The 113,820-nt window shown below is 40.3% G+C and overlaps 1 protein-coding gene across 6 annotated transcripts; it reads left to right on the top strand.

The window, feature by feature from the left end:
- Positions 1-4,951: 4,951 nt before the first annotated feature.
- ATP11B (ATPase phospholipid transporting 11B (putative)) lies at positions 4,952-113,432 on the top strand. 6 transcript variants are annotated; one of them, XR_016350339.1, is made up of 31 exons: positions 4,952-5,190; positions 25,222-25,338; positions 26,627-26,716; positions 28,670-28,750; positions 38,111-38,218; positions 38,418-38,546; positions 39,376-39,479; positions 44,506-44,553; positions 46,671-46,735; positions 47,227-47,308; positions 49,721-49,871; positions 53,715-53,912; positions 54,493-54,651; positions 54,910-55,085; positions 56,722-56,790; positions 57,885-57,958; positions 58,039-58,142; positions 59,434-59,615; positions 60,390-60,593; positions 60,809-60,962; positions 63,830-63,932; positions 65,513-65,658; positions 72,131-72,190; positions 74,358-74,485; positions 80,941-81,079; positions 86,197-86,262; positions 86,536-86,639; positions 88,730-88,895; positions 95,612-95,697; positions 103,578-107,037; positions 108,374-113,432. XR_016350339.1 is itself a non-coding variant. In XM_075938049.2 (31 exons), exons 1-30 carry the CDS (start codon positions 5,164-5,166, stop codon positions 103,678-103,680), a joined length of 3,423 nt encoding a protein of 1,140 aa, XP_075794164.1. In that variant the 5' UTR covers positions 4,952-5,163; the 3' UTR covers positions 103,681-103,711; positions 108,374-113,432. The 6 variants fall into 6 exon arrangements, 4 of the variants coding, with proteins under 4 accessions (XP_075794164.1, XP_075794165.1, XP_075794163.1 ...); XM_075938049.2 differs by having other exon boundaries at positions 103,578-103,711; XM_075938050.2 differs by lacking the exon at positions 108,374-113,432 and adding an exon at positions 100,138-100,263 and having other exon boundaries at positions 103,578-103,711.
- The last annotated feature ends 388 nt before the right edge of the window (positions 113,433-113,820 follow it).

The raw sequence follows: 113,820 nt of genomic DNA, 5'->3' as shown, positions 1-113,820 counted from the left end.
GGACTGTATTACTCCTGCCTCAGCATGACTTGACTTGATGATTTGTCAAAGTCCCCTCCATCCCTAAATTTCGATTATAATCATTTGGAACTTCAGAATAGTAACAGGGATAGAACTCAGATCTTCCTTCATCAAGAATCTGTTTCTATTTTAATCTATAGCAAATCTCTCATTGATTTAAACGGGAGCTGGATCAGGTCCCAAAAGCCAAGGCATTTATTACTTAAAATAATCCTCTTTTAACTGTTCACAAGCCCCTCAACCTACAAATCCTTAAGTGCTTATGGTTAAACATGTTAGTGTTTAGAGGTCTGGGGCTGAATGCTGTGTTTAATTTTCACAATTAGTAGCATTATATTTGTGGCATCCAAACAGTTCTGAAGCAGTAACCACTATAGCGAACTAGCCACATTATTCTGAAAATGTAAATAATTTTGTGAGATTTTCCAAACACACAAATTCTTGTCTTTTAATGTCAACAGAACGCTTCAACATTGGTTTTAATTAACAGAAATCATCACTTTTTGCAGAAATTCAATCAATGGGACACTTGACAATTTTGTTTCACTGCTAACCCTCTGAAATCAGTCAAAAACTTTTCACTGACAGCACACCTCAACTCAATATTTTCATCCAGGAACCATAACCCATACTTTGACTAGATGTACGTCATGAGAGAAAATGATGCTTCACAAAGCCATGTTGAACTAAACTTGGAAAACAGTTTGGCAACAGCAGTTTTCAAAAAAGCAAACTGATTGTCACAAAAGTGCATCCCACAATGTCAAAACAGATTCATTTTTTGACTGATCAAGATGTCTTTGAAGTATGAGCATATCTTCTTCAAACAAAGGTTTGTCCAAGCCAAGCAAATTGACAAGGTTTTGAGAATTAGTAATGTCAAACTGATATGGGTTTTTCATGAACTGAAATGCCAACATAAAGCTTTCAAAATCTGCAAAATGCTGGCTGAATTTCATTGCTAGGTTTTCAAGCCGTCTCACATAACACTGACAAACAAGGTCATCACACTCAAATTCACTATCTCTAGCAATTTTCTGCAAATTTGTAAAGTAGGTGAATTCTCCTGCCTTCATTTGAATGATGAATAGCTATAGCTTAGAAGTGAACTCCTAAATATGCTGGGCCATATCACATCAGCTTCCCTTTTGCCTGAAGTTACAGACTGAGTTCATTCAAATGACGGGTGATATCAGTCAGGAATCGCAAATCAAATAGCCACTGCTTATCTTCAATAGCAGAAAAACTGTCCAGCTTTCCTTTCTCTACAATAAAGTCTCTGATTGGAGTAAACAGTGCAAGGAACCGCTCAAGCACCTTTCCACGACTCAGCCATTGCGCATTGGCAAAACAGATGATTTCACAATGCTCAGATTCAATTTCTTTCAAAAATTCCATAAACTGGCAATGGCTCAGAGCACTACTGCAAATGAAATTCACAATTTTGATCATAGTATTCATCAAGTCTCTCAGAGTGTCTGTTGTGGATATCTGAGCGCACAGATTTTCTTGATGCAAAATATAGTGGCAGGAAAGCAATTTCTAGTACCCAGAAATATCAGCCACAGCTTTCAATGATGAATTCTGGCCTAAGCTGCATATTTAAGCTATTCTGTGACCTGATGGAAGTCTCCATGCAGCAGATGGGTCAAATTAATGGAAAGTTGCTTTAAGACTCAGATCTTCTGAACTTTTTTAAGTCTCTGAAAATCTTTGTTTTTTTATTTTAAATTTGTTTTGAATGCCACGATTTTTGACTTTTTAATGTTCAAACCAACTATCCACACTCAACCGGCCAAACAGTAACATGTGGCTAATGACTAGCGTAATTGAACCTGCCCCGCTGGCAGCTGGAAAAAAAAAGCCAAGCTGGGACCCAAAATGCAGTCATGACCCCCTTTGAGATCCAAAATGCCTCACTGGCAGCTAAAAAAAAAAAAAAGGCACGTGTCCTGAGCAGGCTTCCATCAGGAGCCGAGCAACCCCAGGAAAAAAGGTGCCGGTACTCACGGGGAAAATGCCATTCCTGTTGTGTGTGCTGGGAAAATAGGTGACGGTACACCATTCCGGGTGGTATTGTCATTTAAAAAGCACTGTATCTATCTATGTCTATCTGTCTGCAAGTCCATTTGTTCAAGAACTCCTCCTAAATTGTAAGAGCTAGGACCACCAAATTTTATATGCAGCTTCTCCTCCTAACTCGGGTGGGCAAGAGATGGCTAGCAATCTGGATCCAGCTCTCCAAACCACCACATCCAGCCCGCTGCTGCCTTGCCACCACCCTTACTACAAAGCACCTGCAGCAGCTTTAAATATGGAGGAGAAAGTTTTGCATGCTATCTCCACAGCTAACAAGCTCCCTAAGCTCCCATTGGCCAGTTTCTGGCCAATAGGAGCTGAGAAATTTTACTGACTGCAGGGGCAGCAAATGAAGCAGCCTCACTCCCTCTCTCTCTCTCTCTATGCTGGATCAGAACGCTTCCCCCCGCCCCCCTCCAGGAAGGGAGCCTGTCTCAGGTTTGTGCAAAGCTGCTGGCAGGGAGCAGCCACATAAGTGCCTCCCAGCCAGAGCCTGCCTCTGGCACTCCATCTTTTCTCTCTCCCCAGCTACCTGCCCCAAGCCACCACCCAAACCCTCTGTATCCCCTCTTCCCACCTGCTCCTGGTCACAACTCTCTCCCAGACACTGCATCCCCTCCTACACTCTTTCCCCAGGCCAGAATCCTTTTCTGCACCCATAACCCCTCGCGGACCCTGTCCCAGATCATAATTCCTCCTTCACTACAAGGAAGCTTCTACACCCCACCCACTGTCCCAGACCCCACATCCCCTCCAAAGAAGTGTGGACCTTGACTACTTACCAAAATCTTGGCGTAGCCCCCTATTAAAAATTATTGCCTACCACTGTCCTAACTAAAATAAGATAAGGGTTTGGTTGTGGCAGGACAATTGGAAGCACTGGTAATAGGGCTGTTTTCCATAAGATGGAAAGGGAGGGGCTGTTCAGAAGGATGTGATACTGAGAGTGGCCACTGGGGGCAGTGAGCCTAGAGGGGAGAGCTATCCTGCAGAGGGTCCAGTGAAGGCAGCCATGCTACCAAGGGAGCAGTCAGCAGTGTTGGGACTCTACCATCTTGCCTTCCAGCACACCGGATAAGTAGTCCCCTTTCCCCAAACCTGTTCCCCCTTCCCAGCCCTTGGCTGCAGCACTGGAGGGGGAGGAGAGAAAAGGCCCTTGGTGGCTGGGGGAGAGAAAAGGCTATTATGCCTGGGGGAGGAAGGCAGGGAGAGAAGGCCCCTGCTAGCAGCCTGGGAGACTGGAGGGAGAAAAAAGGTGGCTGGGGGACAGTGGCAGCTGGAGTGGAGGCTATGGGGCAGAGAAAAGGATCCTGGAAGCTGGAGTAGTCTGAAGGAAGAGAGATCGGGGCCAGATTCCCCCACCCTGAGTCACTCCCCAAAACACAGTCCCACACGCATATACACACATCTTCAAGGCCTAGCCCTCACTCCTGCATCCCTCACACTGTCAGCTCCCTGTCCTGAAGGACCCAGGCAATGCTGGATAAGTCTTCTAGTTTTTAATAAAGCAAAATACAGATTTAATGGAGAAAATTACATTTTATGAAAATGCTTTAATATCCACTTCTAATCAAATAGCAATCTATTAAAAACAAGGTTCTAAAAATGTTTCTGTACAGATTAAGGAAACAATCAAACTCTCTACTTCATTACATTCGTTTATACTATGCAGTATAACGAGATGGAGATGCAGGCTTAAAACTTTCAATTTTCTTTTAACATTTCAGTTTTAGTTTGAATAATTTCCAGGACTGTCCAAAACACACAATTTAATAAAATGAAATTTCTACTCCAGCAAAATTTTTCCAGTATCTTTATTTTGCAGCAGCACATCGTACAGACATGACTTCATCTTCTTTTATCTCCGAGTCCTCTTCTTCTTTCTCTCTTCTGTATCCTTTACTCTCTGGAAATTGCTAAACTTTGCCTAACACTTTCTCTGCTTTCCTACAGCTTCTTCCCAGCTTCATTATTTATGTTACTGTCTGTACTGTTAAAGAGCTCTAATAATGGATATGGACCCTGCTGTTTAGCCTAGCGATAGGCAACCTAGGATAGTTAGTGGGCCTCCTTCATGAGTGGCCCTCCTTCATCTCAGAGGGCCACAAGACTTTCATAACCAAGAAGGCCTCCTGGAATAGGGTAGATTTGCTAACCCTGCTTGCATACTTAGAATTTGCAGGGGATGGCCATTAAATCATATCAGCGCTTTGATGGGATGCCGAGGGAGCCCATATCTTTTGCGGCCAAAGTTGTGTGCAATCAACATGCACCTCGGTGTGTGTCATCGCAGAGAAATACTGGTACCAAAAAAAAAAAAACGGACACCGATGGAAACCAGTGGAATCTGGCAACCCTGTGCACAAGCTACGGTTAAGAAAATGTTTACGAGCCGCCGCTAGAACCCCGATGGGCTGCATGTGGCCCTCGGGGTGCACCTTGCCCACCAGGGGTCTCGCTCCTGTAACAACAGGGCCCCTGCCCCCAGCTTATACCATTATGTGTGAGGGAGCAGACACCAGCTGGCTACTTGCAGATGGGAGGGGGGGGACAGTTTTAGTCAGCCCCATAGGCAGCAGCCTCTGCCCAGCGAGGTGCACTGAGGGCTTCCCAGCTGGGGGGGGGGTGAAGGGAGAGGAGGGGATTTTCCAAGCTGTTTAAAACGGCAGCTCCTCCAAAGCCTGGGGGGCAGCACAGGGGGGCTGGTTTGGATTTCTCCCTCAGCTTCCCTGCCCCCCCCCCCCCCATCTGTTCCCTGGCCTGCCCATCCCCCCGCGATCAACTTTCCCTCCTCCCCTTTTCTTCAGGCTCCGCCTTCACCCCGGGTTCCTTCTCTCGCGTCATTTCCGGCGAAGGGGGCGGGGCTGCCTGGGTGACAACGGCGGCTGCAGGATGGCGGTTGCGGGGCGGCCGCGGCGGCTCGGGGCGCTGGGCGGGCTGCGCCGCACCTAAGCAGGCGCCGCGTCTCTGCGCCATGGGGAGGCGGAGCAGCGACTGGCGGCTACACTGAGGCGGCGGCGGGCTCGAGCGGCGCTCCCGAGGGGAAAGCGAACGGCCGGGGGGATGTTACGGTGGATCCGCCAGCAGCTGGTAGGTTCCCCGAGCCGGAGCGGGGGGGGAGCGCTAGGCCTCGCCCGGGGACCGGCCTGAGGGGAAGGAGCGCCCCTCCTCCCGGCGGGCTGCGGGGCCCGGCCCCTTCTCGCGGCAGCCCCAACCGCCCCCCCCGCGCCCGCACCTTGGCCAGGCCTCCCGGGCAGCTGCCAACCTCCTGTCCCGGAATCCCGAGTGTCGTCTGAAACACGCCCCGGCCAAGCCCTTCTGTCCCGGGCGGGAGCGCTCTGCCCCCCCCCCCCCCCCCCCGGAGTGCGGGAGCCGGGCTGGAAGCGAGTATGAAGTAGCTGGGACTCGCTCTTCTACCTGTCACGCCGCGGGAAGTGAGAGGCGTGTCCCCCCCCCCCCCCCCCCCCCGGGAGGTGCGTGGGGCAATTCGCCCGGGGTTGAGCACCGGGCGAGTCTTTCCTCCTGAATGCGGAATCGGTGTAAAATAGAGCTCAGGGGAGCTAATTGTGGCAGGGCAGCTGCAGTCTGGGAGGGTTTTTGTTTTGTCTGTCCCTGAAGCTGTTCTCTCTTTTGGGGGGAGGTGGGTCCTCCTCTTTTAGAGAATAATGGCAGCGTCTCTTTCATTGGGTGCACAAATTCTGAGATTTTTCTTTCCAGCCTTCTGTTTCTAATCCTTGTCTGTCCCATTTCTCAGTCCATGGGTTCTTAGAAGCGGAGATAACTAAATGGATAAGATTTTCAAGCTATTTGGTAACATAACACAGACTCTTCCATCATAAGTCAGACAGTCTTGATTAAAAATCACAGACTTCTGTTGAAGGGGAGACTCCTTCCAATGATCAAGAGTTGGCATGCCTGTTCAACAGAATAAAATGGCACATACTGTACAGTCGCATTAACACATACGTTATCCCTGCCACTGCACGTATAAACACACATTGCTGTTTTGCTGTTCCCCTTTAAAACATTTGGCATTAGCACTTGAATGCCTTCCAATTCATAAAATAAAGTGAAATACAGACTCTCAATTAAAGAAATGCTTTCCAAGTGTCCCATAAATGGATGCTTCCATTATTTTTAAACTTTAATTTATTCAGTTCATTGCAGTTATCTTATGACTGATATATTCTGGTTTATACAATATGTTCTTATGGCTAGAGCATCTCTCATTTATTCTAGTTTAATTGCATATTGTCATTTTTTGGTAAAGAAAAACGTAGCCAAGACTGTCTCTTTTTTTTTGGACTGGTTTATAGTTATGAAGAAACCTGTGATTTAGATTATTTCTGATGTAATTATTTGAGGCATAGAGCTGCGAGTGACAATATGACATCCAGTTTTGACTGTTTTTATCGCTAGAGCTTTGCCAATCCACAGATATCCGCAGGTATCCACATCTGCGGATATGGATGCAGACCTCTGTAGTTCATTTTTGCAGATATGGATGCGAATACAAATTTGGCATCTAGAACCCCACAAATTTGATGTCAATGCGGACATCCATAACTCATTTTTGCACATGCAGATACAATTTTATATCTACATGGGGCTCTATTTATAGATTTGTTTTATGTCCCTGGAAACTTATCTCAGATCTTACAGTATAATAGGAATGTTAAGAAATGAGAAATTAGCTTATCGTGTAGTCAGTAGAATTTCTATGAACTACACAATTAGTTGATAGGGTTGGAAGCCTCCGGAAGCTACTCCCACCCTCCATCTCTTCTCCCTCCCCGCCCCCCCGTGACTCTGCAGTTGAAAAGTAGTAAGAGCTGAGCACACAATCAGCTCTTACTACATTTAAACTGCAGAGCAACAGCGGGGGTAGTGCGAGCCAGCAGCCCCTGTCTGCAGCCAGCCCCGAGAACAGCATAACACGCTGGGCCAGTCCAGCAAGGGGCAGCCTGCGGGTGAATTTTGTTTGGGTCGTGACTTCTCAGCACCTCTCATTTAACCACCCTCCTCTCGTCTTCCTGTCTGCTCTCTGGAGGCTTGGGAGAACCTCTGCAAGTACTTGGCTGGGCTCCAGGAAGGGAGCACTGGGTCATCAGTGAGGTGCTTTATCTGCCTATTCATGCCTCCAGCCCCGCGAGCAGAGCCATTTCGGGGCAAGAGCTCCACCCCGAGGGAGGGGAAGGGACTGTGCACTGGATGATTGACGTGCAAGGTAGCGGCGTCCAGGCATCATTCGAAATGGGTAGAGCCCGGTCAGGAATTGCAGGGCCATGGCGGGTGGACAGTGAAAGCAGGGCCGCATGAGCCCTACTCAGTCCTTGGCCACTCGCCCTGCTTTGCACTTTTGGGTTGCAGCATGCCTGGGCTAAGCCAAACAGCACCCATCCAGGACAAAGCCCCAACAACTGTCGAGCTCCATTCCATTCCTGCGAGCCCAGTGGGCTGCTGCCACCAGCACTCAGCGCCCGGCCTGGGCCTGTTCCAGCCAGGGAGCGAGCCCTGCCACACTGGAGTCTCCTCCCAGGGTGTCTGCAGGGCATGGCCGGACTCCCCAAACACATAGCCCAGCCACAGGTGCTGCCCCCACCTACCCATCCCACATGGAGCACCACCAGTCCAGGGCTCCGCACAGTGCTGCCAGTGATGTTGGCCTGGCTCACCACTGGAGACCCACCCACGTAGCGCCACCAGCCCAGCCAATGTGACTGGCCTGCATTTCCCTGAGCCCAGCCTGGGAGCACCTAGCTACTGCACTCCGCCCGCCCAGGCTTTGGTCCTGGGCTCCTGGCCCAGCGCTGGGCAGCCCTGGCCACTTCCTTACCTGCCGTGCGAGAGTGGGGCTCCCAGGAGAAGGAATGGGCAGAGAGCGGAGCTGTGGCTGAGCTGCCCCCAAAGTAGCTTGCTCGTTCTGGGTCCTTCGGTGGGGAGGAGGAAATGCAAGTAGAGTAGTTGAGTAGCCTAGGCTTATTGGATAGTCGAGTACTCAACTACTTTCTTACATCCGTACTGTATACTTCTGTTTTACTGCATCCATAGGCAAAAGGTTTGCTAATCCGATTATGACATCAAGAATCAGGGCTTTGATATAGTGCACTTTTTTCGTGTTTAACGTGAAGATCGGGTCGCTGTAGAACCTAATGTCTAGTATCTTTCTCACAAATTGTATGTTGGAAGAGTATAATCAGTTCTAGGAATTAATATATCAGGAATGGTTTTAATTGTTCTTAGGTTGCACTGTAATACTGGACAGCTCTTCAGAGATCTATTTAGTCGTGGACTAGAAAGGTAATTTGTGTGTCATATTTAAGGTCTACAGATTCATGGCTCTTTGGTCAATTTGCAGTTATAGGATTTTTAAATCAATACATGTCATGCTTTCAGCTATTTAAATCTTAAGTTTCTCAGTGTTGTAGTTGTAGGGGTCCTGATCTAAAAAAGGAGTTGTGGGGGATTTGCAAGGTTATTGTGTGTGAGTTGTGATACTTCTGCTTTTTCTCTTGTGCTGCTGGCAGTGGTGCTTTCCTTCAGAGTTGGTCAGTTAGAAAGTGGTGGCTTTTGGTCAGCAACCTGGCTCTGAAGAGCGATCAGCAGCAGCAGTGGAGAAGAAATGATGGCATGGTATGGTATTGCCACCCTTACTTCTGAGGTGCTGCTTGTGGGTTGTCACCTTCAGAACTGGATGCTCAGCCATACAGTTCTGAAAGCAGCACAGAAGTAAGGGAGGCAATACCGTGAGTCCCCTAAAATAATCTTGTGATCACTCTACAACTCCCTTTTGAGTTGGGACCCCCAATCTGAGAAACACTGATTTCTTCTGTGAAATCTGTATACTATATGGTGAAAGTGTACAAAATACCAGACTTCTTGGGGGCAGAAGAAGGAACCAGTTTTCACCGTCCATGATATTTTTTTTTCATGGCTATGAGTTTGAGGGTCCTACTCATACTCTGCATGATCAAGGTAAGTGTGACTAAAAAGTAACTATATGTAAAATTTGCATCCTAGATCTTGAATTACTTAACCTGCTGTTTATTTTTGAAGTTAGATATGGGGTTGTCTGAGTCCACAGCTTAACCACTGCTGATATTGAACGTCACATTACAACCTGACAATGACAAGTGTCTTAAGAAGGACCTTAATGTAATATTTAAAATATAACTAAAAAAAATTCAGGTGAATAAAAGGAATTTTTTCAGTTAATCTGAAGATGTAGCTGTGGTCTCTCATTGTATAAGAACAACAATTTGCACATAGGATTAATTTTATTTGTAGTTTTTGTCACGTTACTGTGTCAGTGTAAAACTATTCTAAGAAGTACAAACGTCTATACCACAAAATTCAGTGTAACAGGTACATTTAAAAAATCTTCTGAAGGAGAAGGGGTGGCTAGTGAAAATTGCTTTGGGAAAAGTATATGGGCAGCGTGAAAATGATATAGTTAGGATATGGGAAAATAAAAGCAGTTGAAAAAGATTTTGCAGAAGGTAGGGATTGCAGTAGAGAAAAGCAAGTACAAATTTATAGAATTTCACAGGTGTGGAAAGGACACTTACTCTGAATTTGAAAGAAGGCAGTAAATTAAGGAAACAGTAGTTTAGAGCAAAAGAAGAGGAATATAAACATAGTAGCAATGTTTTTTGGAAGAAAGGTAACAGAGGAGTTGGTTATGTTCTTGAAGGTGAAATGATTGAAGCATGGAGAGGTTTAAACAGTGGAGGAAATCAGGATGCAAGAAGGAAAGGATGGGGTTAAAAGAGGATGCGAAAAAAACAAATCTGAATAATGGGAAAGATGAGTTGTGTGCTTCTTTTGTTTTTAACCAAACCAACATATAGACCTTTTATATAAGGTTTAATCGTTCTGCTGTTTCACAACTCCTAACATTGAAATTTGGTAAATGCAAGGTGCAAGTCTGCATTTCTTCTCTTCTAAATGCTCCCTTTCCCACTGCTGCCCCATACTTTCATACATACATATTGATTTTACTTTTTTATGTTAATAAAGGTTCAGCCAACAGTTTTATTAGAAGAGAACATAATAGTGTTAAGTAACTTGGGTGGAATAAGGAGGAGGTACTAGGAAAACAGTTGAGATGTAAGAGATAAAATTTAGGTACCAGAAATAGGGTTGATGGCATAGACGTTCAAGGAGAACTGGGACTGTTGTGGGAAGGTAGGAGGCAGAATTCAGATTTGATGTAGGTAGGTGGAAAAATGCTTTGTTTTGGAAATCTTTGGATGTGTGTAATGGGTCTTGAAACAAAGTACTTGTAGATGAGAAGTTTGGAACTTTGAGTATATGGGTGAGTGGAAATAGAGAAACAAATATTCAAGTGTGGAGTGTGGAAAATGGCAGAGAAGCAGTAAGGGAATGGATGAAATAAAGCAGATGTTAGTAGGCTACAATGGGAAGGGCAGATATCCTGGGGTATGTCTACACTGCCACCCTAGTTCGAACTAGGGTGGCTAATGTAGGCATTGGAAGTTGCAAATGAAGCCCGGGATTTAAATGTCCCGGGCTTCATTTGCATCTTGCCGGGCGCCGCCATTTTTAAATCCCCCTTAGTGCGGACTCCGTGCCCGCGGCTACATGCGGCACAGAGTAGGTAGTTCGAATTAGGCTCTCTAATTCGAACTACCGGTACACCTCGTTCCACGAGGAGTAATGGTAGTTCGAATTAGAGAGCCTAATTCGAACTACCTACTCTGTGCCGCGTGTAGCCGCGGGCACGGAGTCCGCACTAAGGGGGATTTAAAAATGGCGGCGCCCGGCAAGATGCAATGAAGCCCGGGATATTTAAATCCCGGGCTTCATTTGCAACTTCCAATGCCTACATTAGCCACCCTAGTTCGAACTAGGATGGCAGTGTAGACATACCCCTGCTGAGGCTGCATCTATCTAAGTTTAATGTGAATATAAAATTAATAATGTCATGTATATATCTTTTTGAAAAGTAGTTTTCTTGAGAAGTCCATTACTGCATATTGTTACTGTTGATATAGGCACAAATGGGATCATGCTAGTACCTGAACATCTGTGTACACAAGGAAAACAGCAGGAAGATTGCCATGCTCTGAGATGTAGGAGAAATGATAGGGGAAATGGGTTACTGATAGAACCTGATTTTCAGTTGAAAAATTAGATAGTAAATTCCTCAGAGTAGTGACTTTGCCTTGTTTTTGTCTGAAGGTCTATGTGCACATCTAGTTTAGCACCAATAAGTGATTGGCCTAGATATCTTCTGTGTTGGGAGATCTCTGGAGCCCTTGTGACTGGAAAGGCCATAAATAGAAACTAACAGTAGCTTCTCAGGAGAACTGACTGAAAATGTAATATATATGTGTGGTGTTTTTAAGTATAAAATGAAGCATATAAAAAGTAGAAGTCATTTTAAAGTGATGACTTTAAAAAATGGACACTGGGCAGTGTATAACAAACTTACTAGCTTTCACCACCATGCAGAGAGTAACTGTTCTATTGTCTTTTTTTTTTAAAGGAACATATATTTCTTTCATTATGGTGTATGAACATGTCTGTTACTATTCTAGTGCACATGAGCAACAGGCACCCAAGGGTATAAACAGATTTATTTGCAGAAAAGGAGAAAACAGCCCAAGTTGAAAACAGATTTTTGTTATTTAGGTGTGATCTAAAACTATGTTTTAAAATATAGTTTCCCTTCAAGCTAATGTTAGTACAGTAAACTTCCGATAATCCAGCACCTTTAGGACCCAGGGGGTGCCAGATTATCAGATTTGCCGGACTATCGGAAGGGGGGGCTATGAGGCATCTTGGGTGGGGGGAATGCCACCCCAGACCCTTCATAGCCCCCCCCTTCCGATAGTCTGGCTCTGCCCCAGGCATCCCTGATTCAGCCGCTGCTGGCCCAGCTGCTCTGTCCCAGGTGTCCCCAAGTCAGCCGCTGCTGAAACTGATCAGGGGCTGATTCCAGGAAGCCCAGGTCAGACCAACTCAGCAGCGCCCCAGCTGCTCTGCCCTAGGCGTCCCCAATTCAGCCGCAGGTCAGTTTTAGCAGCGGCTGAATCGGGGAATCTGGGGGCAGAGCAGCTCCAATGGTTCGGCTGCCCGGAGCACTTCTGGGTTCCTGATGGTGCCGGATCATCAGGAGTACCGGACCATCAGATGCCGGACCATCGGAGTTTTACTGTATAATGGCAGGGTTGGACAATAATTTTTGGTTGAGGGGGGCACTCCAATATTGGTTAAAGGGGGCGTGAGTGGTCTGGAGTGGCCCCCCTGTTGTATTCAGGGGCTGTTCCAGATAGGGTGGATCAGCCCCTATCTGCAGTATGCCCCTCATGGGGCTAAAGCAGCCCTCTGCCCAGAGCAGGCAGGGAACTGCTCCAGCATCCAACGGTTAAACTTTCAGATCCCTAGCCCTCATCATATTTAATCCTTAGATTTCACAAAGAGAGAAGAGTAGATAAGTGCAGTTGTTGAGAATTGGATAATTTTGTAAGTACAAACAGATGCTTAAAAATGCAGCCAAGTTGGTAAAGAGCGGCTACTAAAGCTAATGTAAAAAACTGCATAATGTATAGGGAAGGAGTGTCTCTGTCTGGGTGAGGTGCTTAGATTATCCATAAGAACATAATCTACTTGAAAAGTCATAAGACACATATTACATAACCCACATTTAGGTGAATCATAGAATACTAGAACTGGATGATCTCTTGAGGTTCTTTCAAGTCCAGTACCCTGTCCTCACAGGAGGACCAAGAACCATCTAGATAATCCCTGATAGATGTTTATCCAAACCTCTTTTAAAGATCTCCAGTGATGGAAAGTCCACAATCTCCCTAGGCAATTTGTCAGTGTTTAACCATCCTGACAGTTACGAAGTTTTTCCTAATGTCAAACCTAAATCTCTCTTGCTGCAGTTTAAGCCCCATGCTTCTTGCCCTATCATCAGAGGCCAAGGAGAACAGTTTTTCTCCCTCCTCCTTGTAACACCCTTTTAGATACTTGAAATCTGCTATCATGTCCCCTCTCGGTCTTCTTTTTTCTAAACTAAACAAGGCCAATTATTTCAGTCTTCCCTCATAGCTCACGTTTTCTGGCCTTTAATTGTTTTTGTCGCTCCTCTCTGGACCTTCTCATTTTACCACATCCTTCTTAAAATGTGGTGCCTAGAACTGGACACAATACTCCAACTGAGGCCTATTCAGTGCAGAGTACAGCATGTCTTGCTCGCAACATGTTTGCTAATGCATCCTAGAATCATGTTTTCTTTTTTTGCAACAATGTCAGATTGTTGAATCCTATTTAGCTTGTGATCCACTATGACCCCTAAATCCCTTTCAGGAGTACTCCTTCCTGGACAATCAATTCCCATTCTATATGTGTGAAACTGATTGTTCCTTCCCAAGTGGAGTACTTTGAATTTGTCCTTATCAAAGTTCATCCTGTTTACCTCAGACCGTTTCTCTAGTTTGTCCAGATCATTTTGAATTATTGCCCTATTCTCCAAAGCACTTGCAACCCCTCCCAGCTTGGTTTCATCTGCAAACTTAATAATCATACTTTCTGTGATCCTTTCTAAATTGTTAATGAAGATATTGAAAAATACCAGTCCCAAACAGATACCTGCGTAACCCTACTTGTTATGCCCTTCCAGCATGATTGTGAACCATTAATAACTACTTTCTGAGAGTGGTTATCCAGTCAGTTTTGCACCCACTTGATAGTAGCCCCATCTAGATAGTTTTCTTTGATAGGATAGCAAGTCTTGCGGGTAAAGGAGAAGGGACGGATGTGCTATACCATGGCATATATAGACTTCAGTAAAGTATTTGATACAGTCTTGCATGACCTTATCATTAAACTCGGGAAAAACAATCAGATTCTTTTGACATGATTTGTTCTTTATAAATCCATGCTGGCTGTTACCTATCACCTTATTATCTTCCAGGAGTTTGCAGATGAATTCCTTAATTACTTGCTTCATTATCTTCCCTGGCACAGAAGTTAAACTGATTGGTGTGTAGTTTCCTGGGTGGTTGTTCTTTCCATTTTTATAGATGTGCACTATATTTGCCCTTTTCCAGTCTTCTGGAATCTCTCCTGACTTCAGTGACTTTTCAGAGATAATAACTAAAGGCTCAGATATCTCCTCTATCAGCTCCAGAATAATTTTAGTGACACAGTTTAGATATTAAGGATCTAAGTAATTGAATATTTCACTCATGAAAAGTTATAAAGAGGTTGGTTGTAGGAAGCAAATATAGGAATGAGTGTAGATTATCCCTCAGAATTGAGCATTTAGGATAGGTTATCCTGTAAGCCATCAGAGAAGAATGGCAGCTACTTTGTGATTTTGCTTCTCATCAGCACTCCAGCTTATTTCTCCTGATATAGTGATGTCTGGTGATATATTCTAGGTAGGTGTCCCTCATAGAACACTGCATTAACACAGAACGAGAAGTGTCATTTTGCTTTTTAACAGTAATGACGACACTTTAAAACAATACATTTTTGAAGTTGTATGTGCTGCTTTTGAAATGCTAGTGTTCTGGAGTGAAATGTGTCAAATTTGAAAGAGCAGTTAGTGATAATTTGCAGTATATCAGATAAAGCATTGTTGTTCCATTCTTGAGTATCTTTGAGTATTTAGATATGGGAAATCAGACAAGTAACCTGTCTGAAAATCTAATTTTGGTGTAACTGGCTAAAAGATTTTCTTTAAGAGTAAGTGAATAACTTGCATATTTCCCATCTATGATCCCCCTCTGGCAGGCCTAGAGTTGCCTATTCCTTGATCCAGATGTGGTTAAGCAATATAATTCATCTAATGGATCTAAAATATTCATTAATCATCTAGGATACTTGTTTCTCTTTTATCCAAGAGTGAATCTATCCAAGCATATAGGTGCAGTATGCAGAGTCAGATTCCTAATAAATGTATATTAATGGAAGCTGCAAATGGTCTACCTGCGAACACTCGAATTAAAAAAGCATCTAGCAGCCTGCCAGGGGCTAACTGAGGCAAACTATGGCCAATCCATGGGCTGCTTATTGCCCATCCAAGATGCTTTTATTTGTACTATTGTATCTGGACTGTTACCTTAGTTCTTAGAATAGAAGGTGTGATGTATGATGACAGACTCCATGTATTTAGCTAGGTGAGTGTATGGTAACAAACTAGGACACTATGGAGTTCACTGTTTATAAAATACTGGAAGATGAAAGAACTACACAAGGACAAAATATCTTTCAAAAATGTGAAAACCCAAATAATGCAGAACAATGTGTTTATTTAATAATTTAATGTTACTGCAGTCTGAAATTACAGGTAATGTTCTATGTATTATTATTTTTCCCTATCGTTAGATGAGTTGATTGACTTCAGTGTAATTTGCTTACAACTTAAATTCTGATTATTTTGTTTTATAATGGAAATGAAAGGAAAATGCAGAATGTGAAATAATTCCTTCTTTATTTAATTGAAATTGAAAGAATCCTGACTCAGAGCAGTCAATAGTAGATTACATTTGTCTGGGGTCTCTTACTTCTACTGTTGGCCTGGATAGTCTTGACCTCACATAACTAATGTGGAACCTGGCTTTGATATCCATGCTTTAAAAAGGTGCAAAAATCCTTTGGTTACATGAAGATTTGAGAGCCACCTGGCAAGAGCAGTAATAGAATTCATTTGACAAAGTGGTTCTAGAAACAAAAGGTCATTTCTGCTAGCAAAGCACAGGTGACATTTATGGATTAATCATGTAGTTGACTATGCATTGACATCCTTACTAGTCACTTGAAAATCTTAATCTTTATATTATCTTCCCTCCCAGAGGATTGTGATAATTGTAGATAGGGAAACTGAGGTTAAATTACTTACTTGAAGGCACAAAGACAACTGAAGATTAGTATTGGGATAAATAATGCCTAGTTGAAGACATCCTGAATCCAGTGCTTAAACCACTAGACCACAGTTGCCTATTGGAGTAAAACTGAATATTGCATTCTGGAACCTGTAAACAGTAAAGGTTTCACCCCATTATTAATTTGGGGACATCTCATTTGTAAGCCCTACTTGCGATTCTGCCATTTCTGATGATGATCAGTTTGTCCAGTATATCTGGGACTCTTGTTATAAGTCCTGTTGAAAGATAAGCTCCTTACTTAGCATTCCTCTTGGGTGTGCAATTGTGCAAAATAAAACAAAATCACATGCTGGACACTTAAGAAAATTAGAACAATGGTGATATCCATAAAAAAGATTTTTTTTAAAGTTGTTTAAATTTTTAATTTTAGAATTACTTTTGCATGAATAGTCATTGATTCACAATTTTTGTTTTGATTGGTTTGAAAATTCACAGAAACTTGTATGAAGATCCATTATTCCACATAAATGCCAAAATCCCTTCTCCAGAATACTGAAGAATGTAAGCAAATGTACTGCTTTGTGATAAGAGTTGAATAGATCTATTTACTGATAAAATGAATACATGTAAACTTTGTAAACATTGTCATTTAATCTTTGTACTATCTTATTTGCTATAAATTCTCATTTGACTTTAATTTCTGTTTTGGCTAATAAAACATAGTTTAGAAGAATTTTTGAATCTATTTTAGCCATGCATCCTGAATTCAGCCATTCAGTGATAAAAGTAGTATGGTTAATAGGTTAATTAAAATCACATTGTGTGCGTGTGTATATACGGGCAGTCCCCGGGTTAAGTACAAGATAGGGATTGTAGGTTTGTTCTTAAGTTGAATTTGTACGTAAGTCGGAACTGGCGTCCAGATTCAGCCGTTGCTGAAACTGACCAGCGACTGACTACAGGAAGCCTGAGGCAGAGTTTCTCTGCCCCGGGCTTCCTGGAATCAGCCGCTGATCAGTTTCAACAGCAGCTGAATCTGGATGCCTGGGACAGAGCAGCTGGGGCGCTGCCGGGTAGGTCCCCGCAGCACCGCACGTCGGCGCTGCGGGGACCAACTCGGCAGCCCCCCAGCTGCTCTACCCCAGGTGTCACAAGTCAGCTGCTGCTGAAACTGATCAGCGGCTGATTCCAGGAAGCCCGGGACAGAGCAACTCTGCCTTGGGCTTCCTGTAGTCAGCCGCTGGTCAGTTTCAGCAACGGCTGACTTGGGGATGCCTGGGGCAGAGCAGCTGGGGTGCTGCTGGGTTGGTCCAGTAGCACCGCTCCTCTGCGCTACTGGACCAACCTAGCAGCACCCCAGCTGCTCTGCCCCAGACGTCCTGATTCAGCCGCTGCTGAAACTGACCAGCAGCAGCTGAATCAGGACGTCTGGAGCAGAGCAGCTGGGGTGCTGCTGGGTTGGGCCAGTAGCACCGAGGAGCGGTGCTGTGGGACCAACCGGCAGCGCCCCAGCTGCTCTGCCCCAGGCATCCGTGAGAAAAGCCTGGTCTGCTGGGGGGGCGCACTAGCTGCGCCCCCTCAGCAGACCAGGGAGACGCGGGCGGCGGGACCGAGACGTGCCGCGGTCCCGCCGCCCGCGTCCTCCGCGGCTTTGCTCCACGTCTCCCTGGTCTTCTGAGGGGTCCCCCCCCCCCCCCAGCAGACTTGGGACACACGGAGCAGCTTTTCTCACCCCGGAGGACGCGGGCGGCGGAACTGCGGTGCGTCTGGGCGGTCCCACTGCCCGCGTCCTCCGGGGCAAGAAAAGCCCTGTTTGTAAGTACGGATCCGACATAAGTCAGATCCGCGTAACCCGGGGACTGCCTGTATTGTGTTACACTTTACCTATTTAATGTTCTCCAGACTTAGAGAGCTTGAATTTTTGGATGGGAGGGGTACAGAAGGGTCTCAGATTTCTGTAAGAACAAATTTTGTATGAGAAAATAGTTAAATGTTACGTGCTGTATTATGGCAACTTTTTTTTTTACTCCTGCTGCAGAGGCGTTTCAATGACTTAATGCTCTTAAGAGTTTTAGGAATTCAGTTTTGTTTTAAATTATGACTTTTTATACTTTCTTTACAATTAGACTTGGTTACCAAGAGGTCTGTGTAAACAGAACAGTCACCTTCTTGTTCATATTGCTTTTCATTTCTTTTTTTAGTGATGTCAGAAATCCATTGTTTGACATCACAATTGCTTCTGTGGACAAAACTACCACAGTAAAGTACAGCATCATTGAATGACCCTAAAGAAATAATGGTAGCTCTTAAAAAAAATTATGGGGGTAATTTAGATAGGCAGTTAAGTTCTGTTTAAATTGGAATTCATTCAGAGCATTTTGATTTACAGCCTTACTCTTTTTTTTTTAAAAATCCACAAAGCATCGTGATAAATAGCACTACAGTTTCCCAAACACCATGCTGAGTTTTTTCTTTCAGAAGAGCACTACCTTACTGAATTTTCATCTCACTACTGGGAACACTTGTGTTCCCATCAAAATAAATATCTGATTTTGAAATACAATGTGAATTGGTTACAAAATGTGGTAAGCAGCAATGATAGAGATAAGGAGGAAGAGGAAATTGCAGAAATAGTATGTGATAGTTACTTTTTTCTTTTTAACATTGCTGCAGTGCATCTTTTAGAACCGGAAGGAATGTGTAACAGTAGTCCTTTAAAAGAACAAATTTGCATGGAAACACATAAGCCTGAGGGTACCTGAGGTTCTTCACTCTTTTTTTTTTTTTTTTTTTTTTTTTTTTCCTAGTTGAAGCTGTGCTTAAAATAGGTGCAAGAAAGGTTTTTCCCTCTTCTGTTGTAACCTTTGATATGAAAAATTTTGTTTGACTTAAGTACATCGATATGCCTAGAAGAATTAGTCGTCTATAAAAGTACACATTTGTACAGACTTCTGAGTATATATAGTGTATGTAAGCAGGTCTTTTTCTGCCATAGGAAAACTAGTCACTAAATAAAATAGTTTTCAGAAGATGGATTTTCTTATTAATTTTTTTATTTAACAAAATCTAAATAGGTTCAGCAATCTATCTAGCAGAACAGTGGGCTGTTTCCCAGAGGGTAAAAGTTCAGATTCCATACAGGCTGGGTCAGAGTCACTCCCCTCCCTAGGGAAGTGGCCTCCTATAAAGGTCTCAAGTTTACTCTCTTTGTTAATATATGGTGATGGTGCAGGGCTCTGAGTTCTCTTTGCTTGGTCAGTGTTGCTTTGACTTTTCTGCATGTATTCTGAGTAAGGGAAATGTTTCCAAATATGGCTTTTTCCTCCTCTTCTATTCTCTCTCCCCACCCCCCACCCCCAAATCTGCTGAAGAATCCACTTACACATGAGATTCTGAAATTGCATTCTTTCTTTTTCAAAGCAAATGATAATGTGTCTCATCTTTCTCTCAAGTTTGAATGATCAACAGAGGAATTACTGATAGAAGGTGGGAGATAATATGAAGTGCATAATATGTATACATCTTGTGATAGTAATGCAAATTGTATAGTTACTGTTCAACAGCAGATCTATAAATATTTCTTTGTGTTATAGTATAAAGCATGTGTTCCCAATCTAGGGGGGCGGGGGGCGTGAGGTGACCCAACCCCCCCATTAATCCCTCCCTTCTCTTCCCCCGCCCCCCACCCGCCCAAGTTTTGCTGCTATTTTTGTTTTTTGGCCTTGGTCAGTTGCTTTTTTTCCTCAACAAGTATTGCTGCTATAAACTACATACCAGTTAGTTTAACTTCTGTGCCAGGGAAGATAATGGAGCAAGTAATTAAGGAAATCATCAGTAAACACTTGGAATGTGGCAGTGTGATAGGGAACAGCCAGCATGGATTTGTAAAGAACAAATCATTTCAAACCAATCTGATAGCTTTCTTTAATAGGATAACGAGTTTTGTGGATAAGGGAGAAGCGGTGGATGTGGTATATTGAGACTTTAGTAAGGCGTTTGATACGGTCTCGCATGATATTCTTATCAATAAACTAGGCAAATACAACTTAGATGGGGCTACTATAAGGTGGGTGCATAACTGGCTGGATAACCGTACTCAGAGAGTAGTTATTAATGGTTCACAATCCTGCTGGAAAGGCATAACAAGTGGGGTTCCGCAGAGGTCTGTTTTGGGACTGGCTGTGTTCAGTATCTTCATCAACGATTTAGATATTGGTATAGAAAGTACGCCTATTAAGTTTGCAGATGATACCAAGCTGGGAGGGGTTGCGACTAATCTGGAGGATAGGGTAATAATTCAAAATGACCTGGACAAATTGGAGAAATGGTCTGAGGTAAATAGGATGAAGTTTAATAAAGACAAATGCAAAGTGCTCCACTTAGGAAGTAACAGTCTGTTTCATACGTACAGAATGGGAAGTGACTGTCTGGGAAGGAGTACGGCAGAAAGGGGTTATAATGGACCACAAGTTTAAATATGAGTCAGCAGTGTGATGCTGTTGCAAAAAAAGCAAACATGATTCTGGGATGCATTAACAGGTGTGTTGTGAGCAAGACACAAGAAGTCATTCTTTCACTCTTCTCTCTGCTGGTTAGGCCTCAATTGGAGTACTGTGTCCAGTTCTGGGCACCACATTTCAAGAAAGATGTGGAGAAATTGGAGAGGGTCCAGAGAAGAGCAACGAGAATGATGAAAGGTCTAAAGAACATGACCTATGAGGGAAGACTGAAGGAATTGGGTTTGTTTAGTTTAGAAAACAGAAGATTGAGGGGGGACATGATAGCAGTTTTCAGATATCTAAAAGGGTATCATGAGGAGGAGGGAGAAAACTTGTTCATCTTGGCCCCTGAGGATAGAACAAGACGCAATGGGCTTAAACTGCAGCAAGGGAGGTAGGTTGGACATTAGGAAAAAGTTCCTAACTGTCAGGGTAGTCAAACACTGGAATAAATTGCCCAGGGAGGTTGTGGAATCTCCATCTCTGGAGATATTTAAGAGTAAGTTAGATAAATGTCTATCAGGGATGGTCTAGACAGTATTTGGTCCTGCCATGAGGGCAGGGGACTGGACTCGATGACCTCTCGAGGTCCCTTCCAGTCCTAGTATTCTATGATTCTATGGAGGGGGGGGAGGAGAGGGGAGTGAGGGAGCAACCTGGCAGCACTCCAGCTGCTCTGCCCCAGGCGTCCCCAAGAGCAGCTGGGATGCTGCCGGGTTGGTCCGGCGCTACAAGACCAACCTGGCAGCGCCCCAGCTGTCCGGATTCAGCCTGCTGGTGAAACTGACGCTGCTGGTCAGTTTCAGCAGCGGCTGAATCCCGATGCCTGGGGCAAAGTAGCTGGGGCACTGCGGGGTTGGTCCCACAGCGCCGAGGGGCGGCGCTACGAAACCAACCCGGCAGCACCCCAGCTGCTCTGCTCCCGGCGTCCCCGATTCAGCTGCTGGTCAGTTTCAGCAGCAGCTGAATGGGGGAAGCCTGTCCGGCTGCCCCAGCACTTCTGGGTTCCTGATGGTGCCGGACCATCAGGAGTCCCGGAGCATTGGATGCCGGACTAATGGAGTTTTACTGTAAATGTTTAGGCTCAGGTTGGAGTCCAGACTCTGAAACCTATCACCCTCAGAAGGTTACAAAAATCAGGCTCCAGCCTGAGCCCAAATATCTACGCTGCTATTTTTAATCTCTTACTGCGAGCCCCATGAGTCAATTGACCTGGGCCCTGAGATGCACTGCCACAGACTTTTTTTTTCTAGTCTTAGACATACCCTTTGTGTGTTTGTCCCAGTTTTGTCTTTGTACCTTTTTCTTGCCTGACACTATACATAGAACAGACTTTCACTTCTTCTCTGTTAAAAGTTTTATTCTTCAGATTCTTATAAAACCTTCCTTAATTGTTCTTGCACCTTTCTTTGTATATTGTCATCTTGTTTTCTGAATTAAGTTAAGTTCTGCATGACAGGGGTCATGTTTGATCTGTAAGTTATTCTATTTGGTTCCATAAATAGTTTGACAAGTACTTTATATTCCCCACTGCTGTAATACTTACCCACTTTTGTATATGGTTCTTTTAAGATCAATAAACGAAAACCCTGCTCAAGTATATGAAAGAACATTCAGGCCTGAAGTATTTTTCTTATCAATGTTTTTGTTGCATTTATATTTATCACATTGTCTATCACTTTTTTGGTAGCAATCAATTTCATGCTTACAAATTGAGTATGAATGTATGGATCTCTGATGGGCTTTGTCAAGCACTGAAAGCAATTTTAATATGACAGTTTTCAAAGTGCTTAATATTGCTGCTTTAATTTTAAGGTCTGTTGCATTTGTTACCTGTGATTATAGTTTTTAATAAGTAAGGAATCCTCTTTGAGTTGCTTTATTGCAAAAGCCAGCTTTATGCTCTTTGTAGTTTATAAAGCAGAAGAATTGAACTTTTTTCAACCCTATCTATGTTACTAGTGTGGCCTTATAAAACACATCCATACATACTAGAAATGAGGGTTAAGCCTAGGTGAAAAGTATCTTGCCTAGACTGTAATCTGAAGAATAATAGAGAAAAGATAATAACCTTTGAGCTTATGCTTAGGCTTTGTGCTGTGTTGCTTGTTCTGCCTTGTTGGATTTTTAATTTCAGCATTTTTATGGCTTTATTCAGGTCTGGCTTTGTCAGATTGTGCCCTTATTTCTACAATTCTCATTTGGTGTTGGTTTGTGTCTATCATTACTGGATTTGGGATAATTGTTGCCTTCATTTATTTGCCCGGTTTTTTCCATGATTTATACAGATAAAAAGGCTAGCTTTAGATCATGTGCATTCTGTGATTTTTGTTTGTTACTAATGACCAGGTAAGATGTCTAAGTTATCAGCTGAGAGGCATAATCTAAATCAGCAATGGGCAGCCTAGGCCTTCATCTCAGTGGGCTGGAAGATAGTCATAAACAAGATGGTCTCCTGGAATAGGGTAGTTTTGCTAACTGTGCTTGTGTACCTAGAATTTGCGAGCTATGCCGACTGACCTATAGCAGCTCTTTGATTGGATGCAGAGGGAGCACACAATTCTCTTAAGTGTGCACTCAGCAGGTATCTCACTTCACATGCGCTTGGTTTCTCCGTGTGTCACTTGAGTAATACCAATAGGGGAAAAAAAACTTTATGGACAGAAACCAACAGAATCTGGCAACACTGGAAGGGAGCCAGTTCTAAACAAACTGTCTGATGGGCGACAGTGATCAGACTCAGATTGCCCACCACTGATCTAAACTAATATTTGCTTCGTCTCACACCCAAAGGGAGTAGAAAACCTACCTAAGACTCCCTCTGTTGGACTAGATTTTTAAAGCCAGTTCTGTAGTCCAGTGCTGAGGATCTGGTAAGGGAGCCATAAAAGAATTCTTAGATATAACTCATCTAGTTAAGGCTGATGCCAAATTTGCATGATCAGAAATACGCATGAAAAGAAATTCTTGGTGCTGAGACTTTCTTCTAAAGCCTTGCTAAGAAGGCATGAAGCTTGGCTTGTAATCAGCCTCAGTTCTGAGATTGTTCTCCCACAGAGCAGACTCACCCAAGCATTTCCCAAGAATAGGGATTCATAAAGGAAGTTATTGAGGGAGTAAGGTTTGTTATCAGTAATAGTTCTTTCCCCTTCTTGTCAAGTAATTTGTTTCCTGGAATGTCTTTCTTTCCATAGCACTTGCAAGGCAGGTGTCATAGCCTTGTTGAGCTTGAGGGTAAGGATCAGCCCTCTGGAAAATTGGCCAGAATTGTCTGACCTCAGTGGCACAAATGGCATCTGTGTCACTGCATCCCCTTCCGCCTCCATCCCTTCCTTGCAATTTTTGTCAATTTGTGTCCCCAAAACAATTTGGTCTCCTTTAAAATTGTAGGATTTGGACACGAAATTTGAGAGCGCACACAACTTTCTAGAAACATCATACTTGTTGTTTCCCTTCCCCTATTTCCTTGTGAGAACAAGTAAAAGTGGTAGATTAGGCAAAAAGCAAGCATAATCCCTGCAAGGAGGGTAATAGTTATGGCACATAGGGACAAGACTGGTTCTCCTGTAATATTTCAGATGGCAAAGAACAGTCTTGTAGTAGAGACCTGAGATTTGCCCTTGCTCAGCTGTTGAAGCAGCCCTTGCTCTCAGGCAATGTTGTCTGGTCTGTCCCTTTATCCCCTTTTGTGATAGTGGCTCTTCCTGACCTCTTATCAAAACTAGGTCAGCAGCAGATATTGGTGTGTGTGGTTTTGCTGGCTCTGATTCCAGTGCAGCTGGCAGTGTGAGCTTCAGCAGTACCAGAAGTGGGACCAAGCCCCAGGTGCAATATCTGCTCTTGGAAGAAGCCTTGCATCACAGGCAGCACTGTGGGATTAATTTTCACTTCTAAAATTGTCTAACTCTGATCAGCAAGTCTACAAAACACAATGTTCCTACCGTTAACATAATTGGATCTGAATTGATCATAATAGTGTGTGTGGGGGGGGATGGGGATTTAAAAAAAATAATCTTCAACGGTAAACATGTTTTTTGTTGTTTTTAGGCAGGAAATCATTACTTTTTTGGGAAAGGGGCAATTAATGTTTAGTCTGTTACTTTATTTTCCACTGGTCATTTCTTTTTGAAACTTCAATTATAGTACAGTAGTATGTTAGCATGATTCTTCTGTATATGGTTAAATTATGATCAGCATTTGTATGGCTTTTAAAAGTTCAGCTATGAGTATCTTTGTCACCTGTATTTTGTTTTCCATTTTTGCTTCTCTCCTCCTTACTCTTACGCTGTCTTAGCCAAACTGCCATTTCTCTGGGGGATTTCTGTATTTACCTGTGAGATAGTAACCTTTACCTTCATTTTGCATAGCTGCATGTGCTCTTCTGTCTAAAGTTTTTTGTAACATGTGTCCCATAAGGAAGGAAAACACTCCACACAAATTTAGATTTGTTGTCAGTTGATCATGTCGTCACTTTTAAATACAATAGAAATTTAAAAAAAAACCCACAAATCAAGAATGTGTTTAAATGACATTTAAAAAACAAGTCTCCTGACAGCACACAAACAACTACTTTCCTGGCCCAAATATGTTAATCTTTGTGTTCAAGTAATAATTTGCTATTCTAAGACTTATTAAAATTTGATTCTCAATTTTATTTTAAAGATTAGCAGAATCTCACATGCCATCTGTGTCCAAAACTAGTTTTGAAGTAAAATTACCTGCCTGTTGATTAACTGAGTTTTACATTTGCCTTTCAGGGTTTTGACCCACCACATCAAAGTGATACACGAACTATTTACATAGCAAATCGTTTCCCCCAGCATGGCCATTATGTTCCTCAGAAATTTGCAGATAACAGAATCATATCATCTAAGGTAAGGATCCATGTACATTGTCAAAAATATTAATAACATCCTAAATGGTGATTGGTCTTTATGGAGTATCTGTGCATCTGGTGTGGGGATAGTGTATAAATAGATATAATTTATAAAATATCCTAGTTAGTTTCATGGCACATGTACATCATGTAAAACAGCAAATCACTTCACAACCAAAGTTAAAGGCCCCTTCTGCTGCTCCTCTTTGCACTTCTCATCCTGCCCTGCAAAATACAAATATCTGTTTGCCCACTGACCGATATTCTCAGGTAAAATTCCTCAAAAAAGAGGAGTCTTGAACCATGAGATCTACTGGCCCTACATGACCTCCAGATATTCACATTTCTACTTAGAGAGGGCATCTCTCAAATTACCAAGCCTTAAGCCTATCTGCAAATTCTGATCCCGTTACAACATGTATTGTGTGGGTACAGATGCAATGTAAAATAATAAATATCCTCTTAAAATTAATTGCCATAATAAATATGCAGATACAACATTACTGGTCCGCCAAAAGTTTGCGAATGGGTTTGCTGGTCCATGGTATAAAAATGGTTGGGAACCGCTGGGCTAGAGTGTAAAGACAGAAGGCAGCAGATAGCAATGTCTGCTGCTGCTGGAGCAGCCTCAGTAAATCTTCCCCCTTCCCAGTAACCACCAGCTGGCAAACCACCGATGGGCTCAGTGAGAAGGAGAAAGCTATCTCTACATAACCATTCCGACACCCACTAGGGATGTGAATGGGTAACTGGTAAGCATCAACCTTGAGGGTGATGCCACCGGGGAACGGGTGGACAGTTACCCACAGGCAGGCCCTCACCCATGGCCCACTATGGACAGAGGGCAGCTCCAGTCCCAGGGAGCTACTGGCTTCCAGCCTGGGAATTAGTAGCTTCATGAGTAGAAGCGCTGCGGAAGCAGCAGCAGGAGAGGGGGAAAGGCTAACAGCTCCCAGCCCATGCAGGCTAAGAGTTGGCAGCCCTCCACCCCACCCCGGCACTGCTGCCTCCGATGCACAGGAGGTGGGGGAGGCAGGAGCTGGTGTGCGTGGGGAGCCACCTTCCCTGCATATAAACATGCAGCTGCTAAAAATTTTAACAGTTACATGTTTACACAAAAACACATTTTAACATCCCTACTTTGGGGAGGATCTGGGGTGTGAGACACAAGAGAAGAAGGTTGTGAAGGATTTGTTAGGAAGAGAATGGGAGGTAAGTGAGAAGGGTTTGAGGGAAAATATATGCAATGCCATGTTATATAATCACATTTCTTTTTTTCTTTACAGTATACAGTGTGGAATTTTATTCCAAAAAACTTATTTGAGCAATTCAGAAGAATAGCCAATTTTTATTTTCTTATTATATTTTTGGTTCAGGTAAGTTTGAATAAAACTCATAATTTCATAAGAGAAACTGTATTAGTGTGAATATAGAGCTAGAAAATGGGGTTGACTAGCAGAACTGAGAATACATTCTACATCTTGGGCAAATCACTTACATTTTGTCTTTTTTTTAATCTTTTTTTAAAGGTGCTATAGCTATTTCATGAGGGTTTTGAAGGCTTATCTAGTTAAGCTGCACTGAATTTTAGCTCAAATTTGAAATATTACTTTCAGTATTTATAGTTTTTATATATTTTAAATCTCTTTAATTGAAAGAGCATGTGTCAATTAAAGTCATTTCTAGTGTCTATAATACAGTTGCAGCATTTCCCTAAAGTCTGAAATGTGGCCAGTGAAACTCGACTGGGGGCGTGCACAAGAAAATAGATTAGAGGTGCCCCTTCTTCTGTTGTGATCCCTAGCTGAGAGGGCAAGTGATCCCTGCCTCCCCTGCCACACCTCTCCCTTCACCCTGCACTGCAGAGACGGTGCTGGGGGGAACCAGCTTTTAAGCAGACTCCCCCCAATACTGGCTCCTGTTTCTCCCCTTCTCTTGCTGCTTCTGATACAGTAGTGACTCAAGTACCGGATAAGCCTCAGCTTATTGAGTAGTAAACTAATCGACTAGTCGCTTACATCCCTAACAACAATATTAGGAACCATTATCAAAGGAACAGATGAGACAGGAAAATCATAATGTGACTATATAAATGTATGGTATGGCCCCATCTTGAATATTGTATGCTGTTCTGTTTGCTCTACCTGAAAGATATATTGGAATTGGAAAAGGTACAGAGAGGGGCAACAACAATTATTAGACAATTTCAGACAGATCTAATAATGTTCTTAAATTAATATTAATACTTTGAATTACTCTGTATCTGCAGCCCTTTAAGTTAGTTTATCCTGAAAAGTAGTATTGTTCCTACAATAGAGAGAAACGCATGCAGAGATTATTAGTGTTTGCACTGTATTTGGCACTAGAGGTTGTACCTCCCTCGTCAGGCACCCTCAGGACCTGACTAGTCCCAAAAAAGGAGATTTGCCGAGTGAGGGGAGGTTCCTCCCAACGTGGCCCTTGCTACCCCCGGCTAAAACTCCAGCTGAACCTTGCTGCTGCTTGCCTGGCCATGGCTCCCCAGAATGGAGCTCTGGGGCTGCTAGGGCTGAGGCTCCGTGGCTGCTGGAACTCTGCAGCTGCTGCCAGCCCCCCCGCTACCACCCGGTAGCAGGGGCCAGAACTCCCTGCTGCTCTCCGCTCCCTCCACATGGGGCTCCTGGCCGAGTCACGCCCTTCCTCCCCTGCGGCCTGACCTCCTTATACCTGGACTCTGTCGTCCAGGAACATCCGTGGTCCTACCGGTTAAGGGAGGTATAACTTGTACAACAGTTGGAACACAAAATGTAAAATCTGCAAGATTCTCTCGTGGGAGTCAGAAAGTGGTAATATGAGCAAGGAGATTCTTTAATTTATGTGCCAAAGATAAAGCTCCAGGAAGTTTTTGCTTTCAGTTTGAAATTAAGAAGCTGTTTATCCCACTTTATATTGTGATAAGCTAGTTCTTTGTGTGGTATAAAGCAGTTTTATATAATATATTTCTTAATTCAACTTGTTAGGAAAAAAAATCTTATTTTGATTATTTAAGAGTCTTTAAATCAAAATATGTGATATACACTGCAAACTGCAGGAGAAATTCTCTTCTGTGATCCTCACCATGGATATTCTGTCTGCACTGTATGTCAATATTGTCACCTTTTAGGAGAATTGCTTCTGACATCAAGGGGAGTTTTCCATTTAGAATGGCTTTAGAATATGTAATAAAAAAAGATCACTGCTTTTACATGAATTTTTCTCATGTGGAGTAAAGTGGTGTTGTCTTTTTTGTTTTTTATAAGATTTTAAGAATTATCTGGTACTAACATTATTCTCACTCTCATTTCCTGTAGCTTATGATAGATACACCTACCAGTCCTATTACAAGTGGATTGCCATTATTCTTTGTCATAACCGTAACAGCCATAAAGCAGGTATGAAATTAGCCTAACTAGCATGATTCCTTTTTAAATATTTTCTTAATCCTTTCTTTAATAATGTAGTCAGGGTTTGTAAGAAACTCTAAGCAGTAAAGAGCGCACACAGTTTCTTGAAAGAAATTAGTAAATGTGTTTTAAAATATTGTCCAACCAAAGTTTAAAGTACTGAGCTCTACTTAGCTGCCAGGTGCCCAGTGATTCATTGTAACACTCTTAAATATACAGGAATGACTGTCAAAAGACATTTTTTCTGCAGGCTTTATATGTCAGATTTTATAAGACTGTTTCCTAATGTCTCTCACTTATTGCCTTGGCACCCCTCGGTACATATTAAAAAGCAATCCTTGTAAATAATACAGACCAGCAAAGAGACTTGGAGTGCATGATGCATTTAAAAGTACCCACACGATATCTGGCAGCAGTTGAAGACCGTCCCAAGAGTGTGATAGAGCTTTTCTTGCCAGTGGAGAACGGGACCCAGACAGGAAAGGCCTAAGTCTTCCCCGGGGCAGAAATATTGATATTTATATACCTGTCAGATTAATGGAGTCAACCACTTGACAGTTGCATATTGATTGGAGGCAGACATTAATATCCTAACCGTATAAAAATACAGCCAGATCTCTTTATTTAGATACAAATATTTCATTATCCTTTAAGTATGTTAATGTTAGTAGAGCTTTTGACAAGGCTTGATGGTTACCCTAAAACAGGATTAACTAAAATTCAACATTAGAATTATATGCAGAATTCCTCAAATAGCGAGGGTAAGACGATTGTTCGGGATATGAATTATTGAAATGATCTTTTTTCTGGTAATGTGACTCCCCAGCATTCAGTGCACCAGTTTCAAGACACATCACAGAACTTCATAACTCTGTTAGACTGGAACCATTCTTTAGCAATGTTGTAGTGGAGGGAGGATGAGGAAATGAAATATTGCCTCATACAATTAGAGTATTAAAAATATTGCAAGTAGGCATAATATTTTAAATCTAGTAAGTTTTGTGTGATCACAAAAGGGTGGCTCCAGTAGGAATCTGTAATGGTGTGTGGCCAGAGGTGAAAGTAAAGCGGTGTGCCTCCTGCTGCATTCTGGCAAAAAGCCAGCTGGCTGAGGCACTCTGCTGCATTGGGAGGGACAGTGTCATCCTAGCTTGGCTTTTGGGGCTTCCTGCAGGCTGCTGCACAAAGCAGCAGGAAACCAGACAGGTTAAAGGGGCTGGCTGGGAGCATTGTGTCTCTCACATGCACACGCATGCACACACCCCGGTCCAGGACTGCCCAAGCCTCTTCCCGTGGGCACCATTTCAGGATAGCAGGAGGTGGGAGGGGCTGCAGCTGAACATACCAGTCGCTGCTGCTTTTCTTACCCTTTTTTCCCTGACTGTTGAGTGAGGGGAAAATGCAGTGTGCTACGTTCCCCTTGGTCCCAGCTGTCCAGGGGAGGGACAGAGGAGAAATGCACACAGGCAATGCACTCTACCTTTGCTCCCTGAGAGTCAGGGGAAGCTAGGGAAGCCCCCTTGCCCTCCAGAAATAATGTCCTTGTCCCACCCATTCACCCCTACACACACCAGCTGAGCCCCCTGCTGTACTCCTGCACTCCCCCACACACATCCTCCCTGCTCTGAGCCATCCACACTCCCAGCCCCCTGCCCCGAGCTCCTCTCACACCCCAATCCTGACTCCTGTATCCCCCACATGCCTAGCCCTCTGCCTTGACTCCTGCACCCCCCCTCCCACCCTCAGCCCATTGCCCTGAGCAGCTCCTCATCCCCAAACTCCTGCCGGACTCCTGCTATACCCCCTCACATCCCCACCATCTGTCCTGAGGGCCCCACCCTAACCCTAACCCTAACCCCACCCCCGTACTCCACCTCACACTTACAACCATACCTGTAAGAAATTTAACACACACCCTGTCATGGCTCCTTCCCCACTCTGGCACAATAAATGCAGAAGTTGGGGCCAGCAAGTGCCCCAAAACCTTATCTACCAGGCTTCCCCCCAAAATCTTAAAACCCTAGATTTTGGGAATAAAACTTCTGCTGCCACCACCCAAGTATTGATGTGAAAACTCAGGGGAGAGATCACTTGGGAAATCTCAGCCCTGAAGTACAAAGCAAAGCAGGACATAACCATTAACCAATACCATGTTAATCAAAGAAAAGAGAACTTTTATTATCACCACAATATCCCTGTTGCAAGTATAATGCCTAGATGGAAAAGTAACAAATAATATACTCAAGGAGAAACTCCATGAGCCTAGAACTTAGTTACGAAGAAAAGCCAACCATTTCTTAAAGTGCACAAACATCAGATCCCATACCCAAACCATAAAACAATAAAACCTAATGGATTTATCTAAACTTTACCCTACTTACAGAAAGTGAAGAGTTGTTTCTTGGAGACAGACATGTCTGTCTCCCTCAGAAGCTGGAGGGAACTCTAAGAGACAAAGGAGGGAAAAACCAAACATTCCTTTGTCCTAGTTTGAAATTCCTACCTACATTCCTATTGGCTGAATGTACCTGGTTAGGTAAGGTTAACGCTTTAGTCCCCAGGCTGCTGGCTAACCCTCATGATCATGACACCCCCTTATTTCTCTCCCCTGAGACCCCTTCTCTTGAGGAGGGGACCAACACAGCAGTGCCTGTAAGAAACTTGAGTTCCTTTCAGCCCTGTGTGTGGCATCACCAGAATGCTGTAGTGAATGCTGGGTGTCAGATAGAAAAAGAGTTGAAGTCACTACTTTGTAATAAAAAAGGTAAGCTTTAGGTCTCTACTGTTCAAAATTGTCTTCCAAATGCTTCAGGGTCATTGTATTTTTGTTAAATGCCTTTCTGCAAATCACTTGATTACCTGCATCCTGCTTCAAAGACCTTTTAACACCAGACTTGAAAGAGAATTCTCTGAACTGTCATTCATGCTTAAATTCGACACTTTACATTTAGGTCTAAACAAAGACATTAATTATCTTACCAATTACAAAGATAGCTTCCCCAATTATCACCTCTAATATTAGCTCACAGACATTTACCTCCCCCCCCCCCCCATCCTCCTTCTGTTCTGAAATTTAATTTGTCCTTTTCATATGTGTTCATTTTTGATTGTATCCTTTAGTATATATGGCTGTGCCAGTTTTCTTCCACTATTTGATCTGAGGAAGTGGGTCTAGCTCACGAAAGCTCATCACCTAATAAACCATCTTGTTAGTCTTTAAAGTGCTACATAGTCCTGTTTTTTGTTTCAATAGAAATCCTGTATGTTGACTCTTACTACTTTTTTCTTTTAACTTTCCAGGAAACACTTTTGTAGCTCTTTCCATAAGTGTTTTACAGTTGAAGCTTTCTCAGTATCGTGCAGTGCAGCTGCTACTACTGCACTTCCATTTTCTGGGTTTGGTTTTTGACCAGTAGATACAGGAAACATTCAGTCACAAATTTTGGTAAACAAGTGCTAAGTATCGAGAATCTGCAGTGTGAAGTAGGCTCATAGCTTTTAAACCCTCTTTTTCCTTCCTTTTTCACATTTTACACTGGGAAGAACTGTTAAGTCTAAGTGTGATCTCTATAGCAGATGGATACAAATAGATTGTTAAAAATATTACATTTCTTTAAATTAAATACATTAAATATTTTTAAAATAAACATTTAAAATTAACAGTTATGACCAACCATGTTAAAGCCTAAAACTTATTCTATTAAAATATAGAAAATTAAATTAAGCAATATGTTTGCTGCCAAGGTTTTAAAGAAAGTCAAACCACTGAACTGGTGCACATCCTGGCTAGATGATAGCAACCAATGAGAATCACATTTTGATTAAAAAAAAAAAAAGTGCAAAACCACAGTTAAAACTCGTTCCTGCTTATTGATTTAAATAGTTCATCTACCCTGCTTTTAATTTGTATGATACAGAAATGTGTATTAGTTTTCTGTTTTCCATGCCTATATACATTGTAACAAATTAGGCTGAAAATTACCAGTTGAGAAATCTAAGCATACTAAAGTCGAGACATTTCTTAGCACATTCTTTAGATCTTCCTTCTTCCAAAAAAAAAAGCTTTCCTTGATCCTTTTTTCCATTCTCTTTTCACTGTTCAAAAATTTTGTGTTGCCGCTTAGTGCTTATCCTTTTTAGCAGTTGTGTTGCTTCGAAATGAGAATTGTAATGGCATTGGGTTATATAAGCCTTCCTTTCTTTCTTCGTGTTTCACTTCCCCAAAGAATTGGGCTAGCTTTTGGAATATTAGTGGAGTCTTTGCAAAATAAGACCGTAAGCTTGGAAACACAGAATGTTACTTCATTTTTTCCTTCATTAATTAGTAATATTTAGAATTGTCCAATAGCGGGTCATTTTTAAATTGTGTTCTGGATCCAGGACACATTTTAACCCAAAGGGGTCAGAAAACTCATGCAGTGGCTGAATTAAGAGTATAATGGGGCAAATGGGGCTAAAGGCTTGTATTCTGTATACAGGCAGTCCCCGGGTTACGTACAAGATAGGGACTATAGGTTTGTTCTTAAGTTGAATTTGTATGTAAGTCGGAACTGGCTCCAGATTCAGCCGCTGCTGCTGAAACTGACCAGGGGCTGACTACAGATAGCTGGAGGCAGAATTGCTCTGCCCCCAGCTTCCTGGAATCAGCCACTGATCAGTTTCAACAGCGGCTGAATCTAGAGCCTGGAACAGAACAGCTGGGCTGCCAGGTAGGTCCCTGCAGGACAAACCCGGCAGCCCCCCAGCTGCTCTACCCCAGACTCCACACCAAAAGCCTGGTCTGCTTGGGGGGAGGGGGGCGCGCACTAGCTGCGACCCCCCCCCCCCAGCAGACCAGGGACACGGGGAGCAAAGCCACAGCGGCGGCGGGGTGCCGCGCCTCTGAGGCTTTGTTCTGGCAAAGCCTCAGAGGCGCGGGACCCCGCCGCCGCTGCCGCTTTGCTCCCGGTGCCTCTGGTCTGCTGGAGACCATCTCCAGCAGATCAGGGACACCTGGAGCAAAGCCGGGGAGGCGGAGGGGTCCCGCCAGAGCAAAGCCTCAGAGGTGCGGGACCCCTCCGCCTCCCCGGCTTTGCTCCAGGTGTCCCTGGTCTGCTGGAGACGGTCCCCAGCAGACCGGGGCACCCGGAGCAGCTTTTCTCGCCCCGGAGGTCGAGGTGGCGGGACCTCTGCGCTCTGGACGGTCCCGCTGCCTGCGAGCTCTGGGGCGAGAGAGCCCCGTTCGTAAGTGCGGATCCGACATAAGTCGGATCCACGTAACTCGGGGACTGCCTGTATAATAAACACCATGTATGGAAGTAGTATCAGTTTTATAATTTAAGAATCACTTGATAGATGATAAATCCATCGTACCCTTTTGACTCTCAAACGCACCATAGAAATATTTCCTCTTTCAGTCAGCCTTAGTCCAAGATTCAGAATATGCAAGGTACGGTTTTGTATCAGTAACAACTTTTCTGTACACGAATATCAAAACATTCAATTCCAGTATCTTGTGGCATTCCAATGCCAGAAATAGTCTCATTGGAGTGGTGATATTCCCAGCATTTCAGTGGGGCACAGTACTTACTTCTAGGAGGGCCACCGAGGGGCACAGAGTGGGGATAAAGAGAGCAGCTGCCCCAGGGCACAGCAATTTAAAAGGCCCTTAGCTCTCAGCTGCTGCTATGTCAGCAGCAGCCAGAGCCCTGGCCTTTTATATGGAAATTGGAGTGCTTGTTCCCCTTCTGCTTGGGACTGGGGGAGGGGGTGCATGTCCCCTGGGTGGGGCAGGTCCGGGTTTGTTTGCCCCCTGCTCTCCCTAGACAGACCGAGGAATGGAACAAACTGTGCACTTTCCCTTTGTCAGGGAACATGGGGAACAGCCAGCAATCTCCCATGTGAATGTGGGGGAGCTGCAACCCTCCACCCTCCCTAAAAAGCACTTTGGGTGGGAGGCTTGGGGCTGGGGCATTCCCTGATGGGGTGGTGCACGCCCAGCCAGCCACTTTCACCTGCCTGGTGATTGTCTTTTTTCTTTATGATTTTGTGTGTCCCTTCAAGGATACCCCTCCTATACCCCACACAATCAAATCTTTGCCTTGCTTTAAGTTATGATAAGAGGAAGCTGCATACCAAATTTGGTGGTCCTAGCTCTTCCCATTTAGTAGGAGTTCTTGAACAAAAAGAGACAGACTTGATTGCTCACAGCGAAAAAGCCTTTTATATTTACCATCTGCTGTATATTTAATCTTCTCTGGGCTTTGCTTTTTATCAAGTCAAGCTTTTTAAAAATTTTCACATCTGGATTTTATGCACACTTGTGAGCTTACTCGCCAAGGCTACTTTTGTACTTTTGAGTGTACAGTGCACACATTTGTGAATAAAACATTGGTAGAAAAATTACTGGGTCACCATCTTTGTTCTATACTTAGATTTTAAGCTTCTTGAGTCAAGGACTGTCTATTTGTTCTGTGTGTGAGCACACCTAGCAAAATCGGGTTATGATGCATGACTAGGACTCGTAGGTATTGCAGTAGTACACATATTAACATTAATCTTAATTTCAGGAAAATGGATAGCCTTTGAATTCATATGTATGCTGGCTGATCCATTGTGTGCTGCATATCAATAGTCTCTTCCAAACAGTGTTCTAAGACTTTCCATCCGTGAGTGGAGTGAAATTTGACTTCTGCACCAATATTGAGTTCATGTGCACTTGTTCAGATGTGTGCCACTCACCAGTTACTAACTACATTTATTTTATTTTAATTTATGTAAGAAAAAATACTAAAACAAGGGATAATTAACAAGGTGCATGACCCTGTACCCACCCACCCTGAAAACCACCCAGCTTGGCACCCAGTCTCACTCTCACCCAGCGTTGCTCCCACTGTTCTTGCATCCAAAGGCTCCCCATCTCCTGCATCCCCATCCTGTGCACCCTTTACCAATGTTAGAACGTTTGATTTCACTGGATCAATTCTGTCCCCCTGCCCACAGGCTACACAGCTTAATACAGAGACAAAACACAAACACCCACACTGCATCATGCACAAACTAACACAACACACTGCTGATCCATAACACAATCAACCTATGGCTCTACGTACTAATGCACTACCTAACAGCCTAGGAACCAAAAGCTCCATGGGAATGAAAAACCATACAAGCCCGCACACTACACAGATGACATCACACATTGACTACAAACTCATACAACACACAGAGGGAAACTAATTACGCTAAAAATGTGTGTGCTCTCACAACACACTGATGTCAACAATATACACATTAACACAACCCCTAGTTCATAACATGCATACAGAGGCATACACCTTGAAATAAACAAATTTTACATTCTTTCGTCCGCACTCAAATACAGGTCCACAGTTTGAAGCACACACACACACACACACACATCCACTAAGTGACAGGACACTCACGTAAGACCCAGATGATGTAGCTTTACAATTGCTGTCAGGCCCAGCCAAAGAGTTCACGAGGCCCAAAGCAGCACACTATGGTTGCCTGAGTCTGTGTAGCTCCCAGTCAGGCCAGAGAGTAATCGGCCAGGTGGGTGGGGCTGGGAGCTGGGCAGCATGGGGCCCCAGGCAACCACCTCGCTCGCCTTGCCCAAACGCCTGGCCTGACTGCTGTCCATTAATAATGAAGAAAAGAAGTACATCCAATGATGATTATTTATCCCCCTTTTTTTTGCATTTTGATCGAGTAGACTATGTGGGGGTTTGTACACATATGCAGATGTGTGATGGGAACAGATTTATGTATATTTTTGCTTCTGGTACATAGGTAGGTGTCTTTTATTGCAGTCTGATAGATGCAAATATATGTGTTTGAGAGATTAGATATAAAAAGAATAATATATATTGAGAGGATAATGTCTACACCGATTCTCACATTAATTATATTCTATTACTCTATTACACTCCTAATTGCTCACATATGGTTTACCTGATATATTTACCAGTGCTACCTTCACCAAGGCACTGCTGCTAACATGCCGCAGCTGTGGTCTGGCAGCAGGTATCTTGTCTCCTCTGCTGAGATCTGTTCACGAGAAGGGTGACTGTGGCCATAAGTCTGGTGATGGAGAGGCATGGGTGGAGGTCACCTGTTTATTTCATGCAGGGCCAACACACGGCTGCTCAGGCCCAGGTCTCAGCTGTCGGAGCAGTTGCTAGTGGCCTGCCCTTGGCTCTGGCCCCAGCCTGGGCCACCAGAGGAGCAGCTGCCACCCAAGTAACTTCCGCCAGAGGAGCAGCAGTTACCTGCCATGTGCCTCTGTCTCTGGTCCTGGCCGGGGCCCCCATCTGCCACATGGCCCACAGCTCCCATCCTTGGGGAGGGCTGAAGGTAGTGCCAGGGTCACATGGTGGCTGCTCCTGGGGCGAGACAGCCGTCTATCATGCGGCCCCCGTCCCCCTACCTGGAACAGCGGAGTAGCCACTTCACAGCCCTGCTGAGGAGGTGGGCGAGCCTCAAAATCTTGGTGCACGTCCATGTTGCACACCCCTTATAGGGAATGCTACTTCCAGGGTACACCTGTTACTTTCTTACAACAGATTTGTTGGGAGGGTACAAATAAACAAGCAACATATTAACTGATGTGCAAAGAAAATATAAAACAGGATATGTACTCTGCTTTGGATTTTGAGTATCTGGAGGAAAAAAAGGCTGGTTGTCTTCTTTATTAAAAATTCAGTTTGATTAATCACTCTAAATTGTTACTTTGGATTAAAACTTTGTACCTAACTGTTTCCCCCACACTGTCATCTCCACTTGCTCAATAAAATGTGAATGTCATTTCCACACTATTGAAGTTTGCAGTCTCTTTGCAAGAGCAGGTGCCTTGGCTGTTGCTCAAAAAGATACTAGAGCAAGCTCTGGAAATTGTATAATTCACAGAAAAGGGAGTAATTTTAGTCTGTTACTTCTGCTTTTAATAGATGAGTGTGGGAACGATTGTATTCTCTAATCACCTGTCTTAATCCTTTTATAGTTAAAACAACTTCTCTCACAACCTGAGAGCCATATGTCTTCTTCGGGAACCTTTACCTCAAATATTTGTTTTTTAAAAGTAACAAAAATTCCATAATTCTACACATTTGCTACATTTCTTATCCTTATTTAACAAAATCTGAAACTAGTGTAAACAGAGGGTGCTCTGACTGCACATTTGTGGGTGCAGTAGAACTGAATAGAACAGAGTCTAGTGACATGCTGAAGGTCACACAGCTAGTTGTTTGCAAAGCTATGGTCCCTCAAACTGCTTTCAGTTACTCTTAGAAAAGTATAGCTCTTGGGTTTCTAGTTTGAAATGTAACTTTCAGTCTTCTGTTCCTGCAGGGGTATGAAGACTGGTTACGACATAAAGCAGACAATGAAGTAAATGGAGCTCCAGTTTATGTTGTTCGAAGTGGTGGCCTTGTAAAAACTAGATCAAAAAACATTAGGGTATGTATCTAGTAACACAGAAAATAGCGTATTTCTTCTTTATTCAACTTAGTTAATTTAAGAATTTGCTCATTTGTTTCATTGCAGTATTATGTAAGCCTGTTGCATTATAATTCTGAGTAAGTGTTAAAATTAATTCTAAATCTATTCTTTTTCAAAAGCAAATTCTGTAACATCTTGTTTGTGTTCATCTTTTCAGGTGGGTGATATTGTTAGAGTAGCCAAAGATGAGACTTTCCCTGCTGATCTTGTACTTCTGTCCTCGGATAGAGTGGATGGTTCATGTCATGTTACTACTGCTAGTTTGGATGGAGAAACTAATCTTAAGGTTGGTAGTCTAAACATATGCAGATTGCTAGTATGAAATGCAACATAAAAATAAAAAAGTCAAATCAACTTTTAGCATTTGCCTAACTAGTAAAGGTCAACTTCCTTAGAGAAATGACTCAAATGAAAGGTTTTTGTGTGTCTAACTTTATTTAAAAAAAAAATCTTCACAGCTCTCACAATGTACTAAGTTTTACAAAGTATAAAGACTGTCTAGCCCTGTACTTATTTTTTATCTGATGTGGGCATATAGCAAAGCTATTTTTTAAAATCAGTCCATTGTAATCTGCTCTTCTATCTTTGACCTATTCATAAGATCTTATTCTTCCACCCTTACTCAAACTAAGTAGTACCCAACCCTCTTGAAATCAGTGGGCTTACTTTTGAAATAAAATGTACTACTCTGTGAGAGTAAGAGTAGCAGATTCTGACCTTTAGGTGTGTCTTAATACATCGGAACTGTAGTATCCCTCTTTATTTTTCTTTGGTTTCAGCTATATTAATGGGACTAAGTCTTTTCTGCTAGTATAAGTAGTGTTATAAAATGCTAATTGATATGGGCATTTTTCTGGTCAAGTTAATGATATTTAAGGAACTCTATTGCAGTACTTTAAATGCTGGTTTGTAGTGTCACAATGGTGAAACATCTGCCACTGTTCAAGATGTAATGCTTTCATATACAAAATCCATGATTCATTTTAGGGTTCCAAAGGCTTTTTTGAGTAATGGGACATCTCACTAATAGTGAGCTAGTACCTTTCTGTATCCATTGAGATTTTCTTTTCTGTGGTTCCAAATAACGAAATTGAATGTTGGGTATTTTTCTTCAGACTCACATTGCAGTTCCAGAAACAGCAGTATTACAGTCCGTTGCCAACCTGGACACGCTCGTAGCTGTTGTAGAATGTCAGCAGCCAGAAGCAGATCTATACAGGTATCATTCTATTCTTAATAATTTCAAAGTTGATTTAAAAGCATAATTTTTGATGGCTGTTAAAAATTACATGGATCTTGAGAGTAAAGCTTCTTTTTCTTTGGGTAATGTCCCTGTGGGTGGTCCACTATTAGTGATGGGTTATGCCCGGACCTGCAGTTTGGAGTTTTTCTTAGCCGTTGCAAGTCAGGCCACATATGCACGGAAGGCACCTCTTGCTATTGGCTGTTTGATGCCTCGCGTGAGCAGCCTGAGACCCCCCTTGTCGTGGATGGAGCTTCTCTCTCGCCTCAGGTGTCTATTCTCCTCATGCATAATTTCAGTTTTATTCCTGCCTTTTTAGCATTTTTGTGTTATTAGTTGGTCTTTAGGTGCTGGTTCATCGTTCTGTTTAAAAAAAAAAACACCAAAACTTTAAACCTCAGTCCTGAGGGACTGCCTCAGCGGCAGTGACTCCGTTTCTTTCCTCACGCCCTGCCACATTTGTTCTTAGCCCCCTCTCTCCTCATTTCCCCTGTTTAAAAAAAAAAAAAAAAAGACAAGAAAAAAGAACAATCAGAAACAAACACAAATGAAAAGGAGATCTTTAAAGGAAGCCTTCTCAGCGCTCAGCAAGCGGCCACTACAGACTGCCATGCAGGGTGCTCAGGTTTAAAAACTATCTACAGTGCAACGACCCCATGCCCACTTCTGATGGGCATGATTTTTGTATATGCTGTTTGGGGGAGACACCCCCCCCCCCCAAAAATGTGACCACTGCTGCAGCCTCACAACAAGAGCCAAGAAAGACTGGGAGCTTTGGCTCCATATGGTACTTTTTGAAAAGGCGCTACAGCCTACCGAAGAACTGCAGCCCATTCTGCCCCCAGGAGGCCTGCCTAAACAGAGGTCTGCTTCTCCCTCCCCTCATAAACATCACAAGAGAAGGGTCTCCCAGGCGAGGTCGCTACCCCTTTACCTGTCTCCCAGACCAAGCAGGGGTGTGGCACCTCTGGCAACTTGGTGCCGAGATGCTCAGCAGGTACCGCTGCAGTGGCACCCCGCGTCATGCAAGGGCCAATACGCTCATTGTTGGCACTGGAAATATCATGCTGGCAAACCCCGGCACCTCTGCAAGCAGCGCCTCAACACCTGGCGCCAAGAAAGCAGCTGGTTCTGCATTCTAAGCAGCCTCGCAAGTCTTCGGCTCCACCTCCCAGCATGCCAACATCAATGCAGATGCCTCCTCCCTCAGAGGCTATGGCACAGGCACCACAGTCAGCGCAGGCTGACCATGCTGAGACAGCCAGAGACACGCATGCCTTACCACCACCTGAAATCAATGACCAGTAGCTCCCTTTCCACCCACCCCCATCAAGGGAACTTTCTCTGGTGCTATTTTCACTTTGCACATCTCTAGGTTATATTAGATCTCCATTGTTACATGAATGCTCCGGATTTGCTGAATATGATCAGAAGAGTGTTTTCGCCAATATCATCACTACCGTGAAAGATTTCACCATCCACAGTGGTACCCTGAGTGGTACTATCCTCCTCCCCATTACCTGCCCCGATGGCCCCCATGGGAGTAGTGGTGACTTTGCAGTCGCCACTCCACGGCCCCATCTACTTCACCAAAGAGGCTTCCACCAGCCTCCCCATACCACTCCCTCCTGAACACTGCAGAGTCGAAAGAAGAGAAGGGTCAAATTCCAGATGAGCACATTGACACGCAAGCCCCACAAGATTCCCCTAGGGACAGTTCATCATCATCATCTCCTGATGAAGCCATAATTCCTGAGGACACGCACACCACTGATGACTTGAAGCAATTTCAAGAACTTTTTGAAAGAGCGGGCACTAGCCAGGAAGTTCAGCTTCAAGAGGTAAAGGAGAAGCAGCATCATCTCCTAAAGAACATCCATCTCTCCTCTCAAGGAAGGATTGTGCTACCAATTGATGAAGCCATCATGGAGGTATCCCATGACATCTGGCAGACACCCGCCTCTAGCCAGCCACTCTGCAAAAAAAAAGTAGACAGGAAGTAAAGACTTAGACTTCCTTTTTTCCCATCCCCCACCAAACTCACTGGTGGTGGATGTAGCAAATCAACGCTCAAAAGCCCCTAAGTTTAAATCCGCAAACAGTGACAACATACAAAATTGGACCTCTTTGGCAGAAAAATAAGCTCTTTGGCCACACTACAACTCAGAATAGCTAACTACTCTGCACTCTTATCTAATTGTGATTTTGACAACTACTCTATGTTGGCCAAACTTATAGAACACATCCCTGACTCCAAAAGGCCAGTTCTCAGGGAAATCATCCATGGGGGGCATACCATTGCCTGTACTGCCCTACTGTCAGCAATAGACGTGGCTGACACAGTGGCGAGAGAGACAGCCACAGCTGTTGTGATGAGGAGAGCCTCATGGTTGCATGCAGCAGGGGAGTCTATGGAGCTTCAAACAAAGATGGAGGATCTCACTTTCAACAAGCAAAAGCTGTTTGCGGCTAACAGACGAGATCCTACATCGTACTAAGGAGACTCGAACCATTATCTCAGCAAGGGGGATTAGTGAAATAGGGGCCTTGATGGTGGGTCCCCCTTTCACTTTGTCCTTCGCAAATATAGTGTCTTTAATACCCCATCCATCATTTCTACCCAGAGTCAGTACCTGTTGTCATATCAATGAGTCCTACCTATGTTTTTCCTGAAGCCCCATGCATCCCCCAGAGATGCCATGCTTCACCCTTTGGACATTAGACAGGCTCTAGCATTTTATATAGACAGGACACAGGTGTTCTGCAGGCTCCCACACCTCTTTGTGTCCATTGCAACCAGTTTCAGCACAATGCATTTCCAGACTGATGTCAGCCTGTATACTGCAATGCCATTCTCCTTGCAATACGCTGTTGACAGCTCCACCAAGAGCACACTCTACTCATGCCACGGCAACATCTGTGGCTTTCCTAAACAGCATGCTCCTTAAAGACATATACTGGGCAGCCACTTGGTCATCCACTAGATATTATGCACCCATGCCTCAGCTGATACAGCAACGACTACAACAGTACTATTCTCTGTCACTAAGCAGTAACTCTGAGTCCCACCCTCCATGTTGAGTACTGCTTTATTGTCACCAACAGAGGAGCACCCGTGGGGACATCATCTGAAGCAGAAAAGGAAGTTACTCACCCGCTGTAGTAACAACTGTTTTTCGAGCTGTATGTCCCCGTGGGTGCTCCACGACCCTCCCTTCCTCTCCTCTACTCAGTCTTAGTTACCCGGACGTAGATGAGGAACTGAAGGCGGGGAGGGAGTTGGGCTGCGTGCACGAGGCATCAAACTGCCAATGGAATGAGGCGTTTTTTGCGCATGTGTGGCTCGACTGACAACTGCTAAGAAAAAGCTCTGAACTGTGGCTCCAGGGATGGCCTATCACCAACAATGGAGCACCCACAAGATCATACTCCTTGAAGAACAATCATTACTTCACAGGTGAGTAACTTCCTTTTTTCATATATTGGTGTATATTTCATGTTTAATAAAACAGATGTAGGAACCTATATGTAAATCTCTGTGCTGTTTAAAGCTACAAACAGAGAGCCTTCTGATTTTGTTTATATTTTGACATCTGTATGGTTCTACATCACTTCATAAGCAGAAAATGTATTTGTAATTTAAAAAAAAGTAATGGTGCTTGAGCAAAAATTGTGGAAAACTACAAGAGCTGCACATGGTTCTGCCAAAACTGAATATTTAATACCCCTTTCTTTTGTTCTAAATTAAAGTCTCAGATGTTAATTATCCACTCAGGTGTTAACTATCCACTAAGACCATCTATACCAAAATTAACTTTAATTTACATCCTAAGCAGGATTTGAATGGTTTCCCAGCAGAAAAAGATTAGTTGAATTTAGTAAACCATTGCCACATCTTAAATATCTCATTTAAAAGCTGCAGTCAGCAAGCAATGAGAGACTTTTTAAAAGGGTGTTTTCATAACAAATGTATGTTGCATGTAGGTTTATGGCCCTGTAAATATTTCTGACTTATATTAACATTGCATCAATTTTTTTATTCATGATTCTCTTTTTATAGAGGCTCATAACTTTCATGTACTTTAGTTTTAGTAATCCTTCGACAGTGAAACCTTTGTTATCCAGCACTCTGTTAACCAGAAATCTTTAACTGGCATTGCCCCTGGCCACAATACTGTCACATCTTCAGGCGCACAGGCCTGCCTTGGTTTACTATGATTGGCTTAACCATTTTTTATTTAAGAAGTACCACTCATCTTTAACACAAAATAGAAATGAGACACCAACTGCCTCACACTATAAAACTACCAATGTTAAAACTTGAGTTTTACTGTTATTGTCCGTTGGTTTTTCCTAGGTTGATGGGACCCTCAGAACCACAATTTTTAGATAACCAGAACACCCTAATCCCCGAATGTGCCAGATAACACAGGTTTTAGTGTATATGGGCAGTAGCTTATTTAAACTAAGTATTTGGATAATTTTATATCTGGGTGTTATAAGGCATGCAAAATATATTGACAGTTCTGATACCTAAGAATTTGAAAGTATTGTTTGTTCATCTGCTTTAAATGTGAAATTACTGTTCCTTTCAGATGAAAAATGTATTGGTAACTTTGACTTTTTAAGGAATGAACATGTGATCACTCTAGGGTAGGGGGATTTTCAGCCAAATTAACAAAAAATATTTTTAACCTGATTTCATAAATTGAGTCGTATGGGTTATTTCTAAACCACTCAGTTCATTTTCTTGAAAGGGGGTGGTTCATAATTCTTGTTGATGATGACTTAAAATTATTCCATAAATTATAATTTGGGCTGATGTATTGTCTATTAATAAAAACACTGTAAATCAAGAATGGAATATTCCATCTGAGGCATGCCACATTTATGTCATGCTTTCTTTGCATAAATAAAATAAAGATTGTTTCTTTAATATTATAGTTTGTATACCAACATTTTTGAGGAATGTATGCTTTTGACATATTAACTTTTTTCATAGATTTGTTGGAAGAATAACTATAAGTCAACAAATTGAGGAAATCGTACAGTAAGTAAAATGTTTGTGAAGCTAACTTAATATACTTAAAAGCTAAGTTAAGATGATAAAACATGACAATCATAAAAGAGCATTAGCATGGAATTGAAAAAGGTGTTAGCTAATTATTGAGATGCTGGTTTGACTGCATAGTTAACGACGAATCGGGTAAAACTAGATTACATAGTTGAAGTATTTAAACCCAAACTGATTTGTTATGTAAAGTATATTTTATGGTAATTGTTAGCTTCACTACTTGTGTTGACTGACTTTCTATAATGTTCGCATTTGAATGTTTTTAAAATGTGTGTATGAAGTTAGAATGTCAAGTTTTTAAGAAGAGTTGTAACTTACAGTTCTGTGTCTCATAATGCAATAGATACCTGTGGTTTGATTATCGGAGGCACTGAGTATTCTCAGCTCCTTTTTTAAATTGGGGGAACTACTGACTTGTTACCCTACTGGAGCTTTTAAAAAAGTTTAATGTGCAATTTCATTAAGTATTTAATTTCATAAATGCTAAAGAGCTCACAATCCCATGCATTACAGTAAATGAACATTGCCTATGGTAGTGATCATGCCTGGTATAATAGGTTTTCCTGTTCCATTGAAATAAAGAGTATCTATTTAAAATGGAGCAAAAAAAGGGTCAAGCAGTAAAAGAGTTCAGTTTCAACTGATATTAAATCGCATACAGGCACCTTAAAATTGCTTAGCATCCAAATTTCAGTGACAGCTCGAGGGTGTTGACCTCTTAAATTGGTCCTCTCTATCTTTAAAATGTAAAATGTTCCTTCCTGTTACTTTTTTGATATTTTAATGCCCCAGAAGTTCATACTTAATTGCTTTTGTTGTTCAGACATAGGCCTTAGGCATAGGCTGAAAGATCTGTCTTCTGTCCCATACTTCTTACAGGACTTGGGCAAATCATTTATTCACCCTGTACTTCAGTTTATGCTGTGAGGTGAGTAAATATTATGTTCGTTTTAAAGATGATTATGTTGAAGTACAGGGTGAATGCATGATTTGCCTGAACTCTTTCCTAACTGTGGAGACAGAAAACATATCTTTCTGCACTCTAATGCCATCACATTTGCATCTCAGCAGACTATATTATTGCCAAGCTTTTCAAGTTCAGCTCTAGGATAATCTCAATTAGTTCAGTTGACTAGCTTTAGCAGAATCAGTTTAAAGCATGCGTGAAGACAGTTACAACTCCACCAGCAGACACAGCGTACGTATCTCCTTATCAACGATCAATCATCTTAACCTGAACTGTTGAATTCTGAGCTAATTAAAGTGGTTTTATTGATTACAAAACTATTTGTGTCCAGTGATAAATGGCTATGGCTTCTTAGCAGAACATAGTTTACCTGAATACTTAATCTTCTCTATTTCAAGTGTACTATATTGCAGTGTTTTTTTATTACAGATTTAAAAAACTAAGTAGTATTTATTTTTACTCGTGTTTTGATTGAATTCTTTCTAAAAGATTTATAAAAAAATTAAAGTAAATATCACAAACAAGTGCATAATTTGCACATGCAGTTAACTGTGGTTGTAGATGCAACTTGTCAATTGTTTGTACAGTTACAGTTAGTCCCCTATTAAAAGCGAACACCATTTTTAAAATTTGGATTGTTTTCAACTGGACTTGAAGGATATAAGACACTCTGTTTTTGTGAATTGTAGCTGAGCTGTTGTTGCTATTGCTTATACAAGAGCTAACAAGTTATACTGTGTAGTGTTTCGTTTTTTAATTCTGGTGTCTCCACTTGAGTCCTCCTACCCCTCCTCTCCCCCATTTCAGTTTCTATTGGAACCCCTTCAGGCAAAACAAGAAAAAAATTACTTTTTTTTTGCTTGACTTTAGACTAACATTGTTTACGCTTTCCAAAGACAACACAGGCACTGGGGATGGGACATACACATATCACTCTCACCTTAAAGTAATCATCCTGGTAACAGTAGCTGTACTTTAGGCAGTATCTGTTTCAGCTGATGCACAATGGTTTAAAGGGATCCTTAGAATTCAAAATGTGGTGATATCCTAAATTTTTAAAATAGCTATTCTTAAATATTGTTCTCTGTTAAAAGAAAAAAATGCTGATGTATCTATTTCTTTTTAGACCTCTTGGGCCTGAAAGTCTCTTACTTCGAGGAGCAAGATTAAAAAACACAAAAGAAATTTTTGGTTTGTAGATATTGAAATATTTTTAAAAGTGTGATCGTCTTAAAACTTGCTAAAATGTCTTCAGCAGTACTTCTGGGGTTGCCTGCACAGTGGGTCTGATTATGGCTGAAGGGGTGTAGAATAGGAGCAGAGATTTTGTAGGATATTGAATTCTGTCTTTGGGTTAACAGTGGAGCACTGAGAGGCCAATAGATAAGTGGATGTCTATTTACAGTGTTTAAGACCTATTCTAGGGCATTTATATTCTGACCTCTATTTGTATATTGGGGGAACAGTACAGACCTAACATTTAGCAGTATTAACAAATGCTAAATTTAGTTCCAAAATTCTGCTTTCTCATCACAGAATGTCTATGAAAAGTCTAACTTGCCTCACCATGGTGCCTGAGAATGCAAGTGCACATTTACAAGTAACAACCTCTCTAATTTTTGTAGAAAATAACAAACTGTAGCTGAACAGAAACTAAAGTATGGTTCTGTTTTTTTTTTCAGGTGTTGCTGTGTATACAGGTATGGAGACAAAGATGGCATTAAATTACAAGAGTAAATCTCAGAAACGATCAGCAGTAGAAAAGTATGTATGTGTTATGCTGTCTCTTATGTATAGAATCTAAATTCACTGGTTCAGAAGTAATTTAAAAATTAATTATCTATGTTTTTGTTGGTACGTAGACAAAGGAAGCTATTATAAATGCAAGGCCTTCTGCAGGTTGGCATAATTGTAAATTTATATTTAACTTCTTAATACTGACTATCTAATTCCATCGCTTCAGTACTTACAGCTTTATTTTACAATATGCTCGCTCTTGTAAAGAAGAACTAGGATAATAAAAATGAGTTGGTGTTTCCTTCTAGGTCCTGTTTGCAGTCCTCAGGCAGAGACTGCTTAAGGACATGAGGCTACTTTAGAGTAGGTAGGAAGAGATTAATCAAGAGCTGTAAGGTGCTCCTTTCACCAGTGGTTCGGAGTCTGTGTTTTACTGTAGCCATTACCTTTGTCACACTCTTGACACATCCGTTATTAGGAGGTTGCATCTTGCCCTTAAAATGGGCTGAACTCTGTTGAAGACTCATTCATGTATGATTTCTGTTGCCTGAGTATTGATTTTTCTCCCCTTCTTATCCCATGATTGTCCCTATTACATTGTCTGCAGTGTTAGTAAAAAAGATACAGATACTGAAAAGAATGTGTCCTCAAGTGTATACAGAGCACAAATTATCTGAAGATACAGGCAGTCCCCGAGTTACGCGGATCCGACTTATGTCGGATCCGCAGTTACGAACGGGGCCCGTCTCCCTGGTCTCCAGCAGACCAGGGAGAGGAAACAAAGCGGCGGGCAGCGGGCCGCTTTGCTCTGCTTTGCTCCCCATCTCCCTGGTCTGCAGACCAGGGGGATGAGGAGCAAAGCCACGGAACACGCGGGAAGCGGACAGCCCAGACGCGTTTGGGCTGTCCAAAGCCGCGGAACACGCGGGCAGTGCTCCAGACGCCTGTGGTACAGCAACTGGGGCGCTGCCGGTTGGTCCCGTAGCGCCGCTCTGGGCACTACTGGACCAACCCGGCAGCACCCCAGCTGCTCTGCCCCAGGCGTCCTGATTCAGCCACTGCTGGTCAGTTTCAGCAGCGGCTGAATCAGGACGCCTGGGGCAGAGCAGCTTGGGTGGTGCTGGGTTGGTCCAGTAGCGCCGAGGAGCAGCGCTACTGGAGCAACCCAGCAGCACCCAAGCTGCTCTGCCCTAGGCGTTCCCAAGTCAGCCGCTGCTGAAACTGACCAGGGCTGACTACTGGAAGCTCGAGGCAGAGTTGCTCTGCCCCGGGCTTCCTGGAATCAGCCGCTGATCAGTTTCAGCAGCAGCTGACTTGGGGACGCCTGGGGTTCTTAAGTTGAATCTGTATGTAAGTGGAACTGGCGTCCAGATTCAGCCTGTTGAAACTGATCAGAGGCTGATTCCAGGAACCCCGGGGCAGAGCAACTCTGCCTCGGGCTTCCTGTAGTCAGGCGCTGGTCAGTTTCAGCAGCGGCTGAATCTGGACGCCAGTTCCGACTTACATACAGATTCAACTTAAGAACAAACCTACAGTCCCTATCTTGTACGTAACCCGGGGACTGCCTGTACTGAAAAAAAGCAGTTTGCCATGAAAAAAGTATTATTTGCTTATTTCTGGAAAAATAGTTTATCTGGAAACATTATGTAAGGGATGTTCCTTATACAGATTGGAAGTTCTATTTTTAATTCTTGGCTTGTTGTCATTCCAGTCAAAAACACGTTAAATGTAGTGTTATGACATAAGTCTACAAATGGAACTTGTTAAATATTTTTGAGACAAATTTGATATAATGTGTTTAGTCTGTGCAAGTTGTTAGAAGAGCAGACTGGCCTGCTGACTTTCTTTTAAAACCAAAGATTTAATTATACTCTTCAGTTAGACACACACAAATCAGTAGGATGCACAAGAAGCTGCTGTAGGATGCACAAGAAGCTGCTGTATCTGTCCCTCCCCTTGTTTTAACGTTTTATATGCACTGACATCAACTCTGGCCTTAATTAGTATTGAGACGGTTGAATGTATAGTTCTGAGAAGCAGTGCTATGAAACTGCCTTTTTAAGTATTTGGATTGAGTCTCAATATTTGTCTTTATTGGCTCCTTAAGTGGTATTTAGAAAAGAGGATGTCCTTTGAGTAAAGATGATAAAAGTTAATCCCCAAAACTCCCAACCGTGTCTGTTACAGGAGACAGGTGTTGATAGTGTTACACCGTAATTTAACTTTAATTTAGTGTATATTCTAGTCAAGTTCAGTATTCATTTCTTGTTTGCCACTATTGTTTCTATTTGTGACAGAAACTTTTCTGTTTGAAACAGACACGCTGAAAATATTTGCCAACAAATATTTTGTCATAGCTAAATTTTAACATTGCTTTCATGCATTAAGAAAAACCAAAGTAGAATACACTGAAATAGTATTTTTGTGTCCTCCTTCTAGGTCTATGAATTCATTTTTGATTATCTATTTAATGATCCTCCTTTTTGAAGCAGTCCTCAGTACAATCTTAAAATATGCATGGCAAGCTGAAGAAAAATGGGATGAACCTTGGTATAATCAGAAAACCGAACATGAAAGAAACAGCAGTAAGGTAATGTGATTGTGTAAATATACATATTGATTAAATACACCCAGATATCATTAATAGTATGCGTGAACCTTAGAATACTTCAGTCTGCTTATATTCTTATGTTAAGAGCTTCAAAAAGATCTCACCAGACTAAGTGATTGGGCAACAAAAAGGCAACTGAAATGTAATGTTGATAAATGTAAACTAATGCACATTGGAAAAAATAATCCCAACTATATATACAATATGATGAGGAATAATTAAGATACAACTACTCAAGAGAAAGATCTTGGACTCATTGTGGATAGTTCTCTAAAAACATCCACTCTGAGCAGCAGTCAAAAAAGCAAATACAGTAAACTTCCGATAATCCAGCACCTTTAGGACCCAGGGGGTGCCGGATTATCAGATATGCCGGACTATCGGAAGGGGGGGCTATGAGGGGTCTGGACCCAGACCCCTCATAGCCCCCCCCTTCCGATAGTCCGGCTCTGCCCCAGGCGTCCCTGATTCAGCCGCTGCTGGTCAGTTTCAGCAGTGGCTGAATCGGGATGCCTGCAGCAGAGCAGCTGGAGTGCTGCCGGGTTGGTCCGGTAGCGCCAACCTTTGGCGTGGTGAGACCAATCCAGCAGCACCCCAGCTGTTCTTGGGGATGCCTGGGGCAGAGCAGCTGGGGTGCTGCTGGGTTGGTCCCACAGCGCCGAGGAGTGGCACTACTGGACCAACCCAGCAGCCTCCCAGCTGCTCTACCCCAGGCGTCCCCAAGTCAGCCGCTGCTGAAACTGATCAGCGGCTGACTCCAGGAAGCCCGAAGTAGATCTGCTCTGCCCCGGGCTTCCTGGAGTCAGCCACTGGTCAGTTTCAACAGCAGCTGAATCGGGAGGCCTGGGACAGCAGCTGGGGGCTGCGGGATTGGTTCCCGCAGCGCCACACCTCGGCGCTGTGGGACCAACCCGGCAGCACCCCAGCTGCTCTGTCCCAGGTGTACCCAAGTCAGCTGCTGCTGAAAATGACCAGCGGCTGACTCCAGGAAGCCGGGGCAGAGCAGCTCTACCTCGGGCTTCCTGGAGTCAGCTGCTGATCAGTTTCAGCAGCGGCTGAATCGGGGACAGCTTGGGTGCTGCCAGGTTGGTCCCGCAGCGCCAAGGGGCAGCGCTAGGGGACCTACCCGGCAGCACTCCAGCTGCTCTGCCCCCAGCTTCCCCGATTCAGCCGCTGGTCAGTTTTAGCAGCGGCTGAATCAGGGAAGCTGGGGGCAGAGCAGTTCCAATGGTCCGGCTGCCCAGAGCACTTCCGGGTTCCTGATGGTGCCGGACCATCAGGAGTGCAGGACCATCGGAGTTTTACTGTAGAATGTTAGGAATCATTAAAAAAGGGACAGAGAATAAGACAGAAAATATCTTATTGCCTCTATATAATACCATGGTACAACCACATCTTCAATACTGTGTACGGATGTGGTCACCTCATCTCAAAGATACATTGGCATTAGAAAAGGTTCAGAAAAGGGCAACAAAAATTATTAGGGGTTTGGAACGTGTTCCATATGAAGAGAGATTTAAAACATTTGGACTTTTCAGCTTAGAAAAGAGGAGACTAAAGGTCTATAAAATCATGACTGGTGTGGAAAAAGTGAATAAGGAAAAGTTACTTACTTGTTCCCACAATATAAAAATTAGGGGTCACCAAATGAAATTAATGGGTAACAGGTTTAAAACAAACAGAAGGAAGTTTTTCTTCACTCAGTGCACAGTCAACGTTTGGAACTCCTTGCCAGAGGATGCGGTGAAGGCTAGGATTTTAACGGGGTTCAAAAAAGAGCTAGATAGATTCATGGAGGTTAGGTCCATCAGTGGCTGTTAGCCAGGATGGGTAGGAATGGTGTCCCTAGACTCTTTTTCTCTGGAGGTGAGTGACAGGGGAGGGATCACGTGAGGACTACCTGTTATGTTCCCTCCCTCTGGAGCATCTGGTATTGGCCAGTGTCGGCAGACAGGATACTGAGCTTAGATGGATCTTTATTCTGACCCATTGTTCAGGCCCAGTTTTGGAAGGCTTGGTTTTAAGTACGGTATATTCACAAGGCTCTGTTACAGGGTTTTGTGTGTTTATTTCACATTGTTGAAGGGTATCTTCCCCATCCTTTTTTGTTGAAACAAAAAGATTAGTGTAATTTTACTTATTTTGTGTTGTCTTTTTGCAGAGATTTTATTACAGTTTTTATTTTAGGAAATCCTGTAGTGCTGGTATTCTTCAAGTAACTTCCCCTTGCCTGTAATTTCAGTGCTTTGAAGACCTTGCCAGACGGAATTATCTTACTCACCCACTTTCTTTTAGAGTTTGAAGGGATTGTTTGAAGATGTTCCATTAGATCTTATAGTTTACATCTCTGGAAGATATCCCTACTTAGTCGTCGTCTTCTTTTTTTTTTTTTTTTACTTTAATTTTATTTCAGAATTCTGACTTGTTTTAAGGGCCTCCTGTGTCCCATTCAGTTCAGTACCTTTTTATATGTTTGGGAGAGGATGAATTGTCAGAGGCACAAAGTGGAGTTAAATGTTCATTTTCCATTTACTTACATTGGGAGTTAGGCATCTAATTCACCTTTGTAACTTTGGAAATCTCCTCTCTAGACTCTAAGGCAGTGGCTATAGGCATATGCTGACTAATCACCATACTGTAGAAGAGTCCAAATTACTGGACTGAAGCAAGTTCTCCCAACTTTCACACTGGTGCTGTAAAATAAAGTGGAATAATGTAGGAAGAGCTCTCATCATTCAGGAACCTACAGCTATTGTTGTATTGGTATCTTTATTATAACATGTGACTTTCCCATGTCTAGAGGTGACAATTTTTAAATTAGGGAACCTCAGTTTTGTAAATCACTATGTATGCTAATAGTGCTAATTAAATAGTTATGGCAACATTGCCTAGTTAAGAAGAATGCTTTTTTTTATTATTCACAAAATATTTATATTTCTACTCTATGCCTTCACATTGGTCTCCTACTCCAGTATATTTTAATGGTTTTTAAAAGGTGTGTTCCAGTACTACGTGTCTCAAATATCCATCATTAAGCTTTCAGACATTGATAGGAATTTCCTCGGACATAAATTAAATTCTGAGATGGTTAGTTTGTGTAACATTGAGAGTATTAAAAAGAAACTGTAAAATTGCATTTCACCCTTGATTTACAACTTTTTCAAAATATGACTGAACTGTGCCGTCAACCTTTAAAATAGAAATTTCTATCTTTTGTTATTTTGACTACTTCAACATGAGCTTTGATATCAATTATAAATTCTGAATACTGTATATAAACTGGTAATGTGGAACATTGCTTTCAACTTATTTTGCTTCACAACTTGTAGATTGTTAGAAAAGTCTGTGGTGATTTGGCGGAGTATGTGATGTGAGTTAGTCATTTGAATCCAATTCCTAAAAGAAAGTGTTCACATTTCAAAATCATCAGCACGCTTAATACTAATTGGCACCTTCCTTTATGGTCTTAGTAGAGAAGACATGGATTGATGGCCTTGAAAACGGAAATATCCCCTCATCACTAAAAGAAGCCCGTAGTGAAGCCTGCAATGTTGCTACTTGTGTTTTACAATTTGAGTATATGGAGGAATTTCATTGTCCTCTAATAGATAATCTAATGCTTCAGAGGGGTGGCCGAGTTAGTCTGTAACTGGAAAATCTTAAAAAATAATGAATAGTCTAGCAGGTGCTGCTAGACTCTTAGTTGTTGTGTTTTTAAGTTTTTCCAGATAATCTGATACCTTTCATAATATTGAAACACACTCACGTGACCGTGTTTCATTTAATAATTCTGATAATTGTTTCCCTTTTTCTCTCTCTCAGATTCTCAGATTTATTTCAGATTTTCTTGCTTTTCTGGTACTCTACAATTTTATCATACCTATTTCACTTTATGTGACTGTTGAGATGCAGAAATTTCTTGGATCTTTTTTCATTGGCTGGGATCTTGACCTCTATCATGAAGAAACAAACCAGAGAGCACAAGTAAATACTTCAGATCTCAATGAGGAGTTGGGACAGGTAACAACTTTTTTACTTTTTGTTTAAATATCATTGATAAACTGTGAGGAAAAGTATTAGTGACTTCATTTTGACTATTGATGTTAAAAAAAACTTGTTATTGTAACAGTGTAGCTGCTAAAAATGTTACACATTGGCTCCCTGAAAATAGGGCCAGCAGCCAGTGAGTGTACTCCTAACTGCCAGCCCCACTCTAGGGGATTCAGCTGCCTCGCACTGCAGACTCTCATACAGAGTCTGCAGTGCAGGGCGGCAGCTGGCTCACTCGGAGCTGGTACACGCAGGGAGCTAGTTCTCTGCGCACTGGCTCCCGCCCCACTCCTGGGGAGCTAGTATGAAAGTGGGTAACCAATAAGCATGGGCTTATTGGTTACTCATTTAAACAATTGCACTGTTACATCCCTAATATTGAGCAACTGTTATGAGTAATTAAAAACTGCATATCTGATTTGATGGTAGAAATACATACTTGAATCTTCTCTTAATGGTAGGAAAATAAGTTTGTGAGATATAGGGAGCAGGTAATTTTTCTGTATTAAATGAACATGATTTCAATTTGTTGTTTTTTATATTATTGTAGGTGGAGTATGTATTTACAGATAAAACTGGTACATTAACTGAAAATGAAATGCAGTTTCGGGAATGCTCCATTAATGGCATCAAATACCAAGAAATCAATGGCAAGCTAATTCCAGAGGGTTTGTCTGAGGATTTCCCAGATGGATTTAGACAGAGTCTTGTAAGTTTTTTTTTTTTTTTTAACTGATTAGATGCTGTATAATATTTAAACTGAAATGTTTTTTCTTGGTGTCTGATGTAGAAAAGCAGAACTTCTGTAAGGATTTCCTGTGGTAAAAGAATTTCAGAAAGAATGGTAGATGTAGGGCAGTTTGAGACATTTGATTATTTAAATATCAGCCTGTTCTGTGGCACCAAAGAAGAGCACATATTGTTTTAGAAAGATAAACTTGGTTTCTGAATTGCTTTGTCTTTATAGATGAAAGAAGAAGAGCTCTTCTTGAAAGCAGTCTGTCTCTGTCACACAGTACAGATCAGTGCAGATCAAACTGATGGTATTGGTGACGGGCACTGGCATACTAATGGAATAGTGTCTAAGCTGGAGTATTACGCTTCCTCACCAGATGAAAAGGCATTAGTTGAAGCTGCTAGCAGGTGAGTTCTGAGGCCAAAGTTGTGAGAGGCACAGCTTGGCCAATAGCAGCTTCAAAAGTGAACAGGGAAATTTCTCATCCCTGTAGCTAATTACTATAGTTTACTGCAAGGGCTTTTATTTCACCCTCACACCCCTTCTGAATCAGTTGATAGGAGGCAGTCCCAGGACATGGTCAGTGGAGTCTGTACTTCTTACTATGATTCCACTGGAGACCTGGGAACATGTCTGGCCATATTTGTTACTTGCCCTGGGGTAATGATATTATCTTCCCTCTCCAACATAGTTTCCACACGCAAAGTCACTTTATTGAGACTTGTATCTCTGTGTAATTAAATAAATTGAAAAATTACTTGTGTGCCATGGATATATAGCAATTCTGTACCCTTGAAATAGAACATGTAACTATTGGCATTCATAGTCCTTTCCTATGTAGGGAGTGTTATTTGCTTGGTCTGAGTGCTGTCCGTTGACATTATGGGCCCTGCAATTTTGACTTTCTGAGGATAGAATTCTGCAATTTTTCCAGTCTTAGAATGAGTGTTTGGGATACACCTTCTATGTGCCAGCCATCATTTCTCAATAAACTCAAATACCACGTTTGGCTTATCTGTAAGATTTCTCTTCAGGAGCTGTGATAGTAGTGAAAACAGTCATCCAAAAGAGCCTTTTCAAGTTCAAGTATTGTTTGATCTCAAAAATAGTAACAAAGCATAATGAGGGGGAAAGGGTTTTTAACAGTAAGAGGTCTACATACAGTCAGTCTCACTTAAAGGCTTAGTTAGGCCTAACTTATTCCAGCCACTCATACTCAAGGGAACTACGGTTCAATCTACCTTCTGTCAGTCTTCCTCTTTCTCCTACTGCCCTTCAGGGACTTCCTTTTTATCCCCTCGAAAGTTCTTTGTACCACCTACAATCAGAAATAAAACTTTGAGTGAGTGACACCTGCGTTGTCCTTTAAGTTGCAGCAAATGGGAAAATTAAGCGATTGTCCCCTTTCCTGCATGCATACAAGCAATCTTTGCTTGAAGTAATGACTTGTAATCATATAGCAAACAACATAATAATAAACAGTTGTATAATATTCATAAAACACTATAGGCATCCTACATCCTTCACAAGTAGACTGTGATTATTAGTCTTCTAGCACAATCTCAGATTAGATTACTAATGAAGCATTTGTACATTGCAGAATATTTTAATAACTATTACAGTTAAGTACTCTGACTGTAAAGGTTTGTTTTAATTTTCTAGTTTATAATACACCAACCTTGAAATTGGATTACTGTTAAATAGTTTCATCCGTTAGCTTTAAAATAAAATAGTCTATATTACCAGATCTGTAGAAGATGTAGAAACACTCACCTGTATTAAATGCTGGGTGGTTAAAAACATAGAAACTACTGCTCTCCAAACATAAATGGAGGGCCCTATGCTCTCATGTTACTATTTCACACTGTATTGGAATTATCTGTCATATAGAAGAGTCACAGATGCATTGAGTATTGTTAATTTTCTGAAAATTAGAACATTTTTCAGTTTATATAATACTTCTATCTTTTAAAATATGGCTCTTGCACAGAATCTCATGCTATATTCATTAACAGGTAAACTTTTTTTCCCTTTCACATTTAGAGTTGGTGTTGTATTTACTGGAACTACTGGGGAAGGTATGGAAGTGAAAAGTCTTGGAAAGCCAGAAAGGTATTTCTTTCATATCACTTATGACTCTCTAAAGACAGAACATTAAATAATGTGGATTAATATAATGTATTTTGTATTATCTTTACCCTTACTAGCTGTAAAGCATAAAATATTTTGTTCCTCTTGCTTTACTCATAACTTTTTTTTGAACCTTTGCCTGGTATGTCTAGGGATGTGAAAGTGTAACCTGTACACGATTAACTGATGAGCCTAGGCTCATTGGTTAACGCTCACGGTTATGCCCAGGCTCCCGGTATATGCAAGGAGCTGTCTTAAACACTGGCTCCCTGCACACGTCAGCTCCCATGGAGCTGCCTGCCCCCCTTCACTCCTAAGCTGCAGCCTCCATATCAGAGGCTGCAGTGTGGCGGAGAAGGGCAGACAGAATTTGGCTTAAAAGCAGACTGCCCCATCCTATATGAAACTGTGACCACTGAAGTTTTCAGCAGATGCACAGTTACTTAATTAAATGCATTTTAACATCCCTAAGTATGTCCTTGAAACAGGTAGTATTGTGTCTTCATGAGAATTAAATGCATGTAACAATTGAACAAGTATCTGTCTATAACCTACTAGTATGTATATTATAGCTGTCCTCTTCCTGTGTGCAATCCACAGAGGATCTAAGTCTTGTTCCGGTTCTCAGAAAATCCAGTTCTTTAGCTCAAGTTTGTAGTATGTGAAGTCCCTAATTCAGTTTCTAAGATCAACTAGATAGCAACTGTCATACATAGAAATTTTGATCATGTCTCGAATTTTTCAGAAAAGAGTTGAGAATGTGTGGGTATTTGCATTCTTTTCAGTATACCATAGAATTTTTTTTTTCCTAATCTATCTTTAAAATACAGTGATGGAGGTCAAAATGTTCAAGCTTCTTACCTCTTTCAGAGCTCTTAAATATTTTTTTGAAAAGTGACTTTTACACTTAGAATTCTAAATTTTATTGAAAGTATGTGGATCTTATGTTTGTCACTTAACTTAAAATGTAACATTTGGAAAAGTGCTAAGGAGACATTTTTATAACGTATTTAACTGTTTCCTACTGCCATTTGTTTCTATGAAAAGCTGCTTTCCTTTCTCTTTCCTCTCACCAGGTATAAATTACTTCATATTTTGGAATTTGATCCAAATCGTAGACGAATGAGTGTCATTGTAGAGAGTCCTTCAGGTAAGCAACTAACTCTTGTACAAAGTTGTAATTGTTTACTGCCAAATGGTGCCTGTGATCAATTTTTACTCTATTCTTAGGAGAAAAGCTCTTATTCACAAAAGGAGCAGAATCATCCATTCTTCCTCACAGTAGAGGTGGTGAAATAGACAAAACAAGGATTCACGTAGATGAATTTGCATTGGTAAGTCAAAAATTTGCATGAGCTGAATCTACTAATAGATTTTGGTTCCTTGTGCTGCTACTCAGAAAACATAGTGGAGGTGTACAAAAAAACTATGGGTTCTCTTATGTGAAAAAGGCACTTCCTCTGCAAGAACTGAACCTGACACCACCAAATCAGTACAAATTAGTCTTCTAAAATAGTTTGATTTTTTTAAAATCAGTGTAGTTTCTAAAACAACAACAAAAAGATTTATAGTTTAAAATGCATTCAGATTTAAATTTGGCATTTGCATCCTAAGTAGTCACTATTATTTAAATCAGTTGAGAACCTATTCAGTCCTTTCTTGGCTGCTGCCTTTTAACCGAACCCTTTGAATCTCTGGTGAGCTCTTTTGTTCCTTCTAAACACAATATTTAGGCTTTAAATTAATTCAAGAAGTTTATGCGGTTTTAAGGCCCTAGATAGGTTTAAACTCGGAAAAATGTTCAAGAAAAGATCATGTATAGGTACTGGTCAAGAGTGAAGAAGCACTTGTATGGGGAGAAATTCTGAAATTCCATGAGCTCGAGTGCCAGCAATTTGTAGATGACACTGAATTATATTACTAACATTTTGATACCAATGACACCTTCCTATTCCAGGCTCTGAATGAGGAAGATTTGACTGAGCCTATCCCCTAGCAAGGTAGAGCTGATGCTCACAGGGAATACTTGGAAAAGCTTCCAACCACACTGAGCTCTCCTGTTGAGGGAATTTGTTCCCAAATCCTCAAAATAGACCACAGTCTGAGTCCATCATTGAACTCTCATTTAACACTGGTTGCAAAACCGTTTGTGACCAACTAAGAATCTATAACCTATCCTTTCCCGTGACCACTTTTCATTAGCCGAACACTGTTGTTACCCCCATGCTATGTTACTGCAACCCAAAATGTATATATACATAGATATTAGACAATTGTATAACCTGCAGTATTCGGTCACTGGTCAACATTTGGTCTTCTAGTGCTTGTAAATCAAATACATTGCTTCTCCCTCTTCCAGGCGACCAATTATATATTTTTTGTCTTGTATGTTGCTGAGTGCATTTTTGGCGTTTAACCTAATTTTAGCTTGGTAGCAGTAATCTGCCTTATCTAAAGCAAATGGTAAGTTTTTTAAAGTAACCATTAGGAATATTTATAAGATATAAATATTATATTTGTAGTGCCTTTTTAGTACCTTTCATATGTTTTTAAATCATTTTATGAACATTATGCCTCATAGCATCTTTCAAAAAATATGTGCTGCAATGTCTTGATTTATTACAGAAAGGATTAAGAACTTTATGTGTAGCCTATAGAAGATTCACAGCTGAAGAGTATCAGGAAATAGACAGACGGCTTCATGAGGCTAGAACTGCCTTACAGCAGCGAGAAGAACGACTTGCAGATGTATTTAACTTCATAGAAAAGGATCTGGAATTACTTGGGGCCACAGGAGTAGAGGACAGGTATGTTTTTGGCCTTCTGATTATTATCCTACAAAAACAAAACAGGCTTCCCTTTTATAATTTCATGGTGGTGTATCCTTCTTTGTAAATTTGTCCCAACAATCCATGAATAACAGAAGGCTACTTCTAAATAAATGTGCACGCACATTCAATGAAGTCTTAAATGTACTAAACACGTTAAGTGTATGAGGCTTAATTGTTCCAATAGGATGCCATGTGCTCTCCAGACAGGTTTTCAACTGTCTACCTTGTAAAGTGCATGAAACACAATCAGACTGAAATAATTGTATATTAAGAGCTTCTAGATGACTTCTGGAAAAACACAGAAAAGTAGATACCTTGACAGCATTCTATTTTTATGTTGTATTTTTTTAAAAATTATTGTAATTAGTCTCAAAATAAATTCTGCTGATTCACAATTTGAAGGAAAAGTAGAAAAAAGATATGGACTGTAGGAAATTAAAGTTTATTAAAACTTCTAAATATATTCAGAAGATCTTGGCTAATAGTGATCTCCAGACCTAAAACTAGTACAGTATTCCAGGTCTTGATTAGTGGAAATAAAATGGACTAAATACATTTTGTGAATAGTGTAAGGAACATCCTTATTGTATCTAAATAAGCCAAATTACACGCTAAATATCCTACCAATTTCAAATATGATTTCGTATACCTTTTTATCTCACGCTTTGTTTAAATATTAAGCCTAATCATAATGTGGACTGTTTCTTTGTAGAGTGATCTAGCGGTTAGTGAAGGTGTTCTTATTTTCAGACTTCAAGATAAAGTCCAAGAAACAATAGAGGCACTCAGGTTGGCTGGTATCAAAGTATGGGTGCTTACTGGAGATAAGCATGAAACAGCTGTTAGCGTGAGTTTATCATGTGGACACTTCCATAGAACCATGAACATCCTCGAACTTGTACAACACAAGTCAGACAGTACGTGTGCAGAGCAGCTGAGGCAGCTAGCCAGGAGGTAACATATTATTTTTATTTCTCAAGTTTTATGACAGTCATTTTAGTTCATTTAGATGCCCGATATATAAATTTATTCTGACACTAATAACGCTGTTGCTTCTGAAAGTCTAACAGATGCTCTTCTCAACTTGCGTGATTTTGTTGAGAATACACGTACCTATACTAAAATAAAATGTTTTCAAAATAATAATGACTTTTTTTTTATCTGAATAGAATAAAGGATGATCATGTAATTCAGCATGGGCTGGTTGTGGATGGGACCAGCCTCTCTCTTGCACTCAGGGAACATGAAAAACTGTTCATGGACGTTTGTAAAAAATGTTCTGCAGTGCTGTGTTGCCGCATGGCACCACTGCAAAAAGCAAAGGTAAGTCAGTGTACAATATTCGTGATACTTTTCAAATATAAACATGTTTAAATTTGTAAGTTATATGATTGCATTGATTATGGTGACCTCCTGCATTACAAAGCGTATTATAAAGTTAATATTTATCTTCTTTTCAGAAGAATAGGCAGTATGTCTGTGGTTTCAGCAATACCGTATCTTAAAGGTTTGGTTCTCCAGTTTAGTTTAGAAGTCTTGTCATCCAATAGAGTTGTCTTTATTATTTACCTATTAAGTCTGCATCATTGGTGCTTCTGTCACTTGGGCACCTGGATCACAGTGAAAAATGAGATCATTAAATCAGAGTCGTAAAATTTAATTTCTAAATTGTGCACTATTCAAGTCAGTTGATCTAACAAAATACCCTTTAGTAAGGGTCTGTGTGTGGCCGCTGTTCCAGTGCTGTATACTGTACAATACATAGTCCAGTAGGTGGTTTCACAGTAGTAGAACTTACATAAACCGCCTGACAGCTACAGTGGAGCAATGAGGGGATGTGGTTTCTAGTATCCTAATTGAATATATAGACAGCTAAGTGTGAACAAATTAACATCCCACCAAAGGGACCGGGAGCAACCACAGGCTATATATATTCACTAGCATTCATGTAGCAATATAACATTTTGGGTTTTGCTCATTTAGTATATTTTGACAAAAGGAAAATATTTTAGGAAAGGTTTTACTTCATAGAAAACCTGTGTTTGTAGGATATTGAAGTGACTCTGACTCCTGCAATGTTTTGAGTATCTCGGCTTTTTAATGCTATTTGAGTAAAGACATAAGACTTTCTCAGTTCCTGCTGACAGGAAGAGAGTCCAGTCCTGTTAATGAGTAATACAGATTAGACTCCTTCAAGGAAATCCTTTCCATCTCAACCCTGTAGCTAAAAGGAGAAATCTTCTTGAATTAAATTGGAGAAGTTTTATGGAGAAACTGCTGCTTCAGTTCTTAAAAGGTGTAAAAGATCCAGGAGATTGAGGGGAAATGATTCCTAGCTTCTGAAAGTCAGAATATGATCTCTAGTGGTAATGTGCTTCCAAACTATATTTTTCTCGAAAGCCCTGGATTTTACATCTACTCATATTTAGGTCTTCATTGACTTTTTTTCAGCAGTTTTAATAAATTCCTGGATATTCTGCAAGACTGGGTAGTTGGTATCTATCTGACTTGTTCATGTTGGTCACATGAATGAAGTTAGACACTGTGATTCTGTTCAAACTATGTAGAAGAAAATGGTTGCGGAAATACTGGTAATTTGTTTACCACTATCCCATCCAGCAATCCAGATAGATTCAGTATTACAGTCCTGGGTGAAATTTCATGATTGGTGTTTGCCTATAAACAATCCTTTCTGGAATGCTTTTGAGTGGCTAACTGCCATGATAAATCTGTTGCTCCTGGGAGAGATTATTATGCTGCTTAATGTCATGGAACTGAAAATAGGTCAATCGGCAACAGTTTTTTAAGAGCATCAGACACCTTTCCAGCGTGGAACTGGCTTCTGATATATCCAGTGGGCTATTATTTAATATTAAATAATTATATGGGAATCAAAACAGATAATCATGGCCCTGCTTCAGTAGCCACTGAAATCAGAGAGATTTTCATTTTTCAAGTATTTGAAATTTCAGAAGTTTGTTTCTTGATGTTACTGTTCCCCACTGGCTGAGACAATTCACTGGCCTGAGGATGGTAGTCATATTACATATTTTGCTTGACTTGAAATTTTTCTTGCCAGAATGCATCTTGAAAGTGTAGCTATCTCCCAGGTTTGGGTCAATACCTATATAGTTGCTTTTGCATCTGTGGGGTTCTTATTCTTCGCTGCCAAAGGTGGCAGCCAGCAAAAACAATTTTTCACATCATTTACTTCATGTTTTCTCCTACAAATAGATCTTACTCATTTCCTACATTTTATCATAACCTATGTTAAAAGCAGCTTCAGATGGAACGGATTTGCCTTATCCTTCAAAACAGGCAATGAGGATAAACATGCATTGTGGCAGCTTACTCTAGGCCTGTAAGATTGTGTTCCTTAAGCTATTTCTTCTATTTCTCCATATTGATACATCAAGGAGTCGCATGATTTTCCTCTGGGAGATATGTTTTGAAAAGATTTCTGGTTCCACCTTCAGCACCTCAAAGGCTCTGACCATATGTAATTGTATTTTGTGATGTTTTATCCCTTTGAACTATCACATCCAGGAAATGAATGATTCATTATTTCTTGGCCGTATGTCTCTTCTAAGTTATGCCTCTCAAGTTGGAGTATCCCTAGCTTTGGTGAGCAGATTCCTATTCAGAATGTATTTTTTCTGTGTAAAGGAAAGATTTTGAGAACTGCTGTTCTCAAGAATGCACATAATTCTTGCATCCAGAGATACAGCGTTTTTTTCATGTCACCTCTTCTGCAGTTATCCTGCCTGGTAACGAAATTGGGCACTAAACTTGCTTTGCTTTGAAAAGAGAAGGAACTGTTCTTGTTGGTGTCATTCTTCATTGGAATTCCTGACTTTCTCATATCATTTTTATGGTGCTGATACCTATTTTGCCATGTCTGCATAACTAGATTAAAGCTCGTGTAGTTCTGCCTACCCCAGCTATATTCACGTACTTGATTGCAGTGTAGACATATCCTAAAAGTTGTATTCAAGAACAGGAGGCTTTTCCGGTAGAGCTGTGAATTTGTTCTGCTTATGGGACATGCTGGAGATATTCTATCCAAGTATGTTTATCCCTGGGGTTCATTGGCAGTTGCAGTTATTTACAGGTAAATAAGCTGCTCATAAATCGACAGACTTATAAACTGAAAATCTCTCTCCTCCTACTCCTCCCCCTTCTTTTTCCAGGTAGTACGGCTGTTAAAAACATCTCCAGAGAAACCTATTACGTTAGCCATTGGTGATGGGGCTAATGATGTAAGCATGATACAAGAAGCACACGTTGGCATAGGTAACTCAGAACTTTCACTTTAATATAAATATTTAATGTTTTTGTTCTTAAGCATTATACTATATGTCGAATTAGTCTATACTTGTACTTTTAAACTCCTAAACTTTAGACATTTTGACACCTAAAAATGATGATACATCAGTATTCCGGTCATTTTTAAACATACTTGCAGTGGCATGTTGTATGTCAGAATTTCAGTGGAATATCAATAGAACAACTATTCCTTTCTGAAGCCGGTACCTTAAATATCAGTAGCTTGTGTCTGTTAGAGTGCATATCAGAACCTCGACCTCCATAAAGTGGTAATCTCTTAATTATCTTCAGACATTACTTAAACACTATTAAACATCTTTCTTGATGCAGTATCAAAGCTATTTCCTTTGTATAACTAAAATTTTGACATCATCCATCTAGCTTCATTACTACACACTGATCTAAAAATAGCTGCAAGGTCTTGAATATCCTGATGTGCACCTAGTATAGCGGTGGGCAAAAGGGTCTCCATGGGCCAGATCCAGCCCATCAAGCAGGTTAAGAGGCCCCGTTAAGAGGCCCTATTCTCCCGCCCCCAGGCCAGTCAGGGCTGAAGGGTGAAGAGAACCGCACGAAGTTTCCTCCGCCCTGGCAGGGTAAGAGGAGACTTTGCATGCTTTTCTGCCCTCAAGCCCTAATTGGCCTGGGGGCAGAAGGGAGAGCATGCAAAGTCTCCTCCCACCACCAGGGGTGAACCTCTGGGTGTGGCAAAGACTTTATGCGCTCCTCCACCGCCAGACCAATCACGGTCTGTAGGGGAGGAAGCAGGGAAGTATCGTGGCCCCGCCTCTTCTGTCTGAGGTCCATCCCCTTCCAATGTGGCTAACCTCTGACCTACTAGCATCCTTTCTGTGGCAAGACAAATGTACACAATATGTATTTACTCTGGTTACTGTGAAGAGCGCAAGATAACCTGCTTGAGAAACATGCCAAGTAAATAGCAGATTGTCATAGTATGTGGTTAGTTAACATAAAAATGATGTAAAGAACATAAAATGATACACACTACTCCAAAGTTCCATTTGTAATTTATGCAGACAATTCTAGTAATGCTATCTTTTGCAAACTTTTTTTGAAAATCTTTCTCTAAAACTGGCATAATAAGTAAATTCAAGGGTTGATGCTAAATTTGCACATTTTAAGAAAGTTTTTTCTGATTCTTTATTGTTGCTTTGTTCCCTTAACATATTTTCTGTGCTGTAAACTGGGGTAGGCAAACCTTTTGGCCAGAGAACTACATCAGTGTTCTAAAATTTGTAGGGAAGGCTGCGGGAGGCTATGCCTCCCCAAGCAGCTAGGTGTGGCCCAGGCCCAGCCTCCACCCTCAAATGCCCCCTGGGACCTCCACCTTCTAGCCAATCCCCCTTCCTCTGCTCCCTGGCCACCACACAGAATGCCTCACCGCCAGCCAGTCTTTCCCCCATTCCACAATCCCTCACCTCCTCACCTGAAGAAGATTCACATTTGAAAGCAACAGGTTATTTTAAGAAATTTACTTTTTCTGCAGTGTTTAATTTCATTTGTATTTTGTGTCCCAAATATTACAGGAATCATGGGGAAAGAAGGAAGGCAAGCTGTAAGAAACAGTGACTATGCAATAGCAAGGTTTAAATTCCTTTCCAAGTTGCTTTTTGTCCATGGCCACTTTTACTATATTAGGATAGCAACCCTTGTACAGTACTTTTTTTATAAGGTAAGTCTATTCAGTGTGTCAATGAAGTTTGTAAATGTGGTTCAGACTTAATTCTTGCAGTTGAATCACCAGAGTATTAAATATCTCCCACTGGGAATTTGTTTGAATATTGATATGCAACAGAGTACACCCCAAAAGAGAAACCTGTTTTGCTTCAGAGTTTGTGCAATATTGACTAATAGAAGTATCTTTTGATACTGCAGCAGAATTCATCTAGGCTAGTATACAGCTATAGTTCATCTGTTAAAGTAACACAACCAACTTGAAATCCAAACAGATTTTAAAATGATTTAAAGGTCATCTTTGGTACTACCCAGATCCCAGTTCCTCTGTCAGGTTTTTGTTTGTTTGTTTGTTTTCATGTACAGTCATCTTTTCTTGTTTTATTAAAAAAAGGATGTATTATTCAAGTGATGGTCCCTTCTGTATTTCAATGAGTGTTACATGTAGCCACCCTTGTATTGCCTCATGGTATAGCCTGTGGCAATAAAGGGCAGGGATCCACCAAGTCTGCAGTTCCTTTTCACTGCCACATGGTGTAAGTTGGAACTTCTGCTGCCCCCTTGTCCATAGTGATGCACTTTAAAAAAAATTTACAAAAACATTTTTATTTTTGTTATAATTAGCAATCTGTTGGGTTTTGTTGTAACTAAATAATTGCTTAGGACACTGCTTTGATATGTTTTCCCATCAAATAATTACATTCCCTCTCTCCCCTACCCCTGCCCTCCCAAGCTGTTAGATTTGGGTTCTGAATTATGCTAAAGATGCTAAGGTTCAGACTATGTGCTTCCTGCCATCACTCATTTTCCATAAAAAATGAACACCAACACTGGGGGAAGCCCACAGCATTTGCTTCTCCTTCCCTGCCCATTACACAGGAAGGCCAAGCTCTCTATCTCAAGAAACACAGAGCTCCTCCTGGGGCTGAAGTTGGATCCTGGCCAGACAACTCCCATTGTACATCAGCCTGAACAATCCAAGAGCATTTCCCCCTACCAAGAAATATCCATCTGGATCTGCTTGTACCAGTGCTACAGATCCTAAGTTGGGGCCTAGCCACGAGCCACAGAAACATGCGCATAAGCATGGCAGTAAGTATTACTTTAAATCCAGCAAGGACACTGTCTGGTCCATGAATTCTAGGCATGGAAGAGCTGCATATTTCAAGGCACAGAGGAGAAATAATGAATCTCTGTATTATATTGTCAATCCTGAGACAGCTGCCTTTACCAATTCCAGTCCCATCAATAGGTCAGAGATACCATTTATCCGTCAATAGACCAGAGATACCATTTACTCTAGGGAGACTCAGAAATGCTCCCAGCCCTCATGAACCATTCACTGTGAAAGAAGCGGGGTCTCTATGTGTTCCAGTCCACTCACCTCTGTAGAGGGCTACATCTCCTGCACTACAGTTACCAACTGCTCTCTTAACACGTCCTCTTCTACAAGCACCACCATTCATGCAGGACTCCAACTTCTCTAAATCTGAAGATCTAGATGCTCATCACAGTGTTCCACTTCCATTCCAGAATTACAGCTGCCAAAGGGTTCTGACAGCTCCATGTCAGTTTCATCATTTGCCTTACCCTAGAAACTGGTATTTGGCTCCTTGGACACAAGTACAAGACCAGGATCAACTGGGTTGGTCTCACTGGAACTCCCGGCCCAGTATTCTCCCGAGAACTGCCAGCATCAGGCTGATTTATGCCTTGTCTAACTCCATTTCAGAATGGTCTAGTTCGATGAGGGAGTGCTTCACTACCTCACTTTTCATGCTATAGACATTTGGAAAAGAGGTTCATCACTGCCAGACAACTATCATCCTTCTCAAGAACTAAGGAGAATAGCCAATAGCTTTGATATCTCCCTGGAAAAAGTGCACGACAGTCAGCGCCATTAACTTGACATTCTGCACACATCAGTACAGGCAAGGACATAATTCATGGGTTTATTCAAGCAGTATGTATTTTGTAGCATATCCCAGTCATGTGCACCAACCACAAAGGGGACTAAAAAAGGTACGACATCCTGTCCTGCTTCTCCCCAAAAGGGTCAGAATTTAGATTTTTCACATGCTTTACCTGACTCCTTGGTAATGCAGACTGCATCAGAGCAGACCAAACACCAATGCTCTATCCCTACAGATTGGGAGCATAACAGACAGGACCTTGTGGGTCAGAAGGTCTTCTCCTTGATTGGACTACAGTTCTGGATCTCTAGATACTTGCCACTGATGGCCAAGTGTACTCTTTATCCAGATGGAGGAATTGGAAGATAAATTGCCTCAACAAGATCATATTTTATTTCAAGCAATTTTATGTAAAGGTGACAGATTGGTTTCCAGGTACATACTGCAGGCTGCGATTGATTCAGCAGACGCAATTTGAATCATCATGAGGAGTAAATCCTGGTAACGTTCCTCAGGTTTCCCTAGAGAAGTACAAGAACATAATCAAGGACCTTCCCTATGGCAACTCATACCCAATCAACTAGAAAACTGATTTCTTACACTCAAAGAACTTCTTTATGATACTTGGGTATATATACACCAGCACGAAAGAGAAAATTTTAGGCTCTATCATCAGCCCACTGCTATAGAACTCCATATTTCTATCACCAGTAAGCCTACAGCCTTTCTCAGAAGCACCCTAACGTACACAGAACCTGTCCGCTGTTCCGGCAACACAGACCTCTGCACAACACGCTGCCATGGTGAAAGCAGTGTTCCTGAATGTGCCCAGAGAGCCATCAACCACTCCATATACTGAGCTCCAACCCTCCACCTGTTTGAGAGGTTCTCTCAAACTTTCTACCAGCTTGGAGAGCTGTAGCAATGAGCAAGTAGGTTTTGAACATCGTTCAACATAGCTACCCTCTGGAGTTTATGCTGACACCATCTCCCATGCCATCTCCTGCCCTTGTAACAGTATTCTTACCTTAGAGGTGGACTCCCTTCTGTAGAGCAGTGGAAAGAGCACAGTCCAAAGATGAAGCTCTAATGTTGTCTCCTACCTAAGTGATCATTAATGTCAAAAAAAAAATCAGCTCTATTCAGTTCCACAAATTTATAATATCTTGCATCGATGTGGCTTCTATGCAAGCTTATCTGCTACAGGATAGATTCCAGAATTTACTGGAGCAACTAGCCCTGATAACTTCTAACCCTTCAGTCTTAGAGGGGACCTGCTTTTCCATCATAGGGCATGTGATGGTGGGCACATATTTCAGGCTCTTTGCAGGCCTGTACCTTCACTGTCTGTGTGGCTACAAAGAGTCTATTTTCCTATGCACCAAACCATGGAGACTGTACTCAACATTTCTCCAAAGGTTATCTCTTCCCTCTGGTGACGGAGGGGCCAGCTACAGGTGTGCTACTAGGATGGCCTTCCTTGCCAATTATGAGAGTCATAATGGACACGTCACTCACAGGTTGTGTTGCTCACATTGGAAATCACATGGCACAAGTCACCAGGAACATGCAAAAAGGCTAGGATGCACATAACTTGGGTCACTAAACGAAGCATGTCATGCGTTCTTACCAGCTGTCTGCTGTTGCCATGTGCTTGTCATGTCAGACAAAGCCACTATAGTATACTACATGTACAGGAGAGCCAGAGGTCCCCAGTACAGTATATGGAGTCAGTTCACTTCTGGGAATGGTGTATCAGCAGTCCACCTACTTGGACTACAGAATGTGACTGCAGATTCAATGTCAGGAATTTTGTAATTGACGGCAATTGGGAGTTGTCCATAATTATTGTGTTGTGCATCAATCAGAAACTTTTTTACATGACACACCAACACCAACTGCACCCGGTATTGCCCCAGAGACAACTCAATGCTCATTTGCTAGTCATCTCTCTGGTTATCAGTAGGTCAGGCTTGCTAAACTAACCTTGCCTCCCCCGACAAACTGGCAGGAGAGAACAATGACCATTCTGATCACTCTGTTCTGGCCCACCAATTCTGGCTCCTTTTTGGCATGTCTAAACAAGGTCCTCTCCCATTCCAGACATGCCCAGAACTGCTGACACAACACAGTGCCAGACTCAGGCTTTAGAATCCGTGAACATTACACCTGACAGCTTGGTTCTTGGATAGACCTCTCCATTGACACAAGAACGGTCATTGATAGTGCAAGATATCCTCTCCAATAGTGGAAAGGACTTCATGAGGTATTCTTATCAGGTCAAATGCATAGAATCATTTGACAGATTGACAAACTTCGCCTCCAAGGCCCAATAGCAACATCTTGCCCCCACAGTTGAATGTGTCCCCCATTAGGGATATAAGCAAGTAGTTGACTACTAGACTACCCGATGAGCATAAATTTATTGTGTAGTCAAGTGGAGTACTCGCTCTCGCGCGCCCGCCCTCCTCCTCCTCCTTCTCCCCTCCGCTGCCTCTATATGAGAGGCAGCAAGGCGGGGAGGGGGGACACGAACCGGAGCTGGGGAGAGACGGCTTAAAAGCCGGTTTCCCCCAGCACTCTCTCCATGGTGCCACTTGCCCCTCCCTCACTGCCTCTACCAGAGGCAGTAGTGGACAGGGTATAGGACGCTGCTGCAAAGCCCTGGCCGTAGCGAACAGGAGCTACTGGACCCGGTGCAAGCCAGGACCAAGCAGTCCCAGCTTGCGCCAGTCCGGGACTGCTGCACTTCTGCTTTTTAAATGTAGTAAGAGCCACTGGGCTCTTACCACATTTCAAAGGCAGAGCACAGTGGTCCAGAGCTGGCATGAGTTGGCTGCGGGAGCTACTGCAGAGCGGGCCTTATTGACTAATTGTGTAGTCGAGACACATAGTATCGACTAAGTGTTTAGCCAAATAACTGCTCTTTAACATCCTTCGTCCCTATACTCTTAAACTATTTCCTGTACCTGAAAACCTCTGCTTGCTCTCAGCTCTGTCAGAGTGTATAAACCACCATTTTAGTATTTTCCACCCTTAAATGGAAGGGCATTCAATTTTTATCCTATCCTTGACCGGTGTTCCCTGTAAGGTGAATGCCTGTGCGGCCATGCACAAAAAATTCAAAACCCCACCCACTTCCTTCCCAGAGTTGTGCAGCAGCTCCTGCTGGACCTGGAAGGTGAATGGCATGGCTGCTCTGGCACATAGGGCCGCAGCTAAGGTTGCCTGGGCAATGGCTCCGAGGCTGGGACCACTGGGGATATGTTCCACTGGTCGCTCAGGCAGGGGCCTTGTAATTTGGAGCAGCTACTCTGACTGCTCGGTGGGCCAGGATCATGTGTTTTGCAGTGGCTTCTCTGCTCTGGCAGGCCGGGGAGGGGGCTGAGTGGGGAAAGCTGCTCCCGCACCTGGGATCTTCCTATTTAAATTTCTGCAGTCTTAATTTTGTTTTATCCAGTGGGGGGGAGGGGGAGGAAGTTGGCCACTTAAAATTTTTCAGTATTAATTTTCTTTTTATTTTACTTCATATTAAATAAACACTTAGTCATGCACCTTGTTAATTATCCCTGTTTTACTGTTCTGTTTCTGTAACGTGTGTATGTGTGTGTGTGTGTGTGTGAGAGTGAGAGAGAGAGTAAAACTTCGGTGTCATGGTGGCACACCTCTGTACAAGCACATATGACCTCAATTTTGGTGCACAAGACAAAACAGAAGTACTGATTTTAGCCAGAAGTATAGGAAAGCCCACATGCAGCTTTTGTACTGCTAGACCAATATCTGTTTAGAAACTTGTATCATAGAATCCTAGAAATACAGGACTAAAAGAGACCTTGAGAAACCATCAAGTTCAACCCCCTGTGGTTACAGACAGGACCAAGAAAATCTAGGTCATCCCTGTCAAGCATTTGTCCAATCTGTTTTTTAAAATCTCCAATGATGGGGATTCCACAACTCCCCTTGGAAACTTGCTCCAGAGCTTAACTACGCATAGAGTAGAAACCTTTTTTCTTTATATCTAACCTAAATGTCCTGTGCTGCAGATTAAGCCCATTTGATTTGTCCTACCTTAAATGGACATGGAGAACTATTGATCAATCCACTTTATAATGGATCCTAATGTATTTGAAGAGTATTATTAGGTCCCCCATCAAATCTTTTCTCAAAATAATCTACGCCTGGGTTTTTTTCAGTCTTTCCTTGTAGGCTGTTTTCTAAAACTTTTTTCCATAGTTAAAGCAATATAACCCCTGAGTCTGGACACAGTTATATCAGTGTGAAAAGTGTTTATATTGGTGTAAATTATTCTCAAATATGAAATCTTAGGTGGTACTTGTAAGAATAGTAGATTGTAAGATGAATTTGTTTAAATTGAACATTCATTCAAAAATGTGATCTGGTGCAGGGTGAGACTTACTACTTTGCTTTTCATGGTGAAACAATAGAATGCTTTTCTTGCTCCACATATTCATGCCTGCTTCATAAGTCATTTTTTTCAGGAGAGGATGTGGGGGGATATACATTACAGCACTAACAATCCCTTTCATTTTTTTTCAGAATGTTTGCTTTATTACACCACAATTTTTATATCAGTTCTTCTGTTTGTTTTCACAACAAGTAAGTATTGACTGTCTAACTTCTTTGTACATGGGAGAGGGTATTAGATGACGAGACAAATGGGGAGAAAAGCAGTACATTCACTTCCCATTCTTTAAAAAGAAAAAATGATTAACTGCTTAATATTGGTGATACATTTCTTGTCGTTTTCTCAGTGACTTTAGAAAAGTTACAAATCCATAAAAGTAGATTTTTATTTTTACTGGAAGTTTTCTTGGAACTTTTGTGTATAGTTTGGCAGCTGAGCTTAATTTTTTTAAATTATATATTCCTCGGCCTGTAGCTTTATTCTTTTTCAGAAATACAAAAAAAATTGATATATTTTTATTTTCTTTATAAAATGACTGCTGTCTTTTTTAAAGAATCTGCCACCTATTTCTTAGTGGCATTTTAAAAAATAGCTTTCCAATCAGAAAAAGTGTCTGCTGCATGACCGCTACTTTTATACAGTGACTGTATGAAATCATGGATATTTTATTTTTCTCTTCCATCTTCTAGTTTTGTCACTTTTAAACTGAATTGCTGAGAGAGTTTTTCGTATGTTTCAATGGAATATAATTATTGAGGGAATAAAATTACATTATTACCAATGTGTTTTCTCTGACCATAACAGCTCATATTTTTTGAGGGCATTTGTAAGTGTTTGCAATATCTTTCCTACGTTATGGACAAATCAGCATCTGCTGTAGAAATGATTGACTTCAAATGGATAACAAATTTAAGTATTACCTTAAAAGTATTACCAAGCCTCCATTTGAATATTAATGACCAGTAAGAAAACAAGGTGGCAGTTTGCAATATCAAATTTAAAAAGTTCATGTGTCAGTGAATTATTCCCCATCCTAATTGAGTCACTTCTCTTTATGTTGTAAATGATCAAATAGCTGAACAGAGTTTATTAAATCGTTGCTAGAGATTGAGGATCCGTGCTTTTAATGTGTTAGGCTTTGCAAATTTCATCTTATGGGTGAGTGGTCTTGAGGATTATGTGGTGCAGAATTAGGCATCATGTCTGAAGTTCAGAAAATTGGTCCAGTGATAGAGGTCTCATTGTTTCCTCTGCATCACCTCTTATGTCCATTCCTACACAAATAGCAGATTTTATTATTAATATCTTATGCAGTCTGTGTTTTTTTCCTTCCAACATCTAGTACATAACCATAAGGCTTTTAAAAATGTAAAGGTTTACTTTATGCACCCCAAAGTTTGTTTAGGTAATAGAGATTTCGTTTTTGCATTTGAGTTTCCCTGCTTTAATTGCATACATGTAGTTTGTGTGTAAATATAATCTTCATATTATACCAGTTTCACACACACGTTTATCTTCAACTTTACAAATCTTTGATTAGATTAGCTTTGACAGATATCCAAACAATCATATTACAAATCAGAATTTCTGGGAGTGCACACTTTTTTTCCCTCTGGAATCAAAAGAGCAAAAATCTTTCTAAATCCCTTTGGGAATATAAATCTTATTCTGGCAACACCATCCCACAGTATCCTGAAGACTGAGACTAGGTCGACGCTATAAACATCAGTATAACTACATCACTCAAATGTGAAAAACCCATGCCTCCTGAGTGAAAGTTATAGTGACTAATCCCAGTGTAATCAGCACTGTGTCCATGGGACGGATTCTCTGAGCAACATAGATACTGCCTATCATGGAGGCGGATTGATTATGCTGATGGGAGAAGTTCTCAGAAGCACTACATCAGCACAATTGCACTGTGAAGAAGCACTGCTACAGTGTTTGAAATATCAACCTATCCTGACCTTGGAAAATTAGTTGATATTTGCATAGGGAAAAAATGATCACAAACGCTCAAACTAGAGTACACTTAAATTATAGATTTTTGGGAGAGTAGGAGACTGACTTTGTGCTGTTAGTACAGCGTCTGTCACAATGAAGTCCTAGTCTGAGATGGGAATTCTTTGACTCTATATTCATATAAGTAATAAATAACAGTAATAGGACTTAACAATCAGCGGAATGCACTTTTATGTGAATATTGTACATGTTAATATTTTTAAAATATCAGTGCAAGCTCACATGGGATTAAGTGGATTTGCTATTCCTATTCCTTTTATATATTTTTAAACATGTCACTCTTTCCACTTTTGTATTTAAAAACCTCAAACTAATTGAATGTGTTTCCGTTTACAGACTCTCTATGACAGTGTATACCTGACTTTATACAACATTTGTTTCACTTCTTTGCCAGTTCTCATGTACAGTCTTTTTGAACAACATGTTCATCCTCATGTGTTACAGAGCAAACCAACACTCTATAGGTATGCATACACTTTGTAACTAAATGTGGACATAGTGGAATGTCAGCAGTAAAACTTACTATAATTATATTTTAATACCTTTGCCTTAATGTGCTAAAATTACTGCATTTGTTTAAATTCTGATTGTATTTGCATAACTTTTCAAGGTTAATAAAAAACTTGTAAAAATGAGGTTTCCAATATTAAGTTAGTCTTCAAAAATATTTTAATTTAAGAGCCATATACCCTATCCAACCTCATGTTAATATTTGAAAAGGATGAGCTCTTCATCAAATGATTTTGGTTGTAGTCATAAGGATGGCCAAAGGTCCATTTAGCCCAGTATCCTGTCTACCAATAGTGGCCAATATCAGATGCCCCAGAGGGAGGGAACATAAGAGGTAATAATCACGTGATCCCTCTCCTGTCATCCATATCCAGACAAAGAGGCTAGGGACACCATTCCTAGCCATCCTGGCTAATAGCCATTGATGGACCTAATCTCCATGAGTCTATCTAGCTCTTTTTTGAATCCTGTTAAAGTTCTAGTCTTCGCAACATCCTCTGGCAAGGAGTTCCACAGGTTGATTGTTCACTGAGTGAAGAAAAACTTTCTTTTGTTTGTTTTAAACCTGCTGCCTATTAATTTCATTTGATGACCCCTTGTTCTTACATTGTGGGAATAAGTAAATAACTTTTCCTTATTCACTTTTTCCCCACCAATCATGATTTTACAGACCTCTATCCTATTCCCCCTTAGTCTCCTCTTTTCTGAGCTGAAAAGTCCCAGTCTTTTTAATCTCTCTTCATAGGTGACCTGTTCCAAACCCCTAGTTGTTTTTGTTGCCCTTTTCAAACCTTTTCCAATGCCAATATATCTTTTTGAGATGAGGGTTTGCGCATGAGTCTGCTGAGGATTTACGCATGTGAGCATCCGGAGCTAGAACATCCAAAGGTGGTAGTGTCCATTGGTCCATGCTCGTGACTGTCTTTCACCTCATGGTTTTGTTTGAAGTGATAGAGGGCAGGTAGGACAGACTGTGTCTCCAGTTCCTTCTTAGCGCCTCATGGTCCAAGTCGGAACTATTACTGTCCTGTCATGTAATGCAACTAAAAAAGCATAGAGTTGTATACAGTTTGTTGTAGCATTTGCTATTTTTGCTGTTTTGACATAGTTTTAGCTTTTTTTTTTAGTGGTGTTTAGAGTAGAACTGAGACTTTGGGGAATCTTTGCTGTGCTTTGCCAAAGACACCTGAATTTAAAATCTGTTGCTTGCTCTTGCCTGCCTTTCATCTCGATCAGCAACAAACACCTCTGCTGTCTCTACTGCTTGGGAGAAGTCCACATTTCATCCAGGTGTGATATCTGCAAGCTGTACATGAGAAGGCCAGACTCTTTGCCTTGAGAAGCACTTCATGGTAGTTGCTATTAGGTGTCAATCAGACCCAGAGGCCCACTCTCATCCAGATACATCAGCTTGCAACAGTTAAAAATGCATGTCCCTCTACTGTGCCTGCACCTACTTGGGATGTCAAACATGCACATAAGCATGATATTAAGTCTTCTGCTAAATCAAAGAAGGGCAACGTGCTTTTTGAGAATGTGTCCCAGAGAAGCCAACACATGCTCCAAGATGCATAAATATGACAAATAACCTGCACAAACCAGTGTATCTGCCGGTACCTGGTAGCAAGCTCCACACACAGTAAGCATCAGCCTCCTTTGAGATAAGAGATTTATTGTTTTTGAGGAAGTTCTCCTTTCATTCCTGGTTTTGGCTTTGGAATGAGCCATTAAAACTGAGAAGATTGGAAAAAGCACGAGAACCACTGTGGTGGGATCCCCACCTAGGACTGTGGGACCATACTCCCCTTTATCTTTTCAGCTGGGGCGCGCTCTCACAATGCTTTGCTAGTGATAAGCAGCAAATCTCTCCAAGTGTTATCATTCAGCACAACAACATGTGGAGCCCCTCTCCAGCCTTTGTAAACCTGAGCAGATTTGCCAAGCACTTCCGGCACCAGTAAATATAAATATTACAGCAAGTTTATTGATCACAGAAGGTGGATTTTAAGTGATTATAAGTGATAGGCAAAAACTCAGAGTGGTTACCAAAAGAGAATAAAATATAAGGGTGAAGTCTAAAATTTCAACCCTGCTAGGCTGGACAACATTTAGATTAAGCTATTTTTCTCATTCCACTGGATATTACAGTTCCAGCCTTGAAACTTATGATATACATAGGTTCCACCCTTGAAACTTAGGCTAGTCTCCTCTGTTGGAGTCTTCAATCTTCTAATTGTCCTTGTTGCTTAAAGCATATAGGTGTGGGGAGGAGAAAAGCCAAGAATGGGGCCACTGTGTTCTGCTTTATACCCTTAATCCATGTGCTCGGAGAACGAGAGTCCGAGCATGTCTGGTGGGCATTGCTGAGTCACCAGGCAAGGTAGAGTAATTCCTCTGGTGTGACCTTTGCAAGTGAGTTATTTAATTATGACTCCCTTGTAGGATAATGATTGTTGATGGTTGCTTGATCCCTTGTTCTTGTCTCTGGGGAATGTAATATTTGTGTGATTCCCCAACTCACAGCGTAGTTTAGTGACAATCATATAGTACATTCTCATAACTTCTGTGCATTAATGATATACATATTTAGATGGAACAATGTGTTTCAACAGATCATAACCTTTCCCCGTTACCTCACATGGCATGCTTTATATGCAAGATCACAATTATATATAGATGAGGATCTCATTACAAGATTCTTCCCCCAAATTATAGTGTCACAATCACACAAACTATTTGCCCTGGGAGAACAAAGATCTCCACACCTTTCATTAACGTGCACATTGGGTGAGGTCAAATCTTCCACCCAGGATATTCCGCAGTCAAGACACACGTCACCACATTTAAAATCATTTACATGCTTCCTCTGGCTCTGACAGTACCACTGTTAGAACTGGGATCCGAATTGTTGTCTTTGGAGTATTTGGATGGAGTGCAGTGGCCACCCATCCCCTATCATCACTGAGTACTCAAAAAGACCATCCGCATTGTGCCTGTACCCCTCCTGTCCACCCACAGAGGAGTGACTGGTTTCCCATGCCCTGGAACCCTCCGCAGCTTTCACCAGATCCATCCTGCTGGCCCTACTGGAGATCCTGGCCCTAATACCCACTCTCAGAACCCACCATTGCCTCAAGGAAAGATTCACCTCTATCCTTATCTAGATAAGGCACTTATAAGGTGCCACAGGACTCCTCGCCTCCTTATCTAGAGCACTCTCTCCAAACTGGTTATATAGGAAGAACCAGACCAGAATTGCCAAAGTAAGTTTTTTCCATCATGCTCCCCAGATGCTGCAGTGACTTCATCTTTGTCCTCACCTCCAGATGACTTTTGACTGTTCCAAGATCTCGTTCAAAGGATTGCAGACAAACTTCATGTAGGAAGTACAAGACAAACGGCATCAGCTCCAGGATATTCATCATTCCTTGGTACTAAGTAGGATTGTTTTACCAATCAACGTTTTTGTTCTTCAGCCAGCTCAAATAATTTGGTATAACCAAGCCCCACACAGGTCCACTCATAAAGGGGTAAAAAAGAAAGTCTGTATCCCAGATAAGGAGGTCTAAGTTTCTTTTCTCACAACTCCTGTCCAACTCCCTCATGGTACAAACAGCAATTGAATGGTCCAGACAACAGCATCCATGTCTTACCCCCATCTGGTAAGAAGGGTAAATGGTTGGATCTTCTGGGATGCAAGATCCAAGTCTATCCTGGAGCGAGGGAAACTGGTGTCGCGGACAGCACTATTGATGCAGCAGATACCTCAGCATGCTCAATGGCTACAGACATTGTCATGTGAAGGGAATCATGGCTTCATTCATTTTGTTTCCTGGGGAGGTACAAAATTTCATTGAGGCCCTGCCCTCCCTTTCAATGAATCACATTGTTTTAACCAGAAAACCAATGATTCCCTCCGCACCCTCGAGGATTTATGCCATACTTCAAATGCTGGGTATCTCTAGATCTGCACCCAAGCACAGATTTTTACCATCTGCCGTTTTTACAGCCATTCAAGGTTTCCCAGTTCTTCCACCAAAAACTGTATACATTTCCACAAAGGTACCAGAAGACCCATCAGTCCCATCCTCCAGGTCACAGCATTCACCCTCACACATAGTCATCTCTGACAAGAAATTTGAGGATCGTCACAGTGTGTTGCTTAGAAAGTATGTAGGGTTGCCATGTGGAGTTTGGTACATATCTTCACTACATGTTACACCTAAATGTATATCTCTGCGATGGGCATCTCATTCAGCACAACTGGCCTCCACTCAACCATTTCATCCCCTTGCTCTCACCCTTCTTCAAATTATATAGTGCTTGCTAATCACTTTAAGTGGAATAGAATAAAGACTCTCCCCTGAGGAAGAGAGGGGTTACTAATATGTAACAGGAAGTTCTTTGGGATGTGCAGTCCCTATATGTATTCCACTTCCTGCCCTCTTTCCCCTCTGCTGTGGATGTCGGATTTATGGTAGAGAAGGAACTGGAGACGTGTTCGGTCCACCCTGCCTTTTATCCTCTCCGATGAAATCATGAAGCTAAGCAAAAGCTAATTCATGGACCAGAGTTAGTTGTGGGGTTGCAAGTGGCGATCCTTGCAGTGATGAGTAGGTTGAGATAAAATAGTATTTATCCTTGTGTGACTCTCTTCTTAGTCTCTCTTAATCCCAATTTATCCTCTGTGAGTCTTGTTTCTCTGCTGTCTGCAGTTTGTGTCTTTGTGGGCTAGAGTACCCCCAGTGTCAGCATGTAGTACTACATTTTTCAAAACACCAACTCAGGTGGACAAAAGGGCCTTCACAGGCTGGATCTGGCCCACGGCCACTCTATTGCACTCCCCAGGCCAATTGTTATCTGGGTACAGGGGAACATGTGAAGTCTCCTCCAACCGCCACACACCCCTGGCAGGGCAAGGACTGGGGGCAAGAGACTTCACGTGCTCCCCCCGCCTCTAGGCCTTGACTGGCCTGGGAGGGACAGAAGGAGCATGTGAGGTCTCCTCCCATTGCGGAACCTAGCTGGTGATTCGTTCTCCCCCACCCACAGGCCAGTCAGCATCTGCAAGGGGGGGAAGCATGAGAAGTTTCCCCTTCTGGGTCGGGGCCTTAGTATTGGTGGTGCTTATGCCCTTTAGTTTCTAAAGATCAGCGGACTTTAAATTATACACTATTAACTGATTTACCTGGTATTGCTGCATCCTTCAGGGCAGGGTTTTGGGAGTCATGCAGGAGGTTGGGGGCCAGCGGCATGTTCTCTCTCCCCACAGCACCTCCCCAGCCCACCTGGGGCCTGTTTTGTGCCCAGCGCTGCAGCCAAAGGATAGAAGGGTTTAGGACAGGGTGTCTACTTATTAGTGTATTGGCTGGCAAAATGGTAGAGCCCCAGCCCTGCTGGACACTCCCTTGGTGGTACAGCTGCCCCCAGTGGACGCTGCAGCATAGCTCCCCACTGGGAGCAGCGAGCCTGGAAAGGCCACTCTCATATTGTGTCCCTCTGAAAGCAGCCCCTCCCTTTCCAGGTTATGGAAAACTGTCCCTTTCCTGGGGCTTCCAGTTGCCCTGGCGCAACCAAACCCTGACTTTGCTTTAAGTTAGAAGAGGAAGCTGTATACCAAATTTGGTGACCCTAGCTCTTACCATTTAGGAGTTCTTGAACAAACTGACTTTGCAGACAGACACACACAAACACAGCTACATTCTACAATATATAGATATTTATTTACTGAACATGTTTTCCTTGTTGCAGACAGAAAAATGTACTGTAGCTAAAAATTAAATGTACTCATGTCATCTCCTAAGATCTTTTAGGTAAAGCCGTCCATCATAATTTACATTGTGGGTTGTTTTATTTGCATCTAAAGTAACGTGTGAAATAAGTCTATTGACAAAATAGGGTTACAGGACTTGGGAAGCAGGCCTTGCCTCCCATAGGGGAAAAGAGGAACTTTGGAGTCTGGTATTCAGATACATTTGTTGTTGAGATTCCTGTTAAACTCTGTAATTGGACACCTGTCCATTAGAAAATGAGCCGAGACAAGCTTTTTAAAAAGTGGTTAAAGCTGGATACTCTGAGAGCTCCCACTGATTCCTTTTACAGCCTCTTACAATATCACTTATTCATTCAGCGTGGTTTTCCATTTTAAAAATTGAGATAAATAGCCAACTCACTAGGTGTTTGCAAAATGATTTAGAGGTCTTTGCATAGATGGGAAATATATCAGTGATTTCAAAATTCCCCATTACTTGTCCCTTAAATAATTGTTTTGTTTCTTTGCATTTTTTTAATGCATCTCAGCAGTGCTACAGAATGAATGAGTGCTATTGCTTTGACTAAATGCTGTTTCAGTAGCTGGGTGATTGGTTAAGAGAGAAATTTAAATATAAAATGTGTTTTATTTCCACAGAGACATTAGTAAAAATGCTCTCTTGGGCTTTAAACCATTTCTTTACTGGACCATTTTGGGATTCTTTCATGCAGTTGTGTTTTTTTATGGCTCATATCTTCTGATGGGAGAAGACACTTCTCTTCTGGGAAATGGCCAGGTAAAATATTTCATAAATTGCAACATAGCATATTCGGTGATTTTTTTTCATTCAATAAACTGTGCACAATTTTTGTAAAGTCAATGTACTATAAATGTAAAAATCATACTCGATTCAGTAAACCAGTAGGCTTCTTTTTTGAAGATTTTAAAAATTCCTGCATTGCTGAATAAATATAAAATATGCTTTACCATTATTCCTTTATATTATAGGCAGTAGAAGATCTTAACACTGAGGAAATTCAAGTGCAGACAACACAGCAAAACAGATTATTTAAATGATGATCTGTTGGTGCTTGGATGTTTGTCCAGAATTAGATTCTATCTGCTTTATTTCTTTTATTTCTCTAATTATTATGGTTTTATATGTGAAAGTCAGCTGACACAGACTACTTATTCAAGCATGCTGCGTGGCTCATTGATTATTCTATATGTGAACTTGATATTCACATTAAAATTACATATTTGATCAGGATTTTTTAAAGGAAAAATTACATACTGAAAACAAAAATAAAATTAACTGAGTTGAATTGCTCTAAGTATGCTTTTTCACATTTTCCCCAAATTTGGGTCATTCTGAAACTTCTTGAACCAAATAACGTATTTATTATCTTTTATAAAGCTGTGGTGGACAGAGACCTAGTACTCCATACTACTTATTTTGTTGTACAGTTGCTTCCTAATAAATATTAAAAAATTCCGTAGCAATATGACTGAACTAGAGCAGGTTTTTAAATACATCATCTTTTACTACAAATATGAATTTTAAATACAGTAAAGACATACAATCACCAAATTACTTATTCACATCAGACACAGAAAAATACCACAATATTAAAGTAAATAGTAATATTATCAAAGTGTAGACTTTCTGTACCTCCAAGGATGGAGGTGTTTATGTGTAATGCTCTGTCATCTTCAGTCCAAATTCATTGACAGTTGAAATAGATTTGATTACAGGTTTTCATGTAATATTAGATGTATTACTGATTTTTTTTAAATTTTATATGTAAAAATGGGGTCGTTTTGGTGATTTTGTTTTGTTTTATAGTAATGGAAAACCAAGCATTAAAAGAGAGACCCTTCCAGATCAGCATTTCTGTTTTAGTCACTAACAGAATTTCAAACAATCCTTTAGAGTGCTCTGAAGTATGATTTGATATTTATTAAGATAATAAATAGAAAACCTTGTGCAACTCTTAATTGTCAGAGTAATTCTCCATAATTGTGTATCTTTATTCAAAAAAGTCCCGTTGAAAGCATGTGATGAAAGACTTCTTTTGAAGTTGTCTCAGAACCAGCATATGATTATTCAAAATGTCATTGTTTAACATCTCTGTAACTTGAGGACATCAGTAGCTCAGCCAAAGCTTTTGGGTCTATTACAGGAGTGTGTGGGCAAGGTTCTGTGCCACTGTGCAGGAGGTCAGACTATGTGATTTTAGGATGGTCTCTTCTGGCCTGAATGTTTGAATCTGAGTCCTATTGGTTCTGTGTAAATTATGAAATTGTAGACTGGCTTAGTGACTTAAACAATTTTTCATAATCATTATTCACTGTTTTAGCTAGTCTTTTGTGAATCATTTTGGCAGTTTCTTTGATATTATTGGGCAGCTGCTGCTTCTGTATGACTAGGATTTACTGTGAGAAACAGTATTTATTCTACAAGTGGCTGTACAGATTTGATATTCCTTACATTCAATTACTTACTATGTCTATTGCCTTCAGTGAGATTCTTGGCTTATGTCTGCGTTTCTCAAACTGTGGGTGCCAACCCCCGGGGGGGGTCGCGAACAACTTAGAGGGTGGTTGCAGTATCACAAAATTTGAGAACCCCTGGCTTATGTACCTTAGTAGTGAATGCCAAATAACAGGAAAACTAAGTCCTACTCTAGAAGTTAGATGTTTCTCCTTGCAGCAAATAATTTCTACAAAGAGAGCTATTTGACTTAGTAACTTTGTTATGGAAGATATATCTCTTCTCAGGGTAAATGTGAACCTGTAACCCAATCTCAGTGACCTTGTTTCCATCCACTGGCCTATGTTAAATAAGTTTGTGGTCTCCCTCTAGGATGCAGGGAAACTCTCATTTCCACTATCTACATATTGCCTATTTTAAGAAGAAAGAAGATTTCAGACTTTGAGACTGTAATCCAGCACCTTTCACATACATACTTTGTAAAATTAATTTCTGTGAATACAATCATTTTATTTTGCAGTATGACAGGGGTTTTTAGGTCTTCCAAATGAGTGTTGTCACTGATGGCAGGAATTGTCAATATGTTATATTCTGTATACCTGTGCCATAGACTTCTCAAAAACAAAGAGTAATCCTGTGGCACCTTAGGCCTGCTCTATGCTAGGACCTTAGAGCGAAATTAGGCGCCCCCCAAGGTTGATTTTGTAAGTGATGTGTCCACACTACCAAACCCTTTATTCTGGAATAAGGGCCCATGGAATTCAAACTCTGTAGTCCTGATTTTCATGAGGAATAATGCTATTCCCAAACTTGTAAGTCCTAAATAACGTTCGTATGGATGCTCCAGCGCTGTTAATTTGAACTAATTGGCCTCTGGGAAAACTCCTGGGGCTCTGAGTCCGAAGTTGCACATCCTCATTAACAGAGCCTGCCTTGGACTACATTCAGTACTTCCCCATAGTGAGGACATGGATCTTTGAATTTATAGTCTTCTAATGTGAGAGAGAGAGAATATGAATGAATGAATCGTGCTTTCTTGGGCAAAACCCACACACATATACAGAGTATCATGTGCTTTCTTGGGCAAAAACCCACTTCTTTATATGAGCTTGAGTGGAGAAAATTCATTCTTGCTTAAGCCTCAGTAAAGCTTCCATTCATAGCTTCCCACTTATGGCAGTCAGTTGTTTATAAAAGGCATCTTGATTGTTCCCATAGTTCTACAGATCCCGTACTGTAAGGATGTGAGCAATACCCCATCTTCCTATTAAAGATGTTAAGGGGCGGGTATTTAACTAATGGTGCAGTTGACACACTTTGTGTCGACTACACAATTAGTTGATAAGGGGAAGCACTCTGCAGAGCTGTAGCGGGGCATAACTCCCAGAGCTGGAACTGAGCAGTCCTAGCTTGCACCGGCTCTGGGACTGCTGTAACTCTGTGTTTTAGATGTGGTAAGAGCTGCCAGACTCTTCCTACATTTAAAAGGCAGAGCTGCAGTGGTCTGGGATCAGGCATGAGTGCTCAGTCATAGCTTGTTCCAGCTCTGGGAGCCATCCACACTGCGACTCTGCATTTTTAAAGTGGTGATATTACAGCTAGCTAAAGTGCCTGTCCATTTATGAGATGTTTGACAGGCATTAAAATAGTTGAACCTCTGAGCAAAATATCATTACTAATTGAGCAAAGATCAGATGACTTTCTGCTTGTGCATTCATATATACCTTGCGTTTGAATTTTATTGAATAAAAAACGTTTTTCAGTATTGCGCTTCCCCTCTGGATCAATGCATTTCTGAGCAGTTACTGGTTTAGGTAAAAAATTATTTTTACATCAAAGTGCCTAAGTATAGACTTTAATGGTAGACTTTTATAGCACCAAATGGAATAATTTACTTTGTAAATAGATAACAAATGGTTAGCTTCAGTAACACCGGAGGTAAATAAAATGCGTGTTTGAGGTTTAATAACCTTACATCGTGACACACTGTACTTCAACTTGATCTTTTAGTTCTACTTTTTTCCCCCTTTTTCATGCTGTGCATGTCGTCAGATATTGAAACCTAACAGGCAAATGGTAAGATTTACGTTAAAAGAAGAGAAGATGATACAAAATATTATATCTGGTATTCCACAAAATTAAAGGATGCAGCATCTATTCTATGTAAATACTTTCAAAAATAAAAATGGTGGCAAGAATTAGTTTGTATTTTTCATTGTAGCTGTACAGCCATGAAGGGTGATGTAAATAAGACCCTTTCTTTCATGGGCCATTCATAATAGCAGTTGTTTGATCTCATAGGAAGCTGAAAAATTATTTTTCTCCCTCATATAACAAGGCACCAGATGTAGGGGATACACTTGAGTTTGTTTTTCCTTTGTTTGCAAAATCAGTCCTCTCTGACAAGAGCTGCAACTATGTTAATCCTAGCTTTTTACTTGATGAACTAAGCCATCAACTCCAAGATGATGTATTTGGTTGCATATCTGCAAATAGTGGCTTCCTGCACTATCCATGCTTGTCTACTTCTAATGGTAAAGAAATGAAATTTACAAATATCCTGCTCTCCATCATCAAGTATGCAGTGTCAGTCACCATTACATGTAGGGGCTGCCAAGCCTCTTCAATTTCAGTACCTGCTTGTTCATGAGAATGGTATAGGCAGGCCAGTAGAAGGGTGACGTGTTTGTGCAGCATGCAGGTACACGGTTGAAACAAACACAGCATCCTTGCCTTTTATTAGAGCTGGGATTCTAACATTGTTGGAGAATTTGTTCTGAGGTCTGATAATTTAGTATATTGGGATGGGATGGTGAAAGTGGTGGATACTTTAAAGGTATTTTAGAGTTGGGATTAAATTTTCAGTTTATCGTCCTGGAAACTGTCATTCTTTTCTTCATGTTTCCTTTGAAGAACATAACAGCACCATTATTTTTGAATTATGAAGACAGTGGTTTGGAAAAACTAAACCCTCCCGTGATGCTGCATTTTAAAAATAACCTTTAATGTTAAACTTCAAAATAGAGGAGTTTCTGCTATAAACTCTGAAGTGGAATACTTTACCATCAATTAGTCATGGCTAGCTGAATAATTGGTTGATTAGTAACTTCATTTCCTAACATCTCATTTTATGGTTTGCTTTTGTCGTCATCTGCTCTAGATTTGTAGCATTTGTCGTCATCTGCTGTAGATTTGTAGTAAGGAGAAAGATTCCTTGCTGGTGGAATGTAAATTTTGTGAGTCTTAATAGGAATTATATTTTTTTCCTTTGTGGTATGTGCTGTACTCTTCTTGCTCTACTAACTCTACTTAGTCAATCACAGGTTTCATTAGTGTAGTTAGTTTCAAATAGGTATAATTTAGTACAACTGCTTTTAATTGATTTTATTGAATGACTTCTGTTTTTGTATTTTATTTAGATGTTTGGAAACTGGACTTTCGGTACTTTGGTCTTCACTGTTATGGTGATAACTGTTACAGTGAAGGTACAGTAGCATATTTACCTTCCATTTTGAGAAATGTAGGCAAATACAGAATAATTTGTCAGTTTAAAATTGGTTTCTTAGTTGTATATGAGTGGTAAATAATTCCTGTCTCTGAGGGTGTTAGGCTCTCAGTGTTGACTTCCTGTATATTGAAAGATGTTTACTGGTTAACTTTGAAAGTAAATGCAAATAATTTGAAAATAACATAGTATTTTCATATTAATAAACTAAAACATATTTAGATCATTTTCTAAATGTGTTCTTTGTTTTTAGATGGCTTTAGAGACTCATTTCTGGACTTGGATAAATCATTTTGTTACCTGGGGCTCCATTGTATTTTATTTCATATTTTCCTTGTTTTATGGGGGAATTATCTGGTGAGTGATTTTTTCTTTTTGTCTGTATGTGCATATTAATACAATAGGAAGACAGAGTGTTGCTTCTGGTGTTTGGTAGATCCTGTACTATAGCTATTAAATTCTTTATACATTTAAAAGGGGAAAAGGAATGGGGTTTTGCCCCTTTCTTTCAATCTAGAGCTTGTTACTCCTAACATATAATGTACAACTTTGCAGCCTTTCATGCATTTGTTCCACACCTGAAGCAAATGTGTTAATGAATTCTAGAACTCTGAAATTAATTGTATTTTTTTCTAAGTTTACTTATTTTGGGGGTTTTGTTTGTTAGTTAAATAAAACTCTAGTGAGTAACATTTTGAGTAACATTTTTCTTGGGAGAAGAGTTACACGGTTTTGAGCTGAATTAATAATTAATATTTCTCAAGCACTGGTGGTCCATTGATGGCATGTTGCATGGTGACAATCTATTTCCATGTCTCCTTGTGACTGCCCTTCATAACATTGCATTTTATAAATGTTGTTTCATTACATTACAATAGATATATATTCCTATTTTATAGCTAGGAAAACTGAGAATCATAGAATCATAGGGTTGGAAGAGACCTTAGGAGATCAAGTCCAACCCCTTGCCCAAAGCAGGACCAAACCTCAATTAAACCATCCCAGCCAAGGCTTTATCAAGCCGGGACTTAAAAACTTTTAGGGTTGGAGATTCATCACCTCCCTAGGTAACCCATTCCAGTGCTTCACTACCTCCTAATAAAATAGTTTTTCCTAATATTGAACCTAAACCTCCCCCCACTGCAATTGAGACTATTGCTCCTTCTTCTGTCATCTGTCAACACTGAGAACAGCCTCTCACCATCCTCTTTGGAACCTCTCTTCAGGTAGTTAAAGCCTGCTATCAAATCCCCCCTCACTCTTCTCTTCCGTAGACTAAATAAGCCCAAATCTCTCAGCCTCTCCTCATAAGTCATGTGCTCCAGCCCCCTATAATTTTCATTGCCCTCTTCTGGACTTTCTCCAATGCATCCCCATTCTTTCTGTAATGGGGGTGGGGTGGGACAGAACTGGACACAGTACTCCAGATGTGGCCTCACCAGTGCCGAATAAAGGGGAATAATCACTTCTCGAGAACTGCTGGCAGTGCTCATCCTAATGCACCCTAATATGCTGTTAGTCTTCTTGTCTATACCGGCACACTGTTGACTCATATCCATGAGGTTTGGGTAGATGAAATTAGTCATACAAAGTCCTATGGATCAGTGTCATAAGCTTCAGAGGTTGACCTTAACAATTTTGGATGACTGTTTTCCAATTCTCAGCATGCTGTGCTGTTGACTCAGTCTGTTTCATATAATGTTTCTGGAAACTCTTTTGCCTGCTACTGTACTGTGGGTGCCTTCTCTGACAAGCCATTTACCTCTTTCTGACTAAACTTCTCACACCTATTTCATACACATGAATGCTGAAAAATGTAGACCATTCTCTTTGAAAATACACATTTTCACTTCACTGTGCAAGGCTCACTGTGTCAAATATGAAAGATGAACTGATTATCTGAAAGTTATAGAACTAATTGGTAAATAGCTAATGTTAGTTTAACAATCAAAATACTTTAAAGACTAGTAATGTCCCTTTTCAAAATCCTGCACTCTTTTCATTTCTGGCTCTACAGATATCTTATGCAAATTTCACATTACTATACCAGTGTGGAACCATGCACAATTGGGAAATCCATGACATACAGGGAAGCAATTTTTCTGTGATGGTGTCCTTCATTGTTTTGTTGAGGAGCTGTTTTAACGTGTTCCAGGAGCTCCAAAGAAGCTCATCCTCTTTTAGCAGCTGCAGCCAGGATGAATTAAAATAGCATGTTCCCAAAATTCCCTAGCCAGACTCTCCCCCAGTCCACACCATTCAGTGTTTAGCTGCCCTGTGCCACTTTCCAACTACTAGACTCCCCACAGTGGACTCGCCCATTTCTGGGTCACTAACCTCTGAGTTACTCTGGTGGACATGCTAAAACAGGGTCAGATTTAGCAAATTAACTTTGTGTAATTTGTATTTTTAATATTTTCTCTAATTACCCTTTCTCTAATTTTTAGGCCATTTTTGCACACTCAGGACATGTACTTTGTATTTGTTCAGTTGCTGTCAAGTGGTTCAGCTTGGTTTGCCATAATCATCATAGTTGTCACTTGTTTGTTTCTTGATGTTGTGAAGAAAGTGCTGTGCAGACATCTACAACCAACGAGTACGGAAAAAGCTCAGGTAAATGTTATGGTTTTATATAGAAGTGATCAACCATTAAAAGACGAATTTTATTAAATTCAATCTTGTAAGTGGATGACTGTTTAATCCTTCTCTGAATAAATGACACAATATCATTTTCTCTGCAAAAATTTAAATGGCTGTGATGCTGCAGTATGTAAAATAGTGCTCTCATTTGAAAAGGTTATTAATTTAAATTAGGTAGATCTATTTAATGCTATCATCTGAGCAGAGTTTAAATGAAGCTGTTACTGTTGCAAAGAGTGATGACTTTTGTACTATAACTGAATAAACCATTTCTGAGTAAAGTGAGCTCACAGTCTTGCCGACACACAATGAGTCTTTAGCTTGCTAGGCTACATGTTTTGTAAAGAGTTGCACTGTTTTAAAGCGAATAGCAAAATTTACTCTTGTTTTGAAACTGAACAAAGACTCTGGATCTATTAATTGCCTTTTGAGTGGCTATTATGATATGCAATAATTTCTAAGGTGCAACAGGACTACTACCTGCTAGTGAAATTATGTCAACTAACTAAAAAAATAATATTGTGAACGTTCATGTGTAAAACCCACTTCATCAGATGAGCTGGAGTGGAAGTAACAGAAACCACACCCCGACACAATGACTTTTCTTGGTTTCTGTTACTTAAGAGCAATATTATACAACAGCAAAAAAGTATCTGTCAGTTGTACTAATGAGGCTAATTAAGAGTGCTGGAAGTGTCCCATTTGCTTCAGATTGGGGGTTTGTCTGTAGGCAAGGATTGGCCTGTCTCTTTCAGCTTGTGAGTGAGGCATTTTCCAGGCTAAGTTGTAGATTGTCAATGATGCACTAGAGGGGTTTAAGCTGGGGGGGCTGAAGATGATGACCAGTGGTGTTCAAAAATGCTTTCCAGCAGCCACACATCACACCTTGGATACACTCACCCAGGGAGCTACCCTTGCAACGAACTCTGTTGCCAACTCTGTCCACATCCAAGTGACACCATCACAGGACCTAACCACACAAGTTATAACATCAGAGAAGCATACACCTGCACATCCTCTAATGTGAAATATATCAAATGCCACCAATGCCCCTTTGCCTTTTATATTTGCCAAACTGGACAGTCTCTGCAACAAAGGATAAATGGACACATCAGAAATGGTAACACACACAAACCTGTAGGGGAACATTTTAACATGCCTGGTCACTTAATCATTGATTTTAAAATAGCCATTATTAGAGAGAGAGATTGATCTACAAATTTGACACTGTTACCCTGGGCTTGAACAAAGACCTTAACTGGATGTTGCATTATAAAGCCAATCTCCCCTGCCTTTAACAACTGACCTTTTATATCATAAACCAAGAATGAGACACTTCTAGCCCACTTAATTAGCCTCAACAGCATCGTTCCTATAATTGACAGGTACTTTTTTTTTTTACTGTTATATATGTCTTGGTTTCTCTTATTTACATTTCAGCTCATCTGATGAAATGACTTTTGCCCACAGAAGCTCATGCTACTATATATTTTTGTTAGTCTCTAAGGTGCCACAGGACTACTTATTGTTTTTAAAGTTATAGACTAATGTGGCTACTCCTCTGAGACTTTTTCACTAGCATGTAGTGTGGCAAAATAGTTTATTAGCAAATATTTATTAATATTACTAGATAGAAATACATATTTCTCCATTGTACGCTCATAAAACATACTCCATAATGCAAAATAGAGTTTCATAAGATGCCGGTTATGACTTATGCCTCATATAGACTGTGTGACTAACGATTATCCAGTTTAAGAAAACTTTGTATTAAAATGCGAGAAGGGGCCACTCCTGCCATCTTGTCTGAGTTGCTGTATAACAGAGCATAGGACTTCCTGAATAAATCTTCATTTGAACTAAAACATATTTTTTAGAAAAACATCCTATCTTGATTTTAAAATGTTCCGTGATAGAGAAATCACTAACCCTTGATAAGTAGTTCTATTGGTTAATTACTGTCATTGTTAACTATTTGCACCTTATTTCTTATCTGACTTTGTTCAGCTTCTAGCCAGTGGATGGTATACCTTTTTGTACTAGATTAAGGTGCGCTCTTATCACATTTATGTTCCCTGTGTAAATACTGACAGATCGATCAAGTTGCCCCTTAATCATTTTATCTACTTAATAGATTGAGCTGAAGTCCTTGATTCTTTCACCGTAAGAAATGTTTTCTAGTCCATTAATCATTCTTGTGGCTCTTGTCTTAACTCTATAATTTATCAAAATCCTTCTTGAATTGTAAATGCCAGACTTTATATAGGACCATATTGAAACACACATTAGTTACTTGCTTCTGGCTTACCATGTGATCCAGATTGTTTTGTATCAATGATAGTCTTCTTTATTTACACGCTCCTAATATTTGTGTCATCTGCACACTGTGTCAGTAATTATTTTGTTTTCTTTCACGTTATTGATAAAAATGTTGAATAGTTTAGGGACAAGAACCGAACCCTGAAAACTCCTAGTAGATTCACAACTATTTTGTATTATGTTTTTGAGACCCTTTTCTTAGACACATTTAATCCGATTATTGTGTTCCATGTTCCAAAATGTGTTGATACTAAGTCAGATTCCTTACAGAAGTTTAAATATATTGCATAAGCACTATTACCTTTACCAACCAAACTTGTAATCTCGTTAAAAAAAACAAGTTTGTTTGACAAGATCTGTTTTCCATAAACCTATGTTGATTAGCATTAATTTAATTGCCCTCTTTTAATTCTTTATAATTTGGGTCCTATATCAGCCATTCCATTATTTTCCCTAGGATCAGTGTCATGGGTCTATAGCTATCCAGGCTGTCACACTGACTCTTTTTTAAAATATTGGTATCACATTAGCTTTCTTCCAGTGTTCTGTGATGTATCCAACATTTTTAAGGCATAATGTAAATCAACAGTAATGATCCAGAGAACTCTTGGATACAAGTTACCTGGACCTGTTGGTTTTTAAATGTCTGGTTTTAGTAGTTGCTGTTTAACATCCTCCTCAGTTACTGTTCAAATGGAAAATATTTCTTCATCATCATTATCACATCTAGTTTTTTCCCCAAATACAGATGAAATATTTATTAAACACATCTGCCCCTCTGCATTATTAACAGTTAGAATCATAGAATCATAGGACTGGAAGGGACCTCGAGAGGTCATAGAGTCCAGCCCCCTGCCCTCAAGGCAGGACCAAGCTCCGTCTACACCATCCCTGACAGATGTCTATCTAACCTGTTCTACCACATCTGTATAGTAATGCACCAATTCCATTGTTACAGGATTCCTTTAGTTCCTAAAAGACTTTAAAAAATAAACAAAAAACCCTTCTTAGTTTCCTTGACTCAGTTAGCCATCAATTTTTGCTTATGTCTTTCTTTTCCCTTTTGTCAATTTTCAGGAGTTCCCAGCTTCTGGTTTCCATTCATTACTATAAATCTATTTTAAATCTCACTTCATCTTTCAGTAAAATGTTTGTTGTTGTTGTGATTACATGCTTATAGGCATGGCCTGTCATGTTACCTAAGAAAAAAGAATGATACTATCAACACTTTTCCTGTGATAGTTTTATGGTAGGTATATGTTTTGGTTAGTGTATTTTATTTTCCTTTCTCTGGTAATAGGTAGCAGATTTAAATGTATTAAGTAGTAGATTTAAAACAAACAAAAGGATGTCTTTCTTCATACAATGCACACTGAACTTGTGGAACTCCTTGCCAGAGGATGTTGTGAAGACCAGGACTTCAATGGATTTCAAAAAAGAACTAGATACAGTCATGGAGGGTAGGTTAATCCGTGACTATTAGCCAGGTTGACTAGGCATAGTAAATAGCCTCTGTTTGTCAGAAGCTGGGAATGGGTAACACTTGATGGTTGCCTGTTCTGTTCATTCCTTCTGGTGCACCTGGTATTGGCCATTGTCGGCAGACAGGATACTGGGCTAGATAGACCTGTGGTCTGACCAGGTATAGTCGTTCTTATGTTACAGTAGTACTGGCAGTTTTACAACATCTGCATTAGTGCGACTGTGTTCTGCAGAAGTACCTTTTGCTGTGAATACTGACTTCAGTTGCACTAGACCAACCCACAGGCCAGATGCATTTCACCAAGGTTAACCTCTGGCAGGCTGCCACGTGCTTTATTTACCTGCAGATGTGCAGGTACAGCTGCTCTCAGCTCCTGTTGACTGTTGATTAACGTTCTTGGCCAATGGGAGCTACGGGAAGTAGCTTGGACGGGGATGCTGCTTCCCGTAGCTCCCATTGGTCAGGAATGGCAAACTGCAGCCAACAGGAGCTGCGAGTGGCCATACCTTCAGACACATAGGTAAATAAAGCAAGCTGCATGTAGGTTGCTTATTGCCCATTTCTGGATTAGACCATCAGCTAAACTGCAAAAAATTCATATGCTGTTGTTACTCTTTAATGGTGGTAACTGCTTAATCACATGTAGCTGCTTACTGTGTGCATGGGTGTCTTTTGAAGTGTAATTATGGTTGGAAAAGTAAATTTGCAAAAGCGGGACCTTATTATTTAATGGATCTCTGCATAAATTCAGAAATATACTTGTGTCTTTCAACAGTTGCAATCTGTGTGTCAGGTCCTGTCATTCTTTATGAGCAGTTCTTGGGACTACGCTGAGATCATTAAATCCATTGGAATAATCAAGTCAATGTGTAGTTGACTATACAATTAACCAATAACCCTAGGCTTATTGGTTAATCTTGTTGATTACATGCATCCCCCCGATTGCTTCCTCTGTGGGTAGCAGGAGTCGGTACTTGGAGGAAGCTGGTTTATAAGCTCATTCCCCTCCAGCACCAGATCCACAATGCCGTGTGCCCCTTCACCCCCGCACTACTGTCTCTATCAGAGGCAGAAGTGGTGGGGGTGGGCAGGGGAGGCTACCACGAAGCAGCCTCTGTCCTCAGCGGACCCTGGTGCCCCACCGACAGAGGCTGCTTGCAGTAGCAGCTGCCCCTGTTGACAGGGTGTCAGAGCTCCCTGTGGACAGAGGCTGCTCCACAACCCATGGACCCTCCCCTTCCCGTTCCCCTCCCCCCCACCCCTCCCGACAGATGCCTTAGTGCATTTTGAAATTAAAACTACAAGTTGGACCTCGCTGGTCCCAAACACTGGGATTTGCCAGACCTGGGGAGGTTCCTCCTTTCCTGATCCGGGCTGCAGGCCTGCCCCTTCTGCTGCTTCTCCCCCTCCCCCCCCCCCCCCGGGCTTTCTAGATGCCACCAGCCCTGCTGCTCCCTGAGCCAGAGTGCCATGGCCAGAGCTCTGGAGCTGTGGCAGAGCACTATGGCAAGGGCCGGAGCTCCGCAGCCACCTGGTGCTGGAGCCAGATGGCTACGGAGCTCTAGTCCAGCTGGGCTTGTGACCAGAGCTCCCTGGCCGCTACTGGGGCTGGAACTCCATGGCCACAACTGAAGTCAGAACTTCCCATCATGCCGCCTCCCCCCAAAACCCACACGCACTGGGGCTCCCAGCTGAGTTGTGGCCCTCCTTTCCTGCTGCAGACCTCCCTGTTTCTGGGCTCTGTGGTCCAGGAACATCTGTGGTTGGTGCCAGACAGGTGTTGCTGGACCAGGGAGTCCCAGTTAAAGGGGGGGTACAACCTGTAGTTTTAGGTCAGGGCAAGGAAATAGTATTATGTGCAGTAATCTCTAATTTTTAAAAATGGAGTTGTAGGGCTTTCATCACCACCTATCTTTCAATTCTAAAATATTGCATTGGGAGAAATAAGGAAGCTTAAAGTAGGTTTTCTTAACTTGGTATGCAAGAGATAATAATTGTCCCAGTAACTCTGAAAATGAATAAACAAAGTTAATAGTTTATTTCACAAATTATAAATACTGCCACCAAAATAATTCTTCTCCAAAGACCAATTCCTTTCTGCACATAGTTAATTGTTGAGACATTTTGTAAGATCTGATGAACTACATGAGAGAAAAATCTGAAAAATAACATTAGACAGTGTTTTAACGGCTGGCTTACAATGTACGTGTTAAGGTATTGTAATCAAGAGCTACAATCTAATAAGCTCTTAGCCTTAGTGCATTTTGAAAGCCAAATTAATTAAAAACTTAGTAGAAAAGGCAGTGGGGCTTGAGAATGGCTTTCATAGTCGGACAAACATGACACACACACCCATCCCAGGTATACACTGAATGTGTATAACTTCTTAGCCATGTTCCAAGATTTCTGCCCAATATTGCAATGAGATCATAATTCTGTGTTTGACTTCTATCACATGCCATGAAAGTAGCTGCTGTAAGCTTTTGCATTCAGAACTTGACTGTAATATCATATAGGAAGAAATGGCAACTAGGGGATCATTCCCAGACAAAATATAAATCTTTTGGTAAAAAGCAGAAATTGCAGTTTTAATGGGGAGGTGGGAAAGTGTTAAGGACAACAGGAGAAGTATGCCTCAGAGTATTTCCAGGGTTTTTCCCCTCATCATGAAAGTTAAGGGGCACTTTTTAAACATGGAAACAATGAAGAGTAAATCGATTTGGTGCCAGGAACAGTCTTGCAAATATCGTTCTCATTTGTGTTCGGTGTATAAAATATATTCCAATAAATAACAATGTCCTTTACAACCCTGTCCTGTGTCTTTCTCTTAGAAAAATACTACTTTTTACTGACTTGTATGTTCCATCCCTTCTCTGTCCACTTATAGATATACTCCAACAGAGTTGCTTTAAGTGACGAGTTCATCGCACTGCAGCCATTGTCCAGGGCAAGGAATCAGCTGAGCAAAATTAGGTAGAGTAGGAGGGACAGTTCCCCATCAACTCTTATGCATGTTGAAGGTCAACTAACCAGCACTGAAAAAAATGGGAAGAGGCATGAATATTAGAGTGGGATGAGAGGCAGTATCTATAGTAGAAATTCATTCTATTTGGCATCTTTCTTGGCTTTGCTCTGTGTTTTTGAGGCCAGTTGCTTCTCATAAGTAGCATGTATTAGACATTTCTTGTAGGAGACTATCGCTAGCATGATGCTCAATTTAGAGAATACAGTTCTAGTCTTTCTTGCATCCAGTTTAAAATAACCACGATTTCTAGCATGGTTCCAATGCTTTTGCTTTGTGTAGTCAAAATTAACAGTGCTTTCTTTCTGCATGTTCGGTAACTACAGCTTCATAAGACCACAACAGTAAGGTCCTTGTGTTTTAGGCAGCAGTTTCTTGCTAACTGCCCATCTTAATTTGCTTTCACTTGTGCCATAAGAACATAGAACATTGTCTTTTGTTATGTAGTAAATATACATTTGTGCTGCAACTAAGATTTTTCATGCTCTTGCTTTTGTTAGTGCATCTATCAAGTTGAATGTCTATTTTCAATGCATTATGGGTGTCTGTGTCTTTAAAGATATTTGGGAGTAAATTGTATGAAATATTGAAAGACTGAAGTGTACCTGTCTGCTGTCTAGGTAAAGTACTAAGATGCTGAAACTTTTATAATGCATTTGGTCTTAGTGTATGAAGTGCTATAGAAATGTGATTCACATTTTAAAAGACTAAAACATGCACAAAAATAAAGGGTTACACCATCGTTCCAGCCTTACTCAGCCCTCCACTTTTGCAGCAACAAAAAAATTAAAAGCCCATTTTTGTTCATACAGTGATTGTCTAAGTCTAGGATTGTGCCTGTAAATCAGGACTAGGACATCCATGTAACCAACATTGAAGGAGTGAAAGTACATCCTTTAAAATAGAGGAAACTGACACATGCAAAGGTAGTGGTGTCATATTTTAAACAAATAATTGCGACAATTAACACTTAAAAACCTGAGATCGCAGTTGCAGGCTCTATGGTTTCTCTGTCAGGATGAGTAATATCACTTCGAAGAGAGATTTGAAATAATTTCATTCTTTTCCATTATTATCATATGATGGTACTTGTAATGCAACTCACTCTTGCAGAAATACCAGGAAGTCTGTAGCTTAGATCCCTGAGTATCATAGGGAGTCAGTCTTATTGAAACTTGAGCACAAGTTAACTTTTAAAGAAAGGTAAGTTGGCAGTATTTTTCCATTTAATTAATTTTACCAACTTGTTCTCCCCCCACTCCCCTCAAAAGTGCTAGAATTTAACTTTTTGGCCGATCAATGTATGTAAACACTTCATCTTTTTAAAGTCCAGCTAAAACATATTTTCAGTGCAATGAGTAACTTTGGACACGCATAGTAGCATACTCTGCACAGAAGGGCTGCGTCTAGACTGGCAAGTTTTTCCGCAAAAGCAGTTGCTTTTGCGGAAAAACTTGCCAGCTGTCTACACTGGCCGCTTGAATTTCCGCAAGAACACTGACAATCTCATGTAAGATTGTCAGTGTTCTTGCGGAAATATTATGCTGCTCCCGTTCAGGCAAAAGCCCTCTTGTGCAAATGCTTTTGCACAAGAGGGCCAGTGTAGACAACGCGGTATTGTTTTGCGCAAAAAAGCCCCGATCGCGAAAATGGCGATCGGGGCTTTCTTGCGCAAAACCGTGTCTAGATTGGCACGGAGGCTTTTCCGCAAAAAGTGTTTTTGTGGAAAAGTGTCCGTGCCAATCTTTTCTGCAAATGCTTTTAATGGAAAAACTTTTCCGTTAAAAGCATTTGCGGAAAATCATGCCAGTCTACATGTAGCCAAGGAGTAAATGGATAAACAAAATATTTGTATGAATTCTTAAACACGGAGTACAGTTTTGCAGTTATATTATCAGATATTCAGGGAAAATTAAAGCTCTCTATAGATGCTGCATTGTAATGTGTTTTAAATTAGTAAAACATAAATAGTTGAATGAGTATACCTGTAAATTTAAGATGTCCCCATTTACAATAAATGATTAATGAAGCAGATTCTCAGGTAAGCCAAAAATTCTCAAACTGCAAAAATCAAATAACATTGTGCCAACCTATGACACAGGTTTATTTACATACATAAAGTGTTCAGGAAGTTGCCCAGTACACTGGGCATCAGCTGAGATTAGCTGCCTTTAGGGCACTTTGAGATGCAATATAATACAATTGTGTAAGATGCAATATAACACAAAATGATTTAACAAATTGGGTGGCAGATGTATCTCTGGGATGAAAATAGGTGACTTCAAAAGTTTATTTTCAATAGGGAAGAATAAATGCTATGGCTTTATAATGCCATTGTTAGTTAAGGTTTTGATTCAGCTTACTCCCCAAATCAAAGGGGCTTGCAGATGCAGTAGAGTAAGTTCCATTCAAGAGTCCTACCCTTCTCCAACTCCAGGAGTCAGATTTTTTTAACTCTTGTGTGTAGTCGTAAGATGGGAGTATGGTAGCTACTACATGGGGATTTACCATGGAACAGTAGGAAAAGAATTAATAAAGTCCACTAGATTTTTACCTTCTAAACAAAAGCATAATTTAGAAAAAATTAAGGTGTTGCATTCCATTGGAATTCAGTGAACCTGTCCCAAAAGAAAGAACTAGAAAAAAAAAATCTAGAAATGAGCAGCCAGGACTTTGCCAAAAAATTAATTGCTCATTGTTGTCTGACCTCATTTACATTACCTACGTAATATTAACTTTTACTCCTTGTTTGATTCCATAATGGAATTATAATATATTTTTATAGTATACATTTTTGGAAGCTAACTAGATTCAACTCAAACTCACTTTCTAGCTTTTTTTAAAATGAAGTCTGTGTTTAGGAATGTCCTTGTGTTTTGAATGTGATGCCAAAAGTTCAAAGTCATTTAGCATATATGGTCCATGTGAGTAGTACAGGCATCAGCATGTCTTCTAGGTAGCTCTTCTCCTTCACCCTATACATGACAGTTGGGTGGTAAATGAAGATATTGTACAGCAGAGGAAGAATCAAAGGGCTAGGAAAGGGTTTTATCTTCAGGGAATGCTAATGCCTGAAGTTGTAAATAATAAAGTGTTAACATTTTATTCTTAGAATGTAAATAAAGCTCTGTCCTTCCATGACTCTCTGCCTCTCTCCCCCCGCCAATAACTCTACTGCTGCCCCTTGTTTTCTCCACTATCTTTATGCACTTCTGCCTTTCCTGAATCCTTCATTCTGAAACTACAAGAGCATGTTTCTTGGGACTCTGGTTTTCATTAATCTGAACCACTATTTCTCTCACGCCTGCTTCATGATGGTTTTCCTCTTTACCATCATGTCTGGCTCTGGACAGCAACTTTTACGGCAAAGTATGGGGCCTTTTCCTCAATCTTAAATGTCTCCTTTCCCCAGCCCCTCCAACACGCGCGCACACACACGCACGCACCAAGGCATCACTTCTTATTAGGGTGAACTTAGATTGTATGCTCTCTCATGGCAGAGAAGATCTTTTTGTTTTATGTTTGTACAGGGCCTGATCCATGACTGAGGCCCTTATGGGCTGTCATAATAAAAAATATTTGGTGTTTGTATACACATTCCTTTTGGAGGTACAACTGAGCAAAATGTTTAGGGAAAAAGTGTCAGGGAGACTTCTGAAATGCCAAACTTGAAGTTACCTTTTCTAAATTTTGCAGAACTTTCTAGAAAAAACAAGGATGAGATGTGACATTTGAAATTTCAGGGGAATTGGTCTCTTGTGACTAGGAGAAGGTAAAAATTGAGATCATAAAAGGAAGCTACTTTAAAGCTTAACTGTGGCATAGCAATAACGATCTCATAATCTATTTTAGCTATTTACATAGCATTGATTATATTAGTATCCAAAACTCCATTGTGGTGAAATGCTTAAGCGTGTACTCTACCTTGAAGCACATACTTAAATCCATTTCTTTTTAGCAGAGCCAATAAGTAGATGCTTCGATTATATACAAATGCATTGTTAAACTGGAGTCTGCACATGTAATTTGGCATACAGAAGACCCCACAAAATGAGAAAAGAATTAGAAAGATCCTTTGGACAAAAGTTTTAGACCTTTTATTTGGGGGAGGAAAAATTTAAAAAATGAAAATTACTAGCAGAAGAAATGTACATTCTTTGTACTCCTTTAATTTGTTGACAAACTGTACTCCATGGTAATGTTTTATGTGCATTAACAAATAATTTATATACTCTTAATATACTGATTTATTATTGAAAAAAGAGTGCACATTTGCTTATATGGGAAGAGACAACTTTCTCAAGTTAAAGATTGGTTTAAGATGACTGTTTTAAATTAAATTAAATTGAGTGTGGTGTTTTATAAGATTTGTTGCTTTTCTGTCCTTCTAGATGGAAGAGGATAAGGGTTCAGTCAGCTCAGCATATGACTTTGCTGAAAGCAGGCACAGAGGGGAGGACAATAGGCAACTGCTAGCTGAACCATCTAGCCAGCAGGACTGTTCTTGCATTCACTAGGTAGTACTCCCACTATACCCTAATGTATAGTCAGTCATGGAATCATCTTTGAAATACCCATACTTTTGATATTTACAAGGAAACTTACATGATGGCATGTTTTTGTTTGGGTTTAGCAGACTGAATTGCTAATTGTAATACATAGTAATTATTTTTTGTTAGTTCATTTCATTAAAGTTATCCATTACCCTGAAAAACATTTGCTTTACAGCGATGTAAGATCCTGAGCCCTAAGTTTAAAAACTACTTTGCTGTCCAGAGATTAGTGTTCTTAATTTTTTTCTCTGCAGATGTCCATCTTTAAACAGTGGCTCTTGCTGTCAATAACAGCCCAGCTGGGGATACACTTGGGATTGCCAGAGACTTTGTTTTAAAATTGCCTATGCTCAGTATTGTCCACCTCATTACATTCTGCATTGTTGTCTTACCTGTTTTTGTTAAGCTTTAGTTTAGTGTCACAACTATGATAAAATCTGCGTGCAGATCTAAAATTGGAGAGGAGGCTAGGGAAAAATGGACAGTGAGGGGAAATTATGTACTAAAGTTAAAATCTGTCAGTCCGGGATACAAAGAGAAAGGATCCTTAACTAGGCAGCCACTACCTTTACATTAAGTTTATTTTCCTGTCATATCTTATCACTCTCTTAATATTACTTTTGATGTTACTAAGAGAAAGTTGGCATAGTTGACACGAGGAAGGTGTGGATGTGGGGTTTTAAAGGGATTTCTGGTGTGCACATTTTACTCTGGAAGTACTACTAGTAATGCTTCCACTCAGTTTTTAGTTTTTAAAGTGGGAGGTATTTGTAGATTTAAAATAGCAAATTTTTTTTTGCATTTATTTACATACCAGATTTTGTAAGGTCACTGTTTGCAAATGGATGATGTTAATATTTCTGAATCATGGTAAAGCATTGATTCCTTATTAAGTCACTACTCTGTTGCACAGAAACTGAAGGCAAAATTAATTTTAAGCTCACTAGAAATCAAAGTGTTTCATCCTAAGTAATTTTTCCCTAATTTTGTCTTATTGTTCCAAAATCTCTCTTTGTATTGTGATAACCACTTTTTTTATTTGTTTTAGAGGCATTTCAGAAATACTGGGTCATTATACATTAAAGGTTGCACAGTCAGAGCATAGGATTTTGGCATTGAGAGGCAAAGATAGTTTTATCCACCTTTGTGACCATGCCAACTGTTTCATCCCACAGATGCAAATTTGTGACGCCTCTTGGCTACTCCCTCTTTGTATCAACTTGCAACATCCTCCAGTGTTCCCCAGCCATTATGCTTGCCAGGCTGCATCATTAGAGTGCAGTTGCACCCTGACTTCTTCCCTAACATGCATCTTTTGCCAGGGGCTAAGGAGGGTGTATGGCTCTGCCCATCTTTATATTCTTTTATCTGATTGGTGAAGTCAACTTTATGGCCTCAGAATATTGGAGGGGCCAGGTTCTGCTTCGTATAGTATCTATTAAAGAAAGAATCAATTCTGTATACAAAAACCAAAATTATAGAAGGTGAGGTTGACTTGCAGCTGACTCCAAAATTAGGGGTTGTATGAATCTACTGCTACTTAAAAGACCTGTTTCTAGAGGGACTATGAGACAAAATATATAGGAACATATTCTTCCATGAGTGTAGGAACGTGAATCATGCATGAATAATAATGGAGCACTTTCATGTGTGATCAAATAATATGATGTTTTCCAGTAATGTCTGAGAGAAACACAATTTGACACTAAATTAGTCAGTTTAAGAACTGAGATTTCTACTTTTATCTCTTTTGAGACTTTTAAAGGCCCTCTCCTGTGATTTACTGAAGCTCCTCCTGAGAGTTTCCTTGTCCTCAACTCCTGCTAACTTCTGTTAATTTCTGTATCTAGAATATTTACAAATTTATTCTGCTCACTTTCATGTCCTTTTTGAAAATGTTGGTGCCCCAGAATAGCTCATTGATATCATCCAATCAGGAGGTACACTTCTGTACATAATTCATCTCATTGCATTCTATCTGATGTTAAATTATTAAAAAAGTTTAATGTGTTCCCCCTCACTGAATTATTATAACTGCTTAACAAATAGTTTAATCTGAGTTATGTAGGTAGTTCCCTCATCAATAGATATGTATACCTTTTAGAAGGCAGATAAGCAAAAAAATGAATTAAAAATACTCTAGTGCTAAATTTTTGGAATTTTGGGTGCTACAGTGGAAAAGTACTCAGAGTGTAGTATGAAGGAACCTGTTAATTGGTGATTTGTAATAAACATCTTCATAAACTCTCAATATATAACCTCTTTCAGTTTATTCTAGTCTGTTTTACATATACTAAAATTTCATTCATAGTTTATACTAACATTCAGTTTTTCCTTATTCTAGCATGGGCTATGACTGATGGTTCTTAATGTTAATTCTGTATTTGAATTTAGATAAAAATCTATATACAGCTTCCTCCCCTCCCCACCCCCCGCGCAAAAAAAAAGTGAGAGAGTAATTCAGTTCTGTATCTATCTTTATAGTGTGTGTCAAGCTTTAATAACTTCATTCCCAAATTCCAATCTCTATAGTGTATTTTGTAAAGGAGGTTATTCTGCATTATAAATGGCAATCTAGGATAAAATTTCAGCGCTTTCTAAATAAGACAAGAAGGGTAGCTAGAAATATGTTCCCTGACTTTTTTTCCTCAGATTTAATGTCAGCTTAAATCAGTACTAGTGAACCTATTGCTAGTTGTGGAACCAGACTTCCTTCAGAAAACTGCATTCTGCAATTCTTTCTGAATAGTTACAACTATTACTTTTAGGCAGGTTCTATATTTGAAGTCTTACTTATTCTAAAATTCTTTTGTGGGGGAGGGACTGGTATATTGTGAATGGGGTGGATTCTGAGCTGGTGTAAATTGTCATTGTACATTTGAAGTCAAGTGGCGATGGCATTTTATACTAACTGATGATCTGCCCCATAAGTGTATTACAGGTGAAACACAATAGCAGATGATGTACCAGCCAGGTTACTTACAGCAGTAGTAGAAGCTGGACATATTTTTATGAGGTGCCATTTGTCCAATAAGTTAGTTGTTCAGAAGTTGGCAGCCCCAAAGAGCATCTAACTCTCTATCTGTATGATTCACATGGAGGAAAAAATGGTGCTCTTAATACAGTATCATAATTAATTTCTTATAAATTAGAAACCTATTCTATTAACACTCTTAAAATTTAAAATCTAGCCTTCTTTAAGCATTGCCTGTAATAGCAGGACCATTTTAACTCTAGATTCCACAAATATTAATTCTCCTCTCTTTTTTTCACTTCAGCTTACTGAGGCAGGTTCAGGTATCAACTGCTTGGACTCCATGTGCTGCTTCTCAGATGGGGAAACAGCATGCACATCTGTTAGAAGAATGTTGGAACGACTAATGGGAAGATGTAGTCCAACCCGGGTCAACAGGTGTGGAATTTCTCTCAATAGCCTTTGCTGCAGACGATTCTCCTATAAACTGGAACCTGATGAGCCTGCAGCTATAGATGTCTAGCAAGCCAGTTGAAGGTTTTGCTTAAGTAAACAGGAAAATGCTGTTCTTTATAGTACTTTTTGATCCTAAAAAGTACGTTTCTTGCTTACTGGGAGTGCTTTTGTTAGAAAAAGGAAGAAAACGGTTTTTCAGGAAACAGAACTCTCTTCAAACTTTGTTTGGTCTTTCTAGTATGAGATCCTGTGTTGTATATATGCTATATTCTTTTGGTTTATACATCCCTCTCTTTAGAAAAACAAACCTCACTGTGCTGTTTGTTTTCATGATCCAGCCTTTGCCTTCACAAATCAAGCATAATTTGTAAAGTCAAAAGGCTTTTCCTTTGATACCTAATGTATGTCTTCCGAATAGTCATGAATGAGCTTGTTACTTCTAAAGATATACAAAAGGATCATATTTCCCCCCAGACTATAATTTCATCATTAAAATGGAAGTCCTAGACTTTTCATCTATTGGTGGTTACTAAAATTAAATATTTTTCTAATATAACTTTTTATACTCTATTTCTAGAAACCAGTTAATTTACTAAACAAAGTCTTCAAGTTGACTTAGTTTTAAAGGGTTTTCTGTTTGTATGACAGCAAAATCACGAGTGCCATTCATAAATGTGTGCTAAATATTTTCTTGAATTACATATACTAAAATTCATATTGGTGTAAGAAGAACATAAGAATAATCAGAAATATATTTGTAACAAGAGATGCTGACTTAGCTTACAACAAATATAGCTGAGAGATATTTAGAAAGTGATTGAGGTCTACTGAAGTAAACACTTCCACATCTCCCCATTTCAGAAATCTCAGACATAACAAATATTGAAGTATTTGGGGGTAAAAATAAAAAAAACCTTTTGTACATCCTATTCTGTCCTTTACTGAATGATATCATAGCCCTCCATTATTCAAAAGCCAAACCTGGAAAAAATTGCACTTCTCACATTTACATAAAGTTTACTTTAATATGTGAACAACTGTCTTGTTTTAAGTCCAAGGATATGATATCATTCATACAAAATAAAATCTTGTATGGGTAATTTATACTGACATGCCTTGTCAGTTTTGATTTTACCTTTAAGTGTTGACTTCGTATGTGGTACGTTTCAGTTTTAAAATTCTTGTGTTAACACAGTGTCTGTGATTCAGTAATCTTCTTTATTCTGTCTTGCTTATGAAATTTTGTTAATTATTTCCATAAATCTAGGGTATAATTATGCAAAAATATCCTATTCTGTATAAAAAGAAACTGTTTATGATAAAGTACATTTTTAAATCAAAACTCTTGCTGTATAGAAAGCAAGCATGATGTATAAAATAAACAGTTGAATAGAATTTTTAAACTACAAAATGAGCATTTAATTGATCTAAAACCAACATTTCTGTAGTGGTTGCTTTAGATATATTTTCACTTTTTGCTATCTTCTGTAACAAATGAAAACTATGTGGTGCAAATTAGCAACTTTTATTTTCTACACTGCTTTCTTCTTTTTACTGTCCCCTAATAAGTGATACTGCTTTTAGCCAAGAAATTGGTTATTGTGCATGGTCTCATAAAGGTAGCTATAGTTATGTCCTTTATTCTGCTAGGCATCTGGATTTTTTTACAGTTTTTTTTTCCCCCTCCTTCAGTAGGATCTTTTCATGATTAAAAAATAAAAAATAAACTATCACATTTGACAGAATATAAAACACTTTTTCAGTATTGTACTATTTCTCAGGTTACTTGTCTGTTACCTCTTATCTTTTTTTCTTAACGAGTGTACCATCTAAATCAGGGGTGGGGAACCTTTTTTGGGTTGAGGGCTGCTGACCAACAGAAAAAAAATAAATTGCGGGCCACACAAAAACAAAAAAAACCCAAAACAAGCAAACAAAAAAACCAAATCCTCACTGACATGGCCCCTGATTGAGGAGGAGACAGATACTCCCCACATTGCACTCTCACACCAGAGCCTAGTGGGGCCTAGGCTAGTAGGTTTTGTGTGCTCCAGCTCCACAGGCTCTCCAATGTTGGGAAGGGAGCCCTGAGCCTCACATCCAACCCCCAAGCCTTAGCTTTCCCACCCCTGATCTAAATGAATAATTTTAAAACCTAAAAAAGTTGTTTAAAGTATTAGAATTAACATTGCTTCAACAAATTAATATGAAAAACTATCTAGGTGCTAGTCAAAGGGCTTTAGAAGTTCCATTGTTGCTGTTGCAGTTCCAATTTTTATATTGAAATGGCTCTTCACAACCCTTTCAGTTTCGCTTCATGAAACTAAATAAATCAAGCAGATTCTTTTTTAGTTATTACACTTTTGCTTTTTCAGTGACTCCAGCTCCTTCCCTTCAGCATTTCTATTTAAAATCCAGTCTAAAAGTGGTAGGAGGATATATTTACATTTGTCCCCTCACTTCCCTTGCAATATGTGAAAGTCACTGAATATTTTTGTTGAACATACTAATTATGTAAGTCACATAAAACAGTTACCAGCTGTGAAATACTAAAGGTACAATTAAGTACTTTTAATCCCAAAATATTTTACTTCTCAGTGTTAGCCTAGATAAGGCTTGGGAACATATGCAATTTAGGTTTTACTAAATAGCTATGCTCTTTTAGAAGATGCATGCAATCTCATATGTAACAGACTATTGTGTAATGGTACTGGTAGCGTTAAACAACTGTCCTATTCCATCTGAGAGGTAGCTGCATATCGTAGATGAATGAAGTGATACCTGTATAAATGTAGTTTGTAAAAGTGCTTTGTAATCCTTCGTAATGAAAAGCGCTTTCCAATTCTGTGTGTTATAGTTAGCTTGTATTTATACACAATCTGTGCACCTAATATTCTGTCAAATATGGTAATGGGATATAAAATTAACTATCATATCAAATTTTGGATGGGAGCCATTTCTTTTGATCTCAAAGTGTACAAATGCTTGGAGTAAAGGGCAACTGACTTATAGTACTGCAGTTTTACTGTTTTTAATATATAATCAGAATAAATTTTTCAATGTTTAGTTCGTTTAAAATTGATATATTGCATGTTTCTTGCAAATTGGTAAAATGCATTTGTCTGTCTCTGTCTTCCATTACACTGTCTGTCTGCTTATCAGCCAATAGAATATTAAAAATTCTGGATCATACATTAGTTCTTATTGTAGAACCTATTACTGAATGATCTGGACCAGTCATTAGCCAGTACGCTTGTCAAGGTACATGTGTCTAGTATTTCTGGAGAAACAGCAGATTTCTGACAGAGGTGGGTTTTGGAGCATAAATTGTTTCTGCTTCTAGTTTAACATGTTGACTTTAGCAATCCTGCCAAAGCAGTGGTGTGTGTATACAGGATTTATTTATCTAGGGAAATAATTTACTCTGGGGGGGGGGGGGGAGAAGCCATTGTTAGATTATATCGACTCAAAAGCAAAGATAGTTTGGCTATTTTTTTCCTTGACATACATTTTTGTTTAAAGCTAGCACAGCCAGTAGTAAAATATATTTTAATAGCTATAGTTAAACTATTGGGTGGAACTGTGAGTTAAGTAGCTCATAGGATCAGTAATAAAACACATAAGTATTAGCATACTGTAATTAGCTATTTGTGTATTGAGATTATTATTAAAATGACCTTACTATGCCAAGTATAAACTGTAGTATTCATGATGCCTGAATTTACATATATAATATTGTAGTTGCCTCAAGGCATAAATATTCAAATCTTAGTTACATCAAGAAGCCTATATAATTTAAATTTGTAACAGATTAAATATCTTTTTAGTCATGTTAAGTTAGGGCCTTGTCAACTTTGTGGTTTATTTTGGTCAATGTTATGGTCATAAAACTTTAAAAATAATAAATTCCATTATTTCAGGTATTTAAATCTGAAACTTCATGATGTAATTGTAAAGGTCCTAGCCCAAAAAGGAGCTATGGGTGACAGTAGTGCTACTCCTACTTCTGTGCTGCTGCTGCTGGCAGTGGTACTGCCTTCAGAGTTGAGCAGCTCCCACTTGGCCAGAAGTCCAAATCTGAAGGCTGATCCACCATCAGCAGCAACACAGAGCTAGGCATGGCATGCTGTGGTAACGCAAGGTAGTGCCTTCAGAGGTGGGCACTCAGCCAGTAGCTGCTGGTCATGCAGAAGTAAGTGTGGCAATGCTATGACTCTTCCTCCCCCCCCCCCCCCCAAAAAAAAATAACTGACACTTCTGCCCCACAACTCCCTGTTGGTTCCGAATCCCCAATTTGAGAAACACTGGTCTCATGAAATCTGTTTAGTATAGGGTAGTAGCACACACAAGACCAGATTTCACAGGAAGGAGACCAGCTTTCACAATGCGTGGCATATTTTTCATGGCTGTGAATTTGTTAGGGCCCTAGTTATAGTGAATTTTAAAAATAAATATTGTCTGTTCATAAAATTGTTGTTGCAGCATATTGTTGAGGGTTTGAATGAAATATAGGTGTCAGGGTGGAATTAACAGGCTACCATTTTAAAGCGGTACAGTAATTTGCTTTATGCTTAGATCTTTTTTCCTCTCTCCTAAAATTATAGGTTCCTAGTCAGCCAAATTTTTCTTTTATTGTTACTTTAGATCATGGAGCTCATCGGATCCCTTCCATACCAACGACAGAAGCATCTTGACTCTCTCCACATTGGACTCACCCACTTGTTAACAAGGACATTTGTTAATGCCTTGTGGAAGCCATATAGTGCTTTCATATTGATAATAGGTTATAAACGAGTGCAGTGCTGTATTCCCTGTCCTAGCAAATGTGCTAGCACAACAAAAACATCTAAATACAAGCCTTGTGGTCTATCTTCTAGCATAGCAAAATGTACATGTGAAGAATAATCCCTTTTCCATGACATTTTTTAATCTTAGACCAAATTGCTAAATATTTGAACACTTTTTCTCTGCCCATTTCCTCTGTGTTGCCTACTAACAGGTTGGAATCCTGAGTGTGACATTTTATTTGCTATCTCCAGGTGAGGCAATGACCAAATTTTTCTGTTCCAAAGTAAGTGATACTGGCTTATTTTGTAAATTAAGTTGGTACTTTTCTTGGAAAAAAAATTATTCTAAATTGTACCTTATTGTTATGCTGACCTCTTAGTTTACAAATAAAACTCTTGTTTCTTCCATTGGCAAATCACTTTAAAACATTTTTGGGTGGTGGATTAGCAGTTAGATTGAAATATCATCTACATGTATCTACTGGTTTACAAATGGCAATATACTAGTAAAATACAACTTAGCCTTTTCAAAGTGGTGTCAGAGTAACATTGTGCACCTCTCCGTATAATAAGCATCTCCTGTTTTTAACAGGTAATATTTAAGTGCCAGACATTTTCCCCCAAAACCATTAAATCCTACATGTCTTACTGGCTATTATTGATCCTGATGTGGAAGAATAGGGAGATTGTGCAGTTGCCTCACTAGCGTAGTGTTGAAAAATTTTAACATTGTTGGGAGGTTGTATGTTTTATATTTTTAATGTATTTATATTTCTCCATACTGTACCTTGAAGATTTAATTAAGCATTATCTTCATATATCTGAAGAATCTGACAGCAACGGCTTGATATACAAGTATCTCAATAAAGAGAAATTGCACAGCTGCTACTTTAGACAGAAATATAAATTTGCAGATACATTTTCTGCTATAAATGTGTCTAGTTCTTGGGGCTGGGTAGGAATATTTGCAAATTCATGTGTGTATCAGACACCAATGAGCTGGAAGATTGGCTCTACTGGTAATAGAGAGATGCAAAGAAAGATGTGGGGGATCCATCAGTAAGGATACTTCTCAATAGGATGCTGCTAGTCAGCCTTTCAGACCCAATTCCTGCATGGGTGGAAAGTGCTGCACTCACAGGACACTGATTGATTGAAGAAGCTATGTTTTAAATCAGCCTCTGGCTAGTAAGTCCCATAAACAACATTTGTGCCCCCTAAAGAGGAGGAGGAGGAGATGGTGGTAGTGGTAGTGGAAAGCTACACCGGCAAAGCTCAGACTTGTAATTATCTACCAGTGGTGGCAATGGTAAATGCTGTAGTGTAGGCAGTGGGCACAAATTTTCTTACCAATGTCTTCTCATCTAACAAAATGGTTTAAAGGCCTGCACCACCTACACTATAGCTTTCATTATTGCTATCACATGTTGTGCTTCACTAGCAGTGAATTGCATGACATTTTTTTCACAGTGTAGACAAAGCTTTAGAAGTCTTCTACACTATGGCGCATGGGCTGCTGCAAGAATGATTGGTCTCCATTATTTTACTCCTGCCAAGCTTTCTTGGATTCTGTGAACTGAAGAAGAAACAACATTAGGATGTCTCCACTGCTGTTCCCCGATGCTTAGGTCATCCCCATTTCTGACAACTCCAGTGCCTACCACCTTTGCTGATGTTCATGGCTGTCCAAGCAATACATTACTTTAGTTCACCTCTTGAATCTTCATTTTTGCAACAATAAGGACTAGAAACTTACCTTTTAAAAATGAAAGTTTGTCTTCAGCCGCTGTTGAATTTATCACTTTCAATTGTACAAAAAGTCTCAGTTAAATACTAATGCAGATTTTCTTTGTGGTTTCTGACCCCCTGTTCTACCTCCAAAGCCAAAGTTATCTGTGAAATAATCTTAGGCCACATTTTCTAAACAAATTCTCATCAGCTATCTGCTGTTCGTAACTTCACTTCTTGAACATAGCTGTGTCTGTCAATGTCGTTCATTCCTTAGCCATCCTCCCAATGGTTTTCAGTGTTGCAATGTTTTGAAACTTAAATTATGGTAAATGGTTTATTTTTTAAAAAAAGGGAAAATGCTTCAAAAATAACCCTGCTCCAAGCATTTATAACAATTCCATTTCCCACATGTATAATATTTTGACTTTCGTGGTATGGAACAAAAAGTTGTATATACATTTGTGCCAACCACCATTTTTGTATTGAAAGAGTAATTTTACCTCCATTATGTTCTTTTTTTAAAACCTTCCACGTCTTCCTGCTTCCCTCCCTTACCAGTGTATCTAAGGTTACTGAAGAAATATATATTTAAACAAATCAGGAAGAGTTTAGGAATTTATTGGTATACCCTGGTACATTTCTCTATTTGGAGAAAAACTTTCAGTAATGTTTATTTCTCATTAATAGGAATGTAAAGTTGATTTACACAGATTACAGAATTTTTATCTAATGAATGCTTAGGATGGAAAAGAACAATATTTTGAAATGTACCGCACATAATGTAGAATTGATTTTACTCAAGGTTGTTTTTTGTATATATCTTCAACTATTGCAGTATATGTATGCCGGTTCTGGATTTGAAACTTTACCCAAAGCAAAGGAAACCAAGTACATCATCTTCAGTTATCCAACAGTAACTGTTGGCCTTTCTGCTATGAGAACATGAAGGAAAAGAATGTACATTATAGAGGAGTGTTATAGAATTACCTTTACTCTTGAAATTCACAAAATTAAGTGACATGCAAAGGATTCCTTATGGATTTTCCTTTTGTTGCAATAAGGCTGTTCTGTACATTCTGAGTTCATTATAACACTCACAATCTTATTTTATTGTGCAGTACATTTTGCTAACATGGATGAAAGAGCATTTTGTCCATAGCCACTTTTGGATCTAGACATAATTCTCAGGGGATATTAATGCCTGCTGTGGGGAACAGTTTTCAAGAACATAAATTGTTTCACATAACCGAGTGTCAAAAGGATACCAGATGGGCACTGGGAATTGGAATCACATTAAAGTATGTTTATATTAACTTCAAGCTAAAATATAAATTACTCAAAATATTCCATTTAAATATAATAGAGGGAGACCACAAAAGTAAAGAAGGAATGTTGAAAATTTTATAATTTCAAAATTATCTCTTGTTTGCTGGTGAAAACAGTTATTTAAAACAGATCACACACTTTACAATACATACTACCCAACTGTCCCTCTTTACTAGAAATAATTAGTTAATAGTTTCAAATCCTTATGTTTACAGCAAGATAAAACTGTTGTGTGTGAAAAGTCTCATTTCTAGTTCTAGAAATCTCACATCATAAGGCTGTTGATTAACAAGGATAGTCTATAGTATTTTTCATTGACAAACTCTTAAAATTGGTCTTTATATACTCCAGTTATATTTGTGAAGGGCAGTATTCAGAAGTACTTATCATGTATGCTACCAATATCATTAGTTCAAGACAATAATCTATCTGGCTATATTGATTTCTCATTTTACAATATACAATAGTAATGTAGCTATTTAACAGAAGTTAACCCATAGTAACTGTAATTGTTACTGCATTATCATATGATCATGATGGTGTCTAATAGATTTACATTGAGAGCTGGGTGAACCATGCAAAAATTTGATAATGTTAGCCCTTTTTATGTTCACAAGTTATGGGCAGACTCTTTTTTACAGATTAGTGTGATTTGCAAAAATTTCAAGTTATGCTGGTTTTCAAATTCCTTGCTTCTACTATTTTTCCTAAGTGCACAATTTATCCCCTCAGTCTCGTATCTGATTTCTTCTCCCTGTTTTGAATTATTTAACTATATGACCAGTGGAAGAGAAATTGGATATTTAGTATACTTATGTGAAAACTTCTGCCATGGATCACATTGTAAACACATTCTCAAAAGTACATGCAAATTGCAAATTTCATTTTCCACAGGAACACTCCTATAGCTAAATATCATTCAGATTGCAAAATCAGTCAAATACACCTATGGTTCTCACTAGAATGTTGAGTTTCTTAAAACAATCACTTAGCTCTAGCTATTACCCTAGTATAATGCAAGTAGTTTTGCAGTAAATTAAACAATTGCCATTACCGTAGATTTCACTCTGTGTTTCCAGTATGTATAAATGCATGGAACTTGAATAAAGTCTGACAGACATGGAGCAAAAAGGCATCTGATTACATAAGAGCACCCTAAAAATATTGCTGATTACAACACAGTGTGCAATGTTTAAAAGACTTATTTAAATGTGTCCAAACATGATCTAATGTAATAGCAATTATCATTCTGTATAGTCAACATTTTTAGAGGAAAATTGTTTAATATGTCAAAGGATCCTGGTTGATTGTATTTTTCTTATCTTGGCAGTGAAATTAATCATAATACATTGTATCTATATATTTAAGAAATGGGCAGATTATTTTTAAAAACAAGACTGTTTCAGGTATAAACAAATGTTATTTCTATACTTCAGAGTATATTTTTTAAAAAATTTCTTAACTATGGTCCCATTAAATGTTTCAATTCTAATGTGCATGTAGAAACAGTGAATCACAACAATCTCTTCTCTCCCCCCCCCCCCCCAAAAGAAACGCATGATCAAGTGCTGCTTGTTTTGGAGGGTGGAGAATTGGTTGATACTCACGCAAGAAATATTAGATGCTACGGAAGAGCCATGAAATTGATACTGTTAGACTTTGATGAGCATTAACAACTGGAAACTAGCAATAATCAGTACAAAGAATTTTGGACCTCAAACACTGTGCTGCCTCTATTCTGTTTTAGATTCTCTGACAGCAGAGTTAATACAGGGTGTTCATTGTACAGTTCTATCAGTGAAGTTGTTTTCAAAAAAGCTTATGGAAATTATATTTATTAAATAAAATGTTCACTTCTAGCGGAGTTGGTTTGTTTTTAATTATGCAATTAGTTTTGAATTATGTATATTTTCATTTACAGTGCACCATTGTGTATATGGAAATAGTACTAGAGTGTGATTTCATAGTCAGTCCTTTTGTTTAAATTGCCTTAGAGCTAATGTAAAAATTACTTCCAAAACCTTTAATGCCCGATGACATCCTCTGTTGTCTAAATTTGGGAGTTTTATTTTATCCCCTCAATTGCCCATTGATGTACCTATAGCAGAAAGAGTCATCAGCGCTTCCTTAACTTAGCAACAAATCAGCATCCAAGAATTTCTACCTGAAAAATTAGCAGCTCTAAGTAACAAAAGTTTTATTTTCTAAGAGCTGATTACTCTCTCCCACCCCCAGCAGCATTTTAGA

The sequence above is a fragment of the Pelodiscus sinensis genome, chromosome 10, assembly GCF_052426305.1.
Source record: "Pelodiscus sinensis isolate ZL-2025 chromosome 10, ASM5242630v1, whole genome shotgun sequence".
NCBI lineage: Eukaryota > Metazoa > Chordata > Testudines > Trionychidae > Pelodiscus > Pelodiscus sinensis.
Note: the sequence above shows the minus strand (reverse complement) of the source record. Positions and strands in the feature narration are given on the sequence as shown.

Excerpts from the sequence above, each read along its gene's own strand:
- ATP11B (XM_075938048.2), top strand. The coding sequence starts at position 5,164 with ATGTTACGGTGGATCCGCCAGCAGCTG. Across the intron at positions 59,616-60,389 it reads GCCACAGGAGTAGAGGACAG|ACTTCAAGATAAAGTCCAAG; the intron begins GTATGTTTTTGG and ends TCTTATTTTCAG. Across the intron at positions 63,933-65,512 it reads AGAAGCACACGTTGGCATAG|GAATCATGGGGAAAGAAGGA; the intron begins GTAACTCAGAAC and ends CAAATATTACAG.